The sequence below is a fragment of the Sorex araneus genome, chromosome X (assembly GCF_027595985.1).
Source record: "Sorex araneus isolate mSorAra2 chromosome X, mSorAra2.pri, whole genome shotgun sequence".
Taxonomy (NCBI): domain Eukaryota; kingdom Metazoa; phylum Chordata; class Mammalia; order Eulipotyphla; family Soricidae; genus Sorex; species Sorex araneus.
In genome coordinates this window covers 261176195-261320373 of record NC_073313.1, presented here as the reverse complement: position 1 = coordinate 261320373, position 144179 = coordinate 261176195, and the positions used below count along the sequence as shown (strand labels likewise).

Here is a 144179-nt window from a genome sequence, read left to right as displayed (position 1 = left end):
TGTGGCTGTAGAGGTCGCACCTGTGTCTACTGCACTAGCTGTGGTGGCTGTGGTGGCTGTGGTGGCTGTGGTGGCTGCGGTGGCTGTGGTGGCTGTGGTTGTGGTGGCTGTGGCTGTGGTGGCTGCACCGTTTGCAGATGCTACCGCGTGGGCTGCTGCTCTGGCTGCTGCCCCTGCTGCTGTGGCTGCTGTGGGGGCTGCTGCAGCCGCCGCAGGGTCTGCTGCTGCCGCATCCCCTGCTGCTGCCAGCCATGTTGCTGCAGCTCTGGCTGTGGCGGCGGCTGCGGCTGCGGCAAGGGCTGCTGCCAGCAGAAGTGCTGCCAGAAGCAATGCTGCTGCTAGGCGCCGGGCGCAGGGCTGCGGCTGGGCGGGCGCCAGCCTACAGTCCTGGCAGGAGATGTTGAGGACTGGCCTCTGCCCTGTCGCCATCTGCATCTGGGACTTGTCCTCTGGCGCTGAGGCTCTTCTGGATTCTCCTCAGTTGTGCTTTGGGTCTTTTCCAGTTTCCCCCCGTGGAAGGTTTCTGATGGAATTGCATCCAGCCAAAGGCGAGGCCAGAGGCCAGCCTTGCTCCTCAGGAAGAAACGGACCTCTTGGGGCCCACCCCACTTCCGCAGGGGGATAAGATGGTTTCTTCTAGATGATTTCTTCTGCATTTCTTCTTTTCTCTCTAGTCCCTGCCTTGTTCTAGTCCTCTGTGTCAACTACTCCTTTCTAAATTTCCTAATAAATTACAATTTACTATTAAACATTTCTCTTTGCCTTTATTTTGAGTTGCCCATCTCTCCCCTCCAGAGAATGATTGTCTCTTTTTAAAGGGACTTGAGACATAGGACAAGAGGTAAGGAACATGTCTTGCATTCAGCCTGCCTGGTTCAACCTCCAGCACCACATGGTCCCCTGAGCTCGACCAGGTGTAATCCTGGAAACTTCTGAGCACACCATGGCTGAATTTATTCAGAGAAAAAAAGAACTGGTTGATGAATAGGGCTGTCAGGCAAACAAGAACCATGAAAAATAGCTTTTATTTCACCACTATGTAAGACCTTCATGTATGCCACAAAAAGAAGAACTGAACATATATGGCTTTTATTTATGATTTAAATTCCATTTTGTGGCAAGAGTTTTGTTTATAGGTAGATACATTTCTTTTATTAAAAAAATAGTTTTCAATGAGATATCATCTCACACCACAGAGACAGGCACTGTCTACACTGTAGCACTGTTGTCCCATTGTTCATGGATTTGCTCGAGCGGGCACCAGAAACATCTCCATTGTGAGACTTGTTGTTACTGTTTTTGGCATATTGAATATGCCACAGGTAGCTTGCCAGGCTCTCCTGTGCAGGCAGGATACTCTCGGTAGCTTGCCGGGCTCTCTGAGAGTGACAGAGGAATCAAACCTGGGTCGACCGTGTGCAGGACAAACGCCCTACCCGCTGTGCTGTCACTCCAGATAGTATTTTGGTGTGTGCTCCAGAGACTGCCATACATCAAAAAAGGACAAGAACAATCAGTGCTGATGTGGATGTGGGGAGAAAGGGACTCCCTTTCATTGTTGGTGGGAATGACGACTGGTCCAGCCTTTTATTTTTTTAATTTTTATTTTATCACCATGTGGAAAGTTACAAAGTTCTCAGGTTTATGTCTCAGTTATACAATATTCAAACACCATCCCTTCACCGGTGCCCATATTCCACCACCAAAATCCCCAGTATACCCCCCGCCCCTGCCCCCCACCCCCAACTGTATAACTGATGAGTTTCACTTTATTTTCTCTTTACCTTGATTATGTTCCATATTTCAACACAAAACTCACTATTATTGTTGGAGTTTTCCCCCAAGAAAGACAGCCCTACTAAGGAAGCATTTGATAATTAGTTTTCCATTAAAAGATTGTATGTTTTCAGTTTTTAGAAAAGGTCGCGCGGCCACGTTAGTTCGGATGTGTCCCAGTCCCGCATCCCGGAGCCGTGTTAGTTGCTGCTCAGTGTCGCCAGGGCTCCATCTGGAGAAGGTGTGGTGGCTGCACCTCCTCCATCTGGTCCAGCCTTTGGGGAAAACAATATAGGCATTCCTCCAAAAATTAGAAATTGAGCTTCCATATGACCCCACAATATCACTTCTGGGAATATATCCTGAAGATGCAAAAAAAAAAAAAACAGTAGGAATAACATCTGCACATGTATTTTTATTGCAGCACTATTCACAATAGCCAAAATCTGGAAACAACCGGAATGCCCAAGAACAGACAGTTGGTTAAAGAAAACTTTGGTACATCTACACAATGGAATACTATGCATCTGTTAGGAAAGATGAAGTCACGAAATTTGCTTATAAGTGGATGGACATGGAGAGTATCATGCTAAGTGAAATAAGTCAGAAAGAGGGACAGACATAGAATGACTACACTCATTTGTGGAATATAAAATAACATCATATGAGACTGACACCCAAGAACAGTAGAGACAAGGGCAAGGAATATTTCCCCATAGTTGGAAGCCTGCCTCATGAGCAGGGGAGAAGGCAGCTGGAATAGAAAAGGGATCACTAAGTCAATGATGGTTGGAGGGATAGTTCCGGATGGGAGATGTGTGCCGAAAGTAGATAAAGGACCAAAGCATGATAATCTCTCAGTATCTGTATTGCAAACCATAATGCCCAAAAGTGGAGAAAGAGTATGGGGGAAATTATCTGCCATGGAGGCAGGGAGAGGGGTGGGAATGGGGGGAGATACTTGGGACATTGTTGGTGGAAAATGTGCACTGGTGGAGAAATGTATATTGAATCATTGTATGACTGAAAATCAAACATGAAAGCTTTGTAACTGTATCTCATGGTAATTCAATTAAAATTTTTTTTAAAGTTTTATTCACAAAGAACCAATTCAAGTAACTTTTTGGAAATGCACCTGCTACCAACTGATGGATGATGCAAATTAATGTGGATTTCCATCTACCAGAACTAGTTACCCTCCTGAGATAGAATTCCTTCCAGCCAAGGGCAGCCCCTTTGACTTATTTTACCCCCATAAATTTGGCCGGTACTACATATTCGGTGCTTTGGAGGTATCAATCTAGTTTGCTTATATCCCAAACTATAAAGGAAAAACTACTCCCAGTTTGAGCTAAGTGGGTCAGCACCAGTGGACGTGTGGTTGGCCTTGGTTTGCTTATTTGTCAACCCACCCTCTATTTCACAGGTTATTTTCAAATGAATTTCTGCTTGCATTTCTGCCTAAATTAGTTTGACACTGAAGTATGGTTAAGGCTTAGGGTTCCTTTGGATTTCATTTCAAATCTTATTCAGTCACTTAAATGGTGGTTTGTTCTGGGGTTTTAAACTCATCAGTCTAAGGAGACTTTAAGGAATACAACAAGCTGACCTTTGCCGAACTGCGACAGCATCTTGATGGGAGGGTGGGTCGTTTATGAGTCAGATCACCTTCTTCCAGTGGATCTTCAAAAACCACCATTCCCTTTGAAGACCCACATCTTCTGATTCATAAGAGAAGAATTTGGATGGATTTAAATATTTGGGAAGGGTATTCACTGGCTTTCTTTTGTTTGTTTGTTTGGGGGTTTTGCTGGTTTTGTTTTGTTTTAGGGTCACACCCTTGATGCCAGAGCAGCAGCCCACCTGGTAGCATCTGCAGACGGTGCAGCTGCCACAGCCACCACAGCCACAGCTACCGCAGCCACCACAGCCACCACAGCCACAACCACCACAGTCACAGCCACCACGTCCACTGCAGCCATCACAGCCACTACAGAACCACACACACCACAGTCACCACAGCCACCACAGCAGCAGTCTTTTCTCTCTCCTCTGAGGCACATGTGTATGAAAATTTTGGAAGATTTGCTGCCAACTCTGTAGCACCCTACATTTACTTCTTCCTGGGGCAGTGGATGAAGTGCCACATCCAGCAGTGCTCATGGGGGAGGCCCTGGCATTGCTGGGAGTGGACCCCAGACCTGGGGCTCAGGCGGCTCTGCCACTGAGTTTCAGACTTGGGGCCTAGTAGGGGACATTTTTAAGATTGTTTCCTCAGGAATAAAAATTTTCCTAATCTCTACCTTAACTATTCTCAACGCGTGACTTGAAAACCCCAGGGTCCCCCCACGTAGAAAGAGAACCTTCCTTGCCCCTCCTGCAGTTCTGTTTGAGACCATCCCTACTTCAGATACTTGAGCAAAAACAACAGAGAACAGAGGAGGTCACCTGAAAATGCCCCCACCACCCCATCTTTGACTAAGCCAAACATCAGAGATTTGCAAAAAGGAAAAAAACAAGACTCTTCTCAGCACTACATTTTTTAAAGTATTTTCTCAAAAATGTGATAATCGGGAAATTCAGTGGCATTGGGTCAGAGGACCTGCTTTTTGCCCCTGGGTCAGGATTGCACCCAACTCACAAAGTGGATACGGAAGAGGAGGGCTGCTTGGTCACTCGGGCGTGGCTACGCTCTGTGGCCACATATTTCTTCACCTTTCCCTAAACATACCAAGAGGACATTCTTCACCCCTTGCCATAAATATAAAATGATATCTTTAGTCACTTAACCACACAAGAAACAAACTCCAGATTGCAAAGACCACAAAGGTAAAGCGACACAGAAACCCACCACGCTTCGTGAGTGAAGATGATAGTCTGTAAAACTTAACCAGTAGTAACAAGCTAAATGACCTCTCTGATAAGGAATTTAGAGAGGAATTATTAAGGGCGTATAAGCAGCTCAAAGACACAATGGAATGAACCACCAGTAAAACACAAGCAGAACCGAGGAAACTATAAACAGAAATGGAAGATCTGATACCTGGTAGGTGAAATATAAAACACACTTGAAGACCTGTCCAGCAGAGTAGTAACTGTTGAGGACAGGACCACTGAGCTTTAAAGTAAGGTGCAGAAAACCACCAGAATACAGCAGAAGATAGGGGTGTGTGGCAGGGGGGAAAGCCTCAAAATAAACTAATAGATGACAAGAGAACTTTTGGATGAGTTCAAGAGGAAAAGCATAAGAATCTTTGGGCCAGGGGCTGGAGTGATAGCACAGCGGGTAGGGCGTTTGCCTTGCACGCGGCCAACCCGAGTTCAATGCCCGGCATCCCATACGGTTCCCTGAGCACCGCCAGGGGTGATTCCTGAGTACAGAACCAGGAGTAGCCCCTGTGCATTGCCGGGTGTGACCCAAAAAGAAAAAAAAAAAAAGAATCACTGGGACCAGAAGACAGCCCTGATGTAGAAGCTACAGTCAAAGCCATTATTGCTGAGAAGTTCTCAGAGCTAAAGAGAGCATGCACCCAGAATGCACCCAGATCCGGAATACCTGAAGGGTACCAGCTAAAGGAAATCCAAATAAAAATACCCCAAGACACATCTCATCAGAATGACGAAAACCACAGATAGAGATAAAATACTGAAAGCAGCAAGATCAAAGAAGGAAACTGTATATAAAGGAATGTCATCAAGATTCACAGCAGACTTAGCAGATGAAACCCTCCAGGCCCAAAGATAGTGGTGAGATACAGTGAAAAAATCTCAATGAAATGAATACCTCACCAAGAAGACTTTACCAGCCAAATTCTCATTTAGATTTAAAGGGACAATATACAACTTTACAGATAACAACTCAGGAACTTCACAGACTCAGAATTTTCATTACAAGAACTAAATGGACTACTTTAAGACAAGCCCCATAAGCATGCCAAACTCCTGCAGAAAGATGACGCAAAACCCCATAACAATAATCTCTTAATGTGAATGTACTAATTGCACCAATTAAGAGACATAGAATAGCAGAATGAATTGGAAAATTGAACCGAACACTTTGCTTCCTGCAAAAACACATTTGAATAGTAAGAGCAAATACAGACTCAAAGACAAAGGTTGGAAGACAATTCTTCAAACAAACCGCTCCCTCAAAAAGGTCGAGGTGACCATACAAGGACCAGACAACATAAACATCAGGCTAGTTTATGAGACAGCGAAGGTCACTTCTTAATTATCAAGTGATCTGTACATCAGAAAGAACTCACACTCCTCAACGTATGTGCACCTAATGAAGGACCAGCAAAATACTTAAAACAACAGCTAACAGACTTAGACACTGTTAGACAGCACAGTATTAGCTGGAGATTTCAACACTGCTTTGTTACCTCTTTGTCACCAATTAGACTAAAGCTCTGCATGAAAACATTTTATTTGAGGAAATAAATGGAAGAGAGGTAGGTAGTGTGTGTGTGTGTGTGTATGTGTAGATATATATATACATATATATACTTATGTATATATATATATATATATACACATTCTTTCATCCTCATAAGACCTAATACACATTCTTCTCCAAGGCACATGGGACATTCTCCAAAACAGACAATGTGCTGGGACACAAAATGTACCTCCACAGAGTCAAGAGAATAGAAATCATATCAGCTATCTTCTCAGACCATGATGCATTGAAACTGGAAGTTAATCACAAACATAAATGGGGAAATAACTCAAACACATGGAAATTAAATAACTCATTACTGAACAACCAGTGGATTAGAAAGGAAATCAAAGAGGAAATTGAAAGATTAATGGAAACAAATGAGAATGAAGACACAACCTATCAGAACTTGTGGGATACAACAAAGGCAGTGTCAAGAGGAAAGTTTATTGCTATACAAGCACTCATCAGGAAGGAATAAAGGGTCCACATAAGCAACCTGGCTTCAAAACTTAAGAAACTGGAAAATCACCAATAAAAAGAGGCCAAAAGTAGGCAGGAGGAAGGAGATAACAAAACTTAAAGTGGAAATGAAAGAACTAGAATAAAAAAAAATCCAAAAGATAAAAAAAGAGCTGTTACTTTCAAAAAATAAAGAAGATTGATAAACTGCTAGTAAGATTCGCAAAGAATGGGAGGATCAACCCTAATAAATTGATCAGAAATGAAAGAGGAGACATCACAACAGGAACCACAGAAATTAAAACAATCATTAGAGATTATATTGAGAATATTTATATCATAAAATGAGAGAACATTGAAGAAATGGATAAATTCTTGGGCTCCTGTAACCTCCCAAAGCTGAACCAAGATCATTTGGAATACCTGAAAAAAATCTATCACTATCAAAGAAATTAAAATGGTAATCAAAAGTCTTCCCCAAAACAAGAATTCTTACCCAGATGGATTCACTAGTAAATCCTTTCAAACCTTCAAGGATAATCCATTTCAGTCTCATATCAATTTCTACTGATAATCCATTTCAGTCTCTTCCAGGAAATTAAGAAACAAAAACACTCCCAAAAAGTTTCTATGGAAACAAACATCACACTGATACCAAAAGCACTAGCATATTAGCCAGACTCTGGAAACAACCCAAGTGCCCGAGAACAGATAAGTGGATAGATAAAGAAATTATGGCACAATGGAACACTATGTAGCTGTTAGGAAAACTGAATCATGAAATTGCTTCTACATGGATGGACATGGAAAACATCATGCTGAGTGAAATCAGAGGGAGAGGGACAAATATGGAATAATCACATTCATTTGCAGGATATTTAATAAAAAGGATGTGAATAATACCCAGAGGCAGTAGAAACAAGAGTCAAGCAGACTGGTCCATGGTAGGAAGCTGCCACAAGGGGTGGGAGAATGCAATTAGGACGGAGAAGGGACCACAATGACAATGGTAATTGGAATTGATCACTCGGACAAACAGTGACTGCTGAAAGTAGGTAAAGTGATATACATGATACGCTTTCAGTAACAATATTGCAAACCACAGTGTCTAAGAGGAAAATAAGAGAGAGAGAAAGAAAAGAAAAGAAAAGAAAAGAAAGGAAAAGAAAAGAAAAGAAAAGAAAAGAAAAGAAAAGAAAAGAAAAGAAAAGAAAAGAAAAGAAAAAAGAACCAGCCATAGAGGCAGGCTGTGGGGGTGGGTCAGGGGAGAGATGCAAGGGAGGGAATCTCTGGACATTGGTGGCTGGAGATAGGCCTTAGTAAAGGAATGGATGCTGGAACATTGTATGACTGAAACTAAATTATGAACAACTTTGCATCTGTCGGGCTGGAGCGATAGCACAATGATTGGGCATTCGCCTTTCACGCGGCCAACCCGAGTTTGATTCCTCTGCCCCTCTCGGAGGTCCCGGCAAGCTACTGAGAGTATCTCGCCCACGCGGCAGAGCCTGGCAAGCTACCCGTGCGTATTGGATATGCCAAAAACAGTAACAATAAGTCTCTCAATGAGAGACGTTACTGGTGCCCGCTCGAACAAATCAATGAGCAATGGGATGACAGTGACAGTGATTTTTGCATCTGTATGTCTTGTGGTGATTTGATTAAAAATACATATAACTATAAATAAATACATTTAAAAATGTATTAATTATGTGAACACGCAGTATCTTGAATTCTGTTTAAATAAATATTCATTTGTCTTCAAAGAGCCTCTGGGTTCATTTTCCAAACAATAAGGACCAGTAGGTTAGAGGCATGTAACAAGCACTGTTTGGAGAGCAAGGGGCCCAGGACTATCAAGTTTGAGAATCACTGTTCTCTTCTCTGTAGGGAACAGTTCGTGCACTTCTTTCAATCACAGTGAATATCCCCCACCAGGGACCCGAGCTCCCAGGGGAGAAATAGGTCAGAGTTCCAGGAGCTAAGGCTCCAAGGGTCAGATTTTGGGGCACTTCAAGGGACAAAGGGGTTGTCATTGGGCCACTGAAACTTAACCTTGTGACCTGCTGAGGAATGATGATAAGGACTGGACCCACCAACATGACTCACACAAGAAGAATTAATGTGAGGAAGGTAGTTTTTATTTGCTGAAAATATTCATGGCCGAGGTCAGGGTATCTGTCTTGGGTAGAGAGGGGTATAGCTACTAACCTGGAAAGGGTTGGGCTCTCGGATCTGACAGGTGATTGCAATAGCAGTAGTTGGAGTGACCTCCTTTGTGTAAGGTTCTGTGTCCTCACTCTCCCACAGATAGGACCCATAAGAATTTCTCATGGAGAGACACTAGGGAAATATAAACCTCCCTTAAAGAAAATGCTAGTGACCAAGGACAGTGTCAAAGAGAAAGTGGATGTCCCAAGCTCATCTATTTCAAGATTGGCTGCGTTTGAAAATAGAATCTTTGCTAAATCCATGGAAGTTCCTATTAGAAAACGGTGAGGAAAACGTGAATTTATCTAAGCTGGAATTATGACACTTAATGAGAATAAAGGGGTGTCTCAGGGTCTCTCATAAATAGGGGATGTCTGAGGTTTCCTAGGTGAACTGAAATAAACAGCAACAGGAAGTGGTCATGTGTCTTTACTGTCCAAGCTACACGGTGGTATAAAAGGGCCGCCCTCACCAGAGGGGCCACATCCTCCCTCACCTCCTCCTGAACCAACCTCCGCACCTCTCCTGACTCCTCTCGACTGACACCATGGGGTGCTGTGGCTGTAGAGGTCGCACCTGTGTCTACTGCACTGGCTGTGGTGGCTGTGGCGGCTGCGGCAGCTGCGGCGGCTGCGGTGGCTGCGGTGGCTGCGGTGGCTGTGGCTGTGGCTGCGGTGGCTGCACCGTCTGCAGATGCTACCGCGTGGGCTGCTGCTCTGGCTGCTGCCCCTGCTGCTGTGGCTGCTGTGGGGGTTGCTGCAGCGGCCGCAGGGTCTGCTGCTGCCGCGTCCCCTGCTGCTGCCAGCCGTGTTGCTGCAGCTCTGGCTGTGGCGGCGGCTGTGGGAAGGGCTGTGGCTGCAGCAAGGGGTGCTGCCAGCAGAAGTGCTGCTGCCAGAAGCAATGCTGCTGCTAGGCGCTGGCTCAGGGCTGGGGCTGGGCGGGCGCCAGCCTCTGGATAGGAGCTTCAGGTAAGACTTTCCATCCCCCCACTTTTCTGTTTGATCTTCTTAAACTTGAGCCTAACATACAGCGGAGAGATTGATTTCTGTAGTTTCTGTAACCATGTCTGCATGTAGGAAGCTTCTATCAAAGTGATAACTGTGCAATTTTCTTTTCTATTACCATTGATGTTACCTCAATAAAATAGAGTGAAATAAAGTTCTACTTTCTTGATGTGACTTGTGTTTTCCTGTTCTGTTCTTCCCACTCCTCTGACACCTCTGTATATGAAAAGGAACTATTACTTTAATAAACTCTATTAATCACACTTAAAGAGACTCGTCATTCTCTGCTCCCTGTGTAAACTGTTCATGTAAAAATGTGTTTTGCTCTTCATAAAGGACACAGACATTATAAAATAAAGGCATCGGTGAATCAGAAACTAGATAGTTTACAATAGATGGAGGAAGATTTGTTAATAAGCAATCATTGTTAGTTTATCAAGAAGCTATAGAGATAGGTCCTCAATTTTAGTACTTCAAAGTCATAAATGAAAACTCTCCTTACATCTCTCCAGTGATAGCATTTTAACAACGTAAGTCTGGGTTGGGCTGGAGCGATAACACAGCAGGTAGGTTCGATTCCTCCGCCTCTCTTGGAGAGCCTGGCAAGCTACCGTGAGTATCTCATCCACACGGCAGAGCCTGGTAAGCTACTGTGGCATATTCGATATGCCAAAAACAGTAACAAGAAGTCTCACAATAGAGATGTTACTGGTGCCCGCTTGAGCAACTCAATGAGCAACAGGATGACAAGTGATACAAGTGATACAAGTTGGGTTACTTCAATCCAGTGTGTTCTTATGGTCCCCTAGGAGCCTGGGCACTCCTGAGATTCATTGTGAGTGGTCACATTATGTCTTAGCATCATCTTGCTCAGGTTGCTATGGATGCTCAGGGGTTCATTTTTGGCAATTATCCGAAGCTCAACATAAAAGGAAGCTCCAGGTCTCATTCTTTTCTCTGTTCATTAATTTTAGCATCTCTGTGGTGAAAGACATCCCCCCCACAAAGCCCATGGCACATGGACATCTCCCAGAGCCCATGCTGAAACTCAGCTTTAACCATGCTAGTCTAACCATGCTACTCCACAAAGTTTCTGAGCAGCTGTAGTTACAAAATGAGAAAATGAGCATGGGATGAAAATAATCCACAGAAGTGGCCTTCCTCCCACTCCTCTCGGTGTTCTTGAAAGAAAAACACATTAACTGGGTGCCCAAACTCCCCTTGGTTACGTTCTCACAGTTCTTTCTGGTCTCTTTCTGTGCAACCTCCAGTTTTAGAGGCTACAACCAGCCTGGAGTTCAGGCACTTGTATCATATCAGGGATCAAACCAGGTTCCTGCCTGCAAAACATGAGCTCCAGCCCTTTGAGCCATCTTTATGGTGGCCATAGACTCAGAATTCTTCATCCATCATGGTTTGTTTGGCCACTAGCTGAGAAGGCAAGTTGTTAAGGGTCCCTCAGTAGGCCTGGGATCCACAGAAGCCAGTGACTTCGATGTATCTTCCAAAATGACCTTCTTAGAGAGAAAAGGAGAGAAGAAAAGTGCCTGCCAGAGAGGTAGACTGGAGAAGGGGGGCAATGACGAGAGGGAAACTGGGGACACTAGTGGTGAAAAATGTACACTGGTGGAGGGATGGGTGTTGGAACACTGGGACACTGTATGACTGAAACCCAATCATGAACACTGTGTGAGAGTCTATCTCACAGTGATTCTATAAGATTTTTTTTAAAAAAAGAGACTTTCTTACAATGACCTCACAAGTTCTCTCAAGGTCCCATAGAAATGCCCTCAGTGCCCACTTAGGTTGTTTCTTTGTCACTCTCCATGGAGTTCTTTTTTTTTTTTTTTTTTTTTGCTTTTTGGGTCACACCCGGCGATGCACAGGGGTCACTCCTGGCTCATGCACTCAGGAATCACCCCTGGCGGTGCTCAGGGGACCATATGGGATGCTGGGATTCGAACCTGGGTCGGCCGCGTGCAAGGCAAAAGCCCTACCCGCTGTGCTATCACTCCAGCCCCTCTCCATGGAGTTCTGACACAAGATCAATACCTACACAGAGTGAACTGACCAAACAGAAATCTGCATGAGTTACATAATTGCGTCAGTTATGACAGCCACAGGGGCTACCAGGAGGAAGCTTTTTTTCCCTCTTGGAATGCAGGAGCAATAGCACAGTGGATAGGGCATTTGCCTTGCATGCAGCCAACCCAGGTTAGATTCCTTTGTCCCTCTCAGAGAGCCCAGCCAGCTACTAAGAATATCTCACCCACACGGCAGAGCCTGGCAAGCTACCCGTGGCATATTCGATACTCCAAAAAGAGTAACAACGTCTCACAATGGAGATGTTACTGGTGCCCGCTCTGAGCAAATCGATGAACAAGAGGAAGACAGTGCTACAGTGCTACAGTGGAATGCAGGAGAGAGTAGTGTTTAAGGTAGTTTGGGGAAGAGTGGTTAGATTCCTCCCCAGGTTTCTAAGTTGACAAGGTGGTTTTGGTTATCCACCTGACTCTTCTCTTTTTTTCACCTTCAAGGGGAGATGCGGGTGACACATGCTCAGCCACGTGGGCACAAGTAGCACATGGACTTGGGCAGCATATGTGCATCCTTCCTTTGTTCAAGGTGACCTTCAGAGGGTTTTTCCCAAGATACACCATATGGAACATCTACCTAGGTAAAAGTCCATTGCTAGGGTGGTTGCCAATTGTTGATGACCTTCTTTAAAATCCCTTTCCTGGCCTTTTGTTCCTGCTTGGATCTTCTCTCTGAGAGTGGGGGATGATGAGGAAGGGGAAGGGGGGGGCGCAGCCCTCTCCAGCATCAGGTCAGGACCTTATCAGGCCTTGGTTCCTGTATTTGCAGCCTTGGCTCTACTGGTTTTATTACTTCCTGAGGAATTACATTGTCATGGGCCTCCCCCGTCTAACTGCCTACATCAAAATCAGTTCCCTTTTTGTTCTTCTTATTTTTTTTTACACAACTTCCATGCTTCAATTTTTCTTATTCTTATATACAAAGTACATGCAATTGTACTATTATCTATGTTCAGCTGTTCTGTTCTGCAGAATCATGCATGCATTAATAGACTATGTTTTATGGATCAATAGAATAATTAGCCACCAGGCATTGATGGGTGAAGATCTCCTTTTCCTTTTATTTGTTGTCTTGCTATGAAAGAACCTTTTGTGCTCTGTAAATTCATGCAAGTTAAATAAAGACACCCTTGTTGGGACGATTTCCCCTCTTGTCAGATTTATTTATTTTATGACAATAGTTGCTATATCACGGGCCCAATATCTAGGGCCCAAGCACTGTTCAGAACCACAAGTAGGTCCAAACTTCTTTACTCAGGTGCAATTATTTTTTCTGTGATGTGCATTTTTTGGAAGTCATCAGAAATATTGTTGTTCATTCCCCCAATGAAGCATTAGCTCAAGGTCAATTCTTATCACTCCAGCAGAAAAACCAGCTGGTTTAATACCAAACCAGCCTAACTCATTACCGAGAAGGATATTCCCCAAACAAATGGGAAACATTTTCAATTGACCTTAGGTCTTTCCTCTTCTCGTCTAAATTGGAAGTTTATGGCTTTGACACAAAGGACAACAGAGAGGAATTCTGGAAGGGGTCATGACCAGGTCCAGCAGGCAAGTTCTTGAATGGGAGGGATTGGGGGAGATACCTGGGGGCAAGTATGCATACGACTCTTCAAAGTTCACCCACCCCAGGTTAGGAGGCTCATGCCTGAAGACCTTGATTCCAATCTCAAAAATGAGGGAAATGCTTTGATTTTGCCTTTGCTGGGTCTTGAGAACAATGCACCACTTCATTCTCAGAGGCAAGACACACAAAATAACTGCAAAATGGAACCAAGATTCTTGATCCAAAGTGGATCAAGGACACACACCATATGTAACTTATGCTCATTCACATTCAGGAGGATGAAGATATGTGACATGGGGGCTAAGACTGCTAGGACTTGGGACCAAATAAAGACTATGCCAGGCATGGCTGGCTGTATTGATAAGTCTCCTTGGGTGTATTGAAGTGAATACAAATGCAGGCCAAAACATGTCCGTGCACAGCAGGTTCAAGGAAAGGATTTGATACCAACTCTGTGGTGTTTCACATTTTTCTTTCCTGGAGGAGTGGCTAGAAGGAGTACACAGCCAGCAGTGCTCAAAGCTTAATTTTGGCACTCAAGGATCACTCCTGGCCATGCTCAGGAAACATATGTGATGCTGGGGATCAAATTCTTGTGTACCTCATGCAAGTGAAGTGTCGTAACCATTAATTTAAACCTAATCATTTATCTTTAGAATCTTTAGAATGAAGAATTTCTAAACAATACAGAACAAAATACGGCCTAGGACCTATTGATTTTTTTCTTTTGAAATGACTCTTGATTATGGATTATATATGCACATACAAATATCAAACAAACTCAGATTATATATATAAATTCTTTTTGTTTTTTTTTGGGGGGGGATCACACCTGGCAATGCACAGGGATTACTCCTGGCTCTGCACTCAGGAATTACTCCTGGCAGTGCTCAGGGGACCATATGGGATGCTGGGATTTGAACCCGGGTCGGCCGCGTGCAAGGCAAACGCCCTACCCGCTATGCTATCACTCCAGCCCCCATATATATATATAAATTAAGATTATATACTTATATAATCAAAACTTGTCTGGTTCATGCCCATGCATTTTCACCTATAAATTGGGTGTGCAGCTGAAATCTCTCTGAAGTTCACATTTCTCCTAATTCACTGTAGACCCAAGAGTAACGCCCAAGGTACTGCTTATCCGAACTCTAGAGACATGAGGACAGCCATCCATCTTTTCCTTATTGCTTTGAAAATCCGCAGTATTTTTGTCTTGAGTGATGAGGACTAGACTATATGGGCAGATCAAGTTGGGCTCTGTGTGATCAGTAACATCAGGAGCCTCAGATCTTGTAAGAAACAGAAACTCTCGAAACTCTGTGATTTGTGTGACAATTCTCCCAGGTGATCCTGATGCATGTTCAAGTCTGAGACCATGTAAACACTTTCATTAGAGAGGTTGACCCTGTTGTTCATGGAGGTTTGAGCACAGCCTCATTATACAAGTTAACTATTTCTATCACTTTTTCCCCCCTGTGGAGATTTTAAAAAAATAGAATTATATCAATGGTTGCCACCTTTTTTCTACATTAAATAAAAAAATTAAAAAGTAAAATAAAAACAAAAAGACTATATCATCAGCTGTATCTTCACAGATAGAGCCCAACTGGTACCTATTTCTAGGCTTACAGCTCTACGCACATCTCAATACATTTAAAATGTTCAAATCAACAATAACTCAAAACTCAGTGATTCACTAGAAAGCCCCATTTGGGTGTGGGATTGTGATTACTCTAACAAGCTCAGGTTTGGAACTTTGTTCTTACAGGGTCAACCACTTATGCAGAAAGAACATCATGAGACCTCTGAGTTTATTTATTTATTTTTTAAATTTAACTGAATTTTTGTAAAGTTGTTCACAATAGTTCATTACAGATCATATTCAAACATCAATCCCACCACCGTGCACCTTTCCACTACCATAAGAGGAAAGTGTGTGAGTATTGTTGTATTTCATCCAGAAGCCATTTAAGCCCTTGTATAAGAGATTACAAGCATGTAAACCCACATAAATGTGTGCTGCTTTTGGTACACCAGTGGGCTACAATATAAGAGACTGGCTGTGCACTCCAGGATGTTCTGTGTTGCTCTCTTCCAGGAGTTTTATTTCAGAGTCTCTGGATCTTGGCCATTGATGAGCTTATATGGCATGGGGGCAGATTGTGGGTGTGGCTGCCAAGCTACTGGAAAACTGGGGAGCTGGGGGTGGAAGCCCAGTTCTGTTTCTAGCAAGCTTGGAGATCTCAGTCATAGGTCCCACCTACCTGGGTTTTCTGCAGGTTCCCTCAGAGGTGAAGCTCAACTGAGCCTGTGAAGAGCGGCCTTGAGCATGATTGCAGTTGGGTTCTGGAGGTTTTCAGCTGCCAATGTGGGGAGGGAAACTCAACCCGTCCCTCTCCGAGTTGCCCCAGTGAAGACAGCCTGGTGCTAGGTCAGGATGTTCTGACCTCTGAGTTTCACAGTGAGTGGTAACTAGTGAACCTCAAGTTCCTCTAGGTAATTAGCCAGAGTTGAAGACCACAGTTACCATCTCCCAGAATTACTGATTTTGAAAGTGTTTGGATTAGAGGTCTCTAGATTTATTTGACCTACAATCATAAAGGATTTTTCAGGAAAAGGGAATATATATATTTTTATTTCTCAACACTCTGGAAATCTGTTTTTTTTAAAGAAATAGAAAACACTGCTTCACACCCCCACCGCCCCCCACAACATACACTAAATTGTACCCGAGGCTACTACTGTCCCCTGCACCAGCCCACGTCCCCATGAGGAGGCAGGATGGACAGAGTCAACCATCTTAGATGAATAAGCAAATAAATGAAGCATGTATTATAACCAACACATTCCATAACTTCCAACATAATAGAAAGTGATAGTCGATGTCAACTAAGCCACTAAGCCATAGTCCCACGCCGGCTGAGGACGGGAAATATCCCTCTTTCTCGTTTTTTTTTTTCCCTTTGTCGGGTGGCGTGGCGTCAGTCATATTATGAGGATTATTAAGCAGGCATAAACTTGGTGGTACGGGAAGGAGGGGGGAAAAAAGTTATGTACTTGGAACAGCAGGGCTTAATATCTCTTCATTCTCAGCAATGGAAAACTAATTATCAAATGCTTCCTTGGCAGTAGGGCTGTCTTTTTTGGGGGGGAAACTCCAACAACAATAGTGAGTTTTGTGTTGGAATATGGAATATGATCAAGGTAAAGAGAAAATGAAGTGAAATTTATCAGTTATGCAAGCAGGGGCAGGGGGGAGGGGGGTGGGACGTATACTGGGGTTTTTGGTGGTGGAATATGGGCACTGGTGAAGGGATGGGTGTTTGAGCATTGTATAACTGAGACATAAGCCTGAGAACTTTGTAACCTTCCACATGGTGATTCAATAAAATAAATTTAAAAAAAAAAAGAAAGTGATAGTCGATATGAAGTTTCTTTCCAGCCAGTAACCAATTCTAGACACGAGCCAACAATGGTAATGCCAAGCGGAGCAAGGCTGCCTAAACAATCTCTTTCTCGAGAAACCAAGCTCCCCTCTTGACTAGTGAATTCAGGACAGATCCCAGCCACACAGCCTAGCCTTCCATGGATGCAGAGGCAGTGAGGATTCTGAAACGAGGATGGAAATTGTGTCTGAAAAATCACATTTTCAGGACTAGTTATTCTCTTGGTGGCCTCTGTTTCCCAAAAAGAAAAGTTATGTACCTGAGGACAACTGAGGGGAGAAAGATGAGGACAAAATATAAACAAGAGCTAGTGTAGGGCTGAGTTGGTAGTGCACAGTCCAGCAAGTAAAAGGGCTCTGAGTTCAGTCTCTGGCACTGTCAAAGGCTGGGAAATCTCCAAGTACGACCAGCTCCAACCCCCTCTCATCTAATTTTCCTTTTCAATTCAGTTTATAATGAAAGGACGTGTCACTTCCTACTCCTCTGTATTCTTTCTTTCATGTTTCCCCCCTTCCCTTCCCTATTGCACTTTTGTTGATGCTGCTATGGTGGGTAGTAGCAACCTTTATTGCAGTGTTCATACACTTAGTCGCAGTGTGCCATATATAACTCACTTGTGCCTAGAATCCCAAAAGCCAGTGCTACTAGCATTCCATTCAGCATTAGGGGCAGTGCCAAGGATCAAACTCACGACCTCCTGCCTGCAAGGGCAGTGCTCTACCATTGAGCTATCCCTGCCCGCCCCCCTCAAGTTTGTATAATTTCACCAAACATCAAGGTGGAGCTTTGGAATTGTATTAACCTATATTCACTCACCTGGGGAGAACTAAGGTCTTTACTATATTGCATGTTCTAATCCACAAATATGTTGTCTCTGCATTTACTTACATTGTCTTTGATTTCTTCCATCTCTAATTCTGTTAAATTTATACCTAAATAGTTCATGGGGTGGGGGGGAGCAATTGTAAATATTCTTATTTGTAAATGTTTTCCTGTGTTCTTTTTTTTTAGCAAGTATTTTTTAACTTACAAAAACTTTTTTTTTTAAAGAAACCATTCTCAGTGGAGCTAAGGGACTGGTTGACTTACGCTGAGTTTTTGTATATATGCTAAAAAAATTAAATATATATATAATATGTATAAATTATATATATATACATATGTCTTGTCCCCGCACCTGGCTGTCTTCACCAGGGCCCCTCGGAGGGGATGGGTTGAGTCTCCCTCCCCACCCCGAGCAGAGCCCCGGCAGCTGAAGACCTCAAGAACCCAGCCACAGCCATGCTCAAGGCCACTCTCCACATGCTTGGAAGAGCCTCACACATGAAGGAACTGGCAGAGGAACCCAAGTGTGTGGGACCCGGGGTTGAGATCTCCAAGACTGCTTGGATTGGGACTGGGATTTCTAGCCTAATTCTCCTTCTTGGAGAACCTGGCAAGCTACTGAGAGTTTCCTGCCTTCATGGGAAAGCCTGGTAAGCTCCCCATGGCTTATTCATATGCCAAATACAGTAACAATGATGGGTCTCAATCTCCTGAACCTGAAAGAGCCTCTAATGCAGCACCATTGGGAAGGACAAGTAAAGAGAGGCTGCTAAAATCTCGGGAATAGGACGAAATGGAGACATTACTGGGGCCACTCGAGCAAATTGACAATCAACGGGATGACAGTGATACAGTGATATATATATATGTATATATATGTTATAGTATATATATGTATATATATATATACTAAATACTTTTGTTCCATACACAGCTTGAAAATATTGTCTTCCAGTCTGTGAATTTCTTTTCATTCTCCAAAGAAGTTCTTTCACAGAGCTGGGAGATGGGTCAGGGGTGAGGGGTGTATGCATGGCTTAGGTGAGTCCCCAAGTGTGATCTCAGACTATGTTAAAGTGACCAGAAAGAAAACAATTAACTAACTAAAATGGGCAAAAGACATGAGAATTCTTGTCCTCAAAGAGAACAAAGACGCATGCTGAAAAAGGTGTTCCACATCAAGAAATGCAAATTAAAACCACTATATGATATCACTAATTACACCTTGCACTGACTAAACAAAAATAATAGTGACACCACCAAAACTTGTCAAGTATGCATAGAAATTGGATCACTCAAACATTATACACAGCCATTCAGGAAAAACACACAGCAGTTTCTTTCTAAGCCAAAACTATGATTCTGATACAGCTCAGAATTATGCTGTTGAGCTTTAATCATACACACCATCCACAAGAACCCAGAGCTGTTTATTGTTCACTTTTAACAATAGTAGCAAGTGGAAACAGAGCAAAGTGCCCTTCAACAGACAAACTGAGGTACATCCACCACATGCCACATCAAGGAATAAACTGCTGGCATAAACAAAATTTGGACATCAATGGAATTAACCTGTGAAAAAAATGCATCTCCCAAAAAGGATACGTAACTATATAATTCCTACTATAAGACACTCGGATGTGTTCAGGGTGCTATGGCCACAAACAGCTGTATAGCACAGCAGGGAGTGTGTTTGCCTTGCACGCGGCCGACCTGGGTTCGATTCCTCCATCCCTCTCGAAGAGCCTGGCAAGCTACAGAGAGTATCCTGCCCGCACGTCAAAGCCTGGCAAGTTACCCGTGGCATATTTGATATGTCAAAAAAAGTAACAACAAATCTCACAATGGAGACTTACTGTACCCGCTCGAACAAATCGATGAGCAACTGGATGACGGTGATACAGTGATACAGTGATAAGACACTCTTGAAATGATAAAAGGACAGAGATGGAGAATAGGTTTGCAGTTGTGAGGGCTTAGAAAGGAAGTGAAGGAAGTGGTGCGTGTGAGGATAAAAGGAAAATCTGAAGGGGTCCACGCAGTAGAACCATTCTAAGGTTTGATGGTGGTGGTCATCACAGTCATTGTCATGCCCGTTTCTCCATTAAGACATCACACATTTGTTGCATAGCAGCTGTTGTCTTTTCTGAACTATGGTGTCGCTTCCCCACTGTAATCCATGCTTTTGTCCAACTCAATTCCAAATCATGTAGAAGCTTGGGAAAGATGACACCACACTCATGCTGACAACCATCACACTTCCCTTCACCATCAGGCTCACTGTCCCTCTTCACTCCAGTCCACACGGCCCCCCACAGTCCATCCTGCCCAACTCATCGACCTCATGCACTTGACTTCTTTTTTGAAAATACACCTTCCTTGTGTGCTGAAAGTAGATAAAGGACCAAACATGATAGCCTCTCAGTATCTAGATTGCAAACCATAATGTCCGAAAGGAGAGAGAATGGGGGGTGGGGGGAATTGTCTGCCATACAGACGGAGAGGGATGGTTGGGATTGGGGGGTGGATACTAGGGACATTGATGGTGGAAAATGTGCACTGGTGGAGGGGTGGGTGTTCGATCATTGTATGACTGAAACTCAAACATGAAAGTTTTATAACTGTATCTCACGGTGATTCAATAAAAAAGGAAAAAGAAAATACACCTTCCTCTCTGTTTCCATTGCCTGAAAATATTTTCTGAATCTTTGGAGGACAAGTGACTTCTTGTTTTAACAATGCATTCTCTTTTTTCTTGGTTTTGAATTTGATGAATAAATAACTTTGCTCTTTCCAGCAGGTGATACTCCATGGCAACTTTATCCAAAACCCTTCAAAAGCTATTTACCAGGCCAGTGGAGGTGGTAGCGAACAATATCTCAGTGTAGCGTCAGGGTCAGACACAGAAGACCTGGCCAAAGAATTTCTTCACAGCAAATCAAAGCACAAAAACAATTTCAAACGCAGTCGCTTCTACAAAGATCTTAAACATTCCTTTCAAAGGCACACCACTGAAAGCGCGGGGAGATGCGAGTCCCCAAGCAGCAATTGTATTCCACATAAAATCACACAAGGGATGCCCTCACCTTCATTGAGTGGGAGTCCCGGGAGCATGGTGCCGCCCTCCAGAGCTGGCATGGAAACGCAATAAAGGCATCCTGAAAAGCTGTCCAGACTATTTTAAGATCACGGGGGCAAAAACTTTAAAAGTTATTGATTCTTAGGGCTGGATAGATAGTACAGCAGATAGGGCACTTGCCTTGCATGCAGTCAACCTGGGTTCAATCTCCGGTACCCCATCAGGTCCCCCAAGCTTGCCAGCAGTGATTCCTGAGTGCAGAGTCAGGAGTAACCCCTAAGCGTTACAGGGTACGGCCCCCCAAAATAAAAATGTTCTTGAATCTGGGGCCTGGAAGATAGCACAGTGATCAAGGACACATGGCATTTATAGGGGAAGCAAGCTGAACCTAGCCATCACACGGTCCCCCAAACACTGCCGGGGTGGCTTGATGGATCCCATCACCACAGGGCCCGTGAGCATTGCAGCCTCAGTTCCTAGCACTGAGCCACCAGCCAGTAGTCGAAATATTACCAGGAGTGGCCCCTGTGCCCCGAGTACTGCTTGGGAGTCCCTTACAAAAAAAAAAAAGATACTGAATCTCAAGTTGTTTTACTTTGGGCAGCTTTTTGTTTGTCTGGTTTGGGGCCATATCTGACAGTGCTCTGGGATTACTCTTGGCTCTGTGCTCAATGATGTCTCCTGGGCAGTCTGAGGGACCACGTGCGGAGTTGAGGGCTGAAGCTAGGTCAGCTCCATGCAAGCTGCAGCATCCTTACCCACTGTATTATCTCTCTGGCCCAAGTTTTGACAGATTCCATTGCTTGTTACAAGAAATAAGAAGTGTAGTGAGATACAAGAAAGGAAAATAAACACAACAGGTTGCAAAACAACATTTTGCAAACATGTCAAAGCGCTGGGGAATAAAAGAAAAATCTTTGGAATGAGGCAGTAAAATATTTGACTGGATACTCAAAACATCTATTTCGTTGCTTCCACAGATGACTCTGCTGCCTGGAGCCACCCGCTCTATCTCCAGCCTCTGGGCAAGAGTGGTTGTGCCTTTATCCAATTCCTTCACTGGCCTCTTCTTCAGGGGCAGAACATATTAGCAGCAAGACCTGGACAAGTACAGAGAAACACTTCCTCTGTAGGACCCTTGGGAATAGATTTGGACCATTTCTCCAGGTGAATGTTCCTGGAATATTCTTTTCCCTTTGAGGTTATTGTGATAAAGAACAAAGATTGAGAAATTCAGCGTCATTGAAGGGACCATACAGTGGGTGTTGTGGGGGAAAAACTAACTCAATAGGGGCCAGAAAGTAGGACCCAAATCTCCACCAAATACTTCTCCAGGAGAGCTCCAGGCTAGGAGACTTTTACCCGGATCTCACCAGCTTTGTTACTTTGCACCAGACTGTGGGAATGCAACGTGGGAGGCCGTAATTACCACTGGTGGCTCTAGGAAGCCTGTTGAACTTGAGGTCAGACAAGAGCCTGGATGTTGTAAGGTTCATGAGTGAGGAAGGTCAACAGGATGTGAGATGGAAAATGTGCATTGGGGAACGTAGAAGAAAAACCTTATGGGCCAGCGTTTCTGAAAACAGGAGTTGGTGACTTGGAACATCCAGTGAAAGAGAATGAGGGCCAGTGTAACTGTGTGCTTGTCAATAATCCACTCAGCCTCTCAACACATTCTTCTTCTCTTGTTAAGTCCTGGGTTCACTCTCCCGAGGGTTCTTCTAACTCAAACCCCTCAGAGATAAATACACAATCGCTAATGATAATGTTTTAACTTTAAAAGCCTTTTCTAGACATGTTTATTAAAGAAATGTCTAATTCCTCTTAAAGGTAGAGATGTTTGTATTCGATGTAGAATGAAGATTCCCTTTTTATTAATGGGATCGTCTGCAAGTACTATATGATGTCATCACAGATGACTTTGTTTTCATTACCAGGTTAAATAGGTACTTGGAATAACTGAAGAATGTGCCAGAAAGATGGTACAGGACGCAAGAAACTTGCCTTGCACACGTCAAAGTCAGATTTCATCGCCAGCACCCCATTAGGGTCCCTCCCATATCTATCCAGGCGTGACACCCATGTGCAGAGTCCAGAGTAAGTCCTGAGCACCACAAGTGCCTCCTCCCTCCAACCCCTCCCCCAAAAAGATTCAAATGTTTTTCTTAAAAATTAGCCCAGATCAAAAAAAATTTAGATCCTGAGCAAGTAGAAAGGTGAAAATAAAGCACACGATGACAAATGAAGGTATGGTCTGGGATCGTCATTGCCATGAGGGTGGATGGGTGGACCTTCCTACCCGACACAAGTTCTATTGACAATCCTAAAACATCAGCAATTTTAGAAATGGGTTGAAAACATCAGGGAAATGAAATAATCTGTCAAAGGCACAAGCTTTCTGAGATATGCCACTGGGATCTAAATCCAGAATTGAGAGACTTTATGATATTGGGCCTTAGTTCCTGCACTGCCAATACCCACTGTCACAGGAACAGAGGACGCTGGATAAATAGGGGCAAAGCTAGATGTCTTCCTAGATTTTAGCAATAGTCGTTCCCACCGTCCATTTTTTTGAATAAGAAGAACCTATTTATCAGGAAGTACCTGGAGGGCAATTAAACTCATTTTGAGCAATGCCCTCACTCTATCCCTTTAAAAGTAACAGAGACGGATGGAGATGTGCAGTGCTGACACAGGCCTGCGTTTGACCCCAGTATGGTATGCCCCACTTCCCAAAGCATCTTCAAGCCTCAACAGGTGTGGCCCTATAAAAAAAATAAGGGCCAAAGTTGTGGCACAGCAGTTGCCTCACAAATGAAACCTGAGTTTGATCCCCATCCCTGTGTTTGTGTGTATGTGTATTCATATATTTATGTGCATATACATGTGTATGTATATATATACATATATATATTACTGTATCACTGTCATCCTATTATTTGTCAATTTACCCAAGCAGGCACCAGTAATGTCTCTATTCCTCCCAGCCCTGAGATTTTAGCAGCCTCTCCTTTTTTTTATTTTTTTTTGCTTTTTGGGTCACACCTGGCAATGCACAGGGGTCACTCCTGGCTCATGCACTCAGAAATCACCCCTGGCGGTGCTCAGAGGACCATATGGGATGCTGGGATTTGAACCCCGGTTGACCGCGTGCAAGGCAAACGCCCTACCCGCTGTGCTATCACTCCAGCCCCAGTAGCAGCCTCTCCTTACTCGTCTTTCCCAACGATTTGAGGCTCTCTCAGGGTCAGGGGAATGAGACCTATCATTACTGTTTTTGGCATATTGAATACACCATGGGGAGCTTGCCAGGCTCTGCCCGTGCGGGTGGGATACTCTCAGTAACTTGCCGGGCTCTCTAATATATGTTACTCTCTATGATTTGTTGCCTACTGTCTGGACTCCATCAAATATGGTGTGGTAATTATGGAAAATGGGTAGGAAGTGTCTTATAACGTGTCCTGGAGCGTGGCAGTGGTTGGGTAGTGGAGGTAGCTGGGTCCCTTGGGGCGAGGAGGATTCTCACCCTCTGGGGCGCCCCAAGTGAAAACAGCCTGCCCTGTAATTTCAGTAATGTGACTGATACTTAGGAAATTAAGTTCCATCTATTGTTATAACTAAAAGCTTTCCTTAAGTAGATGGTAATTAAAAAGTGACAACTCGGGCCGGGATATAGTATAGCAGTTAGGCACAAAGGTGCCACAGGAGATGTTTGAACACTGGTGTGATCCTCAAAGCCCCTAGCACCACCGGGGGGGGGGGGCCGGGCAGCGTCACACTCTTGTACTGACCCACCACCCTGGTTGGCCAAGTGGGACCCCAGACTTCTGAGTACCTCTTGGGAATCTCCCACCTCCCAAAAGTGCAAATAAATTTAGAAGTTACTACACTTAGTAAAATAATGTCTCTAGTATCATAAATCACTTATTAGGAGATTCAACCCAGGTGGCCACATGCTTATGCGGCCGCTCTGCTGCTGATCGACCACGATCCAGAGGCCAGTTAGACTACTTTTGGTCTCAGCAACTGCTTGCAGCCATGTCTCTAGACTGTGAACTAAGCCATAGCCCCGTGCCGGCCGACGAGGGGCAAGATCCTACTTTCTCATTTTTTTTCCCCCCTTTTCGGGGAAAAGCGTCATGGTGTCTGCCATATTATGAGGACTACTAAGCAGGTACGAACTTGGTGGCACAAGAAGGAGAAAAAAAAAAGAGTTATGAACTTGAAACAGTGGGAAGCGTGGGCAGTCTTGGGCCGGGAGCGATACCGGCGCGCGCCCTGCCAAGATTCGACCTGTGTGGCCACACCCTTGTGCGGCCGCTCTGCTGCTGATCGACCACGATCTGGAGGCCAGCTAGACTACTTTTGGTCCCAGCAACTGCTTGCAGCCATGTCTCTAGACTGTGAACTAAGCCATAGCCTCACGCTGCCCCAGGAAGGGAAACGATGCAATTTCTAACATAAATCTCCCTGGGCTTAATTACTAAAATACTAAAATACAGAAATCCTAAACCACGCGGCTGCTATCTCTTCATTCTCAGCAATGGAAAACTAATTATCAAATGCTTCCTTTTCAGTAGGGCTGTTTTTTTGGGGGGGAAACTCCAACAACAATAGTGAGTTTTGTGTTGAAATATGGAATGTAATCAAGGTAAAGAGAAAATGAAGTGAAATTTATCAGCTATGCAGGCGGGGGTGGGGGGCAGGAGGTGGGAGGTACACTGGGGTTTTTGGTGGTGGAATATGGGCACTGGTGAAGGGACAGGTGTTCGAGCATTGTATAACTGAGACATAAGCCTGAGAACTTTGTAAATTTCCACATGGTAATTCAATAAAATAAATAAATTTTAAAAAAGAATCACTTATTAATAGCTCTGTATTTGTAAACTGGCCACATGATTTGTTTTTTCCCCTGTGCTAAGCAACTCGATGTCTGGCAACCACCACAAGCATCAAAAAAGGATCATATGAGGATCATCAAAGTCCCCAAAGAACAGAAAGGAAGGTTTGATGAAGAACCAGTAGTCCAAGAAATCATAGAAAACATTTCCCTGGGGCTGAAGAATACATGCACCTAGAGTAGAGGCCCAAAGAGTCCCAGCCAAGAGGAATTCAAAAATTTCAGGACAATTGTAATCAAAATGACAAAAGCCAGAGACGAGATATTGTGAACAGCAAGATCAAAGAAGGAATTCACGTACAAAGCAAATCCCACAAAGATTCACAGCAGATTTATCAAATGAGACTCTCCAGGCCAAAAAGGAGTGAGGAGGGAGATAGTCAAAATCTGAATGACATGAATGCCTCAGCAAGAATACTTTATCCAGCTAGATATTCATCCAGGGTTGAAGAAATGATGCAAAATTTAATGTACAAGCAAATGCTTGTAAAGTTCAATGCTTCAAAATGAAGTTTGCAAGAAGCACTCAAGGCTTCTCTAAAAGGCAAGACAAACCTCATGATGACATCTAACTCCTACAAAATTATGACGAGAAATCCCTTCCTATCAAGAATCTCTCAAGGCAATGGACTGAATTCACCAATCAAGAGACACAGAGTGGCAACAATAGGGGGAAAAAAGAAAACCACTGAACCCAACATTCTGCTGCCTACAAGAGACATACCTGAACAGTCGGGGTGAACACAGGCTCACAAAGGCTGGAAAACAATCTTACAGGTAATAAAGACCAAGCTGGCCAATACTGTCTTCATTGTCTCAGAAAATAGCAACCTCAAATTTAAAATTTCAAGACACATTGGAATCAAAATGACAAAAGCCAGAGACGAGATATTGTGAACAGCAAGATCAAAGAAGGAATTCACATACAAAGCAAATCCCACAATGATTCACAGCAGATTTATCAAATGAGGCTCATTTATCAAATGGAACAGGGATAGCCATTTAATGATCAAGAGATCAATACACTAAGAAATCACACTTGTAAACATATGTATTCCCAGTGATGGTCTATTGAGGTATTTAATACAGATGCTAATAGATATGGAAGACATTGAAATAACACAATAATTGCAAGAAATTAACACTTCTTCCTCTTTCACCACTGAATAGATATATCATCTAGGGAAAAACTCAACAATGGCCCCGAAGGAACAGAAATGGGCCTAGCATATACATGTGGACTATTCACTCCCCAAAAGTTATGTATATTTTCTTCTCCAGTGTACATGGGACATTCTCCAAGATGCAACACATACTGGGTTATAAAACATATCTCCATAAAAGTCAAGACAGAAACTGTATTAACTATCCTCTCAGATCATGAGGCCTTGAAAATAAAAAATAACCATAAATAGAAACCCAAATATTTAGAAACTAAACTCACGAATTAACAATGAGTGGGTCAATGAGGCTATCAAAAAAAAATTAAAATCCAAGATATCAACATCCTGGAAACAAACAAGAATGAAGATACAAGCTGCTGGGGGGGGATGGGACATTGCAAAAGCCGTGTAAAAAGGGTTGTTCAGAGCAATCCAAGTGTTCATTAGGAAATAAGCAAAGACCCACATAAATAACCCAACAGCTTACGTGGTTAGAAAAGATCAACAACATGAGTCCCAAACTAGGATAATAAAATTTGGAGCAGAAATCAATGAGATGAAAACTAAAGACTCTAAAGAGCAACACAACTGAAAGCCAGTTCTTTGAAAGAATAAACACGATCGACAGACCATTAGCAAGACTCACCAAGAAAGAACAAGAAACCTAGAAAATTAAATCGGAAATGAAAGGGGACACGTCACAACAGATACCACAGAAATCCAAAGGATCATCAGGGATTACTTTGAAGATCTTTATGCCAGGAATCTGGAGAACCTAGAAAAAAAAATAAACAGATTTTTGTCTCCTCTAATGTCCCAAGATTGAATCAAGTGCCGACAGAGGATCTGAATAGGCCAACTACTATCTGGGAAGTCGAAACGCAATTTAAAGTAGCCCCAGAAACAGCAGCGCAGGCACAGGCAGTTTACTAGTTCTTCCAAACCTTTAAAGAAGACCTACTCCCAATTCCTTTCCAAACTTTTTGAGAAAAATGGAAGAAACAGAAATTCCCTCAGATAGCTTTTATGAGGAAAACATCACCCAGATACCGACAGCAGACACACAGACTCAGGATTAAATCTCAGAAGAGATTAACTAGCCTCAAAAGTTCATGGAGATCTGGTCCTTCCAGATGGAAACTCTGGGATGCCCTCAGGAGTAGCTGGCCAAATCCCTGCCCTGCTGAGGCCTTAGCAGCTGTTATCACAACCCATGGCTGCCACCACGCCAACAGCCCAACCCCACTGCCCGAGGACTAAGCAATACGAGATGCCAAACTGAGGAAAATTCCAGGTACCGGGGTCCGTATGTTGAGAAATCTGGGTCCACTCCCACTGTCACGTGAACTCACAGACCAGTTAAATATTCTGCAGCTTCTGGAGCTCATGGCCACAACACCTCCCAATTCTGCAATGCTGCCATCCCAGCAGGCGCACACCAAATTAGAGGGGAAAGTAACAGAGAAGGCAACGAAGCTCAACAAACGCAAACATTAACACAGAAGGCTCATTAGCAATAGCAGCTTAGTAAATCTTCAGGCAAGGATTTAAAGACCCCATGTGGAGATACAAAAATTTTCACATTTTCTTTTACTAAGTTTTTTTTTTAATAATTACATTGGCCATTTAGTTGTAACAAAAAACGTTAAGTTATCTTTTGGAATGAGAAATAGAATAAATTATTCTGTGCCTGCTAAGGAGGCAGGCTTGGAGGGGGGTTGGAAAATGGGGACAATGGAGGGGAGGTCACACTGGTTAGTGGGATTGGTGTTGGAATACTGGGTGCCTGGAACAAACAACTTCGGAAATCACACATTTAAAAGGGGCGGGGGGGGGGGGAAGCAGAGACATCACAAAGAAGAGAAAACTACAGATCTATGTCCCTAATTAACGTAGATTACAAAGATCTTCACAAAATACTAACAAACTGAATCCAACTTCAAAAAGGTCATATACCATGACCAAGTAGAATTTGTCCTGGGAATGCAAGTCAACTAAAATAATATGCTATATCAATATAAAGAGACATAAAAAATCATCTGATCATACAAATACATGCAGAAAAAGCATTTGAAAAGCCCAATATCCATTAATGATTAAAAATAACTCAAAATGCGGGTTGAAAGGTTTTTCACTTACCACACTCCTGTGGCAAACATCATACTCTAGGATGAAAACCTGAAAATCTTCCTTCTAAGATCAGGCGTAAGACAAGGCTGCTCCTTCTCCTTCTCTATTCAGTATAGAACTGGCAATTTGGCCTAGCATTTTGGCAAGAGGGCGATATTAAGGGCATCCAGATTGGGGGGAAAAGGTAAAAATATTTACAGAAGATATGACACTATACATAGAAAAACCCTAAAGACTACAAAAAATACTAAGAATCCAACTCCTAGAAAAATAACTAGACTTGTGCAGTTAGGTGACAGGGCAAAAATCAATGCACAGAGATTCTTCTTTTATGTATGCAAACAAAAGTAATAGAAATTTTAAAAATAGTATTATTCACAATTGTCCAATACCCAATTACACCACCTCCCCTTCGCTGATGATATTGTTCTCATAACACCAAACATTAGCCAAGCGGCACAAATGCTGACTGACTTCGACCTCGAGTGTGGAAAGGTCGGATTGCAGCTGAATCTCAACAAGATGATGTTCATGAAAAACGAACTGGTCCCTGAAGCTCCATTTGCTCTAAATGGAACAAACATATCCGAATGCAGCAGCTATGTGTACCTGGGTCGAGAAATCAACATGAGGAATGACTTGGTGCCAGAACTGCGCAGAAGGAAAAGAGCAGTGTGGAATGCATTCAAGAGCATTGAAGAGGTGGTTAAGAGAATGAAGAACCTCCGACTCCGGGCACATCTTTTCGATTCCACCGTTCTTCCTGAATTAACATATGCCTCAGAGACCTGGGCCCTAAGCAAACAGGATGAGAATGCTATTCGGGTATCCCAAAGAGGAACTGAAAGAGCTATGCTGGGAATATCATGTCTCACTCAAGTGAGAGAAGGAATCCGGAGTTCTGACCTCCGTCGATGGTCAAAAATCAGGGATGCTGTCTCGTTTGCCAAGGCATCAAAAATCAGATGGGCCAGTCATGTAATGCAATTCAGAGACGACTGTTGGACTAGAGCTGTTACCGACTGGATTCCACGGGACATCAGAAGACCTCATGGCCGCCCACCAACTAGATGGTCAGGTTTCTTCATCAAATCTCTGAATGAACAATTTGAGGCTCTTCCTGTTCCTGGAGCGAGCAGGTATCATTGGGCTACACTAGCTCATGACAGGGACAAATGGGGACGTTACTGGCGCCTGCTCGAGCAAATCGAAGATCAACAGAACTACAAGTGATACACATCCAATACCCAGCAACTCATATGGTCCCCCAAGCCCCAAAAGAAGTAATCTCTGAGAATTGAACTAGAAGTAAGCCCTGAGCACTGCATGGTGTCCTCCTACCCCTCCCCCACCCCCATAAAAGAAAATGTGGCAGGGCTGGGGGCTCTGGGGTAAAGCACATGCCACGCAAGGGATGAGCACATGTGCACATGTATACACACACACACATACACGCACAGAGACGTTTAACAAATGATTTCTGATTTAAGGTAGGGTCAGAAAGATGAGCTTATGACTCTGAAAAGGGTTTAGTTCAACCAAAGTTCCTGAGTAAATAACTATTAGCTGATTTTTTTTTAATTATAGAACTATAGCCAGAAGATAGCTCCAAGGGCTTGAGTGCATGCTCTGCACACAGGCAGCCCAGGTTCAATCCCTGGCACTGCATGATCCCGAGCACAGAGCCAGGGTCGTGCCTGAAAACTGAAGTGGGCAGATGTAGCAAAATAATAACTCTATGTGTGTGTGTGTGTGTGTGTGTGTGTGTGTGTGTGTGTGTGTGTATCTACTAGGAATTCTAGCACTTAGAGATCCATAAAAGATGGAGTTTTAACCTAGAAGTTAAATGAGATAATTAGTAACAGAAAAGTTCTCCTTTGTGTCTCTGTAAGTCCCCCTAATATTTAGTAAAATGTGATGAGTACATGTAAATCTGGGTGATACATTTTTTTTTTTGTTTTGCTTTTTGGGTCACACCCAGCGATGCTCGGGTTACTCCTGGCTTTGCACTCAGGAATTATTCCTGGCAGAGTGCTTGGGGGACCATATGGGATGCCGGGGATCGAACCCGGGTTGGCAGGGTGCAAGGCAAACGCCCTACCCGTTGTGCTATCACTTCGGCCCCCAATGGGTAATACATTTTATATTAACCTTAAGAATAATTCATAAGGAGGAAATGCAAATCTAAGGAAAATCACGCTCATACACAATAAAAAGGCAAACACCATTTCATATTTTAAATTCGCAATCATTAAAACAAAATTCCAGGGGCTGGAAAGACAGAACAGTAGGCCAGGTGCTTGCCTAGCACATGGCTGACCCAGCATCAATACCTGGCACCCAATATGGGTACCCCAATCGCCACCAGGTGTTGGATAACATTGGGTTGTCCTGGTTACTCCCGCAGGGAGCTGAGGTTTATTAAGTTACTCCCACAACAGTGCCCCTGAGGCACACCCAATTCCATTAGGCGCTAATAATCCTATACTGCTTTTCTCTTTCCTTTATGTCACTTTCATGGTTTAGCAATGCCCTTTTTGTATAGACACAGGAAGACAACTAATGCTATGCTTTCATAACATGGGAGTTAACAGATTCCAAAATAATATTTACTCCTGGCATCCATATTTACTTAAGCCTCAATTGCCTTTATTCCTAGCACTCCCAAAGCAGGGTCTCGACAAAGAGATTGGATGAATCTGGGGCAAGCTGTAAACTACCCTGGCATCGAAAGGGGACATGTCAATGACCTTAAGTATAAGAAGTTAAGAGCATGGTCATGGGACAAGCTGTTATGACCCAAGAGGAAGTAACTGAATAAGGACCCTGCTGGGGTTAGGAAAGACTAACCTGGCCTGAGGACTGTGGTCTGGGATCTATATCGAGATGCCCCCAGGAAGATCCAACCTTTAAGCTTAATGTATCTCTTACTGTGTTCATACAAAATGACTAGAAATATAAGTAAATTTACTGATTGTTTAAGTGGATTACTAGCCAGGAAAGGAAAAAGCAACACACCCTGGATGGAATCCCTCCCTTGAGCGGATATCCTAGTACTCTAGAGTGCTGAAGGCTCAGATTATTTGTCCTTGAATTAATCTCCTAAAACTCCCCTGAGGGAGTGGTTTTACCTGTTTGTTGATACAACAATGTCCAATATCTTATACCCTACTTCTCCCTCTAGGAGAACCTGGCAAACTACCGGGAGTTTCCTGCCCACATGGGAGAGCCTCGAAAGGTCCCCGTGGTGTATTAATATGCCAAAACCAGTAACAAGCAGGGTCTCATTTCTCTGACCCTGAAAGAGCCTCCAATGCGGCATCCTTGGGAAGGACAAGTAAAGAGAAGCTTCTAAAATCTCAGGGCTAGGACGAATGGAGACATTACTGAGACCGCTCGAGAAATTTGACAATCAACAGGATGATGATGATGATGATGATGATGTTACAACAATGTCCAACCTCACCTATGTGTGCCCCACCTGTCATGATTTCTACATAACTATGCTGTATGGGGAAAGTGGGACTAGAAACACTAGACTAGCAGAGGACTCTGAGGTCTGCGCGGAGACTGGGGTGAGGAACCTGTGATGACTGGGACCATGACCAAAACCATGACCATGATTGTGCTGTAAGGGAGAGTTCGGACTATGCTGGGGAGGAGAGAGAAATAAACTGCCAACCGGCCTGGGACCCTGTTTCTCCGTTCCCCCATTCCCTTGTTCTTCATCCGTCCGTCACCATTGTTGGCTGGCCAGCCAGGGGAACTGCTCTTGGCCACAGAACGCTCGAACCCTTCGCACCCACACGTTTTTTCCCTTGGAAACCCACACCAGGAGTGATCCCTAAGCATGGAGACAGAAGCGTCTTGAGCAGCAATGAATAAAATTCCATCTAACAACTAGCATTTCTGGCATTTGTGAAAATTAAGACAATCCCTTTAAAATAGTGATTCTGTTAAGAAGTTAAATGTTAATACTTTCAAGTCAGTGTGTGTGATTTTTATCAAAATTTATTCAAGACATAACACAACTTAAAGATTATATATTCCTGGGGCTAGAGCGATAGCACAGCAGGTAGGGTGTTTGCCTTGCACGTCCTGGTTCAATTCCCAGTATCCCATATGGTCCCCTGAGCACAGCCAGGGGTAATTCCTGAGTGCAGAGCCAGGAGTAATCCCTGTGCATTGCCGGGTGTGACCCAAAAAGAAAAAAAAAACTATATATTCCTATCATATACATAGCAAGGGATTTAACATTGAACATCTTGGCTTGAAAATGACTATTGTAAGCTCATCTAAAGGCCATGACCAGAGACCCATAAATAAATCTCGAAAGAAATCAACAAGTCCCAGATTTTTCCAGACACCTGTGCATAGCTGAGTCACTAGGGCAGGCTCTGCACTGGCCCACCCAAACAGAGCCTGGCAGGCAGTCGATTGCTCCCACACTCCAAAATCACCACCACACCCCTGGCCAGACTTCAGTCTCAAGAAATGAGTCTCGCCGGAAGTCACGCCCTCGACCCACCCTCGGCGCCATCTTGACACATTCAACAGAGAAGAGGCCAGGCATTCTGGTGAGCAACGCAGCCAGAGAAATGCTCCGGACCCGAAACTGGGCCAGCAACACCGGGGATCCAGACGGAGGAGGTACAGCCTGCACACCTTCTCCAGATGGAGCCCTGGTGACACTGAGCAGCAACTAACACGGCTCCGGCTTGCGGGACTGGGACACATCCAAACCGCATGGCCGCTAACGTGGCCACGTGACCTTAAAATTAAAAAATAAATTAAAAAAAGATATGAGCCTCACCCAGAAACTAATCTGCTGAAAAATCCAGGTATGTGAGTTTTGTGACTAAAATTTCCAGGCTTTCAAGAAGTTGAGATGGGCTATCTCCCCCCACCTCCCTTACCTCCGGAAGCTTCAGCAGTCATGCACACTCTCCCTCCCTCCCAAAGCTTCGATCGACCCAGTCAAAAATTTAATTCCAGTTGTACCTCCCTTTTAAAAATTCCAGGCTTCCTTGAATAACATCTCAAACTCTACAACACTGATCAACCACTAGTAGAATACCAGAATGGATGGGATATAAAGGGGGAGGCAATCAATCTCAATTAAACATAGAAGGCTTTAACTTACAATATCATTTTAGTAATCTCCTATACAAGGACTTAATGACTCCATGGTGAGATAATTTTTACTTTCTTCTAAGGTAACATTTGCTGATTATTGTTAGGTTATTGATAAGCAATATAAATTATTGAGGGCCACTATGGGGGCAGGCTTAAGGGGTGGTTGGGTAAATTTGAGACAATGGTGGAGGGATGATGTAATGATGGTGGAATTGGTGTTGGAATACTGAGTGCCTATAACAAACCATCATAAACAACTTCATAAACTACGTTTATATAAAGTGTATGGTGAAAATTTACATATGTAGACCTTAGCTATTCCATGTAAACACTAAAATTGCTTTTAAAGTTTATTAATGACAGGTGAGACATGATTATTCTAAGAGTATAAAATAAAATCTAATTCAATATACTTCCAATTCCAGACTTGAAAAAGCATATATGTAAACTAGAATAGGCATTCTATTATACTGTATTAAATGGTTTTAATTTTCATATTTACATAGGTCAAAATTGTAATCACTAATGATTTTCTAGGCATTCTTTGCCAGTTCTTAAGTACTATTGGAATAAGCGATATAAATAAGCAATAAAGTAAATTTGTTATGCGCCTTAGGGGCAGGTTGAGATTGGGAGGGAAACTGGGGATACTGGTCCACCAATATTAGAACACTAAATGCTTGAAACAACTGTATAATGAACAACTATGCATATTGTGGTTTTTAACTGTAAAAATTATGACTACTAACCAGTCATCTATTCTCGGGCATTCGGGTTTTTTCCAGATTCTGGCTATTGTAAACAGTGCTGCAATGAACATACAGGTGCAGATGTCATTTCGGCTGTACTTTTTTGCCTCTCTGGGATATATTCCCAGAAGTGGTATTGCTGGGTCAAATGGGAGCTCAATTTCTAATTTTTTGAGAAGTGACCATATTGTTTTCCAAAGGGGCTGAACCAGTCGGCATTCCCACCAGCAGTGTAGGAGGGTCCCTTTCTCCCCACATCCACACCAACAGAGGTTGCTTTTGTTCTTTTGTATGGGAGCCAGTCTCTGTGGTGTGAGGTGGTATCTCATAGTTGTTTTGATCTGCATCTCCCTGATGATTATTGATGAAGAGCATTTTTTCATGTGCCTTTTAGCCATTCATATTTCCTCCTTGAGAAAGTTTCTGTTCTTCACCCCATTTTTTGATGGGGTTGGATGTTTTCTTCTTGTAGAGGTCAACCAGTTCCTTGTATACCCTTAATATCAACCCCTTATCAGATGGGTACTGGGTGAATGTCCTTTCCCATTCTGTAGTTTGCCTTTGTATTCTGGTCACTGTATCTTTAGCCAGAATCTGGGAAAAACCTCAATGCCCGAGAACAGATGACTGGTTAAAGAAACCTTGGTACATCTACACAATGGAATATTATGCAGCTGTTAGAAAGGATGAAGTCATGAACTTTGCATATAAGTGGATCAACCTGGAAAGTATCACGCTAAGTGAAATGAGTCAGAAAGAAAGAGACATAGAAAAACTGCACTCATTTGTGGAATATAAAACAACAGAATGGGAGACTGTAGGATAACATGAGGTTTGTCCTTTTAGCCTTGCTTTAGGGAGCATAGTTTACCTAAAGCAATGTCCTTTCTGTATAGACACAGGAAGACAATATTGTGCTTGTAACTTGGGAGTTGGTTGACTCCAATAATATTTACTCCTGGGCATCTGCTTTCTTACTTAACTCAGTTGCCCTCAGTTCCTAGCACCCCAAAAGCAGGATCCCGACGAGGGACAGGACGGATCCAGGGCAAGTTGTGAGTTATGTGCTACCCTGGCATCGAGCTAGGCCAGGCCAAAGTGCCACAATACTCAACTATAAGTTGAGGGCATGATCATGGACAATGCTGTCATGATCCAGAGGTAACTGACAAGACTAGGACCCTGCTGGGGTTAGGAAGATTAACCTGGCCTGAGGACTGTGGTCTGGAATGTATAGTGAGATGTCCTCAGGAAGAACCAAACTTTATATCTCTTACTGTGTTCATACAGAATGATATTGCTAGAAATATTAGAAGTAGATTTACTCTATTTAAGCAGATTACTAGCTCACACCCTGACACACCCTTGTTTGGAATCACACTCTTGAGAGGATCTCCTTAGATGAGATTTCCTTAGATGAGATTTTGTTAATCTCCTCAAGAAATGGCCTTACCCTTCTTTGTTGATTTGTTGATGTTAAATCCACCTTTGTGCTACTGCCCTAGAAATTTGCTATATAAACTGAGACTGTGGGGCAGAGAAGGAGACAGAAGAAGAAGACAGGAGAGATACAAGAAAATCCAGAGATCCAGAACCAGGAGAGAAGCAGAGAGGGAGAATGAAATAAACTGATCAAGCAACCAACTTGTCCTTCTTCCTTCTGTCGCCTGCCCTTGACCATCAGCCACACACAGCGGTTCCAGGACACTGAACGCGGGCAGTGAGACAGAGCCGCCCGGAGAGCCCATGAGTGCATGCGCCCCTCGGCATGCTTTAGTTTTTTACAGGAGACTAACACCCAATAATAGTAGCAATAAGTACCAGGAGGCCTGCTCCATGGCTTGGAAGCTGACCTCACATGCTGGGAGAGAGGGCAGCTCAGACAGAGAAGGGAACACCAACTAAAGTGTAGTGGAGGATCCACTCGGGATGGGAGAGGCGGGTTGAAAGCAGACTACAGATTGAACACGATAGCCACCCAGTATCTCCATTGCAAACCAGAACACCCAAAAGGAGAGAGAGAACAATAAGGAATTCCCTGTCATGGGGGCGGGAGGGGGGCAGACAGCATGGGGAAGGGGAGGGACCCTGGGGCCATCGGTGGAGGAGAATGGGTGCTGGTAGAGGGATGGGTACTCGAGTATTGTGTAACTAACACATGCACGAAACTCTGTAACTGCACCCTCATGGTGACTCATTAATAAAAAATTTTTAAAAAACTGCATTGCAGCACAATAGAGATGATCTAAAAAGAATGCCATTCACTCAGCAATTCATTTCTAAGACAATACTGAGACATGAGTGCTAAAGTCTAGGCAAAATGACGCTGAAAATCTGTAAACAAACTCAATGTTCATCATCATAGTAGTGAGAAGTTCATAATGGATGACTACCAGGAAAGAGTGTATTTGTAACTCACATGTAGAGGAAAAAGCAAAGACTAGATATGATCCAAATAAAAAATTTCATATGGCAAAACTGGAGGGAAACAAATTGTCATTCATGCAGGCTATCAAAAAGAGAACTACCCAAAACTCATGAAAAGTGCCAAACTAAAGATTTAAATAAAGAATACATTGTCAAGGATGAATTTTAAAGTCAGAATTCTATCACTAAGAGTTCCAAGAAGCTGTATAATCTTGACCAGATAAATCCCTGAATGTCAGGGGTTTGTGTGTGTGTGGGAAGGGGAGATTTATGTAGGAGCACTAGTAGCTGTGGCCACTGAGTACGATCAGTGTTGAGATTCATGTCACAAACTGAAATATTAGCCTCATACTAGGGAGAGAGTTGTGGCGGAAACCATCAACTTAAGGGACATCGATTTACTTCTGCATTCCGTTGGTTAAAATAACTGTTAAAAATGTAGAGAACTGAGATATAGAAATAGTGACTATTATTGTGTGAAGTAATATTGGGGTGTGAAGACTGGAGGGTAGAGTTCACAATTTACCTTTTAATTTCTGGAGGTAGAGTAGGTAAAACCCAATTACAATAAATATTAACTTTAAAACAAGTACAATCAATGTGTCTCAGAAAATGTGAGGACTATCAGTACTGCAAGTTCAGTAATAAATTGTGCTTTTAAAAAAGTTGATACCTTTAAAAGCAGATTAAAAATATGCAAAAGCTGAAAGTAGATGCATGAATCACTATATCTGAATACATAACAAATGACAAAAGGAAAAAAAATTCTCCCAATATTCCTAATGTGCTACCAGATTAAGTACAATCAATTTAAAACTATTCTCTAATGATACACTCAAAACTCAAGTGTTTATATCTGAAAAAGTTTAATTTTTCCAACAGAATTCCATAATGAGTAAGTACTAATCAAACTTAATACAGTGGTTATGGATTTTAAAAAATAAACACTGAACTGTCTATAAATTTTCATCCAATAAAAGATAACCTCCTGCACTAAACTGCTCTTCATAAATGATTAATACATCTTCCAAAACCACATTCTCCAACTAAAAGGATGCCACTTTTTAGATGGCTCAGTGAACTCTCACTCCTGTATGTCTTTAGGTGCTAACATACCATAGATACTGGCTCGCTATTAAAGCTGATACTATCCTTAAAAAAACATGTCATTTCAGAAAGCAAATCTGGCTCTTCACTAAAGAGAAAAATGCATGTGAAGAATTAAATTCTCTACACTGTGATATAGTAAGTAATGAAAATCAGAGCTTTATTATCATACAAAGCTTTTCTAAAAAACAAGGAACTAATTTTGAGGGAATAATGTGTACAATGTAGTTGTGGGGAAATGGATTTTGCCACCATAAATATGCATTTCTCTTATTAAAATATAAGAAAGTCATAAGTAAATGAAAATAAAATATAATACCAAAAAGCAACAATAGTACAGACTCAACTATATACAGCTCAAGAAACTTGGAGAGCTACAGATAGGAACAATGGGTGAAATTAGATACGCACTTATACAATTCTACAACTACCAAATGCCTTCATAATCAATAAAAAAAGCACCGGCATTTTCTATATTCTACTGTGTTCAATTTGAGAGACTATTTCTGAAATTGAAAATATGTACTAAATAGAAGCACAAGCTTATACCTAGTCAGGAGAGCCTCAAAATCAAATCAAATCTATTTCATTGAGTTTCCAGTCAGCCAGAATCAAAATGATCTTAACATATGCATAAGAATAAAATCACTGTAATAATGTCTTTAGTAGGCGTATCTAGAAATGTTCTTAAAGTCTCATAATAAAATTTTGGTGTCATTAAATAATGAGAGCTAGATCATCATCATCATCATCGTCATCATCCCGTTGATCACTGAATTTCTCGAGCAGTCTCAGTAACGTCTCCGTTCGTCCTAGCCCTGAGATTTTAGAAGGCTCTCCTTACTCGTCCTTTCCAATGGTGCCACAATGGACGCTTTGTCAGGGGATGAGATCCATCATTGTTACTGGTTTTGGCATATGAAATACACCATGGGGAGCTTGCCAGGTTCACCCATGCGGGCAGGAAACTAGGCTATCAGGTGTTGCGCAACACCGAGTGGGCACTGTGAGCTTCCGGGAGCTTGGTTTTGGGGCTGGAGCAACAGCACAGCGGGTAGGGCATTTGCCTTGCATGCGGCTGGCCTGGGTTCGATTCCGAGCATCCCTGAGCACCGCCAGGAATAATTCCTGAGTGCAGAGCCAGGGGTAACCTGAGCATCTCCAGGTGTGACTCAAAAAAAAGAGAGCTAGATAACCATATCGAAATAAAGTTACAGAATGTAACAATTAGACCAAATATACCAGTAGTAGTATATGTACATTTGAAAATATATAAAATTAGCAATAACATCTCTGAAAGACCATGAGGTAATTATTTCTGTAGGTGTGGGAATGTAATCCCAGAGATAAACTCTTTCACTTTATATCTTTTGTATAGTTTTAAAACTTGTAAGTATGCAGCACTTTCTAAGGAGGTAAAAAATAAAAAGCCCATAAAACTTTTAGGCTTCGTAATAAAAACCCAACTGATCCGTAGATTGTGAAACACCAAGGAGCAATAGCTCACATCTCCCTGTCACCTTCTTATTAATCATCATCCAGTCAAGACTAGAAAGTGCTGTGTGTTTTGCTTCCTCTCTTCCTCAAGATTAAAGGAAACCTTTGAGCATAGTTAAAATCTTATCCTCATTTTTTAAACTGTAACTTTAATAGTGGGTAGGGCATTTGCCTTGCACTCAGCCAACCCAGGTTCAATTTCCCCGCCCCTCTCAGAGAGCCTGGCAAGCTATCGTATCTCACCCGCAGGGCAAAGCCTGGCAAGGTACCCGTGGCATATTCAATATGCCAAGAAACAGTAACAAGTCTCACAATAGAAACATTACTGGTGCCCACTCAACCAAATCGATGAGCAACGGGATGATAGTGACAGTGACTCAAAAGGCCAGAAAAACAACAAAAAAATTAATGAGCATTTTAACTACAAATTAAATTACTTATCAAAGACATTTATGCTTTCACAAAAGTCCCCAAAATAGCATTCTCCATTAAATTTCAGTCCTGTTATAGGTAAACAAGTAGACCCAAACAATATATTTCAATACATGTTGTGTTCTTATACAGGGGCATAAAATAAGCAGAACTCAGCAATTAGTGGGCTTGAAAGGAAATACAGTCTTGCCAAAAGCCTTAACTGAAAATGGACACTGGTTAAGGGTGGGTATTCAAACATGTATGACTGAAACTCAATCAGAAACAACTTTGTAATTTTGTATTTCACAGTGATTCAATAAAGTTTTTTTTAAGCCATAATCTAAATCAAATCATGTCTATCTGGGACTGGCCACTGAATTTTGTATTCAAAATTCAAAACTTTTAAGCAAAATGCAACTACAGACAGAATTCAGAGTATATGCCATGAATGTACATTATACAAGCACTGTAATTTAGTCATCATGAAACAACAAAGTTATTCACGACTGGGTCTCAGATGTTTCAACATTGATTCCTTCACCAGTGTCCGTCCACCTTCCCCCACTGATGTCCCCAACAGTCTAAGAGGTGCTTTAAAACAAAAGCAAAAAACCATTTTTGCTGTGACTCAGTACTAATGCTGACAGGTTTCATTTACAAAGCCTGACCAAGCACCACCTCCCCACCAGACACTGCCTCCTTCCTGCCCTCCCCCAGCAATCCCAAGTGGGTTTCCTACTGAATACCAGATCTCCTGTTCTTTGCTTCCACTGCCTCCTGGCATCTGTCATTCCACCGCTGTTTCTTTATACCCCACATAGGCGCGAGATCATTCTGTGTGCGAGATCATTCTCTCTCCCTCTAACTTGACTCAGTATGATACTTTCCAGGTCCCTCCACGTAGCAGCAAATTTCATGACCTTTCATGGCCGAGTAATATTCATGGCTGAGTAATATTCCACTGTGTATCTGTACCATAGTTGCTTTTTTTTTCAATCCAGTCATCTATTCTTGGACACTTGGGTTATTTCCAGATTTGAACTATTATGGATGGTCCTGAAGGAACATAAGGGTGCCAATGTCCCTTCTCCATTTTGTTTTTGGGTCCTTGGATATATTCGAAGAAGTAACGTTGCTGGATCAAATGGAAGCTCAGTTTCTAGATTTCTGAGGACATGATATGTCATTTAACTTACGAAAGTATTCACAACACTTAGGTCTTTCAGGATCAAACACCTCACTGTCCAATACCATTTCACAAATGAACTAGTGTCCAAATGCTTTCTGAGTTAACATGAAAGGATCATTTTTAAAATAGATAAAATCACAAAATAAGCAATGAATTTAATGAACGAGTGGCAGAACTGTAAGTGCTGGTTCTGAAGCAAGTCCAAAGGCCTGGGAGAGCCGCTAGTAGTTTTCTAACTCAAAGTTTTATGACTTCAAGTAAAATTTGTCAGGATGAGGTTACTTACGCTACTAATATCAAGTAAAAACAGAGCACAAGGAAAAAGTTACTAAAAATGGTCTAATAGTCTCATCTGTCCAAACACACCATATAAAATGGACTGAGTTGCCATTTTTAAAATGCAAAACATGTATGAAGTGGCTGAATTTAATAAAACAGGCTAAATACAAATTTTTTAGTCACAGCTTTTAAAAAATAAATTTTTCACTGAAGTCCTGGCAGCTGTACCTACGCCTCACTGCTGTCGCCACTCCAAAGGCCCAACCCCACGGGGCCTTATGTTTCCGACTGGACCACACCTCCAAATTCCACAGTACTGGAATGCCAGTAAAGCAGATTACTAAGTAACATAGAAGCCAACTCAACTCAACAAACAAAACCAGTAACATAGTCGTAGTGACCAACAGCTTAGGAAATCCTCAAAGATTTGTGGTGAGACTTAACAATTCTCACAGATTTTCTTTTACTAAGTATTTTTGATAACCCTTTTAGCTAGTTGCTTGTAACAAGCAATATAAAAAGAAACAACGGTGTGCCTGCTACGGGGGCAGAAATGAGGGGTAGCTGGGAAAATGGGCACACAAGGGTGCAGAGAAGGTCACGCGAGTGGGGGGATTGGGGATGGAACATCAAAAGCCCCCAACAACTGTACTACAAACAACTTTGTACACCATGCTCTTTGAATAGTTTAAGAAAGTAAAATTTAATTGTCTAGTTCAAACTTTAATAAAAGTTCAAATTGCCACAAAACAGAAGTCACTTGTGATATTTCACATGCCTTAGTTTAGAACATACTACACTCACTGTCACATTACTTCACGTAGAATCTTTAAATAAGTTCCTAGAACTAATTCTATACTGATTTCATCAAATTATGAATGGAACCCAAAAGAGATGGTCAAGTTTTATTAAGTAATTTTTAAGATGTCATCTGTTAAAGAACTCTACTTACAATTGAGACAACGTTTCAACAAAAAATATTTGTTCCCTGTAGTAAATTTCTTGTCATGAGCTTCATCTTTCTGCCTTGCTTCTTCCATCCTCAAAATCTGAGTCCAGGGGACAGTACAACAAGGGCCTTGTGTGCAGCTGATCTGGGTTCAATCCCCGGCACCCCATGCTGTCCCCTGAGCAACACCAGGACAAATTCCTGAGCGCAGTGCCAGGAATAATTCCTGAGCACATACCCGTTAAAGTAAATACTCTTCAAAAATGAACAGAGAGTAACTAGCTATTGGGGGAGAAAGCCATGAAACCTCTAACTTAAAAAGTAAACACATTCCTTTGATGAAAACTGATTTACTGGAGGGAATAATTTTTGTTAAGAAAAATACTTTCCATTTATTACTAATTGAAAGTTAAAATTCTTTATTAATTACAAACATAAAAGCTCAACTATCCTTCATTTTAAACTTTTCTTCAGCAAGAAAAGTTACATTACAATTTCAGGCCTGGAGAGAATGTATGGTGAGAATGTATGCCTTGCAAGCAATGACCCAGAATCAATCCCCATACCATGTAAGATACCCGTCCCAACTGCTAGGAGCAATCCCTAAACACTGCCACATATGGCTCCCAAACAAACAAAAATTTAATAGCTATCTGAAAGCCACACCCACAAGAATTATATAATCTTTGAGTAGTAAGAACAGCAAATGATTTCCAAATAAACACCGATAACCAAAAACCAGACCTTCTATACCCTTTTTAAAAGTAAACATGTTCCAATTTCAGTATTACTAAAATAATTTTGAGTAAAAATACCAGTAAAAAGTTAAGGAAACAGCATTACAATGCTATTGTCCCGCTGTTCATCAATTTGCTCGAGCAGGCACTAGTAACGTCTCTATTGTGAGACTTGTTACTATATTAGGCATATCAAATATGCCATGGGTAGCTTGCCAGGCTCTGCTGTGCGGGCGGGATACTCTAGCCGGGCTCTCTGAGAGGGACGGAGAAATCGAACCTGGATCGGCTACGTGCAAGGCAAACACCCTACCCACTATGCTATTGCTCCAGTCCTTAAGGAAATAATGTTGCAGTTTTAACAGTCATTTCATTTTTCACCCTAAACAAACCAAAAACCCTTGTAAGTTCAGAAAAAACAATGTTTACCCTGCAAATAACGATTGCTATTCTAGGAGCATGTAAATGTAAAATGTTGGTATGTTATGTAGTCCTCAGACCGTACTTCGAGGCTCCCCTAATCCCAAATTCAGGATTCTCTTGAGGGCCAGAGCGAGAGTCCAGCAGGCAGGGCACTTGCCACGCGTGTAGTCAGGCCGGGTCCAATCCCCAGCATCACTCTGGTCCTTCAAGCTCCGCCAGGACGGGTTGCTGAGAGCAGAGCCAGGAGTAAGCCCTGAGCACTGCAGGGTGTTGTGCCCCCCAGTAAAACCCACTCTCTCTCGATAGTACGAAAATTGTTATCACTGTTGCACTCATGATTTCAGAAGCACACAGTGGAATTTTCCAGTGCCCAGATGCTATATGATATAAAAAGAATCACAATGCAAAATAAGGAAACTCCCACTCCTTCTATTAAGATATTAGAAACCTGCAGATGTAAAACATTCCTCTCTCATTACTTACATTTCTTGGAAAATGGCTATTTTCATCAAAAGGTACTATTTATATTAAAATGCAATGACTTTACTGTTTTATTTAATAAATACACATTTACACATCTCGATATTATTTTATAAAACAGTAAATGTGGAAAATAAGAAGTTATACTAAAAAAAGCTTTTTTGGTGATCTTTAATGGTTTTTAAGAATTAGATTCGTAAATCAAATATTTTGGAACCATCAATACTGAGACAGGAAAACTACCCATTCCTCTCTACTTTATCGATTTTTCAAAACTACACCTAGGTAAGAGGGTGTGCAGTGGAAGACTGGGTTGGCTCACAGCTCAGGAGTGATACACTTCAAATTTGCAGAAGGAACTGAAGAATATAGTGATTACCTAATCTTCACTTGCATACAAATGAGAACAATGTATTTTAAAACTATTACCAACAAAATCTGTCACCTCCCAAAATGTATTTTCCTCAACAAAAACAGATCTATCCAAACATTAAGCCAAGGAACTTGAAGCTGTCAGCCTTCTCACCTTTGAAGATTTCTCCTTTTCAGCACTCAATACCATATAAAAGCCAGAAGCAAATATGATCATGAAAAGACGGAAGGTGATTTAAAACCCACATTAAAGTTATAACACTTCTTTAACTAATTTTCTCTATTATATCAACACTTATAATCAGAATCCCCACTTAAAACTTTGCAGATTAACCCAGAAAAGAATAGTCTTAAAAAATTATTTTAATAACAACTGTTTAATTTACTTATTTTTTTTAGATGGAAATAATGGGGGATTATTTGGGTAAGGGCCTACAGTTAGCTTTGTACAACTGAATTGATAGGGACCCAGTACAATCTAAAACATGGAAATTCAAAGACAATTCTTAAGTATTCCCTCTGTGAAAAAGTGTCTGGAGGGAGGTCAAAAAATGTCAAGACAAATTCAAGTATATACTTAAAGACACCAGGACGCCCTCTGCATTCTGTACTGCTCAGAAAAGCAGCAGAGAACTATTAAAATGGTTCGGCTAGACATGCAATGGAGAGCAATGTTCTAACAGGTCTAAACACTATGAAATCTTAATACAGTATGATAAGAACTCACATAGTTACTGTTGGAAAAGGTATTCAACATGAATAAAATGTTTGAGGAAACTGATGTTTGACCTCTTTCAATACCAAAGCTTTACAAGAATTTTAAATACAAGTTTTCAAATATGTACTATATTTGCATATGTTATTTTCACCTTTTCTGATGAGTCATAGGATTAGGTAAGTATCAGAAGATAGTGTAATATCCTCTAGATCAGGCTCGCTGGCCTGCACCAAATGGCCTTTGACAGTGTATATTCCCCATAGTTTCTGTATTCCTTCCAAGCAATTACTCCTGAACTGCTAACAGGATGTTATAAGCTGGAAAATCAAAGTCTCACATAAAACAAATATGTGAGTCTTCACATACAGACTTTGTCAACTTTTGTGGATTCATCAAAGGCATTGAAAAAAAAAAAACCAAAAACTTATTACAGTTTTCTCAGTTGTGTTCCATGCTGGTGAGACTGCCATATTGTCTCTGGATGAAAGAGGAATTCTTAAACATAAATACTTTAACAAGTTCATTTGAATATTTAACAGAAAGATAAAACTAAACATGAGTAGTATTGCCTTTTAAACAAAGTATCCTCTAACTTTAAGGTCACATAAGTTTTCAGTTTCTTCTCCCCTCTCCCCAAAACGAATAGGAACAAACGTCCTATTACAGTTTCTCAAAAAGAGGGAAAAATATCCCAACAAAACCGAGGTGCAATCACGTCACAGTTAATTCATGTCTGCTTCCAATACATTCAAAGATAATATATTTTTTTAAAAAATCAATAGTTAAAATAGGCCTTTTGCAGTCTGAGAATTTAAGATACTTAAAAAAATTGTAAATACACATACATGCAGCAAATTCTTCATATATACAAATTTTCACAAAATTAAGAAGTTGCAAAGAAATTAGAAGGATTACGGTGAATCTGACAAGCTACATTTAAATGCTTTACCACTGATATATTCCTGAATATAGCAGTCATAGTAGTTTCAGTAATTTTTCTACATGGCCTTTATAAAATTTTTCTTTTAGACATAAAAGTCACTGTAAGTCTTCTGAAGTTCTAATTTAAGAATTCAAGATGTTCTCAGTTTACTACTCAGATTTAAGGCCACTTTGGTAAAGGCATTGCAGCAAGAACACAAAAACAATAGCATATTTTCTAATATTTATTTTTTTTCACCTGCAAACTGTAGCAAAACATGATCAGCTTTATTATGCAGACAGGTATCCCTCTACATTTTTAAAGAATTTAGGCATGTATAAATAGAAGAGCTCTTTAGAAAGGAAAAATTCAAGGATGAATAAAACCTTCCGATTTTGACTTTGTAACTTTCCAGTAGCAATGGTTAAAATGATTTTAGGTCATTCATTCCAAGATATATGACAGCACCGTAAAAGTGGCTGATCTATTTCCCCAGTAACATTTCTCACATAACAATGTGTTAAAGTTACAAATACTGATATGCACAAATAGCTAATTTCTAAGAAAAATATGTACAGTACTGCAGCATGATGAATGTGGTATCTGCAATAACTTAATATTAGCCAATTTTTAATATACATGATACCGCTACCTTTTTTTCTGCCAATTCACAGGTTAAACGTTGTTACTGGAGCCCTCTGTTTTGCACATCATTACCTGGTGTTTAATACACAATGCAGGCTTTTTAAAGACTTCTCTTGTATTTAAAGCTAAGATCAGTGAAACAAGACAACAGTGCAAGAGGCGGAGAGATGTAATGTGACCACAAAAAAGTTCGTTCCAGTAAAGTGTCTATATAAGGCTATAAGAAAGGATTGGTTGATGAGCTTCCCGTTGGAAATTGTCCTGTCGGTGCACCAGTCTAAAGGAAAAACATAAAGCAAAATTAAAAACTAGAAGTGGTATGTGTGAAAAGTATGAAATATCAAAAGTGATTGGATTAAATATAATTTAAGCAACATTGGGTTTAGGAATTATCTTAAAATTATTATTCATTACTTTTATTAATAACCTACTATAATAAAACTACTGTAAGGCTCCGAATTACATCTTTTTATATTCATCATCTGATATTAATTCTTCTCTCCAGAAAGGAACTGGGCCCTAAAACAAAATCCATTTATGATTTAAACCAAGTGTCTGACTCCCAGAACTCCTTGATCACTTTTCACTGAATCTACTGCCTCTTGTAAAGCATTCTTTTGACTAGAAGACAAATGTGAACAATAAAGATATTTTTACTACAAATGCTTTGACTTATAGCTGATTCACACTTTCTTAAAGTCAAAATAGTATGCTGCATCATGATACCACTGTACGATGTCCTCTCTTCAGAATGCCAAGTAGCATCTAGGAATGAGACTCTGCTTTTTAAATTTAAAAGCAACCATAACTAAGTTGAGAACTGCATCTGACGTACCATGAAAGGATTACTGGATACTCCAGCAGCTGCAACTTGACCAAAAGGGGTCACCACTGGCTTGGTTTGTCCAAATGCTGCGAAACCTGCACCTTGTTAAGACAAACCACAAGTTATGAGTCTTACCTTGGAGAGAAAAATTTAATCATTACAAAGTCTCATAAATTTCAGAGAAATCCCAACAGAGCAACAAGGAAATACTGTGAGAGCTCATGATCTTCCAAATACCAAATTTCCTGTAGCAGTTCTTAAAAAGCATCACACCCACTGGAGATAGTGCAGGAGGTAGGATGCTTGCCTTCCACGTGTGCTTGATCCTCGTTTGATCCCTGGCACTGAGCCAGTAACTGGCCCTGAGCATTGCCTAGCATGGGCCCAACACCCCCCACGCCCCAAAAAAATATCCCAAACAAACAAAAAGCTTCTTATAGGCCTTCTCTAATACTGGTCAATTACAAGGTCTCAATGGGGACACTCATCAACTCATAGGATTTAACAAGTATACAGAAATATGTAACAGCTTAGGGCCACGGAGAAAAAATGAAAGTTTCTATAAAAATATCTTAGTAATCCTTAGGAAGTATTTTATCATGATGGCTCTGCCATGAGTTTTCTTTTTATCTAGTCACTGACTTTAAAAAAAAAGAAAATATGTCACTGTGATTATCACATATTCTAATCTATGGACTTCAAACTTTATCAATGAGCAAGTGTGTAAATCAACAAAAAAACAACTGTTCTCTAGTGAATAATCTGAAAACAAGACTAACCACAATATAATTTATTTCAGACAGGAAACAATCTGACACAGTAATAGCCCACAGCAAGCTTTTTGATGCAAAAACCCTCTCTACAACCCATATAAAGTTCATTTCTGTATCTGACTGCTTTGGAGCTCTCCCTGGAGGTGTTCAGGATCCGACTCTGAGACTCAGACCGCCTGGCTGCACCCTGCAGCCCTTTGAGTTCTTTCCTCGGCTCTTGATCAAGTTCCTATTCTGCTGTTTTCTATTTTGAGGCTCAGGGCTTACTCCTGACTCTCCCGGCAGGTTTGAGGAACCATTTGGGGTGACAGCATGGACCCGGGTGGGCCACATGCAATGCAAACACCCCCTTGCACTGTCCTATCTCTCCGCTGCAGTGCTGCCATAGCCTGCGGACAGTGCTGTGTGCCAGCAGACCACAAAACGTGATGTGATAACTGAAAATGCAACTGGTCTCGAGCTGCTCCTTACCATTGGGCTGTTGCGAGAAAGCTGTCTGCGGAGGGAACGCGGCTTGGGCGGGGAAGGCAGGCTGCTGGAAGCTGCCGCTGAAGCTGGTGGGAAGACTGTAGGGGGCAGGCGTGCCGAAGCCCGCGGGCATGCTCATGGAGGCGGTGCCAAACGTGGCGGCTGCCGGGAGAAGAGCAGTCTGGGTCACAGAGCCCAAGGCCAGTCTTTCATACAGCACACGCAAGAATATTTAACAGATATTCTTTACCTGGATTACACTAAAATGCACATTTAAGACATTTTAAGGGGGCTGGAGAGATAGCACAGCGGGTAGGGCGTTTGCCTTGCACGCGGCCGACCCGGGTTCAAATCCCAGCATCCCATATGGTCCCCTGAGCACAGCCAGGGGTAATTCCTGAGTGCAGAGCCAGGAGTAACCCCTGTGCATCGCCAGGTGTGACCCAAAAACCAAAAAAAAAAAAAAAAACGACATTTTAAATCACAAAAGTAGCGAATAATTTTCAACATTACAGTTCAATATAGCCTGTGAAATTTTGCTCTCCCGAAACCAAATTAAACAGCATGAAAATCATGAAACTATTAGTGGAAAGCCCAAGAAAATTCCGACTGAATTATACAAAGTTCAAGTCTAAACAAGGTCAGTTTAAAAAGTCAATCATCGGCATTTCACATGTACATTGGTACAATTTTTTGCTTCGCAATATTGTAAAAGCCAAATTTAGTTTTAACTACTACGTTATTTGGTATAACATATGCATTTCTGAAATGAAAATTTAAACCCTCTCCAAATACATTCACTACAATAAGGAGAAACAGGGTTAATGCCAGGCCACTTAAAATCCCGTAACTAGGGCCCCCTACCTCCAAAGCGGGGGAAGAGGTTCTAAGAAAAATTCCAGCATACTTAAAAGAACACGCTAGGTTCCAAAGAAAAAATGTATAGATTCCATTCCTTTTCGGGAAAGTAAGTAAAGGCTAATCTGGACATAGAAATAAGGATGATCAGAACTGCTGAATTACAGAGATTAAGGCAAAATGGCAAAATAAAATTTTTTTTAAAAACTGGGAAAAAACTAAAACGAACATTCTGGGCCGGAGCGATAGCACAGCGGGTAGGGCGTTTGCCTTGCACGCGGCCGACCCGGGTTCGATCCCCGGCATCCCATATGGTCCCCCGAGCACCGCCAGGAGTAATTCCTGAGTGCAAAGCCAGGAGTAACCCCTGAGCATCGCTGGGTGTGACCCAAAAAGCAAAAAAAAATAAAAATAAAAATAAAAAAATAAAATGAACATTCTTAGAATACAAGGGAAGTGAGTACCATGCTAGAGACTGTTCTCTCCCACGGCTTGATATCCAGCCGCTACTACTTGAAAAAATAGTGTATGGGCTACCTCAATATATGTTGTATGGGGCCACCATTTATTCCTCCACTTATGGACTATAAAGAATTTGTTCAAATCATAAAAACGCATGTAGCAGAATAGCACATTACTGATTCTTAATGAAGATTAAAAACAGAACCTGTCAACAATAAATTCTAGAAAGTCTCAGTGAAATAAGAGCAAATAGTATTGTTGGTAATAAAAGTATCATTACATAGTTTAATAATCTCAGTACGCTATAAAAATTCTCTGAATTTCCTGATTTAAGCAAATTTACCAACATGGCTGCTAATTAAAGGCACAAAAACTAATATATGAGAATGCTGAACATAATTATCTTTTATTAAAAAGCATATTAGTAGTTGTCCCAAGTGATTCACACAATCCTATTGTCTGTAACAATGCAAGTTTTCTCAATGAACCTAATTACAACATTAATATTTTTAATTGTTTTTTACAATTTATGAGAAAAAAGGGAAACAAGCTACTGGGAAGCAAGAGAATGAAAAAATAGTAAGCACACTGCCAGGAAACTGAAGGGTTTGTAACAGACAATAAAGCACTGACATAACTGACAAATTATTTTTTAAGAAAGCACTAGAGAAACAAAACTTGAATACAGGTAAGCAAAACCAAGCTCTATGAGAATATGACAAAATGGTTTGGCATATATCGAAAAGGTATTACTCAAAGTACTATGAAAAATAATCAGAAAAGCTACGTACAGTCTACTAATGTGACCATGGAGGTAAGCAATAATGCCTTTAAGCATTAAAACATAAATCACTGCGAAAGATATTCATGTAACTTTATACGCAGTGTAATCCCAATGCCACACATCCATGCCCACTCCATCATAAAACATGGAGGAAACTTAATTCCACATGCAGGGTCAAGAACACTAGCAGAAGCTTCCACAAGCAGGTAGACAAATTGCCACACAAATCCAGATATTAGTCGTGGCCACCTACCAAAATGAGCGTGAGGAAACACTTGAGAATGCATTGCTCCAGAAAGGAAAGCCATAAAGAGACCAATGTCAATTAACTTACAGATAACCATTGTCAACATTAATTTGTTTCATTAAGAAGCTCTAAAATTAGAATATACTGTTACAGTTAATAGCCTAAAAATATGTAATAAAACTGCATCTACAAAGAAGCTACTTCAACTATATGGAAGACACTAATTGTCTAAAGTGGGAGATTGGAAAAACAGATTATCACACAGATTTATAAGATCAACTTTAAAAAATAAACACTATTTCTTTTTAATGTGAAGACATGACTGTTGCCATAAGACTTTGCAGGCTTTCAGAGTGATACCCTAAAATGGCATCCAAAGATTCACTGTGCATGATCTGGAATCTTTACTATCTCCAGACTGTCAATTTTGAACAAACATCTCCATAATGCTTCATTACTTAACCTAAAACTCCTACGTGTATAGGTAACTCAAAAAAGCAATATGAAGAGAAAATCTGGTTAACTGGGTCACTGGTCCCTCTGCCCGCCCCCCCCCCCCCGTCTTCTGAGCACTACTTGGGAGTCCACATCCCCAATTTTAAAAAATTAAATATAAAGGTTGAAAAGAGGGGGATAAATACAACTTGTACAGTTCTTACCTGGCATGACTTTGAGAGAAATTACACATAAAGAAACGTAACTTATAAAAAACAAACCATTCAGACTGCTGGATTTAAATTCATTTCATGTCTGTTTTAACCATCTGGGATGGGACTGTTTCCAAAATTTTTGTCCCTGGATTTAAAATTGAAATACTTTAAATTTGGGGGGAAAGGATGGGAAATTAAAGTGTTTTGAGTCTTAGGTCCATTTATTTTCAAACAACAATAACTGACTTAACCTCTGTAAGCCTCAGTTTCCTCATCTGAATAAGGGCAGGAGGCAGTGGGTGAGAGGGACGGTGAACGAGGACTTGAAAAGAAGCCCTACTGTAAGTAATAGAATGTATTTTCCTTTGATATAAGTGTTTTGAATTCAACAAAAGACTGAGTAAGAATGGTTTTGGAATCAAGTTTGGTCACTGGAAGTCGTGGTTCATTTACACAGGGATTCCCTCAGGGGTCAGGACTACAGGACACTCTAACAGTGGCTGTTCTCTGATTCTATCTTCCTCTGCAACAATGATGCCTTCAGTAACTCCAGTCATGAGATAACAAACATTTTTTAGGATTTCTTTCATAAGAAAAATTAAAATATAAAATTCATGTTATCACACACTTCACCCAGTTAAGAGTGTAGTTCACGATCACTGTCTCCAGCTTTGCTCATTCCTATTACATTACAAAAATCTTTTCTCTAAGACATTTTTTAGGAAAATTGTTCTCTCTTTTTTATTCTAATCATCCTAGTAGGCGAGAAGTGTTATTTTATTGTGGTTTTAATTTCCATTACCCTTTAATTTCCTTTCCATTAATTTCCTTATTGAGAGTTACTATCTTTCCATATGCTATATATATCCTGTAAAGTAATATTTATCCAAATAAATAATGTTTTTCAGTTGCCTCTTCTATAAGCTGTAAAAGTTTTTTAAAACATCAGGACACAAACTCTTTGTTAGACTAATTATTTGCAACTATTTCCTCCAGACTAATATAACATTATTTGTACTAAATTTTAAAACCTTACTATGTGTCTATTAATGCTAGAAGTACTGAGTATAGGTTGTTGATTGTTAAAGACGCTCTAACAACCAAATATTAAGAGTAAATTGAGGGTGAGAATGTATACCTCAATCTTTCTACCAACAAAATGTACTAGAATCCATGCAACTTTATTGATATTTCTTTCTTTGTGATATACACACCAAAAGATACACACACACGCGTGCGCGCACACACACACACACACAATTTGTATTAATCCTCATTGTCAGAATATACTAGGTGAGGTAGGTCTACTCAGCATTTAAGATATAAACATGGAATGAACCGTGATTTGCTATGCTTCATTAATATATTTATAAACACTAATATTAGATGTGCAATTAAGTTAAATCAGAACTCTTAAAGTAAATACACTAATATCTTAGCAAATCAGTTTCTAACCTAGACATTTAAATGAGACCAGTGGGCTAGATGCTAAAATATGTGACTGTTTCAGATCCATATTTCTATTGATTTATATTTTTGGGAACCATCTTGAAAGCTATTTATTCTTTCATTAAAGTGAATGTTAGAAAATAAAATCTAGGGGGCTGGAGCGATAGCACAGCGGGTAGGGCATTTGCCTTGCACACAGCCGACCCGGATTCAATTCCCAGCATCCCATATGGTCCCCTGAGCACCGCCAGGAGTGGTTCTTGAGTGCTGAACCAGGAGTAACCCTTGTGCATCGCCAGGTGTGACCCAAAGCAAGAAAAAAAGAAAATCTACATTCAGTGGCAAAGGAGAGATATATAGAGAAAATAATGTTGTCCTAATAATACAATTATATTTATTCTATTAATTTGATGTAGGGATTCAGATTTTTTTTAAATGCTAAACATGAATAGAATCTAAATTTTAAAACTGAAAAATACTGCCTCAAGTCATATTAACTCTCATAAAGTTCCAGAGCCTTAGAGTAAGTGCAGGGAGGAAAAATGATTCAAATGGATTTTTTCTTATTTTTAGGTCACACCTGGTGGTGCTGGGGACAGCCCGGGGCTGCAGTGCACAGAGACAGGCTCCTGCCCTGAGCTCTCTCCCAAGGACAACTCAAAGTATTTGAAGGATAAAGGACCATCAGTAAAACCTATAAAACTTCACATAACTATTACACAATAACCTCTCTAAAAATCTCACAAAATGAAAATTTAACATATTAAAGTATTTAAGGATAACAAAAAGTATTTCCTAGAGAACTATGTGAATTTTCTTTTTTCTTTTTTTTTTTTTTTTTGCTTTTTGGGTCACACCCAGCGATGCTCAGGGGTTACTCCTAGCTTTGCACTGAGGAATTACTCCTGGCGGTGCTTGGGGGACCATATGGAATGCCGGGAATCGAACCCGGGTCGGCCGCGTGCAAGGCAAACGCCCTACCCGCTGTGCCATCACTCCAGCCCACTATGTGAATTTTGATAATGTAAAACATTAGAAATTCCTAAACATAGCATATTGTCAAAATGCTGTTTATATTTTAATTTCAATAGAAACATAGTAATTAACAGTCATTTTAATTCAGTCAATTCAAAAATAATCTAATAAAGATGATAGAAGTCAGTCTATAATGGGGGAAAAAAATTACGATTAAAATCTGTGGATGCTACAGATCTACTACTCAATAAATTTTGCTTAGGCTAACAATAAAGCTACTTTATATCACCTGAACCTACACAGTACATTTTATCTTATAACCTATACAGAACCTTAAGTTACAAGAAAGAACTAAATCAATAGCTTTCAACCTTTTTACATATATAGACTGGAGGTTGAAAACACTGCGCTAAAAATTAAAACAAAATCATAGGAACTTTAACTCCAATGACAGAATCGACTCAAACGTGTATTCATGAGAAACAGAAAAGCTCTATCAAGAATATGATAAATGTCAAGACCATGCCAGGTAGTTGGTATCACCCTTCAAATAACCCCGTCAATGAAAAATTTTGTCCATATTCTATTTTTAAAAAGACAACACAGACTAGAGAGATAGTACAGCGAACAGAGCATTTGTCTTGCACGCAGCAGACTCGGGGTTAATCCCTGGCAGTCCATGGGCCCCCCTCCCCCAACCCCCTGCCCCACACACCAGCACACTGGAAGTCAATCCTGAGTGCAGATCTAGGAGTAACCCCTTGAACATGGCCGGGGGAGGCCCCCAAACAAAAACCAAGGAGTAAAACAGACAATGAGCTCACAGAAGTTAGATCAATTCAACCTCAAAGAATAATTTATGTTTCCATCTTTCAATGGTTAAATCGTTTTATATAACAGCTGTGGCATTATTAATAGCTATGAAGGCTTCAACAATATTTAGCAAGAACTGTAACACACTGATGTCAGTGCTGCAATCTGCTCAACCACAGTCAAGCGTGAGCTCCTGGTGATACGTGCCCTCGTCAACATGTTCAAACATTCACCAAATGTTTGTAAATCTCCTACTACCGTACTCCTTTCACTAGAGCAATGACATGCCAAAAGGCCGTAGGGACACTCCAGCGGGTAGTGCTTGCCCTGCTCTCAGCCAGCCCAGGTGGTGCCCCAAGCAGCACCCGGAGTGACCCCTAAGTGCAGAGCAGCAAAAAGCCCTCCCTGAACACTGCCGGGTGTGGTACAAACATCAACAGAAGGTTAGGGTCACCACGCAAGTGACCACTAAAGTACACTGGTCCGGGTGCACACAAAAAACATACACTAAATTTCCTGAGCCACACTTCTCTCAACTCTGAAGAATTAGAAATTTTAATGGGGTAAATGAATTATATGAGAAAAGAAACAAAACCCTTTCCCACATTTTATAAGTTCCTTCTACTACGTCAAAATAATATCCTAAGAAACAAATGTCTACCACAAGTGATGAATAGCATAAACATCTGTCCAGAAATATGGCAAATTGAAAACAATCACTGATTAGGCCTATCAAAATTAGGCAAAATCTTTTTAAAAATATTCTGTGTGAAATTCAAATACTTGAAAGACATCTATTATGTAAGATAGCAAATTACAACTCAAGAAAAGTTATCATTCAAATTGCTGACCTCACAATTCTTAACTGATAATGAGGAAGGGTCTTCTAATAATTACCATCGATGGTACAAATTTTACTGTAATATTACAATGTAGTTGCTCCCTGACAATTCCCATTCATCATGTATCCCGAATGCAGGTTTTTAAGTGGTTTTTAAATCACTGGTGCACACAAACACCAGGCCGGGAAACCCTGGCCGCAGGAGGTGTCACATCCCGCACCCACGGCTGACGCCCCGGGCATCAGCAAAGAGCTCTCTCCCGCCTGTGGTTCCGGTAACAAGACAGATGTCAAAAAGGAAAAAAAAAAAAAAAAAGAAAAAGATGTGATTGTTTGTAGTTGAACAGAAAGAAAGGGGGAGAGGATAGATAGAGAAAATTAATAAAACGTCAGCAGAAAAAGATTCAAGTATTATACTCCAAATAAAGTTCCCACAATTTGAAAATTCCTAATGCCTAAGTGAGATACACCTTAGGAACTCATGTAACAAAGCCCGTTCATTCTTATGAAACCACAAAGAAAAAAACAAAAGTAACTTCAGAAAATCTTCCACTGAGTGAGTTGGACTGTGGTTAAGGCACGGGCCTGCATGCTGCTGACCTGCGCTCCCTCGATCCCCAGCTCCGCACCTGGCCCCCTGAACAACGACCAGGAGAGGCCAAAAAGGGGAAGAATTGCAGGAGTTCAAACTATTCTAAATCCAAGCCACCGAATACACCGTAATTAGTAGGTCTGTATCCTCTCGATACTCTGTATGGCTTTAAAATAGTCTCCGCATACTTAAATTTCCTCACCAGGAAAATGAAAGTTTTAACTGGGAAATGCTGGACAGTTGAAAACTTCTAAGACCCTTCTCAATTACTGCCCAAGATTTCTAGAAAGATTCAGCTTGCACTGCATGTTATGGACAAAACTCTTCCTCATGCCGCCCCTTCAAATTCAGTGAAAAAGAAACCTCATTTTCTAACATTCATTACACAGCACCTTAGCAATCAACAACCACCCCGGCGCCCTCTGCTCTCTATCTCTTACCTGTTGCTCCTCTGGCATTGGTCTGAAAGGGGTTTGTCGAAGATGCAACAGAAGGACCACCAGCAGCAACAAATGGATTTGTAGAAGGCGCACCTTTAAAAAGTTACAAGATTCTAATCATTTGTATTATTTAATGTATTTCCTCACAAACTAATTTTAAGTGTTGTTTTATATTAAAAATACTGAAACTTTATAAGCTATAAGTTCATATAAGTTATTATAAGTTCATATAATTACGAGGAGAGAAAATTAAGAGCTTTCTGATAGTGTTCTGTCTATCTTCCCGTACTAAGAAATACTACACATTCGTCTCTTCAGAGCCCCAAGCACACGTACCTCCAAACGGAACAGGCACACTTGCAGAGGCAGGCTGTGTCTGTGCAGACGCGCCCACGGCCACCGTCCCAAACACACTGCTGGAGATAAAGAAGGAAACATCGTGGATTAAGGAAACATCGTGGATTAAGGAAACGAAGGCAATTCCTATGGGAAGCCATAAAGCGTGGAGTCAGGGGCCTGTGAGACAGACGGCCCAGGGGTGAAGGTGCTGGTCTCACAGCAGTCAATGCGGTTTGGTCCCCAGTTCAATCTCCAACACCATCTACAGTTGCCCGAGCACTGCCAGGAATACGGTGTGAGCACCCATGCTCAGGTGCCAAACTCACCTACTCTCATCAAAAAATGTGTGAACAGGTAATATTACATCAAGCATTAAGGCAGGGAAAAAAAAAACCAAACCCGAAAAACAAAGAATCCTAACACGCCTAAGTTTGATACTGATACAAATTTTAAAATTGTATTCATCTAAAGGAGTGAACAGGAATATTATTATAGCAGTGGGGTCCAGTAACTTGTGATAAAAGGGAATTCTGGTACTTAGGGGTTGGCAGTGTGGCATGTATGGTAACACATCACAAGAGGCTTCTTTTTTGTTTTGTTTTTGGACCATATGTGGCATGCTCAGGGCTTACTTCTAGCTCTGTGTTCAGAGCTCACGCCCAGTACCGCTGGGGAACCCAATAAGGTGCCAGGGATCTAACCCGGGTTAGCTGTATGCAAGGCAAGTGTTTATCTGTTGCACTGTTTTCCTGGCCCCACCTTACAAGACTATATACAACACTCTATACTCCAAAAGTCTGTACTGTACTGTTATAAATCAACACTATCTCAACAGAAAAGTTTAATGAAATTAAATACATAAGATATTGGGCTGGAGCGATAGTGCAGCAGGTAGGGTGTTCGCCTTGCACGTGGCTGACCCGGGTTTGATTCCTCCGCCCCTCTTGGAGAGCCTGGCAAGCTACCGAGGGAATCTTGCCCGCACAGCAGAGCCTGACGAGCTACCTGTGGCGTATGCCAAAAAACAGTAATAAGTCTCACAATGGGGATGTTACTGGTGCCCGCTCGAGCAAATCGATGAGCAAGGGGATGATAATGACAGTGACAGTGTCACTGTAAGACAGTAAGATATCAAAAAATTTTCTATTAAAAGCAATAAAGCCATTACCATGAGCATTTTAAATGATAATCTCTATTTTCCAAAGCAAAAGGAATTTGGCAAGAAAACATTAATACTAGGGAAAACAAAATCAACTTCTCAGAATTATTCTAAGTATAGGATACTCAGACTTCACGGACCCCATTCAGAAGAGTCTTATGTGCTTCAAACATTCCATGGAGTCAGAGACAGTGCAGCAGGCTAAGGCCTTGAATACGATCAACTAGGGTTCAACCCCCAATGCCATACAAGGCCTTCCAAGCACAGTCAGAAACATGCCCTGAACACAGTTGGTATGGCTCAAAAACCAAAAAATAAACAAATAAATAAACCACCCCAAGTAAAAAGTACTTCATGAACCACAATGTGAGATCACTTATGTAACTGTGTGATTTGTCATGCTGCACTTTATGGCAAACTTCTTAGTTTACTTTCATTTATGTCGAATGTATATGTATATAATACTAGGAAAGTAAACGGTATACACACACACACACACACATAAATATATATATATACATATATATATACACACAGTACAAATTTTGTATTTTTGCATTGAATTTCTCCCGTAAGACATACAGAGAATATATTACTTCAGAGTCCATGCAGTTTGTACTGCAAGTCTATCATTTATCTCCAAAAAGAGGGGCAGATAAATAAAAAGCTATAAAGATCTGTCACTGTCACTGTCATCCCACTGCTCATCGATTTGTTCATCAATTTGTTCGAGCGGGCACCAGTAATGTCTCTAATTGAGAGACTTATTGTTACTGTTTAAACATAACAATAGGATTAAGCAACCCACAGGAATGAAAAAGAGAAGATAAAATAGTTACAGGTCAAGTAAGCTGCACTTCCAACCATTTCCTTAATTCTCAAAAGAAGTTAAAACTATAAGACTTTTTAAAGATTAAATGTTAAAAAGCATTAAACCTCTTTTTACCAACCAATCTGTAACACCAGATTCTCTGAGCACAGTAAAAGATATGTCTATAAACACCAGTATAATATGAGGACGACAGTGTTGGGTACAGTTGTAATTTAATTTTAAAAATTATTTATGTACAACCAATACACATATTACACTCCAGATTTCTGATTTTCTTGTAATTAAAAAAGTCCTTAAAATATTCTGGTTACTTAATGGATTCTCTGCTGACTATAGTTAAATCTATAAATAATTATGATGAAATATGTACGTACATACTCTTAATTATATCTTAATGTTTAAGAAAATAACAAAACTCATCGTTTCTATTAAAGATATAATTATAGGAATTATTCAAGGACATCTGATTCAAGGGCAAATCAAACTGATTTGCAAATTAAATTCCTAAAATTTACATATTCATGACCTTTTTGTAAACTGTGCTCCCAAATACTCTTAGCTTTGAGTTTTGGGCTTGGTAGTTTTGGGAACCCTTGGAGGACCAAGCACTACTCTGAGGACCAGATGGTGACAGGGATCTAATTTCTGTAAAGTAAAGCATCAGCACTTTGGGCTATTTCCCCCCACAGCAAAAGACAAAAGTAAACATGAAGCAGGCGCACGGACTAAGACAAGTACCTGCTGGCGTTACTTGTGGAAGTATATGCATTACTCGAGGTGCCTGCAGAGCTGAAAACACTGTCCAGTTCCGCAAGGGCCGCATACTTGTCTGAGGATGCACTCGGCTGACTAGGAACCGAAACCACAGAACCAGCAGGAGCTTTTCCAGCAGCTCCAAAGCCAGTTCCCTGATCACCACCTGTGAACAAACAAAAATCAATTACATCAACTTGACAGTTAGATCAGCGTCTCAGCTGGATCAACTACATTCGCACTGAAACATAAAAACTTAAAACTTATTTAGAGCTAAGCAAATAAATGGACAGGATTAGAATTGGGGGGGGGGAAGGCCATTTATAAATATTTACTAAGCACAGTGGGTAGGGTGTTTGCCTGGCATGCAGCCGACCCGGGTTCGATTCCTCTATCCCTCTCGGAGAGCCCGGCAAGCTACTGAGAGTATCCCGCCCGCACAGCAGAGCCTGGCAAACTACCCGTGGCATATTCGATATGCCAAACACAGTAACAAGTCTTACAATGGAGATGTTACTGGTGCCCACTGGAGCAAAATGGATGAACAACAAGAGGACAGTGCTATAGTGCTACTTTGTAGTAAAGGACAAATTCTGCTGTCAGAGCGGAAGCATTTACCACTAGTTTACTGTCCATTCCCTCGCTCTCTGTAAGCAGGACCCCAAGCACTATTGGGGCAGGGGGAGGGGAAGGAAGGGACGGGCCACGAGGCCCTACAGACAGTGGTGGTGGGTAATGGCCTTTTCGACGGTGTGGAGGTACAGCTTCGTACACTAAAATCATAAACATTAACACTACTACATGTTTTCTCAACCGCAGTATTTTTTTGTTTCTTAACCTTTTTTAATTAACAAAATGACTTTTAATCTATCATACAACAATTTTTTAAAAAAACAAAAACTACTGTTTCTGTAACATAAAATAAGACTTCACTAAGAACATGCCTCAAAATTCCACACTAACAACTCCAAGACAGGTGTGATTTCTCAAGTAAACACAAATGTATCAAATGCTGTGTCTAATGTGAAGATCCTATTAATACAATCATTTATTAAGATTTTTAAAGAAAAAAAAAGTTGGTAATAAAGGAAAACATATATCATGTGTTTATTACATGTCAGGCACTGTTTTAAATATCCTATACACAGCAAAACACGGAGTACTATTCTATTAATTCAATGCTATGTGCTCATTTTGGAGATGAGAAAGCAGGTCCACAGATCAAGACAGAATCCAATCTGAGACCCCTACAGTTCCCCACTGCACTACGTGTTTAGGTGCAAAACTGGGTAAAGATTACCGCCATAAAAAATACAGGTTTAAATAAAAAAAAAACATAAAAAGCCAAAATAGTAATAGAAAACATTTCCAAGTAAATAAATTGCAGAAAAAGCCCTCTAATTCGCACTAAAACTTCTTGATCCTTTATGGCCTTAGTACAGATTTTTTTTTCCAATAATTTTCCTATTAAATCTGAAATTTACAATGTGTCTATGAGATCAATTTTGAAGTGGAGAGGATGGGGGTAGAGAGATAGATAATGCAGCGGTCAGGGCACTTACCTTGCATCTGTCTAACCCAGGTTCAGGCCCTGGCACCCCATATGATCCCCAAGTTCAGCCAGAAGTGATCCCTGAGCACAGAGCCAGGAGTAAGCCCTGAACACAACAGCCACTAAACCAATTTTTTTTCAAAAACTGAAGTTGGAACTTCAGATCTAATTTACTAGAAGATAATCATATTTAGTGTAGACAAAATTTCTATGCAATTAAGAAAAGCATAACCCACTGAAGTTCTTTAATGAGCAAATACAACTGCAGAGGGCCATCGAATTATACAAATTTATACTTCTGTTTAAAACTTGATACCTTGCCCAGCACTGAAGATATTGTCTAAATTAGCAAGTGCTGCATATTTATCTGCAGTTTGTAGAGCAGCTTTATTCGATGGAACTTTACCGACTGCTGATGCTGTTTGATGGCTCTGAGAAGTGTTGAAGGTTCCAAAGTCAGCACTGGAGGATTTGGGGAAGTTATCAAAATGAGCAAAATTAGCATTTACTGATCCAGCACTTGCACCTGTGAGAGAATAAATAAGACACTTGTAAAAGCAATTCAATTTTATTAAAATTACTGGTAGATGGCATTCAGCTTGAATCATTACACACAACCTCCTATAATTTTCAAAACTAGATTTCCAAATATTCTATCAACAGGTAGGATAAGTTTCTATGTAAAACTTAGCCATCCTGAAGTGAATAAAGTTCTCCTCAGCAACTCAGCTATCTGATTCACTTAATTTTTAAAATATTAAGCTATATACTACAACCTGTAACTAGCTCTCCCTAAATAGATTTCACAAGTGAAAAGTAAAAAACATTACACCCTTCTGTAGCTACAACAGAGATCTGAGGTAAAATAAATTCCCAGGTAAAGATTTTAAACACACTGATGAGACCCTTAATTTCTTAAATAAGAACTTAAGAATTTCTTAATCAGTGGTCTTTATTTAAAATGTAATTAATCTTTGATTAAAGATGACCAATTACTTATTTAACTTAAAGAGTTATTAATTCCCATAATTTAATGAGCATATGATACCATGGTACCTTCAGTAAAATCATGCCCTGTGCATACTAATTCAAGATATAAAAACTAAGATATACAACATATAAGAGAACTCACAGCATCTGCTTTTATAGTGCACAAGTCATCTAATGGGTCACTATCATCTACGTCCTCAAACTCTCTGCTCTGTATTCTAATGGTTCCCCTAAAGTCTTACCAACACTAAAGACAATATACTTCATTCTATGTTTCTAGTCCCACATATTACACGGTGGTTCTTTACTCCTATCTACATATGAGCTTTAGCAATCCAATTAGAAAGCATGAAAAGTGATAGCACGTATTTTTAAAACAAGAGATAGAGATAGATAGATAATCACTCCTATTATTACAAACATGCACACTTTTTTATCTGTTTTATGAACTTCAACTAATTTTAACTAAAACTAAAAGTAATGTATGCTTATATGTAAAAAACTGTGATCTGTCAAAAATAACTGGATACTCTATAGCTTTGGGATTTTGAAATGGTAAATATTCATCGCATATAAAGAAGCATGATACATAAACATATGATCTTAATAACATAATGGATGTTTAGCTGTGTAGGTAAACACGACCTAGAAGGACATGTCAGACATAACTGCGTGTAATTGTGTATGACTGTTCTTTGCTTCTTTTTTCCATTTCCTATTCACATGTTAACTTCCAAAAAAAATAATAAATATTTTAAAAACCTGCAAAAAAAAAATACTGGAAAGGAAGCACATACTAAGCTTCCAAACATTGTAAGAAAAACTTATTTCAGGGGCCCGAGTGATAGTACAGTGGTTAGGGCATTTGCCTCGCAAGCAGCTGACACAGGTTTGGTCCCTGGCATCCCAAGTAGTCCTCTAAGCACCACTAGGAATAATTCCTGAGTGCAGAGCCAGGAGTAACCCTGAGCAGCCCCAGGTGTGACCCCAAAAAAGCCAAAAACAAGAAACAACCCCACAACCAAACCAAAAACAAAATTTTTTGTTATTCCAACATTTTACAAATTGGTTTGATTAACCTTTATTGTATATTGCTATGTTCCCTGAATTCATAAATGAAGAGAGAGTGTAGAGTTTAAATTAAGGAATCTTATTTTAAGATGATTAACATTTAATAACAAAAACCCATGAAAGACAGCACAAAACATACTAAATAGTAATTGAAAGGTGCCTACTTGACAACAGAACTTACTGTTGGTAGCATGGAGAGGAAAAGCTGAGGTAAATTCACCAAAACTGCAGCTAGATGAAAGAATTCTAAATGCTGGACAGCCAGAAATAATATGAATGGTGAAATTTAAAGAAAAAAAAAGAAAATTGAAAGAAAAGGCTTTAAGACAATACACAGAGTTAAACGTCAAAATAATCAGCCAAAATCTAAACAAGAGTTTTAAGGATTACTAAAAATGATAGTTTTTTATGGGGAGAGCATACAGATTTAAAGCCCAATTCCTGCACAGAAATAGTTCATTTCTAAGGTAATATTTATAAAGTGTTGATTAAATAACTTACTCTTGACTAAGTAAGTTTTCTTCTTCTATTTGTTACAGTAATTAGCTTCCCTTATTCAGAGAATAAACTTATTTTCTGTGAACTGAGGAAATTTTTACAATTTTAATGCTACTGTGCCACCAAAAATTTAAAGATTCGTGTGCAGGAAAAGGAGAAAAGATGTGAATAGACAACACGAGAGCTAGGAAAAACAAATACATATAGAAAACAATAAATAAATTTAAGGTTTCCCCAGAGCTTTGTATTAAGATAAACGATTTTCAAATTAGATAATAGAGTTCAGTTAGGAAGAATTTTTCAAAACTACATCTAGATAGTTTTGTTTTTGAAAGTAAACGCTGAAGCAGAATGCGGGAGAAGCTCTACCTGTTTGGGGCGGAAAAGGAGAGTGACTTGCTGTGGGGAAACCTCCAAAATTACTCGAACCACTAGACTGTCCAAACGCATCAAAGTTTGCAAAATCTGCATTTGCAGAATTCTGAGCTGTAAATGGTAAGGAACAACATGTATTAATGACTATGAAGACTATAAAATAAAAAATAAGAACATGACAATTTTTTTAATTTTACGAAAGTTTTTACGGCTGGCTCACTCTATAGAGAATTTATGTAGAAATCAGATTTTAAATCCTAGCAGGATTCACCCCAATTTCAAACAATTAGAGGATATCCAGAAATTTCCCCTAAGCAACTCTGTGTACAATGGTAGGTAAATTTATGTACAAATACCCTTTGAATAGCCTTACGAATGGCACTGTAAAAGAAAGTATTCTTGGATTAAGAGCATTAAGTTTGTAAGTTTCAGTTAGGAAGTAGAGATGTGTTTCTTGGGGGGCCAGAGAGATTGTGCATCTCTACTTCCTTGCACGCAGCCAACCCAAGTCCGATCCCAGTCATCCCAGGAGTGATCCCTGAGCCCAGAGCCAGGAGTAAGCCCTGAGCAGAGATGGGTATAACACCCCTTCCCCTCCAAAAAACACCCAGAATACATTCTAGAAAATTTAGATTTAAAAAGCTAATGAGTGATTTGTCAATTATGTAAACCTAAAATGATGATATAAAGATAGTTTAACTACGTTAATACTCCTTTTCGTTTAAATCTACAAATAGGTCATGCATACAGAAGTGAAAAAAACTAACAGGCCCGTTCCAACCAAATAGACGGGAGATATTCACATCCTATTAAAAGTCTGTCATTTAAACACATAGCACATATTTAAGAATCAATGAGGAATAGTAAAACATAATAGTACCTCACACTCAGTGAAAAAGATGAAATAATTACTTTTCCACTAAGTACCAGTGTAAAACCACAAGTTTGCCCTAAACTTGAAATACATGACTAGGGCCAGGGAGAACAGCAGAAGCAGTAGAGGCGACGCCTAATCTAAGGCTCCGGGTTCAAGCTCCATAACCACCTATACCCTCCAAGCCCCTAGTGGACATTTGCAGAGAGCTACTGGGTGGTGCCCCAAAGTACAAAATGTATGTGTGTTTGTGGCTGGAGCACAGTACCGCAGGCAGGGAGCTTGCCTTGCATGCGGCCAACCTAAGTTCAATTCCCGGCATCCCGTACAGGTCCCCAAGCCCTATCAGGAGTAATTCCTGAGCTTAGAGCCAGGAACAACCACTGACCATTGCCAGGTGTGGCCCCCAAGCAAAAACATTATATAAATAAATAAAACACATGCGCGTAACTCAAGAATTTCTTTAAAGATCAAAAATAGTGACTGGGTAAGTAAGAGAGTGGATTTTATGAGAATATGATTAAAATTTAAAAAGTGGCTTGTGTGCTGAAAAGGTAATGCAAAATAATAAGAACGAATAACACATCCAGAATATGGGGAAAGCCATCATCATCAACGTACTTTGTATACACAACCACTTTAAATTTCTGCAGGCAATTCTACTTCTAGGAAGTCTTGTCATACACACACACAGATACACGCAGACACACAGACACACACACACACACACACACACATCCCTTGCATATGGAGAGTACACATGCCAAACAGAGGTTTAAAAAAAAATTATGGAAAAATTCAAAACTCAAATGACCAACAATAAGGAACTGCTTAAGTACATATGAACACCATGACAATAAAAATTGAAGCAATTTTAAAATTTCATATAAAATAATATAAATGAAGTAATAATTTCAGAAAAATTTTCACCAATCATTTTAAATAGAAACGTGTATAGAAAACCTGAATTTTTTTTAAAGCTGAGATAGTGAGATTTCATGTAAAACCATTTTCTTTGCGAACTTGACTGTACCATAATTTTGACCATCAGTATATACTCACAAACTAATAAACCCAAAGTTACTCAACAAAAATGAATATTCATCATTCTATGGGCCAAGTCTGGTTCAATCCCGGCACTGAGACACCCCGAGCCCAACAAGAGCAGCGACAAGCCCCGGCACCCCACATGGTCTCCCGAGAGCCCATGGTAGGAGCGGCCCCAAAGTAAATGAAATAAAATTCTTTAAAATGTCCTGGGATAGTTACCATTTACCTAGACAGAGTTACCACAATAGTAGAGGAAGAATATCAGTAAGCTTAAAGAGCGTTCAGTGAGAAAGAATCAAAGAATCCCATCTAAGCGCTGCGCCTAACAGAGCTGTCAGTCGTTCTAGCTCTGTATGTTTCCTCACCAGACCAACAGGAGGATCCGCTCCGGGATCTCTACCCGCAGATCAACTCCACAGGCTCCGCAGTCTGTCTCTGAGACAACAGGCCTGAATTCTTTAGCATCTCAGAAACTGGAAGGCCAGCTCCACATGCCCCCTGCCCCCCAAATACTTGAACACAAATTCAGCTTGTAAGATTCACATGAATTCCTAGGTAATACAACTATAAAGCAACACGAGTGGGTTATATTGCAAAAGGCAAGTTTCTAAGTTTCTTGAACATTCCAGATACACATTTGAGAACAACACAATTTATTTCATTGTATCTGTATTTTATCACACTTGTATTTCTCAACTGTTTGCCAACCACAGCAATAAACACATTAATCAAAAACCTATTCATATTCTGGTATGCATGAATTACCTCCAAAACCCTAGTTCTATCAGACTTTACTTGGAGAGACTGAATCTCCCACCTACAATTAGTTACAGTAACTTTTAAAATGCCCAAGTAGTACGCAGTACTACTTTGCTAAACGCATCATAAGTTAAACACTAATAAATTCAACAATACAAAAACTATCTGGAACCTCAAGCAACTTCTACAATGAGAAACTCAAACCAAGTAGAACATGGCAAAATAATAAAGATGCTTTTAGAAGAATCCTGTTAAAAGTACAAAGGACTCGATTCAGTTCGGTGCTTAAGGCGCCTGGTGGAGGACGGAGACACTGGCGGGGTTGGCGCTGAAGCACTGGATGCTGGAAACGACTTTTTTATGAGCAACTCTGTAAATCAGGTCTTAATAAAAAAAATTTTAAATAAAATTTAAGGCAGCAAATTAATGAGCTTGAAGGAAACCAAGGTAGAAAAATGCAGAATGGTCTAGACACCAGCAGTTCTTAACGAATTCAGTTAACAGTTTATCTATACAGTATTTAGGGTGTTTTTTAATATCCAATATTTGAAAAGGAGAATGTGTCAAGTAAATAAGCATTCTCGCTTTTCTTATGGACAGCATACCTAGAAATCTTGTGCCTGTATTTCTTTGTGGCAACAAGAAATTAAAACATTCCTGTTAAGGCAGTTCTAGGGTTCTTCCAGCACGGTTTGACATTCCTCTTTTGTGTGAAGTGGGCAGTTGAGCAACTGGGTCCCCTGGCCAAAGCAGGCGACCAGCCTTCGCCCTGAGCTGTCACGATGAACCACCCTTAAACAGGCCAGAACACTAATGAATGAGTGTGAGTCACTGTTGAATGGTCCAGGTGCTGGGGCAGGAGAGAGAGAGCAGCAGGCAGGGCACTTGCCTTGTGGGGGGCCAAGCCAGGCTCGAGCCCCCCAAGCCTCCACCTGGTTCTCTGAGCACAGGCCAGAACTGAGCCGTAAGCACCGCTGGTGTGGCACTCCCCTGGCCCCTCACCACCACAAAATTAGAAGTGTTTGGGGGTCTTGATTAAGAAACTGGAATGATGTTTTCGTAAACAGATACAAGCTATAAAATCTTAACTGTTTACTAGTGACCCTTGAACAGCACAAACCAAACTCTGTAAGGATCCACTTAAAGATTCTCTTTTAAACAGCTGACATAAACTTTGGTCAACATACATTTTATGACAGAGTACCCCTCTGAAAATGTACTTTCTCCTCCTTGTGAGTTGTGGGTTTTTTTTTTTTTCTTTCTGTTTTTGAGCTGGAGCCATAGCACAGCGGTAGGACATTTGCCTTGCATGCGGCCGACCCGGGTTTCATTCCTCCCCGTTCTCGGAGAGCCCGGCAAGCTACCAAGAGTATCTCGCCTGCACAACAGAGTCTGGCAAGCTACCAGTGGCATATTCAACATGCCAAAAACAGTAACAAACAAGTCTCACAATGGAGAAATTACTGGTGCCCACTCTAGCAAACTGATGAGCAACAGGATGGCAGAGACAGTGACAGTTTTGTCTTCAAGCTTTAGGACCACACCCAAGCTCTGCAGTCAGGATGACTCCATACAGGGCTTGGAGAAACATTTGTGGTGCCAGGGATAAATCTGCCTTGGCTGTGTGCAAAATAACTATTTCTCTAGTTCCCTTTATGGTTACAACACTACTTTTCTCCAGCTTGTTTTACTGCAAGAATACACTACTTCATGCATATACTATTCCTGTCAATCAAACTTCACCTTGTGAGGCTTCTGGAGAATAAGAGGCTATAAGTAGTCCAGTTTGGGGGAGTCAGCAGCTACATGGGGCTCTAAGAGTGAGGTTCTTTACATCAAACGCATGTAGGTTTATGTATGTACTGTGTATATAGCAACAAATTTGTGCACAAATATATATATGTGAAAGGGAGAGCACTAGAGGAAGAGGGGTTATTTATATTTTATGCCTTCAATTTGTATAATTTGGACATCATACAACTTAGAAATTTATCAAAGCCACTTTATGATAAAGACAAAACTGAGAAAGGTCAAGTAACTTGTCCAAAGTCATATACACAATGAAAGATGAGGTCAGCCTTTGATAGCCCCGACTATTCTGACAAAAAGCACCCTTCTTTTTTACCACTTTATGTCACTTCATTGTCTGGCAGACTGTAACAAATACAGCTTAGGAAAGACACAAATGACTACATCTATGTTTCATTTTAGTTTGGGGGCCACACCCGGTAGTGCTCAGGGCTCACTCCTGGTCATACGCGGTGCCAGGGATTGAACACGGGTTGGCCACGTGTAAGGCAAGTGCCCTGCCTGCTCTGCTGTTGCTCTGGCCCCTCTATGGGCCAATAACAAATCTCTCATTGTTACACATACAACTATGCAAGGTTTGTATAATTAGTATAATAATGAAAAACTGTCTTAACTATCCAGGGAAGTATACTTTAATCTTTGTATTTTAAATCTTTAATAAAGAATAGTATCTTCAGGAGCCAACTGCTTTCAATCCAAAGAGGAGATCATTTCACCACCATTAAAGATACTAGCAACAAAAATCACACACACACCAAATCTTGAGTTCTTGATATTAAAACAAGTCCCCGTTAGAAACTGTGAGGAATGAATTTATTCTGCTGATATGTGACTGCTCAGAACCATACTTTCCTCTATTAACGATACCACTGGATAATCAGGTTGGGTTTGGGGGGAGCTTCCTGGGGTGGGGGAGGAAGACACATGGCCAGGGATACTCAGGGTCCATGATGTCACAGGGACCAAACCCAGGGCTCCCACATGCAAAGCACACACCCCACCCCGTCAGACATCTTCTGGGCCCTAAGCAAAAACTTTTACTGACTTATTTTAGCAGATAAACCAATGTCAGAACACCATTGTAGTGGAAGGATCCAGGTACTGCTTCTCTATGGAGCTGACCTACAAGTAGGACTGTTACATGCTCTTTGGGGCCAGAGATCTAACTCTGCCCACAGAGCTCGTATAAGACCCTGGGTTTTAACATGAAAGCTTATAACTATCTCACAGTGATTCAATAAAATTATATATATATAAAAAAAAGACCCTGGGTTTTATCTCCAGCCCCATGTTCATACACAAAAATGTGCCTCTTAAACCCTTTCCAAAACAACAAATAACTTATACATGACTATACCTAATGAAACCTGATTTGAAGAAACCACTTGCATACACACATGCATATAAAGTAGAATGGAAATCTGATTGCTAACGAATTATTACTATATGTTAGTGATTAACTACAATAATGTTTAGTGAAGAAAGTCCCTGTCTTATACACATATGAAACATCTATGAACTAGTATGACTAACATTTGTTCCAAAACAGTATAGGGAAAAAGTGAGCAAAATTAAAACAAGATTATGTATGAAGGTTATATTATTGGTCACGTTTAAATATTCCAATTTCTTATAGTAAAAAAAATTGCAGAGTCTCTTTCCATGTTTCTGTGGAAAGAGGTCACATCAATATCTGATGTTAGTAAGTGTCGGATCTCTTAGTACATCACACACGCCTCTGCCTACAGCTGCTGGGGGCCGGCGACTCACCTGCATGGCTGTTGAAGTGTGCAAAGTTAGCAAAATTGGCCGTGGCTGTGGACTGCGGAGCTGGAGCAGCAAAGATGTCTGAGCCAAGATCACTTAAAAGGTCGAACTGCTTCTTTTCCTGTGGTTGTCCTTGAGAGCGACCTACAACAGGGGACTAAAGCCACGGATTTGTTTCTAGTTCGAACTGCTAATTTTTAAAAACAATATCCCACTTTACAAAGCATACAACAGTGTTTAAAAAAGTGATACTTTAATTGCAGTTTTCAGTACTTTAGGGGTTTTGTGTTCGTTTTTTTGAGCATAAATTTCCAGAACCTACTGCCAAATTATCTCAATGTAAAGTAAAAAAATGTAATTACAGCAGTTATTACATCTCATGACAAAAGACTACTGCTAAGAGAGCAATGCAAAGGTTTTCATAAACACACCTTCTGGACATAAGAGGAGATACAACATAATGAGTTAGTCTGTCTCTTTAATTTTCAAATCTTTGTGAAAACAGCAATTTATCAAGATGCTCTAGTATGCATTACTAAAGTACATAGGCTTTTAACTCTAATATTAAATACTATCCTTAGAATCATTCTTGGGTAGGAAAGCTACCCTATAGCCATACAGAAGAATATCTTCACGGGACAATCAGCTGTTCTTGAGTGCAAAAGTACAAATGTAGGTGCAAACTTAAGAACAATCTATTAGAAGCATCTACTCTTCGGGGGAATGGAGGTGCGGTGCTGGAGATCAAACCCAAGGCTTCACATACACCAGGAAGGGCTCTACTGCTCTACTCCTAACAGCCACTTCCTGACCCTCATTATTATTACTTTTTCAGAGAGGGGTGTATATCATAAAGACACCTGAGTTTCACAGATGAATGTACTTCCCAATATGGCACAGTGGGGAAATTCTCTCTGTGAAATCCTTTTCCAGCCATATGCCACAGAGGATACAGTGTTCTAGAACGCCAATGGTCACCCAAGATTCACCCTTTACCACCTGCACTGAGGTGAGTGCTCCTATTTTTCCCTGTACTAAGCTGTGAAGAACTCAATAGAAATATATACAATAGAACTGTCAACAATAATCTCTTAATGATCGCTTAATGTATTATAAACCATTAAGATATAAAGCTATTGACAAACAAGGTGGTGCTATTCTAGTAATTTTTTTTAATCCATGCCATTCGATCCTCCTTAAGCAAAGACCTTTACAAAGACTCCGAGATTACTCACCTGACTAGGTGTGCCCTTATTTAAGTGCAATGCTGGTGCTGAATCTCCTAAAAGAGATTTCAAGGGTTTAACCTCAGGTGTACTGCTTGTGCTACTGGCAGAGGACCCTGAAATAGATGCATGAACTGATGCCACCACTTTGGCTTGCTCTGGTGGGACAAACCTATGAAACATATGGAAAGTTGAACATGCATTAGCTACAGATTACGTAGGGAATACTAATACTAACAAATCTTAACCTTAAATATGATTTTGTACAAGACTATTTTAAAATTAATCTTATTTCAAAACACTTTTCAAACTGATAGTTCAAGATTATACTTAATTAAAATTCCTAGAGAAAGGGTAGCAAACACTAACCACAACATCTTTCAATTACTTGTGAACCGTTTTCATAATAAAGAAAATAAATGCTTTTTACAACAAATGACCTAGTTATATCATGATGAGTAGTTAAAACTACACTTTTCTTGAATGTGAAGCATAAGATATTTGAAAACAGATGGGAAAATATTTAAAATTTGATAGATAATAGTACAAAATATAAAAGTATTACATGTCAATAAAAGTAAATGAACATAAGTAATTAAAAAATTGCAGGCACAAAAATGAAAGACACTTGCAACCCAATAAAAATATCATTCATGGTCAACCTAAGTGTAGGCTTTACGAATGTTGTCATTATCTATTAAAAGACATAAACAGGTATGCTGTGCCCCAGAAGAACCACTCCCCAATACTTCTTAAAACATCCTCAGAGAAAATTATCCTGAAGAATGGAAGTATGAGCAGTTAAACATACATGCATATTACTATAGCATTTTAATTTTGAACAACTTAGCAACAAATCAAACATCCATAAGGACAAAACTATTTAAACAGATTATGCTAAAATCTATAAAATATTTCAGGTACTCTTTCAACATAAAACAATGTTCCTAAGACATTACAAGTCTTTCTAGCTCACTAAATGTGTCAATACAGGATTCACAAGAGAAAAGAAGTGAAGAAAAGAAAGGCAGTAAGAATATCATGCACAAATATTGACAATGCTGACATCCAGAACTGGAATTATGCTAAAGCTTTTCTGTATTTTCTGGGTTTTGACTTGCCCCACCAACCTCATGTTGGTGAAAGGAGAAGAGAGAACACAGGGCCAGAGAGAGTACAGTGAGTAAGGCGCTTGCCTTGCACATGAGAGACCTGTGTCAAGTCCCCTGGACCTTATCCGGTCCCCACCTCGACCAGGAGTGATCCCTGAGCACTGCAGATGTGGTTCCAAAATAAAAACAAAAGACAGGACAATTAAGAGTACCTATCCATTCCAGATAGCTCCACCACTCAAGGGTTGTGAAACCTAAGGCGAATTACTCCAGCAATCTGTGTCTCAGATTTTCCTTCTACAAAATGAGCATATGGTTGCTGTAAAGTACAAATAAGCTACCATCGCAAAGAATTTAGAAAAGTTCCTTGTAGAAGTGTCAGCTGTTGTGCATTAATTATAAAGTTACATTATAATCACAATGAAATGGTTCTTTTTTCCAGTAATGGGGGAGAAGGGTGTATGAGAACGAACACAGGAAGTTTAATTTTCCTATAATCTGGTTTTACCTGGTGAAATAAATGTTTCAGTATGGAAAAACCTTATCAAAAGATGAAACCAGACAATGGCATTTGGTTCAAAATACTCAGAAGACTAAACTTCTATAAAATCAGAAGTGAGATCTGAAATTTTTCAAAATCCCTTTAGCGGACAAATCCTGTTTGGGAATTTTTAGGGCGACTGCACTGCTTGTGCATATGCCACGTTAAAAATCCATGGGGCTGCTCTCTGGCCGTGAGTCACCAGTGTGCCGAACGAAGGCTTTCATGCACAGGACATTTGGGGTGTTTGTCAGTACTTCTGTCCACCTACCTATGAAATCTGCATTACTCTAGTTATTACTGTTGCTTCCCAGAACATTAAAAAAAAAAACTCGAATGATTACTGTCTCATTTGGATTGTGATTTGAATGAATTACTTTATTTTAAAATCATGATAATGATGAAGACAGAGTAAGCTTATGGTTTTAATTCTATCAATTCTTAGTCACGCATTTTTCTCATGATGGTTGAAGTGACATTAACTCAAATCTCTTCAAGTCCCATTCAAAGTAATTTATGTGTTGTAAAAATAAAATCAAAATATTTATTCTGAAATTCAAGTACTAGGCTAAGGTTATACAAAGAGAAATGAATTAACTACAAGCTGGAGAAGGTTGGGATATTACGAAAGTAATAAAAGATAATCAGACACTTCACTGTAAAAGTAGCATTTATGCCACCATGTTCACAATCTGAAATTTTTCTTCTTTCCGGAACTAAATTTTTTCTGGTATGTGTTTTTATCTATATCCACACCTAGTCGAGTTCTATTCAGTGTTGCTGAGAATATTCACCTTGGCTAATACTGCCCTGCATAAAGTAGTCTCAAGAAGAGCAGAACACAAAATTCAGAGCATGCAAATCACGACTACTTCTTTCTCATATACTCAATGAGTGAAAGTAAGCATTTATCACCCTTAATGCACAAGTATCCCTTCAGAACCAAAGCAGGCTTTGAAACATACCCTTCTCTACGTTAAAATACAGCTTCTCAAGGAAACAAACCCCCATTTATTACCCACTGTCTAGTCCATCTATTCGTGATTCTCTTCAACACTGCTACCACCCCTCCCAGGAAGAAAATACCTGCTATTAAAAACCAGTTTTTAAAAATTCACCATCACCAATATTTGGGGGAGGAAGGCTGGAGTGGGGGGGACTGGTTGGGCCTCACCCAGCAGTACTAAAGAAAATGTATGAGGTACTGGGGGGTGAAACCCAGGTCAGCCGCATGCAAGGCCAAGAGCTTTACCCACAGTACTCTCTCTCTGGCTCCACCAAGAGTTTATTAATAAGTCTCGGGAAACTGGCTTATGTTCTGATCACATGGCTAAAAGAGCCCAAAGTAGCTGAATACTAATTGTAAGAATATTGCACTTATTTGAATTTGTTTTTTTTTTTTTAAAAAATTAACATCTGATGGATTTATGGGAGAGTATAAAATCCTCCCATTTTAACCAGAGGAATGATTTTAGGAGTCCGCAGGGATATTTCAAGCTAAGACTTACTAACGATACAACTGAGAAGAAAACACGAACAGCAGTTTGATATAGTACCTAGTATATAGACCGTAATAAATACTTGCCAACTGAATATTTTAAGAAAGCTTTGTAGGACTGAAAATGTCTAAAAAGACTAAGTAGGTTAAGTAAGATCAGACTCAAACTCTCACCCAGAGGGCAGGAAGGCATAATATATGATCTAAGTTGCTCCTAGGCACAGATGAGTTAAGATAAAGAAATAAAGGTTTTGAAAACCAAACCAAATAAAAAGTCAAAGTACAATGAATCTGTCTGACCTACCTATTTACTTACTTCCTACCTGTGTACCTACCTACCATTTAGTTCCTTTTTTTTTTTTTTAATGTAGACTAGTCTAAGCCATAATTAATAGGATTTGGGGGCACCTTAGCTCTAGATACAAACTATTCACTCACCATCTTTTCTTTTCATATTTTTCTTGTAGAAACTCTTTCACTTTTTGTGGATCCCTGAAGTCTGGAATTGCTGAAGATCTATCATCAAATAATCCTAGCCAAATCTGTTTACAGACCTTTGGAAAAAATTAAAAAAAAAAAAAAAGAAGTGTTAAATTCAACATCCTGGATGAAATTTTAAAGGAAATAAAGATTCCTCCAGAAAGCTACCTACTTAGTAATACTGCTTTCAATGAGGATATTTATCACAGCCAGAAGGGAAGCAGCAACAAATGAAGGGACTAAGCTATTTTAATATGTCACAGCATACAGTAAAATCTAAGCGGCAGCAGCATGAAAACAGCACTTCAAAGGAAATAAATAGTGAAACAGGATTTGAGAAGACATGGGATTCTTTCCCCTATTCTGGAAAACTAAAAAAAAAACAAGTGAGCCACTAGTGAGCTACATAGTGAACCTTAATTCTCTCAACCCATAAAACAGAAGAACTAGAAGGCAAATTGACGGATCCTTAATGAATTAAAGAAATCTACCGAAAAGAAGGAAAGATACTAGACCCATGAGCAATGTTTTATGAAAGTGTAACAATAACAAAAGGGCAAGGCAAACCCAACTCTATCTTTGACTGCTCCCCCACCATCCTGACTAAAACATATTCAGAATCTCACAAGATGTTTTAGAAATACAAAGAAGCAGTAAAACTAATGCAAACTCTAATAAGACACAAAAAGCAAGTGAAGTACGGAAACTTGACGAAGCGGGTTCATCAGAATCAAAAGCGCTGCACTTCTCAAATGACTTATAATGCGCGTATGCCCAACCATCTGAGCGCGCCGGCCCTCACTTCTCAGATGTTCTTCTCTGCGACCAGCACTGCTTCTCTTTCTACTCCCTCTTAGTTTTTAACTCAAAAAATTTTGAGGAATACTCTCAGGACTTCTAGTCCACGGATGTGAAACTTAATTGTGTGTCTCTTCATCATGCTTTTTATTTTTAACTTAACCTAGCTAAGATTCCGTGGACACTGTCATAACCACTCCTTAATTTCTATCGTTTGACCTCTTAAAACCAAGCTTTACCTCCACAGTGCACCTGAATGGACATGAGTCTGGAGAAAAAACACAACTGTTCTGATTAGACCAAACAGTTTAGACACCCATGATGAAACAGTCTCAGTATTAACTCTCCTGTTCTTTGAAAACCCTGGGAAAAAACTCCCTTTCAGAAGATCTGTTTTCCAGGTGGCTGTTATCTTATTAATACAACAAAATCGAACAAGTACAAAAGCACCCATGATACTTTCCTAGAAGCGAATCTACCGACCTGAAAACGCCAATTGCAGTAGTGGTGGTGGAGCAGAAACAAATTTGGGGGATTAAAATGTGAATGATCACCAGAACCAAGGCTGGTGACATATTCCCAGATAGGCCCCTACAACACAGGCACTGCTAAATGAATCTTGCTCAATTTTAATGGCTACGTAAACCTGATTAAGTGCTAAAGACTATACACAGTATGCGAATGGACTGGAGTGATAGGTATATCACAGCAGGTAGGGCGTTTTCACCTGGGTTCAATTCCTCCGTCCCTCTTGGAGAGCTTGGCAAGCTACCAAGAGTATCCCGCCCGCACGGCAGAGCCTGGCAAGCCACCCATGGTGTATTCGATATGCCAAAAACAGTAACAACAAGTCTCACAATGGAGACGTTACTGGTGCCCATTCGAGCAAATGGAGGAACAACTGGACAACAGTGTGACAGTGCAAATGTGTGAGTTTCCAAAAAAGTGTGGGGACCTGCACTGGACTCGAGCATTCGGTGGCCGAGAACCGTTCCCCTGGCTGGCCCATGGCGACGAATGGGACGAAGGATCGAAGGACCGGGTACCCGGAGCAACAGAAACTCTCTCCTCCCCAGCGTAGGCCAATCTCGCCCCTTACAGCACAATCGTAGTCAGAGTTTTGGTCTTAGTCCCAGTCGTCATAGTGTCCTCATCCTTAGCCTCATCTTCCTCATCTTCTTCCTTCTCCTAGATCTCAAAGTCCTCTCCTTTCCAGTTCTTTCTAATCCTCCCTTATAGTATCACTGTATCACTGTCATCCTATTGATCATCAATTTGTTCGACCAGGGACCAGTAATGTTTCTATTCGGCCTAGCCCTGAGATTTTAGCAGCCTCTCTTTACCCGCCCTTCCCAGCAGTGTGGCATTAAAAGCTCTTTCAGGGTCAGGGGAATGAGACCCATCATTGTTACTGTATTTGGCATATCAAATACGCCACAGGATGATCTCGGTACCTTGCCACGTTCTCTGAGAGGGAGGCTATAAGAGATCCTCTGGGAACATCGGTTTATAGTCTCTGGGTTTTATAGTCTCTGGATCTTGGCAGTTGATGGTTGATGGGATTACACAGCATGGGAGGGGGGAGGGAGGGGGCCATGCTGCCCACCCATGGGTGGGTGGGGCAGCAGTTGTGGGTATGGCTGCTAAGTTACTGGAAAATGGGAGGGTCTGGGTGGAGGAGGCCCATTCTCATCCAAGTAGGCTTGGAGATCTCAGACCCGGGTCCCACACACCTGGGTTCCTCTCCCAGTTCCTTCCTGAGGCTCATCCAAATGTGTGGAGAAGGCCTTGAGCGTGGCTGTGGCTGGGTTCTGGAGGTCTTAGGCTGCCGGGGCTCTGCTCGGGCGGGGAGGGAAACTCAACCCGCCCGCTCCGAGGAACCCTGGGGCAAGAGACTCTGCACAAGAGACCCTCACACAGCATAGTAATATAGAAATCAAGAAGGGTGGGGATACACATAGGTGGGGCTGAACACTGTCATAACAAACAGAGGTAAAGCCACTCCTTCAGGGACGTTCTAGGGGATTAACTCAAGGACAAAATCTCATCTGAGGGTTCAGCACTCCAGATTACTAGGAGATCTGCTCAAGGACAGGATTCCATCCAGGGTGTATTGCCTTCTCCTTTCCTCAGCTAGTCCATTTAAACAATCATAGTGACAAACAGTGAATTTACTTCTTATAATATTTCTAGTCATTTTGTATGAACACAGTAAGAGATACATTAAGCTTAAAGGCTGGCTCTTCCTGGGGACATCTCGCTATATATCCCAGACCACAGTCCTCAGGCGAGGTTAGTCTTCCCTAACCCCAGCGGGTCCTTATTCAGTTACTTCTTTTTGGGTCATGACAGAGTCTGTCCCATAACCATGCTCTTAACTTTTTATACTTATGGTGCTTAGCTTGTCCCCTTTCAATGCCAGGGTAGCTCATGTCTTGCCCTGGGGTCTGGTCCATTCAGTCCCTTCGTTGGGACCCTCCTTTTGGGGACCTTAGGAAATCAGGGCAACAGAGGCTTAAGTTAGGCAAGTATGATGGATGCCCAGGAGTAAATATTATTTCAGAGTCAATCAACTCCGAAGTGACAAAAGCATAGCATCAACTGTCTTCCTGTGTCTATACTAAAAGGACATTGCTAAACCATGCAAATGTCATAAAGGAAAGAGAAAAGCAATATAGGATTATTAGTGCTTGGTAAAATTGGGTGTGCCTCAGGAGCACTGTTGTGGGAGAAGCTCAATAAACCTAGGCTCCCTGCAGGAGGAGCAAGGACAACCCAATGTTACCCAACTTGAATGAAAGAAGTTACTGCCGCCTAGATTTTACTAAAGTGTGGTTTTTAAACTTTGGTCTATTTCATAATAACCTGGAGGACTTGCTAAAACAAAGATTGCTGGGTACCAGCCATGAATTCTGACTGCATGGGTCTTGAATGACTCTGGACAATCTGCATTTTACAAGTTGTCAGCAACATGGATGTTTGCGGAATGGCATTCTCCCAGCTTCCTCACTTGAGTTAGATCCCAGCTGCTGAGAAGTGCCAGGTAATATTAAGATAGTGAGGGAATGTAAAAACAAACAACAAAAATTGTTGGGAGGCAGTGTCAGAAATGAGTTAATTAATGCTATCAGGACCCTTAACAGTGAGACAGCATTACGCATAGTAGATCCCGGCAGCTACTTTTAATGATTCCCTGTAGTGTGGCTGGTCAGAGCAGAAAGAACCGCCAGCAGTTAGCAGACAGCTCAGAGTAACCCCCACAGGCTGCTTGTTCTACAATTATGGCATTTGCCATTACGGAGGACATCATTTAACCATGATGACTGCCGCCTATTTCCCTTTTGCTTATGTGTATTTATTACTGATCATGAGTGGGTTTGGAATACAAAACTTGTGTCATAAAAGGCTCTGAAGTAACCTGTCCAGAGTCAATAATTCTTTAACTTGGAAAAATATGACATTCTCTCTTGTTTTTGAAAAAATTTCCAGTTAGAAGCTTTTAGTCCTTCCTTTATGAATGCTGCTAAAGCCACAGAGTTTTCAGAATCACATTTTGGTAGAATCACTCAGGTTTCTGTCTGAAAAAGACTCTGACCTGGCTTTTTTTTTGGGGGGGGGGTGCTTCTTTGGGCTCTGTGCTTTGGGGCTACTCCAGGCAGTGCTGGGGGCAACTCGGTGCCAAGAATTGAACCTGGGCCTCCTGCAGAGCACTGTGCTGGAGTCATCTGAGATGGCTCCCTGGCTTTCGGTGGCTCTTAGCAGCTAACTATTTCTTGGAGAAACAGGCCCTCTACAGGATTTGTAGTATTTCTGGCAGTAACTTACCCCCACGTCTGAACTTCTTGTGCTTTGTCACTGCAATGTTTTTGTAATGAGATTTCTGCCCCGCCTCACTGTGTCAACAGCTAACGGCCTTAGTGACTTTGGGGTATCTGCACTCAGCCCAGAGGGGAGGGAAACCACAGAAATGTAGCTTTGAAATATTCTTGGGTACCTGACAGGATCGGAAAAGAGCAAGTTCTTTTTCCTGCTGAACAACCCTCCTCCCCCGCACGTCAGCGCGCAGGCAGACTAGAAGGACACCGCCTTGCCGCGCCTGGACCCGGGTCTGTCTGAAGTCATGATGTTCTCTGCACAATGTCCTAGTTTGCTCCTCTTTAAATAGAGTTTTTGGAGCATAGTAGACTATTTTTAGCTCCACTGAGGAATTGCTAATTGTGAAATTATCAACTGTACAATAACTTGTACATTTTTAAAGTGTGTGATTGGATGAACTTGAGGTCTTTAGTTTTGTGACGCTGGGAATGAAGCAGAGGGCGGCCCGCACAGGCAAGAGCGCCACTGCTGAGCCCACCCCTTACCCCCTCTCCGTGAGTCTCGGGGTCAGGCACATGGGAAACTGTCATTACAGCAACAACATACTCACTTCATCCCCACCGTGTCCTTAAGACCTTTTATAATGTATCCACTGATCTGCTTCCGTCACTAGAGATACTGAATCATACAGCATGTATTTCCTTTGGTGATAGAATAATTCTACTGATTCCTCTCAGCACAATTATTCTGAAAGTTACTCACATAGGTACCTTCAAAATTGTCGGTTTCTTTGTATTTCTGAATAATATCCTATTTGATTGGGCGGAGGGGGGGAGGCACCCCCAGGTGTACTCCTGGTTCTGTGCTCAGGGCAGTGTGCTAGGCCAGTACCTTAACCCACTGTACCATTTCTCTGGCCCCTAATATCCTACATAGATATGCCAAAATGTACCCGTTGACTGGGTTGTTTAAAGGTTAGAATTACTATTGCTCAAGTTACTGTGTGCATCTCTGTATAAAACTGAGTGTGTACATGTACTTTAATTGTTCCTGGGTAAATATTTACAAATGAAATAGTTGGGTACTATGGTAGGTGATATGTTTCTAGGAATTCATCAGGCTCTTACGATAAGCAAAATGACCGACACTAGCAGAGAAAAGAGCTAATACAAGATGCTAAAATCTGTAAAGAATGAGAGACGCTTACTTTTAGGACTGCAATTAAGAAAGCAGGTAACATGGCTGGAGAGATAATACAGCGGTAATAGAGCAGCTAGGGCGCTTGCTTTGTACACAGCCGACTCGGGTTTGAGTCCAGGAAGCCCATATGCCCCCACCACCACCACCAGGAGAGATCCCTGAGCACAGAGCTAGGAGTACCTGAGCTCGCTGGGTATGGACAAAAAAACAAAGCAAAAGACAAAAGCTAAGAGAATCTATAAATAAGCAGCCCTGAAACCCCTCGAGCGAAAGGCTCCATGACGAATGAGGGGTGAGGATCACTCTGGGGGAGGCAGACAACCATTTCTTGTTTCATTTCTTATTGGAGAATGATGTGGTCTGGGAGTCTGGACTATGCCACCACACTGCCCGATTATCTCCCAACTGTGGACCAACTTCATCGGGATGTTAAAAGGGAAGAATTAATATGCTAACCTGTCAGTGAAAGGGCAAAGAAAAGAAAACGTCAGCAAGATCTTAAAACAAGGAGGCTGCTCAGTGCAGCACTGACTTTCAGAATGTACAGTGGTAGCAGAAACCCACTGGAGCCGGTAAATACCCTAACTTTTCCCTCTAGTCTTTTTTTGGGTGGGGGGCGGAGGGGGGCTTTGAGGCAACACCCAGCTGCGCTCGGGGCACGCTCCTGCCTCAGCACTCGGGGATTACTTCTGGTGGGAACGGAGAACCACATAGCGTACCTGGGTTGAACCAAGGTCAGAAGCATGCTAGATCAGCGCTCTGCATACCCAACGATCTCTCTGGTCCCCTCCAGACTTTGACTCACTAAAGCAATTCCCTGTAAGGGTGATCCACCCACGAGCTCATCTGTGTGTCCAAAGCAGCTGCATGGAGGGGGCTGGAGCGATTGCACAGCGGGTAGGGTGTTTGCCTTGCACAAGGCCGACCTGGGTTCAATTCCCAGCATCCCATATGGTCCCCTGAGCACCGCCAGGGGTAATTCCTGAGTGCAAAGCCAGGAGCAGCCCCTGTGCATCTACAGGTGTGAACCCGCCCCCCCACCAAAAAAGCAAAGCAGCTGTATGGACCCATAGCAGGGTAAGTCAGAGCCAGGAGCACTAAATGATGAAACAGATGCAGTGTAAGCAATATTACAAATATGAATGTAATAAAACAAAAAATGCTAATTTTTAATTACTCAAACATAAAAAAGGTAAGAAAACAAATAGGGCTTGAGAAGCAAACAAAAGGATGACAACTCTAATTTTTCTAGGAAACCCAAATAGCGTGGATACTCCAACTTGCTGGAATGGGTATTTACCTTTATTCAAATAAACTCTTATTTCCATGAAATAAATACAAAGATGGAGCAGTAAGTTAATAAGACTGCTAGCACAATAAACACTGACATAATCATAAGCATTCAAATGTATTATGACTCAAGTAAAATACATTAACATTCTGTAACTCTTATTCAAACTACATTAATAAAACTATGACAGCATTTCTAGACAACCAACCAACTGATAGGTTATTGTCAATGAAAAAATTTCTAAAAGATATACTCATTAATACCTCCACAAACAAAACCACATCACCAAATGCCGTATGAAAAAGGAAGACCTGCATTTACAAACACACACACCCCTTCTTTTTCAGTTTTTTTTTAAGACTGGTATATTCCTTCTTAAAATTCACTTCTATAAAATGTCAAAAGCAAAGAATCAGGACACATTAAATGGAGTCATTGAAAACAGGGGCCCACAAGGTACATGCACAGACCCCAGAGCACTTTTATGAATCAAATCAATGAAATTCAGTACAAAATGGACTGTAGCCAATGGAACACTATGCAGCTGTTAGAAAAGATGAAGTCATGAAATTTTATATAAGTGGATCAACATGGAAAGTATCATGTTAAGTGAAATGAGTCAGAAAGAGACAGACATAGAAAGATTGCACTCATCTGTGGAATATAAAGTAACAGAGTGGAAGACTAACACCCAAGAGTTGTAGAGATAAGGATCAGCTTGGAAACTGGCCTCGCATGCTGCGGGAAAAGGCACCTCAGATAGAGAAGGGAACACCAAGTAGAAGATATTGGACGGACCTATTCGGGTTGGAAGATGCGAACTGAAAGTAGACTATAGACTGAACATGAAGGCCACTCAATACCTCTATTGCAAACTACAACACCCAAAAGGAGAGAACAAAAGGGAATGCCCTGCCGCAGAGGCAGGGTGGGGTGGTAGAGAATGGAGTGCAGGTGGTGAGAGGGATACCGGGATCATTGGTGGAGGTGAGTGGGCACTGGTGGAGGGATGGGTAAACGATCACTGTATGAATGAAATGCAAACACAAAAGTTCATAAGTTTGTAACTGTACATCACAATGATTCTCTAATAAAAAAATTTTTTAAAAATGGACTATAACCCTGTCCTCCTGTTGCTCATTGATTTGCTCGAGCGGGCACCAGTAATGTCTCCATCGTGAGACTTCTTGTTACTGTTTTTGGCATATCAAATATGTCACAGGTAGCTTGCCAAACTCCGTATAAAATAACAAAATCAATTTAACCCAGGGCAGTTTTCCAAAGTGGGAGATGCCACCTTCCAGGAGGGTAGTAGTATACTAAGAAAAAGGGGGTGGCACTGAATGATTTTTTTTCCTATAAGAAGGATTGTTAGACAAACAAGTCTTAGAACAGCTAATGAGGGAGGGGAGTTAAATTTTAAGTTAAACACAAACTATATTAATAATGGCTTCCTAAACAAAAAATTATTATGGTCTACTTAAGCCCCTCAAAACCTGTAAGCTCGAATTAACTCTTCACAAAACTCTCCTTAAAAAGTCTCTTCTGACTATTCATCCAATCCAAAGGGGCAGTATCACCACGCGTAAGCCTCAGATACTATGACAAAATAGTACTTTTAAATCTTTAACTTCCCAATCTCTAAATGCACATTTCATAAAACAGGAAGCTCCTCTCTGAGTCACTATTATATTTTGAGTTTGACAGCCTAGCACACAATAGGCCCTAAACAACTATCTGGTACATGTGTGAAAGTAACATAACTGTTCTGATATATATGTAATAAATTATCTCTCCCCTTTCTTCTATATAAAACATGCACACTGACCTAGAACATTTAGCTTACCCACTTATTCATAAAGAAGTAGCAAATTCACTGATCCAAATTCTCATTTAATATATGGGGCAGAAGCTGGCAAATTATAGCTCATACAGGCTAAATCTGGTCTCCAGGCAGCAACTGTAGCTGACGTTTTACTGGAACTTGAATCATTACCAATTTTTTTTAAAAAATCTATTATCAGGGCCAGAGCAACAGCACAGCAGTTAGGACACTTGCCTTGCAAGTGGTTGACCAGGTGGGACCCCTTTCACCACAAGTGATTCCCTGAGCCCTGCCAGGTGTGATCCCTGAGTCCAGTGACAAACAGTCCTGAACACTGCTGGGTGTGTCTCACAAAAAAAATCTTTTATTAAAGGTTGTTTTGCTAAATGGTTGCAAGGCACTATATGGCCAACAAAGCCTAATATATACAATGTGATCATTTACAGAAAAAATTGGCAACTCCCAACTACAAAACATGGGCTCACACCAACCCTGCAACCAAGAACAATGACAACATAAACAGAATAACAAATAAAAGCCTGTTTCAGAGGCAGGGGTTAGATCATGAGGAACAACAGAAATTGAGCACAAAATGAAAAGTCTTCCCTAAAACATTTCCCCAAGACTGAAGACGAAGGATCAATACAAATTTACATCCAGGAGAATAAAGAAGAAAAGACTATCAGACTAAGAGTCTGTGAATGATTAAAAAATAGTACCGGTTTTCTGCAACAAGACTGGTAGTAAACATTTAGATTACTAGAGAGAATGAAATGCAATCAGCCCATCATTAAAACTTGCAAGTGTTTATAGGTGTAAGAGACTATGAGTTCCAATTCAAACACATACTAAACATAGGTAAATACAACTCACACCACATGCTCACGACTTGGTTAGCATTGCATATGCCATATACAAAGATGTCCTGATTAGGCTGCAAAGAACCAAATCCAGCCACAGTAACTCAGACAAGCATACAGCAATATCTCAAAGAAAACCAAACAAAAACATTATGGGAATCTGGGCTGTAAACAGGAAGTCTTCCAAGAATTAAGTGGTCTATTCCCTAAGTGGCTCATCAGGTTTTCATCAGAGATGCTCTCTGGGCCCTGCTCCCATTCATCTTCATACTTTGTTCCCTGTGATTGCCAGGGAGCAATCAAATGGCCCAACAAACTGCCTTGGTCCAAGTGATTATTAATTTAATCGACTTGTGTGTATCTTCACTAAGTTTCTCAAAGAGAAGGATCTGACTGGCCACTAGCACATAAAGCTCGGTGTCCACTCACTCCTGGTCAACACTGCTGTATTTTTTTGTGTTTAAAAACCTAGGAGCTAGAGCAATAGCACAGTGGGCAGGGCGTTTGCCTTGCATGCAGCCGACCCGAGTTCGATTCCCAGTTATGGTCCCCTGAGCACCCCCAGGAGTAATTCCTGAGTGCAGAGCCAGGAGTAACCCCAGAGCATTGCCGGGTATGTCCCAAAAAGAAAAAAAAAAGAAGAGAAAAAAGAAAGAAAAATTAAAAACTAAAAAAATTAAAATCCCACTCAGCAGTGAAGAAACCCGTAGGGCACCACAACACTGTAAAATTCTCCAGGCTCCATACCGAGCAGTTATCTCCAGGATGCCCCAGATGGAGCAGGTGCAGTCTCCCCGCCTTCTCCAGATGGAATCCCGGCGACCATGAGCTTCTACAAGCATGGCTCCGGTATGTGGCTACAGGGCTATTCCTCCGAATAATCTGCAGCTTACGCATCCGTGCAACCTTTCCTGATATGCAAGGTGAGCAGTGGAAAATAAATGATCTAGCGTCTACCCCTGCCCAAAACTAGAGAGTGGTGACACGCGGGGCCTCATGGGATGGGGGGTGGAACCGGCCCCTCTCCCCACCCCAACAAGGCCCTGAGTTGCCGTTCATGAACGGCTCCTGGCTCCTGACGGCCATGATCCCAGAGGTACACATCTCAGAACCCAGCGGCTTTTGGCAAAAATGCATCTGGACTGAGCACTAAACTACTTTGCCATGCCACCCTGGGTGGGGAAAGGTGTTTGTCCCTTCTGCCTTTTCACCGGCAGCTCGGTGGCTGCCACTTTTTAGAGCCTATTTGACAGCCAGGCATGACACTGCAGTGACTTGACATGTGGCTTCACGGGATGGGGTGTAGACCCGGCCCCTCTCCCCACCCTGACGAGGCCCGAGTTGCCACCCATGAATGGCTCCTGACTTCTGAATGGCCGTGATCCCAGAGCACACAAACCAATCTCGGGACCCACTGGCTTTTGGCAGAAATCCCTCCAGACTTAATACTAAAATATCAGAAATCCAAAATCATCATATGCTCTTCAGAATCAGCAACAGAAAACAAATTATCTAATGATGCCTTTTCGGCAGATCTGATTGTTGGGGAAAATTCCAAATAATAATGGTGGTTTTTTTGTTGAAATATTGAATGTGATCAAAGTGGAGAGAGAGTAAAGTGGAAATCATCTGCCACACAGGTAGGGGGAAGAGTGGGATGGGGAGTAGACTGGGGTTCTTGGTGATGGAAAATGTGCTCTGGTGAAGGGACGGGTGTTTGATCATTGTATGATGAGACTTAAACCAGAAAGCTTTGTAACTGCTCTCACAGTGATTCAATAAAATAATAATAAATAAATAAGTAAACAAACAAATAAATAAAAATCCCAACTGCAGGACAGAGGCAATGGTGGAAGGAGGGGGAGCTTGCTTTGCACATGGCCAACCAGGCTGACCCCCGCACCCCCCACGGTAGCCTGGTGATTAATACATTTTATGCATTTGGGAAAGGAATACCACCAAAGCAAAGCTGGACTCTCCTTGGTGCAGCAGAGGCGGCAGGCGATAATGATCTGTTACGTACTAGGTGATGTTAATTGGGATCACTTGATGAAAATGACATATATTAGATTTCTCCGAAGTAAAATCACTATTTTTCACTTCAGGATTAAAATCTGTCTTGTAGAAATAGAATCCAACACTTTGGTTTTTAAATTTTAACACTTAAATTTTTCTGAACTTTATTGCGGTATATTATCAGTTAATATTTAAATGACTTCATTGAACAATCGAGTCTTTCCACACTATGTGATGTAGTTTACTTATATTTTAGTAAGTTTATATATATTTAAAATAAAGAGTACATTGGAATCTTTGCTTGCCTACCTATCTTAAACTAATTTCAAGCTGTTGAAACATCTCAAGTTTGTATTACAAGCTAATGCCTATTAATCTATTTATTCATCAGCTAATAAACCTATTTATTATTTGAATTACAAATTCTTCCCAGCTAATTTTCTTTCTCTGATGGTTTGAATGGTCTTTAGAATTGCCTTCTAAGATAGAAGAGGAAATAAAACTGCCACCAGTATTTTGGTAACAATTGTTTTAAATTTAATTTGTCAAGTCTCAAAACAAATTTTCACTTCCAAAGACAGTGTGACCTGATAATTTTGACAAGAAAAATTAGCCAAAGTCTAAGTTTCTCTTCTACAAAGTCAAATAAATATGAAAACATAAGCATCAATAATGCACATATATTACACACACATATGTATCTGGGGACCACATTCGGTGTTGCTCAGAGGCTATTCCCTGCATGCTGCTTGGTAGTCATTCCTAGCAGTGTTCAAGTAGACCATGGTGTTCTGGGACTGAACTTGGCCGTCCTGCGTACAAAGCAGGCATGCTGCTTCTCCAGAGCCAAGCTTCCACATTCTTTTACATCTTCCAGACTTTAAAACAAACAAGAAGCTGAGCAAAGCAGTAGAATGGACAAACTGGTCAGATCATATTTTCTTTACAACTATTAAGAAGTTGTTTTGAGACCACATGCTGGCAGAGAAACAGCCCGGCCTCACATCCCAGTGGGGCCTTATTCTACCAAATCTTCCCAGGTAGGCTGGTCTGGGTCGATAACTTGGGCCTTCTCAGGATGGGGGTGGGCGGGTTCCCCTTCCTGCCTGAAGGGCAGCAGCCTGCAGCCACACTCAGCGTCCTCCCACACAGAAATGGCCCAGCTCCACAAATGAGCCTCATCAAACTGCCAAGCCACCAATTGTTCCAGATCTATAGCTCCTGGACCACAAAGCCATGACACTGCCAAATTTCACAGTACTTTGTCAGCCCCGTAGGATGACAGCAAATGTGATGGGAAAGTTGCACAGAAGACCACCAAGCTCCGTGAGCCTCAGCAGTGACACGGAAGGCTCAACTAGCACCGACCAGCAGAGCTGATCCTCAGTGATTTTAGTAATAGTACTGTGGTATAACAATCATAACAAACTGACTCTCATTGATCTCAGTTTGGTAGTTCTATTTGCCTTTGTGTTCTAACAAACAATACGAAGTAAAATCATTTGTCCTGCTGGGATGGTGGGCAGGAAACTGGGAGCATTAATGGAAGGACGGGCACACTGGTGGTGGGGCTGGTACTGGAACATTTAATGCCTGAAACAATTGTAGTATGAACAACCTGGTAAATTGTGGCATTATAATTTTTTTTAAATGTGACAAAAAACTTGTTTTGATATGAATTGCAAATTATCAGCAGGTATGGGTAGCATCAATACTGGTGTACTAGTTCTTACATGAGTACTACTCATTCATTGTTGATTTCACTGGAAGGCTCAATGAGATAGTGATGACTGGTTCTGACACTCCATTGTCTGGCTGTGGTGACAAAGGGCATGCATTTCCCAGACAGCTGGAAAGAGAAAGCAACTAACTGGACCAAAGACAAAACAAGCCTGTGAAGGCCAGAAACAAAGTACAGCGGGGAGGAAAGTGAAAAGAAAGAGAAAAAGAAAAAGAAAAAGAAAAAGAAAAAGAAAAAGGAAAAGGAAAAGGAAAAGGAAAAGGAAAAGGAAAAGAAAAAGAAAAAGGAAAAGGAAAAGGAAAAGAAAAAGAAAAAGAAAAAGAAAAAAAGAAAAAGAAAAGAAAAAAGGAAAGAAGCTACTACCCCAATTACAATTTACAGGTAATTGCAATGACAGAATACTGACACTACAAGGATGGAACGAGCAAAATCCAGAGACTAGTACTAAAGTAATAACTGGATGGCAGTAGGGACAGGAGATAAGACAGGGGAAATCAGAAGACGAGAAAGGAGAAGGGAAATTTAGAGAATATCCCCCATCCTCCCCCCCACCCCACCCCACCCCATACACAGACACACACAGAGGAACAGGGAGGGAGATGGGACGATGGGGGGATGAAGCAAACAAAAAACCTTTGAAGCAAGTGGAAGAAGTTTCACTTTAAGGTGAGTAGCTCACATTAAAACTAAACTCTACTGGGGCTGGGGTGACAGCACAGCGGGTAGGGCGTTTGCCTTGCACACGGCCGACCTGGGTTCAATTCCCAGCATCCCATATGGTCCCCTGAGCACCACCAGGAGTGATTCCTGAATGCAGAGCCAGGAGTAACCCCTGAGCATTGCCGGGTGTGATCCAAAAAGCCAAAAAGCCAAAAAAAAAAAAAAAAAAAAACTAAACTCTACAAGTAACAACCAATATTTCTGGACACAGCATAAAAACTATCAGAAGACACAAAAAAGCAACCACAAGCAAACAGAAACACGACAGGTGTCAACTCTTTGAAACAGCAGTCTGATGTCTGCCAAAGTGCATCACTTTAAGTGGCCCAACCAGTGGCAAGCAGAGCTATTAAAATGCAAGCAGGGGGGCCGGAGCGATAGCACAGCGGGTAGGGTGTTTGCCTTGCATGAGGCTGACCCGGGTTCGATCCTCGGCATCCCATATGGTCCTCCAAGCACCGCCAGGAGTAATTCCTGAGTGCAAAGCCAGGAGTAACCCCTGAGCATCGCTGGGTGTGACCCAAAAAGCAAAAAAATAAAATAAAATAAAATGCAAGCAGGAATCCATAAACCTAATAGTCTAAAGGTAGCAAGAGAATGGAATGAAAACCAAGAAAAACAGGGCAAAAGACCACATCAACTAAGACATTTGCCTCGCACAAGGCCAGCCAGTTTGATCTCCAGCATCCCATGACTTTAAAGAATCTGGTATTTTCAAGAACATAAAAGGAAATATGTCTATAAAGAATGAAACCAAGCTCTCAGCAGAGAAAATATAGGGAAGAGTCAAATGTGAAGTCTAGAACTGGGAAAGGTAGTGAGACTATCTCAAGGAAAACTAGAGTTTGGGGGTGGCTGAGGAGTGATTTCCCGGGGCAGGACAGAAATCGTTCAACCTGAGGCTAAAGAGAGTGAGGCTCTGTAGTTTGGAGATTATTTTTCAATCATAAAATGAACATAAATTAGTAAAATATCCGGGGAGGTAAAAAATAAAAAGAGATGGAGCATTGACGTGAACACTGAAGAACCTATGGGCCAATATACATCAAAATTTCCATCATACACGGGCCTGAGAGTAGTACAGTGGGCAGGGCACTTGCGGCAAACCCGGGCTCAATCCGCGGGCACCTCATATAGTCCCCCTAGGCCTCCAGGAGTGATCCCTGAGTGAAAGGCCAGGAGTAAGCCTTAAACCCCACCCCCACGCCCAAATTGGAAAAAAAAAAATGTTTTGCATACATGTAGCTATAGTCTCAAAGATCTGAGAAAAACAACAGAAAAAAATGCTTTGCAAAAAATGTTCAAAATTTTACTAACTTGGAGGCCAGGAAGATAGCTTAGAGGGCTAAAAATATGCTTTGCATGAGTGTGGCCCAAGTTAAATCCAAAGTGCCACGTGGTCCCCTGAGCAGTTGGTGAGGTCCAAAAAAGGAACAAAAAATTTCCAACTTGAAGAAAGAGAAATATATAGGCCCAAGAAACTCAGCAGCCCCCAAAGACAGATACAACACCGTATGGAGGTGCAACATATTCTTTTGGAAACAGCTTCAAAATGATCTATCTCTACAGACAAATAGCATAAGTATCAGATACAGTAAATTTCAACAGAAAGGGCATTGCCAAAGAGACAATATTGTCATTATAATCTAATGCCTTTATCAGAAAGACCTAACAAATGTAAGCACTTAATAATAGTTGTTTTTTTTAATTAAGTAAATGGTGTCATATTTGGAGAAATGCAAAATCTGTTTTCTACTTGCTCTGTCACCAAACGAGAATTAACTGGTAACATTACTGAAGCAGGCCTAAAGATCTAAGCACTGTCAATTACAAACCTCTAATAGCCAGCATGAAATACTTCATCAATCTCAAAAATACATCAACTCCCAGAAACCACTCTGTCCAAGCGCACACAGGTAAGTTCATGCTCTCCAATACTACATGCTGGGCCATAAAATGGATCTCGAAAATAAAGGGGTGATGGCCTGGCAAGGCAGTACAGTGGCCAGCCTGGGTTCAACCTCCCAGCACCCCATGGTTCACCAAGCCCACCAACAGGGATTTCTGGGCAGAGGGCAAGGAGGAAGCCCTGAACACTGCCAGGTGTGGCCCAAAATATCAAACAAACACACACACACACACACACACACACGCCCCCCAGGGCGAAAAAACCTGAGCATGTAGAAGCAATAATTGTATTCTCCATATGGGAAAAAGAAAAACTAGAAAAGATTTTTTTGTGATAAAATATAACATCAAAACTTGGACAAAGTAGAAAAGTTGTTAGCACTGTAGCACTGTTTTCCTGTTGTTCATCAAACTGCTCGAGTGGGCACCAGTAACGTCTCCATTGTGAGACTTGTTACTGTTTTTGGCATATCGAATATGCCACAGGTTGCTAGCCAGACTCTGCTGTGTGGGCGGGATACTCTCGGTAGCTTGCCGGGCTCTCCGAGCGGGACGGAGGAATCGAATCCTTGGGCCATGTGCAAGGAAAACGCCTACCCGCTATGCTACAGTCAGAATAGTCACATGTATACTCTCCGTCCCTCGCAGGTAGTCACATGTATAGGGCAGTGGGGTTCAATCAGCAGAGGGTGAAAGCAAGCAAATGAACTTTGGATTTTACCTTAAAGTTAAGGAAGTAACATAAATTAGGCAGAGCAAAATTACTTTAAGTCCTACACATATTTAAAAACACAAATCTGTGCATAAATGTAAACGCTGGGATGAAATGAACAAATGTTCTAAAGAAGCACAATTCCCCAAGGGGCTTGGGGACAGTCCCAGGGCACGGAACCCCGTGTTATCCTAGGCTGCAGCCGAGAACTCCCAGGCCACGAGCGCACCCTGAGCCAATCTGGCTGTGGCCCCAAACAAAAGTAATTCGTGAAAACTGACAACAGAAAAGGCAAGTCTTTAAAACCACCATCATGGTCACTCTCTGTCTGGCCCTAACAAGCCAGGGCCTCCTCCCACCCTCTGAAATCCAGTAAGTGATTTGGGCAGTGGCCAAAGGCGATGGGGTGTACAACCCCCAACTGCACCAGATGACGACGGCAGCTGCAGCGGGAGAGGGGGTATCTGGGAGGAGACGGTGAAGTCTGGTTTCCACATCAACAACAGGAGAGCGTTCAAGTGAGCAATCTACATAAAAACAGCAGGCGGCAAGAGACTAGGTGGGGCGGGGTAACGGTTTTCGAATCCTGGCACAAAGTATAAAACGATCTCTCCAATAAGGTGACTGAAGCTCATGAGGCTGACTGCAACACTAGCTTTGGCTAATGGCACTGAAGTCCCCTAAATATATGAAACCTGTGAGAGAGCCCAGGAACGTGCCCATGAACATGGTCATTTCCATCTGGTTTGGTTCGGCTTTGGTTTTGGAGACCCAGCAGTGCTCAGAGCTTACTTCCGGCTCTGGCAGGACTGAGGAGACTGGATGGTGCCAGAGATCAAACCCAGATCGACCACGGGCAAGACAAGCACCCACCCTCTGTACTCTCTCTCCAGCGCTAGTCATTTCATTTTTCTGTCCAAGGTTCCAAAGAAATTAGGATACTGTTTTTAACAAATGGAACTGTTACATTATGGGAAAAAAACATAAACTTGACCTCTATCACACCACACACTAAAATTAACTCAAGATGAGTCATAAATTTTGAAATGTAAGAGCCAAAGCCTTCCAAGCACCTTAAATAGATCATTCTCATGATTTGGGAGTTGATTTCTTAAGACTGATAACCATGAAACAAAAAGCTATAAGCAAAACCAAAAAGCAATAATCATAAAACAAAAAGTTATTATCTTTCATCAAAAAGACAAACTTCCACTTGTCAAAAGACACCAATAAAAATAAATGAAGTCGAAGACTAAAAGAAAATATTCACTAAATGTATCTAACAACAATGAATGTATTGATAGTCATTTAACAGAATTGTGCTCAATATTAAAAACAAGTTACATGCATAAATTTCCAACAAGTACACAAAAACTGTACCTAATGTATGAGTGAAAATAAAACATATGCCTCTGGAGGGGGAACTGAATTAAGAATTGGTAATTTACGGAGATGGTCATGTACTATATCCTGATTAGACAGAGTCTAATCCAGCTGAATGCCTGTCAAAACCCATCTAAACGTAAACTATTCATAACTCATAAAAATTAACAAATACTGAATTCTAACTGATATACTAAAGACTTTTGAGGTGACATAAACTGTTTTTAACTTCTTATCAAAACACAAGAAAAACATGAATGATAAAACATGAATGATGAGTGGATTGCTATGCAGATATAAAAATAGCATTTACTATACGTGCCTATTTTTTCAACTTCTGTGTAACATTAAAATTTTTCCTAAAAAAATATCAGGAAGTGAGGAGGGGTTTATAAAAATCTGACTATTGTGGTTTAACTTTAAGCCCAAGACCAAAGATCAGCCATGCCCAATGCCACCCTAAGCTGGATGAGCTTCTAAGACCATGTGGCAGGGAATGAAAGCACGCTATCTGCCTAGAGATACAAGCACAGCATTCACAACACTCATGGCACCTGCAGTGGTGCGGTAGCAGTGCCAGGTCGAGGTGGGATGGCACGAAGCATTTCTGTACAGATGACTGTTCATAATCAGCCCAACTACAGAAAGAGTCTAGTGAGCACCACCGTGTCGGAGCCACCTTGAGAAACTGGCGGATGCCAACAGCAGCCTGGAAAGAGAGCCAGTCTCCGAGCAGCTCCTGACGGGCCTGAGATTCGCTACCTCTATCCAAAGCCAACCACATCTGGGTAAGCTTCGATTTCATAAAACAGAATCAAAAGTTGCTCAACATTACTATGGATTTCTCCCAATTCTATGGACTTAGAAACTAGACCCATTTCCTCTGTCCAGCTCCTCCAACAGTCAGTAGTCAGAGGGCAGGCCACCCACAGCCCTGGTGGCCATACAGGTTTCCCACCCTCTCGGAAGAACCCAGGATCAATTTTCAAAAGAGCCAGGCAGAGAGCAGACACAGGTGAATGTGTGTCACATGTGCTGTGAAGCGAATGGAAGTCGCCCGGGGACTTAAGTTGGGACGGCCCACAGGTGACAGGGTGCCCAAGCTTAAAGCAGCCAGCGAGGTGGAGGCGCCCACCGTCCTGACACTATTCACCCTAGCCCACACTCCCTATGACACGGTCCCCGACTGCACCTGGTCCTAGCAGGACAGCCGGTGTCCCTTCCATCCTTTTAAAGCAACATCCTTTTAAATACAGAGTTCCAAAACCTACTACTCTCGTCTGTGCGAATTACGTGCATCTTGACACACACTTAAGTAGGGAGAGTAGGGGGGATTTTATGAAATGAAAGAAATTTGAAGACTAACTATAAAACTTAGATGACTATTTTTAGGGATGCAGTACTATTTTTTTCAAAGTGGTTTTGATTTTTAAAAATGAAAGGAATTGACAGAGGAAAATGTACGCCCTGGAGACAGCCCCAGCCACTGAGAGCAGTTTGCTGGGTTCACTCTGCTCGTGTCGCTATGAGCCTCTGCGCAATGGAACGCCTTTAAAGAATAAAGATCTAACAAGGAACGCTGGATTCAAAAAAGACTTTCGATTTTTCAAAGAACATGTTCTTGTTTTCATTGAGCTTTTGAAATTTTTTTTACAAGTTACAAACGCAATTTTTGAAAACCAAACTAAATGGTAAGAAAGAAAAAAGCTGAGAGAGAAGAGCAGAGGCTCCCAAACTTACCCCCTTTGTGGGGCAGGCGGGGAGCACACCTGGAGCGCACCAGCAGGTGTCTCCCAACAGCACCTACTCCTATGTAAGAACCTCTTGGCACCACTCCAGTGCCCCCAGGGGCCATTGCCCCGGGAAACAAGGAATGAGACAAAGCTAGGACTGAGACGGTAGCTAGGTGAAAATAGATGAAAATAACACAAAGCGCTGCTTTACAGAATCAGTACTGTGGGTTTCCGATTATCAACCAAAAGAACAACATGTTACAGTTCACAAAGCAAAGATAAGGGCTAGAGAGACAGAGCCGCAGGTAAGGCACTTGCTTCGCACAAGTCAGCTGATCGCAGGCACTGCACACGGTCAGTCCCCAGAGCACTGCCAGGAGTGAGCTCTGGGCTCAGAGCCAGCACTAAGTCCCAAGCACCAAAATGAAATGAATGATAATAAATAAAATTTTCTACCTTCTGATTGTTTTTCTCTGAAAGTCAATGGCTAATAGAAGAAAATGCACTACGGAGAATTTCAAAGATCACCACGTTACGACTAATTAGCTAGAGGCAAGACTTCAAATTATGTACCTTCACAATACACAGAAACTGTACATGCTCTCAAATAGGAGAATATGCCCAAACAGTTTAGATTTTTCAAACCTCAACGTTCTCATGCTAAGAAGCTATTCTCTCAAACAAATAGGCTTTGGTGTTCAGTATTTCTACTATTGTTACTGAAATCATTTATTAATATCATCACTGTAACTACAATTAAAGTCACTTAAAAATTCAGTTTAAGCACACCAGTTCCTGTGTTAATACTTATTTTCTGCATTTAAGAATTAATTTAAGAGGCAGCTTGCACATAAGACTGACATTCTGCATCTACGTGGTAAATATGTCTTCAAATTAACCATGTAAACTAAATGGGAGAGGGGCTGGAGTGATAGCACAGCAGGTAGGGCGTTTGCCTTGTACGTGGCCGACCCGGGTTTGATTCCTAGCATCCCATATGGTCCTCTGAGCACTGCCAGGGGTAATTCCTGAGTGCAGAGCCAGGGGTAACCCCTGTGCATCGCCAGGTATGACCAAAAAAAAAAGAAAAAAAAAAAACCCAAAAACTAAATGGGACCATTACTTCCCACATTACTTCCCACAGATTTATGAAATAAAATGGAGCTAAGGGAAAAACGCCCTCATGGGCAGAGCCTGGCAAGCTCCCCGTGGTGTATTCGATATGCCAAAACAGTAACCATAGGTCTCATTCCCCTGACCCTGAAAGAGCCTCCAAGCACTGGAAAAGACAAGGAGAGGCTGCTAAAATCTCAGGGCTGGGAGGAATAGAGACTTTACTGGCACCTACTCGAGTAAATCAAGGAACAACGCAATGACAGTGAAGGGAAAAAGAGATTGTTTAGTATGACTGGCCACACACTGCACACAAGGCTAGCATCGTTACTCACTACACTTGTTTTCTCCAACAGTGGCCTGCAGTCACTGGCAAGGTCCCAAGGCCGGGATTGCGGGAGAGCAGAGTCAATTAACTTTTACCAAAATAAATTCACATGGACATAAAGTTTACAACACCCTAAAATGCAATATTCTTTTACATTCCCCCACTGTTCAAACAGTCACTGTCATTGTCGTCCCATTGTTGATCGATTTGCTTGAGCGGGCACCAGTAACGTCTTTATTGTGAGACTTGTTACTCTTTTTGGCATATCAAATATGCCCCGAGGAGGCATGCCAGGCTCTCCCATGTGGGAGGGATACTCTCGGTAGCTTGCCGGGCTCTCCGAGAGGGATGGAGGAATCACGCCCGGGTCAGCTGTGTGCAAGGCAAATGCCCTACCCACTGTCCTATCACTCCAGTCCCCAACACAACTAACTGTGAGCTAAACCAGCAAGCATGCGTTCAAATACCACAATTAAAACGTGCAATATCCCACAGCACTAAAAGCAAGTTGCTTGTACAGTTGTTGCTTGTACAAGCAACACCTTCAGATATTTGTCCCTCCAAATAAGCAAAATGGCAAGAATATTGATTTGTTCGAGCGGCACCAGTAATGTCTCTCATTGAGAGACTTATTGTTACTGTTTTTGGCATATCCAATACGCATGGGGAGCTTGCCAGGCTCTGCCGCGCGGGCTCGATACTCTCGGTAGCTTGCCGGGCTCTCCGAGAGGGGCGGAGGAATCGAACTCGGGTCGGCCGCGTGAAAGGCGAACGCCCAACCGCTGTGCTATCGCTCCAGCCGGCAAGAATATAGATAGGATATATGTAAAACAAAACCAAGATGACTGTAGTTGAACTTCTTTTATTGGGAATAAAGTTAGAATGAATTTCACTAGGATAGGAAGTCTAATCTTAAAAGAGTTTAAATTGAAAGTGAACATTGTGGAATTCCATAGACCAGAAGTCTTCAATCAGCCACCTGTAGGTAAATTTTGGCGACAAGTCTTTTGGTACTGCTTCTAATCTAAGAATAAGAATCGTGTTCACAGATTCAAAGAATCAAAAGACTATAAAACATCTGTTTTGCTTTTGGGGTCATACCCAGCGATGCTCAGGCACCAGTAACGTCTCCATTGTGAGATTTGTTGTTACTGATTTTGGCATATTGAATACACCATAGGTAGCTTGCCAGGCTCTGCCATGAGGGCAGGAGGAATACTCTCGGTAGCTTGCTGGGCTCTCCGAGAGGGACGGAGGAATCGAACTCGGGTTGGCGGAATGCAAGGCAAATGCCCTACCTGCTGTGCTATTGCTCCAGCCCAACACTCTCCAACAGCACAGTGGGTAGGGCGTTTGCCTTGCACGTTACTAGGTATATACAATACACTATAACATAGTTAAACAATGTTCCACCAAATTTACAGGAGACTGAGAATGTTACTAAAATAAAATTCAAATAATGTACAAACAAAACTAAGGCAAAAAATAATACACTGTTGTAAATATTAAGTCTGTCTTGGATATATCTATTTAAAAATAGTTGTAACATTATTTGCTACCAAGGTAGAGGCAGATCTATTTTACAAATGACTCAAGTAACTTGAGTAGCATTGTCACTGATTCATGATTTTCAAAAAAAAAAACCAAAAAACAAAAACAAACAATTCCTAATAGGGCTATGCATGAAAAGTCAAAATCTCCTGTAAATACTTATATATATGATAAGTCAGTGAACTGACAGTCTTCATAAAGGGCTCCCTGTACTCATAACCATACCCCATATTCCCTAGAACTGGGCCGTCTCCTCCCACCCTCAGTTCTGGGCTCGCTTTTGGTAATAGTTGTTACAAATACAATGCAAGTATGTAAAACAGAATTAAGTTACACAGACAGATGACTGGAAAAAGTTTTCCACACATGCAAATGAATGGAAGAATACACAAAGCATGTGGAATGAGGGTTAAATTGCATGAATGCACTACATCAGGCTGCTAACAATACAATCAAATTGTGACAATAAATATACCCATGAGATCACTAAAACTCCTCAAGGGGCTAAAGGACCCAGGACTGCTGCAAAAGACGTGTTATATTTTGAAACAAATCCTCAGGCGAGCCTTGCATAACATGAATGACCTTTTTGATCCAAAATTTATGACTAAAAGTGCTAAGGAGAAAAAAATTATTACTGGGTATGGATGGTTATTTCCAAAAAATTGAAAGAAGACAATCAAATTAGGATAATGTATTTTGAAGTTAAAAATTAAGATTTTCATACTTTTCTATATGTATTATACTCAAGACTTAAATGATTGTCACCGAAGAAATAGTACAGAGCTCTGTGCCTGCCTCTCCAGCATGGCCTGTGGCTTCCTCGTCCCCGCCAACACCGGTCCCAGGACAAAGCCAGGATGAAACCCTGGGCACAGCTAGGTATAACCCTCTCTCTCTCTCTCTCTCTGTCTCTCTCTCTGTCTCTCCTCTTCTCTCTCCCCTCCCCCCTTTCCCCTCCCTCTTCTTCTCCCTCAAATATTTAAGATGTACTCGTAATAAAGTTCTTAGAATAAAGTCCCTAAAAGTCTTTTTAGTAATGCTGTAGCCAAGCTCAGTACACAAAATAACAATCCTTACTAACTACACATCCTTTACACTTTTTAAAAAATGTATTTTATTTTATTTTGGCTTTTGGGCCACACCCAGTGGTGCTCAGGGGTTACTCCTGGTGGTGCTCACGGCACCATATGAGATGCTGTGTATCAAAGCCAGCTCGGCCGGCTGCGAGGCAAATATCCTACCTGCTGTACTATTACTCCGGCCCCATCTTTTACATTTTTACGAACACAGATACTAATCAAGAATCAAATATGCCTAGTCTGATTTGTTTTGGTTCTAAGATATCCATGGAGGCACAAGAAAACCTACTTCTATTCCCAATGCTCTCTGCCCAAGATTGAGTCTGTCCTGCAACATCACTGGTAATCTCAGCTCAGATTACAATTCCCCGCTCCTTATGCACCGTTCGCCCCAACCAGACAGTCAGTTCCAGGTCAGTTAAGCTTATGTGACACATCAGTAATACATCCGTTACAAAGCACGTGGTGAGAACTTCCGAGGACTGAAAATTCTTGAATCCATGCCACTCATCACTAATGTATTTTTGATATGGTTGGCAAGAAGCATTTCCTTTTACACAGTCTTCATTTAGTCTGGTGATCTGGGGGCGGGGGGTGTCAGGAAGCCTCCTGGGAGGCCCAGGGGCCCGGGGCTGAGGGTTCAATGTGCAAGGACGGGTCTGCTCAGCCCTGCAGTGCTAAGGATTACCCAGGTCACCCCAGCAATGCTAGGGCAGGGGGCTGGGGTGCAAATGAATGAGCGAATGACATGTTCCCCACCCCACCCCACCCCGGCTCCGGCCTCCGGCCACATCCAGAGCTGCTCCCATCCGGAGTGGTGGTGAGGATGGGTGTGTGCCCGCACCACGCCCAGTGGTATTCAGGGGATCAAATAAGGCTCAGCCTCGGGCAAGGCACGTGTCATAACCCCTATGCCATTTCTCTGGCCTTGATGACATTAAAATTTTCCCTTCAGAACTCCTGCCATAAGGGACGACAGAACATGGATAAATCTTAAGGACACCACACTAAGTGAAGTAAGTCCGACACGGAAGAACACTATGATCGCACTCATATGAGTTACCTAAAACAGTCAAACCTGGAGGAGCAAAATAGCAAATACCACCAGAGGCTGCTATTCAAAGGGTGTAAGTTCAGTTACGCAAAATAAACTCCTAGAGATCTGCAACAGAGCCCTGCCTATACTTAAATGAAATTAAAAATTTCAGTATTTATGGAGGACAGTCATACTTATGAGAAAAGACCTCATGTTAATTGCTCTTACCACAACTGAAAAAAGCCCCTCTTCGGTCTTGGTATTTGGGGAAGAGACCAAGCTGCCCCCAGCTTTCCCCCTTGGACTGCTCCATGCACGTTCCTTTACCTTCCAGTGCGGGCACCCAGCCTTTACGACCATTTAATTTTTTCACTCTAAGAAGAGAACATTTCCTCTCTCTTCATTCTGATATCCAATATGCACGTCTGTCCCTCCCTGTACGTACAGACATACAGGGGCTCAAACCCAACTCAGCTAATCCCAAACCTTCTATTAGTATTAACAGTCTGAACTGGGGTGGGGTTGGGGGTGTGTTTCACGGGGGATTTCAAAACCAAAAACTCACACGTGCAGGGTCTGTCCACACTACTGGGTTACATTCCCAAACACACAAACTGAATTTGAATCTGTAATTATTCTATCCTTAATGTCATTAAAAGTCCTCTGTCCTTTCTTCTAACTTCAGATTTTCCTGGGACATACCCACATCAGCCTGAAATTTAATTATTAATTATTCAAGGTGATTTTTATATCAATGAAATTTGGGGAGTTCAAAGTATACGCAAACTTGTAATTCATATACTTAAGTGTATTTCATAATGTTGAATTTAAACATCCACTATTAATTAGAACCAAAAACACATGTGTATCACAGAAATAAAAGTTTACAATAAAAGCCAAGGGTTAGGAAGAAAGGCAGAGTACAAAATGCCTACATGTTCTGAGGCTGAGAAAGAAAACGGAAGTACGGATTTTACTTTGTCTTTTCTACCCTTTACATATACAGTAAGTAAGCAACCACAACAGTACAACTAAATAGTATCTTCCTTTTGAGAAAGTCAAGACTTTCCTGTGAAATAATGATGTGTCAATGAAATATAATGATTCTTGCTAATTCTATTCTCCCCCGCGCCCACCCCAAGGTTAGAAAACATGTTTTTTTTTGTTTTTAAATATGAGCCTACCATTTTCACAAATAATAAATCATGGAACTAATTCTTTTTTTTAAAGCAAAGTAATAGAATGGAATAGCTGAGCCGTTCACGCTGCCGTGGAAGGGGGCCACTCCCTTCAGATGACTCCCCTGCCAGCTCCCCCTGACTCCAGGCTGCCTGTCCCTACTGTGCCCCGTTTCCACACTAAGCATCACACCGAGACCCAGAGTCAAAGCTAATTAAAAAGGAAGGAACCCCCAGTGAAAGCTGATAACAAGTTTCCTAAGATTTACCCATATATTAATTCTTGCTTCTTTATTTTTCTTTTGGTCTTTTACAGAAAAGACAAATAGTTACTTCACTACTAGATGTCCTCCAAATCTTTCCAAATTCATCATCCAACACTGATGAATTTAAAACATTTCAGCTAAGGTTTAAGGCAAATTCTTTATGCAGTACACACTGAAAAAATGCATAAATTCTAAATATCTGTAGCTTACAAAAGGAAAGTGAAACCCACCATTGTAAACACTTATTAAATCATTAAAATGGCCATATAAAGTTTAAAACTATAAAAACACTTACCTCATTTCCATGTTTTTGCAGAAATTCAATTTCCTGTTGTGTGAATGTTGTCATAGAGATAGATTTCACCCTGTGCGGTGGATTTAACCCTCGCCTGAAAAACAAAAATATTTCATAAATTCACTATCAAGCCCTGAAATACTTTCTGAATTAATGCAGAGTGTCTTTAACTGGCACATTTTAATTTAGGAGTGTTTTTATTCCAAAGACTAAAGAGACTTAGAAATTATTTTTCTGATGCTCGCCATAGCCATGCCACTGGACCCCACGCCAAGCTATTGCATTGGGGGTGCCCCAGAGGGGAGCGGGTGAGACCCTCCCCGCCCCAGGGGACGCAGCCCTGGCAGCCGAAACCCTCCAGAGCCCAACCGCCGCCATGCTCAACGCTGCTCTCCAAATGCTCGGGCCGAGCTTCACACACGAGTGAACCTATTCCTGGACGGCTCGGCCGCAGAACAGCGTAAGACACACCCTACCCACACTCCAAGACTACCGCACCACATCTGATGGGGTTCAGGTAGTGGAAAACCAATCATAGGGGGAAATATATATACACACATGTATATGTTTACAGATACATATGGAAGTTCAAAAGGCTCAACCTTTAACAGCATGTTAGTGATACAGGTCTAAACAGCCCCTGCCAAAATAGAACAATCTTCACACATTTTTCTCTATGGATACTTTTTTGTAGCACTTTCAGCAGTTTTTCATAACAAACAATACAAAATATATCATTTAGATTCTGCCTTGGGACAGGGGTAGGGGTTTGGGATGGAAACATTCCAAATATGGTGGTGGGAAGGTATAATGGTGTTGGGATTGGTATTTGAATATTAAATCTAATCAAATATTGTTAACTACTTTATAAAATAAAAAAAAAATTAAAATAAAATAAATAAAATTACTACACAGGGGCTGGAGCGATAGCACAGCGGGTAGGGCGTTTGCCTTGCACCCGGCCGACCCGGGTTCGAATCCCAGCATCCCATATGGTCCCCTGAGCACCGCCAGGGGTGATTCCTGAGTGCATGGGCCAGGAGTAACCCCTGTGCATTGCAAAAAGAAAAAAAAAATACGATAGCATTATCGTATTTTTAGCACAGCGATAGCACAGCACGTAGGGCGTTTGCCTTGCACGCGGCCGACTGGGGTTCGATTCCTCTGTCCCTCTCAGAGAGCCCGGCAAGCTACTAAGAGTATCTTGCCCACACGGCAGAGCCTGGCAAGCTACCCGTGGCATATTCAATATGCCAAAAACAGTAACAACAAGTCTCACAATAGAGACGTTACTGATGCCTGCTCAAGCAAATCGAGGAGCAGTGCTACAGTGTTTGTTTCTGGTTTTCTATCCCGTTGGTCCATGCCCCTGTTGTTGTTCTGATATCATTCTGTTTTAATTGCTATTGTTTTGAAAAATAGTTGAAAGTCATGGAGCAGCATGGCTCTATAGTTTTCTTTTTGTCTCAGAACTGCTTTAAGTGTTCTATGCAGGTTTTAGAATTCTTTTTTCTATTTCTTTGAAAAGAAAGTCTCTTGACCCCATGCTTGGCTGTCTTCACCGGGGCCCCTCGGAACAGGGTGGGTTGTTTCCATCCCCAGCAGCCGAAGACCTCCGGAACCCAGCCACATCCATGCTCAAGGCCCCTCTCCACACATTCAGATGAGCCTCACGCACGAAGGAACTGGCAGAGGAACCCAGGTGTGCAGGACCCGGGGCTGAGATCTCCAAACCTGCTCTGATCTGGACTGGGCCTCCTCCACCCAGACCCCCCCATTTTCCAGTAGCTAGGTGGTCACACCCAGAAACTGCACTACCTCTCCCTCCCCCCACCCCATGTAATCCCATCAATGGCCAAGATTCAGAGACTATAAGACAATGCTCTTATAGACTAGTTCTCCCTCTTAGAGAGCCTGACAAGGTATCAAGAGCATCCTGCCCATACGGCAGAGCCAGGCAAGCTCTCCATGGCATATTCGATATGCCAAATACAGTAACAATGATGGGTCTCATTCCCCTGACCTTCAAAGAGCCTCCAAAGCAGCACCGCTGGGAAGAACAAGAGAGGCTGCTAAAATCTCAGGGCTAGGACGAATGGAGACACTAACTGGTGCCCACTCTAGAAAATCGATGGTCAATGAGATGATAGTGATAGTGATTGTGATAGTGATCCAATAAGTGGCTTATCCCACCTGTGAGAACTGTTAAATGATTTCTGCAAAAGAGCATTTGAAAAGTTTCATAAAATTTCAGGATATCCTTTGGTAAGGGTAATTTATTATCTAGCGTCCAGGTTCCAGAATAGATAAGTAATATTTTTACAAAATTTTACCGAGTCCTTCCGCATTCATGCTAATTAGATGATTTAACAGTAACATAAAATAGTATGTTAAGAAAAATGTCATTGGGAACATTCTTTAAATTATTATATATACGAGTCTCAAAATTCAATTATTTTATGTCAAATAAAAACAGCAGTCACTCAACATTTATATCCTGATGTTTATCTCCCTTTTAACAGTCAGATGGTAACACCTTTCAACTCCACCATCTGAATTACGAGAAATTATACTTTAATCTACAGTTTAAAAAGGAGAGCTGTAAAGATGGGATTTGTTACTGTCTTTAAATATAAAACTAATTTTATATTTAGTAAAATACATTAAATTTTAAATTGTAAATATTAAACTAATTTCCCTTCTGACTCTTGGTCAAGTTGTACAGTACAGAAACAAAGACCACACAGGAGAAACTGAACACTGCATCTTCCCCCTAGTCAAACTTCCAGACTATAAAGAAACAACTACACGATAGATTACTTTCAAGTAACTACAACCTCAAGCACAAATTAATGCCTTAAAGGTTAGTTCTAAATTCTCAAAAGTGAAAGAAAAAAAATCACTATTATTTATATCAAGATCATCTGTCTCCCAATCCATACACGTTAAGAAAACAAGAATAAATTCACCATTTTTGGAAAGCTTGTATGTGTTGACATGCTGCCATGTCTTAACAATTCAAGAAAGTAACTGAGGGGCTAAAAGATAGCTCTGTGGGTAGGGCGCTTGCCTTGACTCAGATTCCACCCTGCCAGGCCAGCAGGAGGCACTGCTAAGAGCAGAGGCAGGAGGAAGCCCAGGGCACCACCAGGTGCAGTCCAAAATAGAGCAAACAAAAAAGACATCAACTTACTATTCTCTCATTATCCCCTTCTCCCTACCCCACCTAAAGATTTTATCTCTGCAAAAAGATAAATAACAGAACACTTTATCTGTCCTTATTTACTAAATACCTCCACTTTCCTGCCATCCCTTTACTTCCCACCCTCCAGTAATCCCTTGTGGAATTAAATCCTTAAAAACAGAAAAGGAGTAACTTTCTTTATATATATATATATATTTTTTTAATTTTTATTTTGCTTTTTGGGTCACACCCAGCGACGCACAGGGGCTACTCCTGGCTCTACATACAGGAATTACTCCGGGCAGTGCTCAGGGGACCATATGGGATGCTGGGAATCAAGCCCGGGTTGGCCTCGTGCAAGGCAAACACCCTCCCCAGTGTGCTATCGCTCCAGCCCCAAAAGGAGTTAACTTTTAAATAAGATGTCAAAGGATGTATGTCCCTATCTCTCTATATGTATATAAATATAGAGATAAAGATATAGATTGAATGAGAAACTTTAAAACAATTATACTTCAAGACAACTTATATAGTATTCACAGAACTATATACATTAAAAAAAAAAAAACGAAGAAACAGACAAATCAAACAGCCCAAAATATTAAGTTCTTGCCAGTATATGAGGGGACTGATCTTTTGTTTGTTTTTTAACTGCATCACCGTGAGAACAGTTACAAAGCTTTCAGGGACGATACTGCAGCTCTAATTTTGTATTCTCTCCATGGCCAGAGAAATAGCACAGTGGGTGGGGCACGTTTCCCCAGCACCACATATTTCTCACCCTGAGTAGGCCAGAAACGATCCTCGGGCACAGAGCCAGGAGAAAGCATTGGGCACAGCTGGGGTGTGCACTCCCCGTGCACCACAAAAAAAGGGGAGCAAGAAATCTGTCCGGCTGATGAGCAGTAGTCAAAAACATCAGGCACTGGCGCGGAGGCCAAGGTACAGAGAAGGGCAGTGAGAGTCGACACGGCAACTCCTCAGTCTGCTGTGGCGGTTCCTTCAAACAACGGATCTGTCGAGACGCAGACAACTAGAGCAGAGGCTCGGCACAGCAGTAAGTCAGGGGCTCGCCAGCACGCTGCCAACCAGCTGCGATCCCTGAGCGCAGAGCCAGCAGGAACACGGAGTGTTGCCTGGCGCAGTCCAAAGACCCCAGGGGGAAACCAAATCTGGGTGTGCAGCTCTGAATCCCTGGGAGCTGGGGGTTAGGTCCCAGCCAGCTGTGGAGGGCTTACCCCTGGCCCTGCTCTCGGGGGTCATTCCCCGCAGGATTCAGGGGACTATAAGGCACAGAGGGGATTAAACCCAATCAACCACCTGCAAGGCTAGCGCCCTTGTGGCTGTACTATCTCTATGCTCCACCCCCAATTTATTCATTATGGTAACAAAAAATAAGACAAATATAGTCTGGATTCTATACTACTATACATAGTAATTTCGATTTTCACCTTCAGGTGATTTTTTTTTAGCAAATCATCCTTTCTGCGATCTACCTGGATCATTTAAATCAGAAGTTCCCAATTTATTTGACTTACTACCTCCATTATAAGAAAAGATCACTCTTCTAGCCTCCAGAAAAATCTCCCTTCTCTCTGCAAAGAAGGCTACTACCACCTCCCAGGCTACTGTCCCAACACCCCCACCCACTCACTCATTTCAATGAGCAAAATTATTTTTTCCTTCTGTTTGGACCACGGCCATGGTGCTCAGGTATCATTCTCGGTGGTGCTCAGGGGATCAAATGGGATCAGTGGCATGCAAAGCAAGCACCCGAACCCCTATGCTATCTCTTCAGCCCTTTCCTTTGAAATCATTTCGGGGGATAGCACATCAGCTGGTGCTGGGGGGCAGGAGGTATTCCTGTAGTTCAGGAAAATACATGTCACTTTTATATGCCATACTGAAGTACCCACTCTAAATCCTAATATACACATTTTAAGGTCTCCAGTTTTACGCAAACTTAAAATGACATTTATTAATTTATTATTGATATTTTAAGGTTAACTGATTTCAAGAAATCCTAAAGTCACCAACAGGTGGAGCCCAACCTGTCCTTACAATATAATTAAGTCATTCGCAAACTCTCCACATTTAGGACTGCCCAGGTGTCAGCGTGACTCATTTCACCTATCAGGAGGATGCTCTTAACTATGTCTCAAAAAATCTTGCAACAGTTATTTGTCCAACTCAAATAATGTGTGCTTTACAAATAAATTAGCTTGGTTTTTTTTGGGGGGGAGAGGAGGGTTCAGTCAGACTCAACCGGACTTCTGCACTCAGGAATTACTCCCAGCAGTGCTCAGGGGAACATATGGGATGCTGGTTGATCAAACCCAGGTCAGCCATGTGCAAGGTAAAGAAAGGTCTTACCCACTGTACACTCAGGAGCAAATAAGTTTAGTTTTATTATTTTTCTCCTTCTGGTGAAAAAGATGGTTCAAATATTTTAGCAGGGAGTCCAGAGCAATAATACAAGAGACAGGGCACTTATTTTATCAGCGGTAAATAATTTTATCTTATATTAAATATAAAATATTTTATTATATGACCTCTGATAAAATGAAAGTCCACACTGTTTATGTCGAGACACATGGAGAAGCCATGCATTTAAAATATTAGCTGAACCCTAATTAGAGAGAGAGAACAGAAGGGAATGCCCTGCCACAGTGGCAGGGTGGGGTGGGGGGAGATGGGATTGGGGAGGGTGGGAGGGATGCTGGGTTTACTGATGGTGGAGAATGGGCACTGGTGAAGGGATGGGTTCCCGAACTTTGTATGAGGGAAGCATAAGCACAAAAGTGTATAAATCTGTAAATGTGCCCTCACGGTCATTCACTAATTAAAAATAAATTAATTAATTAAAAAAAATATTAGCTGAACCAATACCCATTTGTTTTGTTTTGTTTTTTTGCGCCACACCTGGCGATGCACAGGGGTTACTCCTGGCTCTGCACTCAGGAATTACTCCTGGCAGTGCTCAGGGGACCATATGGGATGCTGGGAATCGAACCCGGGTCGGCCGCGTGCAAGGCAAACGCCCTACCCACTGTGCTATTGCTCCAGCCCACCAATACCCATTTGTAAAATACTGGAAATACAAACAGCCTGGTTCAAATGACAACTGATGTCTTATTTTTTGAAAATTACAAACCGGACATTGTAAAGTCCTTGTAACATGTAAGATGTACAGCGCTACAGTGTGGCACCAGTAACATCTCCATTATGAAACTTGTTACTGTTTTTTGGCATATTGAAGACGCCACAGGAAGCTTGCCTGGCTCTGCCGTGCGAGCGGGATACTCTCAGTAGCTTGCCGGGCTCTCCGAGAGGGACAGAGGAATCGAACTCGGGTCGAGTGCATGGCAAACGCCCTACCCGCTGTGGTATTGCTCCCGTCCGAAGGAAGGTTTGGGCCAAGAAAGAGTTACTAACAAAGTTATGAAAAACATAAGAAAATGTGGCTTGAAAAACAAGAGTGATTATAAAAAGCCTCCAGTCAATCAAGTCTGGACTAAATGCAAAAATATGAGAAATTATTCCTCCTGGTCTACCCAAAACACTTTACATTATCCTAGCATAATTGCAACAGCATTCCCTTTTATTCTCAAAACTATCAAAATCATCATTTATTTGTAACAGAAATCAGAACAGTGGTACCCTGGGCTCTGATGGTAGGGGAGTGGCACATAGGCACAAGAAAGGACCAGGAAACTTTCTGGAATGACACCCTTAAAGAAATGTGGGTTGCACAGGGCTGCATCTGTCAAAATTAATCCCATTCAACACTTTACCATGCATAACTTATTAAAAATAAATTAATAAATCAGTTACCCTAAATACGAGAAATCGTGAAGTTCTCAGTAACTTAAAGCAGCGGAGGACACAACTGAGTTTGAGTTCTTAAAAAAAACACTCTGTTGTAGTTTGCAGAATCAATTTTAAAAGTATAAGACTAAAGGCTGAAAAATTAGTTAGCCTTCTCGCAGCTAACCTAGGTTCAAGCTCATGCATCCCCCAGAGTCCATCCCAGAGTCGCCCAGCACTGCCAGCAGTGATCCCTGAGTGCAGAAAATTACAAACAGGACATTGTAAAGTCCTTGTAACATGTAAGATGAGCGCCTACAAAATAATACTCGAGTAACAATTTGCATCTAACAAGGTACTCCGATTAAAAGCGAGCAAATCTCAAGAACAGACCCACTTGTCTCCAAACCACACAACCTGCAAAGAGCGGTACCAGGACTATTCCACGAGGTGAGGGGCCCCAAAGCACACTGTGGTTCTCAAGCCAAATAGAGAGAGTGCAAGCAGCAAAGGGCTGCAGAGTAAGGGACACCAAGCAGCAGGCTCTGCACAGAGAGGGGCCAAAGACTAGAGATAATATGTTCACATTTAAGAATGTATGTTTGAAAAAACAAAAGTTTTTGTTTGTTTGGTTTTTTTTGCTTTTTGGGTCACACCCAGCGATGCTCAGGGGTTACTCCTGGTTTTGCACTCAGGAACTGCTCCTGGCAGTGCTTGGGGGACCATATGGGACGCCGGGGATCGAACCCGGGTCGGCCGCGTGCAAGGCAAACGCCCTACCCGCTGTGCTATCGCTCCGGCCCCAAGTTTTTTTGAATTCAAACTAATGGTGGTGGGAAGGTGTAATGGAGATGAGATTGGTGTTGGAATACTGAATGTAATAAATTACTGTGAACAACTTTATAAAATAAATCTTAAAAAATTAAAAGAAAAAAAATTAAAAGAAAGCATGTTTTTCCCAGATAGAAACCTAAACCTCTAAATTAAAATCTACACCAAAATACTTCAATATAATTTCAGAACAGAGCTAGAGAGAAAGTAATAGCAGCTAAGACTCTTGCCTTGTATGCGGGTGGCCCAGGTTCAACCACCAGCACCACATATTCAGGAGTAATCCCTGAGCACGGAGTCAGAAGAAAGCCCTAAGCACTGCCATATGTGACCCCAAAGCCAAAATAATAACAACAATAAAAGTTCAGAACAGTAGGAATTTTAAAAAAAAGGAAAAAAGTCATATATATATTCACGAAGAGTGAAGGAAAAAAATGGGGCCAAAGGAATTAGAACCAGACTTCTGCCAATACTGAACGTCTAAAGACAACCATGCAATACCTTAAAAGTCCCAAAAATAAAGCACTGTCACCTTTGTGAATATGGAAAAAAACAAAACTATCAATCTAAACAGACACTTGGGCCATGTAGCATAAATGATCTGTCATTCACCTTTAATCAGAAGCAGAGATGTGAGGCACCAACAACACACAGGAGGCACAGAGAATTCCAGAATGAAGGCAAGCCCCGAATGGGTGTCTCACAGAAGTCCAGAGGAGCGTTTCCAACCAGAGGATGTCAGGGTATTAAGAAAAGATTCAGCAGAAAGAGAAAAGGAAAAGGAGAACCCAAAGACTCCAGCCTTCTTTCACCCCAATCGTGTCCTGTCAGCCCACTGAGGGCGGCTCTCAGGGGAAGGCCGTACGGGGGATTTCAAAGCACCTTTCGGTAGACAGTAAGTGGGTGACGCCCACAGGTGTGAGCCCTGACGGAGAGAGCCAGGCAAGCCCTGAGCACAGCCAGGCATGACTCAGCCCCCTGCCCCAAAAAATTTGTATCCAAAGGCTTAATTTTTTGTTCTATACATTAGAGAAATCCAAAGTGGCTATACCTAGACAATCATTATTCAACTGAGAAGTTCTTCACTGAAACAGAAGGGGAAACGGCAGGGTAAGGCCAGCTAGTCCTGCGTATCTCCGGGTGTCTCTAGTACACAAACGAGGCCCAGAGAAGCCTGGAGGGCCTCGAGCGGCTTCTGCAGAGCCAGTGGTTTGTAAAGCCAGGCCCAGAGCAAGTGCCGTGAAACAGTATTCTAATTCTCTCCATTTGTAATTTAACTCACGGGTAACATGTGAAAGTTTAATATAAATTTAATCTAGATAAATTGCACAACTACTATTTTGAAACTGATTAAAGGTCAAAGTCTTTATCATCACAATGCACTAAAAGCCACAGACAAATGGAGAGAAAGAAGACAAACCTGATATGAAAATGACACCTTTGTACCAAGGTCCGTGCAAATGCTATCGCCACGCCCTGCACGCTGGGCAGAGGGTGCTCACCTCGCGCAGAAGAATGCTTCTAAGTACTTGCTGCATGAACTGCTGGTTATGTTTGCGACCTAAAACCTGTAGCAAGTGCCTGCTATGTCATCAACATTCAAGGCTACCAATTGTTTGGTATAGCACTAGGCTTAGAATATGGCAAATGAAAAAATTAGTATTATGTAAAATAATAACTATCATTGTATCACTGTCATCCCACTGCTCATCGATTTGCTCAAGCAGTAGCACAGCCGGTAGGGCATTTGCCTTGCACACAGCCGACCCAAATTCGACTCCTCCATCCCTCTCGGAGAGCCCAGCAAGCTACCGAGAGTATCCCGCCCGCACGGCAAAGCCTGGCAAGCTACCCGTGGCATGTTCGATATGCCAAAAACAGTAACGACAAGTCTCACAACAGGTGAAAACTTTCCATCAAAAAACAAGTATTTTAGAGACTACTAAATCAAGTCACTAGATAAAGCAGTGACTTAACTATGGACAGTAATTTTAAATAACACCATCACTTACAAAAATGATCTACAGCTATTCAGCACTCACACTTCTTCAACTTTTTAAAATTCTATAAATTATACCATGTTAAGTCTGAGTTATATCAAGAAGATTAAGAACCTAATCAATAAAGTCATAGTTAAGTATGTTACATAAAAAGTTTGGCAAATTAAAAATTGAAATTCGGGGCCAGAGCAACAGAGGTAGAGCAAAAGGAGGCAGAGCATTTACCATGCCCAAGTCAACCCAGGTTCAATCACCAGCATCCCATGCCATCAGGAGTGATTCCTGTATACCATCAGGAGTGATTCCTGAGCGCAGAGCTACAAGTAATCTAGCACTGCTGGGTGAGGGCCAAAAAGAAAAAAAAATTCATTGCAATTAAAATATTACATTGGACATATACGTGCTTTCTGTGACTGCTTTAATTGGCCATTTTTGTCAGTTGTTTGTTTATTTCAGTTAAATGGTTACACTAATGTTGATGTTTATGTACAAAGTCACTGCACCACCACTAATAAATGTAACCACTTTCAATCCAGGATCCACAGAATGGGGTTTTCATTACCATTAAAGAGAATTGAGGCAGGATAGAACAGATGTCACATTCAAAAAAACTCAAAATGGTCAGATCAGAGTCCTTGTGCAGTCACAAAACATACAGCAGTTTCTGAATGAAAGTTGAAAGTTACAAAGTTCCTCAGAACATGACAAAACTATACAACACAGTCAAACTATCTCTTCTACCTATAAAATCCAATGAAATAAAACCTACCATTTAAATCACCAATCTACAATAACCCACTGGAACTCTATTTAAGAACTAGTGGGGGTATCTGTACTAGCTTTGGATCCCAAAATAAGGAGGATATCACCGCAAAGCATAGAACCTCTGCTAATTTTACCACTTCAAATCCTAAGAGGAAACTGGTACTTTTTCTCATGACAGTTACTAGAATAGTATAATGTCTAACATACAAGGAAGCTGAACTAATGTCAAAAGCAGTGTTACTATATTTTTCTTTTTTTTTTTTTGTCCTTCTTTTTCTCCCCAGTTTATGTCATGGAATCACAACCAACATTGCTCAAGGATCACTACCGGTGGTACTGGAAAAACCATACGTGGTGTTGAAGATCAAGCACTGGTCAGTTGCATGCAAGACAAGGGCCATGCCCACTGTTTATCTCTCTAGCCACTATGACGGTAATTTTCATTTCAATAAATGCTTATTTTGGGTCTGGGGGTCACACCCAGCTGAACTGGTAAGGGCAAGTTACTCTTCTAGAAAAGAGTAACTTTCTAGAAAGTTACTCAGGGGAACACAGAATGCAGGGGAGGCCTTCGAGCTCTCTCTGCAGCAGACCAACATCTCTCAAAATTACTTGCAACTGCAGCATCTACACCTATACTAACTACTTGCTTTTTAAAATATTGCCCTGGAAACATACTGACTAATTTAATATCCTCACTTGAGAATGTACCACACTGGAATCATAAAAAAAAAAAGTGAAGGGAAAAAATTGCAAATATAAATCACTGCTCACTGACTAAATTGAAAATTGGCAATTGTATCAATTTTTGACTCTGAGTACTATAAAGAGTTCCAAACAACATTTGATTACAATCTACTGTAATACTATTATATAAAAATAAACTAAATGTTTCATCAGTCCTGGTTTATTTTAAAGTTTTAATTCTCACCATAAGGTCACCATAAATAAATTTTAAAGATTTATCACAAAAGTAAAAATGCACACAATATTGCTAATTACAAACTACTATCCGGCTACATTTATCCAACTGAAATACCAACTTTCAATATCCTACCCACATAAAATAGGTAGCAGTAGTGTAAATGAAGTGTTTCTCAAAAAAACTTTCTAAATGTAAACCCACTCTGGAAACCTTATGAATCATCCTTTAGGATCAGGTAAATTTTTGTATCACTGAGTATTCCAACGTTGAGTCACCATGAAAACAAATTACATGTGGCTGAAGAGACAGTTCAGCTGGCTGGAGAGCATGCTTTAACAGAAGGGAGCCCCAGATTAGATCTCGGCACCACAGGTGACCGACCCCCTAGCACAGCCAGGAGTGACTCCCCTCTCCAGTAGGAGCCAGGAATAGCTCCTGCACTGTGGGGCGGGGCCTGAAAAGCTACAAAATTATGTCAACTGAAACTAGTCTTTGAAATGTCTATTAAAATCTGTCTAGCATAAAGGCATAACATAATCACTAGACTGCTGGCCGATGATACACACTGATAAATAATTTCAGGGATTTCAGTAAAGAGAATGAGAAAAGTGACAACCTAATGTTAGAACACTCCCATTCACACCAACTACAGTTTAACATCGAAATCTAAGTCTATTCAAACTTCCACAGGACCCAGCAATTCCACTTCTCGCCATCTACCCAAAGGCCCCAACACAGCATTACAAAAAAATGTTAAATGCAGGGGCTGGAGCGATAGCACAGCGGGTAGGGCGTTTGCCTTGCATGCGGCCAACCCGGGTTCGGTTCCCGGCATCCCATATGGTCCCCCAAGCACTGCCAGGAGTAATTCCTGAGTGCAGAGCCAGGAATAACCCCTGAGCATCGCTGGGTGTGACCCAGAAAGAAAAAAAAAGAAAAAATGTTAACTGCATCACTATAATAGCCAAGATCTGGGAACAGCCTGAACGCCCAAGAATGATGACTGGATTTTAAAAAACTGTTGTGTGTACCTACACAATGGGATGGTCCTCAACTAGAAGCAAAAGCAAAACCACGCACTCAGCTGCCATAGATGAAACTGGTGCCTATCCTGCTGCATGAGGCCAGCTAGGTGTTCCCTCTCACATGTGGGTAGAGAAACACGGGAAGGGAAAAACAAATGTCAACGGCAACAGAACCTAGGAATGGGTTTAAAGAACAGAACCGGGGGTGGAGTGGTGAGGGAGGCAGAAGGCTGGGCGGGGACGCGGAGACCAGGACGGAGGGCAGTGGGCACGCCAGCAGAAGGTGTGGCTGCAAGAAGCCCTTTCATTAGTGGTGCTGTCAATCACACGGCATCAAATTAAAAAATAAATAAACTGGGATTCTTGACAGCAGGGACCAGTGAAGGCCTATCAGTATTTCCTAAGACGTACCAAACGGCAGCTAGGGTGCCTCTTCACGTGTGTATACACTAACCAGCTACGATCCTCACAACAACCTCCTGTACTGTTATCCTCTTACCACAAATAAGCCGAAACAGATGCAGGCCACTCTACATACAGCAGACTGACTTAATGACTTCATCTACTTCCTAGCTTCCCTTTTTTTGGGAGGGAGGCACACCCAGCAGTACTCTGGGTTTGCTCCTGGCAGGCTGGGGGAGGGGGATAGAGATCACATGGGGTGCCAGGGATCAGACCCGGGTCAGTCATACGCAAGGCAAGTGCCCTTCCCACTGTACTCTCCGATCCCTACATACTAGCTTGGTGGGGGCTGCAACCCCATATTGATGGGGCCCCATGGCACAGGAAGCTTGAAGAAAAAAAGGTTTCTGACCATGTAACTGCCAAAAATTAACTCCAAAGCAACAATGCAATGAATCTGAGGTATTTTTTTGGCAGCACTCTTCCTTCTTGGACAAAGGAATGGTAAATGAGAGTTTAAGAAACCCTCCTCTAAATTACAAGACTAGTGGTAGTGTCAAAAATCTTACTTCACAAATCGAATTTTCAATTCTACCAGATCATCTAAATGCCAGATGCATAGTATTAAATTCATTTACCTTTTTTTTTCAAAAGAAACAAATCTAAAATAATTGCTTTTCAAAGGAAAAAAAAGCACTTTCCTCAAAAGCTTTTTGTCTCGAGAATTATTTCTGCAGCAGACATTTGATCCAGCATCCATGCCTTCCTTCCAAGAATCCCAGATTTCTGACTTGGGAACTTTGTTTTTTTAATGCTATGAAAGCACCATGGTTTCCAAAGTTATTCATAGTTGGGTTTTAGATGTTCCAATGCCAATCCCACCACCGGTCTTCTTCCTGTCCCCAGGGCTCCCGGGTTCCCTCGCCCCCTACCCCCATTCCCAGCCTGTCACCTTGACAGGCACATTTTTCAATCTGTTGCAGTCTGGACCTCTCGTTTTCAGTGCTGCTGCCTCTGTGGGTCGGGTGTGTGGCGACACCTACTCTCCTTACCCCACCCACGGCCTCAGATGCCAGTGGCCCCTGCTCCCCTCTGCTCCCAGTCTGTCTCTCCTTCCCCCGTTTTCTTTCCTTCTCTGCCCTTCTTCTCCCGGTATTCTGGGTGGGGCCAAGGTGATCTAGGCAACCCTCCTTCCCAAACACTGCACTCCCTTGTCTAGTTATTCTAGATACCACATGTAAGTGAAGCCATCCTGCGCTTACCTGTCTTCTGCCTTACTTCATATAAATGACTATCATCCAGTTCCATCCATGTGGGAGCATACTGCACTACTTCATCATTCTTTACAGCTACGCAGTAACCCACTGTGTATACGCACATCTTCACGATCCACTGACCTCCCACTGGACACCAAGGTCCATCCCACACCTTAGCTATTGGACCAAGTGCCGCAGAAAGAAAGGTGCGCATATGTCCTTCTGAGCATTTTGAGGGGCTGGGGTTTGACTTGGGAACTCTTATTTGAGGGTCCTGTTGTTCCACAGGCGTCTCTGTATGCAGACAGACCATATCCCACCAGCCCCGGGACACTAATTCCAGGTATGACCTAAGCTAGCCCAGAGTGAGCTGCCAAACATGTAGGAAAGCTGGAAAAACCCTACACATTAAAGCAAGACACTGGACAAATCATTCACACGAAGGCAGGCATTTTCTGATGAGGGAACTCTAAGGGACATCATTAAACGACTATATAAAGTCTTACTCAAATAAAAAGGAAGCAAATTCTCTTTATGCTTTTTATCCAATTTGAGTCAGATTTGAGTTACATCTAAGAAAATTCAAGCTGCCAAGATTTTTACCAGCATACCTCGCCTTCCGACATCCCAAACCTGCACCCTACTGAGAGAATGTGCTCTCCCCCGTGTTAACAACGCGTGTCATCCGTGGAGGAGCCATTAGGTGCCAGGCATAGTGTGAGATACTATTACCTCCTCTCGAGCACCGAACACAAGTCTAGATCCAAAATCTTTAAGGCATACTTTATCCTCATCGTAACGAGCATAAAGTCACAGAGGCTGAACCACATTCTCAAGACCACTCACCTCGTTAAGTGGAGGCAGATTCAAAACCAGATTCGGATCTAGTTTATAAGCCCAGGTCCCTTCAGCTACATGATACCTACATCCACCAGGCCAAGAGAATCTTGTCTGCAAAAGATCTGGGCTCAGGTATCAAGTCCTCAATGAAACCCAGCCCACTTACTCCTCCCAGCTCATTCAGATCAAGAAAATATTACAATGTATCTTAACTGTCTGCACACTTAAAACACAAGTTCCATAAGGAAAAAAAAGGGGGGGGCCCCAAGTAACATCAGTGCTCCCACAATATACTGACAAATCAAGTAAGCAATAAATATTAATGAAAGGAATCACCACCAGATATAGTCCTTCCATCACAATTTAAAATTCATTTAAAACCCTGCCAAACACAGGTCCTCGGAGAGAGCACTGCAGGGAAGAGGACTGACTACAGGTATGGGGATCCATCTCTGGTCGCCCAAGCATGGCAGGACACATCCCTGAGTGCAGAGCCAGGAGCTAAGTCCTGAGCACCAGCGGGTACAGCCCCAAAACAAAGACAAATGAAACTGTCAATCTGCGAATCCTTTTCCGCACACTGCTCTGAAATGTGGCTAGTTCTCGGTCTTATGCATTTGTTGATTTTACACATCTCTCTGGTATGCTTCGGAAGGGTCACACAGAAACTCACAATGTTTTCAAATAAAAGTCTTGGAATGTGATCAGTAGACGTGTTTTTAGGCATACTGCGTTCAGAATGTCAATTACACTAAAAACAAATGACTATTAACTTCAGTTTAGAACCGAGTTGCCCCCAACCTAAACTGCTTAACTCTTATTTGTAAACGAAAACCCAGAAACTGGGAAGAAGACAAGGCACTTCAGTGGTGACTACTGTCTACGTCCCAGGCTGCTACCCAGATTAAAATCCAGAAGCAACACAATCCAGACGTCAGGGCTGCGCGGAAGGGCGTTCCCAGAACACTACTGGAATATGCACATGTTTCTCCTTTACTTAGCACCACTGCTACTGAAATGGAAGCACAGAGAACGAGAATTTTTTTTGTATTAATAAGCATACCCAGTATTTCACACACAACCTAGTAGGCAAAAGAGGAAAATAGATGCTTTCCCCTAATCTAAAGAGCAAGCTCAACACTGCCGGTCACGCCTTTCCCAAATATAAATGCCCTCGTGTACTAAGCATCTTAGTATTAATTTCACAAAGGGTGTGTGTGTGTGTGTGTGTGTGTGTGTGTGTGTTGTGTGTAGGTGTAGGACAAGGATGGGAGGAGGGATATCAAAGTATTTAAAGGAATGGTACCAACGCCAAGAACGTAAACAGACGCTAGGACACAGCAAAGTTTGCACGGGCTGACTATCACTCGGTCATCGCTTACTCGGAATCCCCGAGACTTTATTACATAAGTTGTTTTACTCATCCTCAGCTCCCGAGCCACGGGGCAAAGGCGCCGAGGCAGCCTTCCCGGCGGCCACGGACCGCTCAGACCCCAGACCAGGCTTCTGAACGCAGCAGAGAACACACACACAGACACACAGACACACTCATACGCACACACACAGACACACATATGCACATACACGCGCACGCACACACACAAACACAGACACACACACAGAGCCGGTGAGGGTCACAATGCAGCAGCCAGCCCGGGCCTGGCCTGCGCCCGCCCGTGTCCTGTGTCTGTCCCAACCCTCGCCCCCAGCCCCGCGCGGGGCCTCCTGGTCTCTCTCCCTCTCTGCACCTTCGAAACCGTTTTTTCTTCTTCCCTTTCATTTCTTTTAACCCTCAAACCTCCCCGCCGGCTGCTCCGCCTCCTCCCCCGCCCCCTCCCGTTACCACCTCTCCAACTTTTCCCAGGGGATGCCCCCTCTCCGCCCCCCCCCCAGACGCGCCTCCCGCGGCGGCTCCGCACCCGGCGACCGTCCGCCCGCGCAGCCGGGCCGGGCCGGGGCGGGGTGGGGCGGGGTGGGGCGGGCGGTCCCCCAGCCCGCTCCCTCGGAGCGCTCCCCCGCCCTGCCCGCCCCGCCCCGGGGGGCTCCCGGGGGGCCCCCCCGCGCTCCCCACCGGCCCACAGGTGCCTCGCTGGGGGTGGTGGCGGGGGCGGAGGGTGGTCGGGCACACAAAGGACCCGCACGGCGGCCCACCCAGCCCGGCCGGGAGCGGCGGGGGCACGCGAGGGGGCGCGGGGGCACCCCAAGAGGCTCGACCCTCCCCCAGGGACCCCTCCCCAAATCCGCCCACACTCCCCCCGCCCCCTGCGGTGCCGGGTCCCCCCCCTCGGAGGGCGAAAGCGGAAGCGCATCCCCCCCCCCGACCCGGACCGGCCCCGGCCCGCGCCCCCCAACCGCCGCCCCCCGGCCGCACTCACAGGCAGCCGGAGCAGGACGTGCACACGAAGGAGCCGACCGTCATGTTCACGTAGGTGGGGCCGCGCTGGTCGCAGTCGAAGCACTTGCGGTTGTGCGGCAGCCCCGTCATGTCGCGCAGCATCTTCAGGTGCTTCTCCTCCTGCTTCCGCTTGGCGCTGGCCGCCATGGCCGCGGCGCCCGGACACCGACGCGGCCCGGGCCGGGAGGCGGGCGGCAACGCGCCGGGGGCCCGCGCCGCCGCCACGGACGGGCCGCCCGGGCCGCCCTGGCCGCCGCCGCCGCCGCCGCCCTCCGCCGCGCGCGCGGGCGCTGCCGGCCGCCGCTCGCCCCGACCGCGCCGGGCGCGGCGCGGACGCTGCGGGACGCGCGCCGAGCGGGCCTCACCACCCCGCCGTCGCCGCCACCGCCGTCGCCGCCGCCGCCACCGCCACCGCCGCGCGCAGGGACCAGCGCCGCCGCCGCCGCCGCCGCCACCTTCCCGACTCCTCCGGAGGGGGAAAGACAGGCCGAGGGGACGGCAAGAGGAGGCCCGCCCCGGGGGGCCGGAGGCCAAGTGTGCGCCGGCGCCCTCTGCTGGCCAGGAGGAGTCACTGCGGCCGCCCCGGGAACATTGGAGTGGAGGCTAAGGCCTCTCCTCCCCCCGCCCCAACTCCTCCCCCCCTCCCCCGCCCTCCCACGACGCCCTAAGCGAGCGCCGGTGTCTCAGAGTTTGCTGGTTGGTGATGATAATGATGATGATGATGCTGAGCATGGGACAATCAGCGTGGGGGGCGACTGTGTGCTAAGCGCGTGAGCTGGAGTGCCGAGTCTCGCTTGCATGAGAGCTCTCCAAAGGGCGGCCAAATTCCAGACGCCTCCCTGTGCCCCCCCACACACACACCGAAGTGTCTCTGTCTCTGTCTCTCTGTCTCTGTCTCTGTCTCTCTTTCTGTCTCTGTCTCTCTCTCTCTGCTGAGTCAGGTCTCGCCCCTGCCTCGCTCTCTCTATCAAGGATTCTCAACCACTATGGGCACTTGGAGCTCTCTAGTGGGGGGGGGGGCGGGGGGCGGGGGGAGGGAGGAGTGGGGGGGGTCCATAGAGGATGCTGAGCGTTGCCTCTCTCCACCAGCCTTGGTGAACAACACCCTCACAGGCTCCTGGAAACTCCCCTACCTAACCCCCACACACACACCAAACACGTTACTAGATGTGGCGAAGGGGTAGAGGAGGATGGAGGCGAGGGGCTGAGTTTGGATGGGCACCGGGACCTTGTGTGCATAGCCAGGCTTCCCCTCTTGATAAAGGACCGTGTCCTTCTCCAGCCCGGCTGCTCGGTAGTTGCGGCCAGCCCACCCTCCTGGAAAATCCCTCTGCAGGTCGGTGTCCCAAGGTCCTCGGGTCCAGATCTCCGAGATCCTGCTTCTTGGGTGCTGTTTGCGCTGTGCTCTCTGCCCTCTCCCTTTCCCCTCCCCACAGCAGCCTGGCCTGGGCTCCATCCATGCGCTGTTCTGGCCTCTGTCCCATGGCTGGCGGCGCGTGCTCCCTTCCTGTGGGAAGAGTGCTTTGACTGTCTCCCTTCATCTTCACAAAGACCCTTCAACATCAGTGGATCTTTCCTTCCCCTTTTACAAATCTGAAAGTTCAGCTGCAGGTGGACGGGAGGGTGTGGGGGATGACGTCATCTTGTCCTGGCAAGAGTGAGTGCTGGGATTCCGACCCCCACTGCCAGACCCGGGTCTCTATCTCTCAACCGCTCAAGCATCCACAGCCAGCTGCTGGATTGTCAGAAGTCATTCCTGACCCCCATTTGCTGGGGAGTCCCAGCAGGGTAAAAATCTTCTGTCAGCTGGGGGATGAGAAAGCAGGTGACTAGAATCCAAGGGAACCAGCTAACAAGATCAGCTTCGCATGTGTGGAACCAAAGGAAACAATCGAGAAAACTTGAGACTAATAGAACGCTGTTGCACTGTAGCCCTGTCATCCCGGTGTTCATCGATTTACTCGAGCGGGCACCAGTAACGTCTCCATTGTGAGACTTGTTGTTACTGTTTTTTGGCATATCGAATACGCCATGGGGAGCTTGCCACGCTCTGCCACATGGGCAGAATACTCTCGGTAGCTTGCCGGGCTCTCCAAGAGGGAAGAAGGAATCAAACCCGGGTCAACCGTGTGCAAAGCAAATGCCCTACCCACTGTACTATTGCTTCAGTCCAAATAGAACGCTATTAATTATAATTTATATTTAATAGTAAAAGGGGAGTGACACCATGAGCATTTTGTCAGGTGTGTCCCGAAAACAAGAAAGAAAAAAGAGAAGGAGGTTGATAGGGGCCAGGAGAAATAGTACAGTGGGTAGGATGCTTTTCTTTAAAAAAAAAAAAAAAACTTTTTGTTTTCTTTTTGTGTCACACCCGGCGATGCACAGGGGTCACTCCTGGCTCTGCACTCAGGAATTACTCCTGGCGGTGCTCAGGGGACCATATGGGATGCTGGGAATCAAACCTGGGTCGGCCACGTGTAAGGCAAATGCCCTATCTGCTGTGCTATCGCTCTAGCCCCGGATGCTTTTCTTAAACATAGTCAACCCAAGGTTTGGTCCAGCGCTAGGATAGTTCCTATTTTTTGACTTGATGGGAGGATGGGGAGGGGAGGCAGCATACCCAGCGGTGCTCAGGACTTATGCCTGGCTCTGCACTCAGGGATCACTCCTGGCAGGCTCAGGGAATCATATGGGATGCCAGGGATCAAACCCAGGTCGGCCACATGAGAGGCAAGCTCTTCTCCCACTGCCTTATCTCTCTGGGCCCTGATTTTTAAACATATTCTATTGTACATAGTCCACCTGCAACAATCTCACCTAATCCCAGCTGACCCTAAATCAAAGTGCGCTCTCTCTCTCTCTCTCTCTCTCTCTCTCTCTCTCTCTCTCTCTCTCTCTCTCTCTCTCTCTCCCTCCTTGTCTCATGATTTGAAGCAAATCCTCACTACCAGCTCGCCACTTCCCTGCATGTAAGTTTTAGTGTGTATTGTGAGAAAATAGCTTGACTATAGACCACTATAGCACTCCGAAATCTTCTAAAAGATGATTCCTTAAAATCGTCTAAGATACTTCCAGTGTTCAAGTTGGCAAATAGCTCCTCAAGGGTTAAAAAAGGATTGTGGTGGCTGTTGGAATCCCTACTCAGTAGGGTAAGGTGTCTTTATACGAATTCCGGAAATCTAGGCATTTGGCCTTCTTCTCTTTTGTAATTTTCCTTACAATTCGTTTCTTATCGGACCTTAGTTATGTCATTTCACACTGTCTCTGTCAGTTAACATTTTCCTTTGTCTTCTCTGTTGATTGAAATTTGGTAGTTGACCAGTGCTGGGGGAGATGGTGGCAGTCAGGATAGAGAAAGGACCAGTAGGTAAAAGAACAAACCATAAGGGCCGGAGCGATAGCACAGCGGATAGGGCATTTACCTTGCATGCGGCCGACCCGAGTTCAGTCCCCGGCATCCCATATGGTCCCCCAAGCACTGCCAGGAGCAATTCCTGAGTGCAAAGCCTGGAGTAACCCCTGAGCATCGCTGGGTGTAACCCAAAAAGCAAAAAAAAAAAAAAAAAAAAAAAAAAAGAACAAACCATAAAGCCCAAAAGGTGGAGAGAGAGAGAGAGACAGAGACAGAGAGAGATGGAGGGAGACAGAGACAGAGAGAGAAGAAAAGTGCCTGTCATGGAGGCAAGCTGGAGGTGAGGGGGTGTGGCAGGAGGGAACCTGGGGACACTGGTGGTGGGAAATGTGCACTGGTGGATGGGTGTTGGAACACTGTGTGACTGAAACCCAATCCGGAGCAACTTTTTAACTCTGTATCTCATAATGACTCAATAAAAAAGGGGGAGGGAGGAGTAAACTAGGCATCGGTAAAAAAATAAATGAATAAAAATTGAACCACATATAAACTAGAAATAAAAACAAAAAATTGGTAGTTGCTGAGGGCCAGAGAACTACTACAGTGGGAAAGGTACTGGCCTTGCTTGTACCCGAACTGGATTAAGTCTTCGGCGACCCATCTGGTCCCAGGGCTCCATCGAGAGTGACTCTTGAGCATAAAGCCAGAAATAAACCCTGAGCACCTCTGCATATGGCCCCAAAACAACAACAAGCAACAACAAAAGTGTTAGTTGCAGCTAGTTTACTTGTGAGTTCAAGGGTTTGAGGCAAAATTTTATTTGTGGAGCGTGCCATGAAAAGGAATGGGATCCCATGTTTTTATACCGTGAAGACATTGACATTGATGTCTTGGTTCTCGAACTCACTAAGGATTATAAGGCCTCGATGATCGTTTTCTTCCTACCTCTCCCTTGGCTTTGTCCCAATGACCAGGAGTCACACACGTGCTCAGCTGCAGTGCTCACCGTAGATCTCACTCTTCTAAGGGCAGGGTGTTTGAGAGGTGCATGGTGCCTGCACGCATTTCAATTGAGGTACCCACTGGGGGGTCACTGTAGTGTTAGACAGTGGCGATTTCCATGCTATTCCAACACTGTCATCCCTTCTCCATTTACTACCTGCAGTGTACAGGAGGGGTTTTTTTTTTGGGGGGGGGGGGGAAGAGGGCCTACCAGACAGTGCTCAAAGGTCCCAGGGTTACACCTGGTGATACTCAGTACTAGGGCCCAAAATGTGGCAGTTCTGATATGGCCCAGGGACCACCAGGCCCATACCAATGGTGCTCAGGGACTTCCAAGACTATGCCAAGCCGTGTGTTAGTGGGGATTTGAATCTGGGTCAGGCACGTGCCCTGACCCCTAAACTCCAGTCCTAAAATGTCTCCAGTCCTGAAATCTTTCTGTGAAGAAAAATGGGGATATTTTTTTTCATAACTATTTGGTGAAGTTCACGGCAGAGAGATGGGATGCCTAGTTTCCTTGATTCACACACAACCCTTCAAAATATTATATTGGTGGGGCTGGAGTGATAGTACAGCGGGTAGGGCGTTTGCCTTGTACGCGGCCAACCCGGGTTCGATTCCCAGCATCCCATATGCCCCCCCGCCCCGAGCACCGCCAGGAGTAATTCCTGAGTGCAGAGTCAGGAGTAACCCCTGATCATTGCCAGGTGTGACTAAAAAAATACCATATATATGTATATATATATATATGTATAATATTGGTTTCCCATCACCTGGCCACGGTACTTAATAGATTTTCAGTGTCACTATAAACTCAAGGATTTTGACAGGCTTGCTCTATTTCACAGCCTGAGCACTCACACTGACTCATTATTGGCCAGTGGAGTCTCCGAAAGTTAAATTCTTGAGTCTTTTGGACAAGATCTTTGGACTTAAGGTCCACGGGGATGGCACTTCCCGGGCGGGGCCCCTGGGCTGTCCCAGGTGGTAGGACACTGCGATGGTGTGACGGCCAGTCCTGGACCGAGACTTCCCTCCCTGTACGCTCTGACTGCAGCTGAGACGCCGCCTGTCCCTTAGTCATCCCCGCCAGTGTCCTTGCAGCTCAGACAGTGCTGGCCAATTGGTGTCTATATGTGCGACACTCACTGGTCGTGGCGGAGTTTGTCTGCTTGTCACTCCACGGCCTATAATCTGATAAATTCCAAAATCAGAAGGCACGGGCGGCGGCACCTGACAGAAGCAGTTTAATGAGTGGTTGTTTCCGCTGTTAAGTTGTTGTCAGTTGAAAGAATCAGGAGGCTCTTTCAGGCTCGGGATCTGAAGGATCTCAGGAAACTGAAGTTCAGGCGATTTCTCCCAGCGGGATACAAAGTCCTTAAGCCTTGCCCAGTGGGGGCTCTGGGGGACCACATGCAAAAGCCACGTAGGTTTCTACGACTTCACATCCTTTAAGAGAATTTACCCGGAGCCAAGCGAAGCTGTGCTTTTACGGGGCTCTCCCTAAGGCTCATAACAATGCCGAAGGAGGTATTATTACCCCACTTTACAGGTGAGGAAACCAAGACTCGGAACGGCTGGCGTTGCCAGGGCCAGGCTGGAAATGAAGCATGCAGCTGGGTGAGATTCCAATCCAGATGGTGGGGGTGGGGGGGACAACGGGCAGCGTCTGCATCCAGTCACTGGACTCAGACCTCTCAGACCCTGCTGAGCGCAAATTCCCCACAGAGCTGTGAGCAGGGCGGCGGCAGAGCAAGAGTGATCTTGAAAATGCCAACTCGGGGGGGCCAGAGCGATAGTACAGCAGGAAGGCATTTGCCTTGCATGCAGCCGACCTAGGTTTGATCCCCGGCATCCCCCTGCCAGGAGGAAGCCCTGAGCATGGCCAGGTGTGACCCAAAAAGCAACAAAGTCAAAGAAAATGCCACATTGATTCCAGCACTTCCAACCTCCTTACCCTGCTGGAAGCTTCTGGTGACTCCCCTTTGATCTGGGATGAGAGAGGTCAGAGGAAGTCCAGAAGCCTTGCGTGAGCTGCCTCCTCCCTGGAGACCCTGTGGCTGCTCCCCCACCCCACCCTTGCTGCCCTCTGTGCACTGGTGCCCTGGCGGCACCTCAGCGTCCACCACACTGCTCCAGTCTGCTTTTTCCTTCCCTGTATGATAAATTCTTTCTCTGCCACCACAGGACCTTTGCACCTCCCCCATTGCTTCCTGAGAAGTCTGCCATCTCCCCCTTCCCTTCTCATCCCTCAAACGCAGCCACAATCTGTTCAGAGATCCTTTTCCGTCCTGCTAATCCAAATTAGATTCCAAAATAGGTGCTCACAGCACCTCAACTTGAGAGTCCTTGCTGGCTGTGTGGTTATTTATGGTTTGGGGGAAAATAGTTCTGGTCCCTACCCTTCCCCCATGACACTGAAGAGGACAAGTCTGCACTAACTCACTGCTTCCCCTCCTCCCCCCGCCACGTCCACCGAGCCCTGGGCACGCCAAAGGTTGTCAATGTTGGTTGAATGAATAACAGACGCCGCCTTGCGTGGGGGCAAAGAAACTCCTCCCACCTCCTTTGCGGAGGGTCCTGCATCCTGCTCCTTGTGGTCTCTGCTCTCGGGGGCCCCCAGAGTGGCTCCAGCTCTGGGAAAGCAAAAGAGCTTCGTTCAGGACCTGGCTGGTGTTGAGATCGGGCCGCCCGGGCAGTGAGCGGGAAAGCCCGAACGCCCGCCCGCCTTATCGCGGGGTGACTCCGGGAAAGTCCTGCGTACACCCGGGTGTTGGCAGAGGCCGCAGGGGGCAGGCGAGGAAGCTGCCAACTCATCGGGGCTGCCGCACCCTGCACGCCTGGGGCGCCGCCCCGGACACGGCCCCTGCACGAGAGAAGGTCCCCTGCGTCTGGACAGCTCCCAGCCGGCCCCCAGAGGGGACTTCCCCGCTCCCGTCCCCTGTTCACCAAGGACCTCAGACTCCCCCCTCTTGGCGGGTGCTTTGAGACCCCCTCAGTGTCGGGGGTGGGGGTGGGGTGCCCGGGCGCTGACCCAATAAAGAAGTTAAAGGGAGCACACACGTAGGGCTTGGCCCCGGCTGGCCACCCCCTTCCACACACACACCCTAAATTCATCCTGGGCTTAAGCCCTGGGTTATTATGGGCCTTGGGAATAGCACAGACGCACCTGCCCTAGCTGGACCCCGAGAGGCTCACTTAAGAGGCATCATCTTATCCAGTGTCATTTCCGACTAGTATTGTCATACTGCTCCCTTCGCTAGCTTACAGACCCCCCCCCCACACTTGTGGTTGGTAGATTCCAGCAGAGACAGAGACAGAGAGACAGAGACAGAGACAGATATAGAGAGACAGAGAGAGAGAGAGAGAGAGAGAGAGAGAGAGAGAGAGGGAGAGACACAGAGACAGACTGAGACAGAGACAGATATAGAGAGACACAGAGAGACAGAGGGTGAGGAGAGAGAGAGGGAGGGAGAGAGGGAGAGAAAGAGAGGGGGCAGAGGGGGGCAGTGCCTGCCATAGAGGCAGGCTGGGGTGGGTGGAGACGGGGGAGTGGGGTTGGGGGGTGGGAGGGAACTGGGGGCCCTGGTGCACTGGTGGAGGGGCGGGTGTTGGAGCACTCATGACTGAAACCCAATCACGCGCAGCTTTGCAATGGGTTATCTCAAGGCAATTAAAAATAAATCAATTAATTACTTAGATAAAACATTTTTTAAAGAATAATTGCTTTGAAACATGCTGGGGCTCCGTGGCCCTGCTGGGCAGCCCTGACTATTCCAAGGACCAGGAGCCACAAAGAAATGTAAGTCAGGGCCCCCCCCCCCCAGCCAGCCCGCCCCTTCCACTCCTCACACCCCCAGACTCTGGAGACTGTGTGCCTAGCACCGCGCGCTCAGCACCCCTTTCGAAGCACGTGACCTGGAGTGCGGGGTACCCCTCCACCCTCGAGCTCTGGCCTCCGAGATTCCTCCCCTTCAGCTCCCCACGTGCCAGGTTGACTTGGATCATGCCAAAGCCCCCCCTCCACTCCCCCCCCCCCCCCCCCCGCCTCCAACAGCAGGGAGCATTCCAGAAGGTAGAAAGGAACCCGGAAACCGCGGGTTTCCCCTTTTTATTAGCATTCTTCCCTCCCACTCGGAGGCTTTTTTTTTTTTTCCAGCTCATACCCCAGAGCCAAAGCTCATTTTTATTGCCCGTTTAAGTCATGCAAAAAGAAAATAATGCTGGTGCCTGATTAACTCCCTCCCCTCACCCAACCCTAAATCCTCCACCCCCCCAGGGTGGAAACAGTTTCCAACTGAGTCCAGCACCCAGCACCCGGTGGAACATTATTCGGCTTGATTTTCTCACGCCTGGCTTCTTTGGACAGCACCTTTCTTTGCTGTGGTTTGATTATTTCCCACATCTCCTGGCTTGCTTCTCTTTAGTCTGCGAGAAGCAGTCAGGTAGAAGGGAGAGGGGCGGGGAAGCCCTGCAGAGACACAGCAGCGGGCGCCTTCCTGGAAACGTCCTGGTGGTTTCTGGGTATCCTCTGAGGACAGAGGCAAGACACTGGCTCCTGAATGGCCCCAAGGGCCCTGAGAACAAATGGCGGGGCGCTGGCAGGCAGGTTCCTGGCCCTCAGGCCCCAGGGGAGGTGAAGAGCCTGGCCCCCGGCCATGCGTCCAAACCCTGCTCTCCCCTCAGTGCTCACGGCACGTTACTCTTTCTAAACTTTATCTTGCCAGCTGATCCGTGGCTGCTGGGTCAGGCCACTCCCCTCCTGTGGCCCTCGTTGGACAGGTCACAAGTGAACCTGTTGGCTGACCTAGGTTGACCCTGTGTTGGCTGAGCCAAGCCCCAGCTTCCCGGGAGCCTCAGCACAAATGCAGCTCTGGTTACTCATTTATCAGCACGGTACTTCCCGGACTCTAGAGGGAAACCAGCAGTGGCTGCCGGCTATCATCCTTCTCTCCCTCCCTCCCTCCTGCCCTCCATTCCTCCCTCCATCTTACCCTCCCTCCCTTCCTTCCTTTCTCCTTCCTTCCATTTTTTCTTCCATCCTTCCTTTTTCCTTCTTTCCTTCCTTCTTTCCTTCCTTCTTTCCCTTCCTCCCTCCCTCCTTCCCTTCCTTCCCTCCTTCCTTCCCTCCTTCCTTCCCTCCTTCCTTCCTTCCTTCCTTCTTCCCTTCCTTCCTTCCTTCCTTCCTTCCTTCCTTCCTTCCTTCCCTCCTTCCTTCCCTCCTTCCTTCCTTCCTTCCTTACTTCTTCCCTTCCTTCCTTCCTTCCTTCCTTCCTTCCTTCCTTCCTTCCTTCCTTCCTTCCTTCCCTCCTTCCTTCCTTCCCTCCTTCCTTCTTTCCTTCCTTCCCTCCTTCCTTCCTTCCTTCCTTCTTTCCTTCCTTCCCTCCTTCCTTCCTTCCTTCCTTCTTCCCTTCCTTCCTTCCTTCCTTCCTTCCTTCCTTCTCTCCTTCCTTCCTTCCCTCCTTCCTTCTTTCCTTCCTTCCTTCCTTCCTTCCTTCCTTCCCTCCTTCCTTCCTTCCTTCCTTCCTTCCTTCCTTCCTTCCTTCCTTCCTTCCTTCCTTCCTTCTTTCCTTCCTTCCCTCCTTCCTTCCTTCCTTCCTTCCTTCCTTCCTTCTTCCCTTCCTTCCCTCCCTCCTTCCTTCCTTCCTTCCTTCCTTCCTTCCTTCCTTCCTTCCTTCCTTCCTTCCTTCTTCCCTTCCTTCCCTCCCTCCTCCTTCCTTCCTTCCTTCCTTCCTTCCTTCCTTCCTTCCTTCCTTCCTTCTTCCCTTCCTTCCTTCTTCCCTTCCTTCCTTCCTTCCTTCCTTCCTTCCTTCCTTCCTTCCTTCCTTCCTTCCTTCCTTCTTTCCTTCCTTCCTTCTTTCCTATGTTTGCTCCTTGCCTCCTTCCTTCTGGGAACCTTTATGAGCACCAACTACGTATTAGACAGAGAGTTCAGCACTGAATAAGACAGACAATGGGTATGTGAATAGAAACAGGCTGGGGTGCTCAGTGGTCTGGGAAATGAATCCGCGAGGGGAAAGGGGAAGGTGTGGAAGGAGAGAACAAGGCCGGGTGGGCAGCGCGGGTCTGGAGGAGGACAAGCAGGGACGCTGGGGCCTTACAATTGGCAGACATCACAGGAAACGTGGCCTGGCATGTCTGAGACCACACAGGAAGTGGCCTGGTGTGTCTGAGGTCATGGGGAATGTGGCCTGGCGTGTCTGAGATCACACAGGACGTGACCTGGTGTGTCTGAGATCACACAGGACGTGACCTGGTGTGTCTAAGATCACACAGGACATGGCCCGGTGTGTCTAATGTCATGGACAACGTGGCCTGGCATGTATCTGAGATCACATAGGACGTGACCTGGTATGTCTGAGATCATGGAGAACATGACCTGGCATGTCTGCAATCACACAGAACATGGCCTGGTGTGTCTGAGGTCGTGGGGAATGTGGCCTGGCATGTCTGAGATCACACAGGACATGGCCCGGTGTGTCTAATGTCATGGACAACGTGGCCTGGCATGTATCTGAGATCACATAGGACGTGACCTGGTATGTCTGAGATCATGGAGAACATGACCTGGCATGTCTGCAATCACACAGAACATGGCCTGGTGTGTCTGAGGTCGTGGGGAATGTGGCCTGGCATGTCTGAGATCACACAGGACGTGACCTGGTGTGTCTGGGATCACATGGGACATGGCCCGGTGTATCTGAGGTCATGGAGAACGTGGCCTGGTGTGTCAAATGTCATGGAGAATGTGGCCTGGTGTGTCTGGGATCACATAGGATGTGACCTGGTATGTCTGAGATCATGGAGAACATGGCCTGGCGTGTCTGTGATCACACAGAACATGGCCTGGTGTGTCTGAGGTCATGGAAAACGTGGCCTGGTGTGTCTGCGATCACAGGCCCGGGGCCTTGCATGCAATTGGGGTTCTCCCTTAGTCGTGGCACATCAGGGAGTCTGCGGCCCAGGTGCCTCTGGAGGACGCAGCCAGGGCCGGAGAAGGCACCGAGTGAGCAGATCCTGTCTGCTCGGGGAGAGCGCCGCCCCAACGGCCCGTTCACGCTGCCGATGGCACCTTGTTCTCACCAGGCCTGAGGAGAGAGAGGGGCCTTCCCTTCTGCTCCAGAGGAAAGAGAGAGACCCTGTGGGCAGAGAAACCTGCTCTCTTGATCCATGGAGAACCCCGGGGCTCTGGAAAGCCACCCGACCCTCTGCCCTCTTTCCCAGGGGCTCAGCTGGAGCAAAGCAAAAGGGGCCTTAAAAAACAAAACCAAACAACGCTGGCTGTCTTTGTCACCGTGGCCCCTTCTCGATCCAGCTGCCTCCTCCCCCAGCGCTTCTTTAGGCAGGCATGACACGTGCTGAAAATAGGGAAAGGAACAAGCATGATAACCTCTCAGTGCCTGTATTGCAAACCATAATGCCCAAAAGGGGCGGGGCAGAGAGACAGACAGACAGACAGACAGACGGAGACAGAGAGAGACAGAGAGACAGAGACAGACAGACAGAGACAGAGAGACAGAGAGAGACAAGACAGACAGAGACAGAGAGACAGAGACAGAGAGAGACAGAGAGAGACAGAGACAGAGACAGAGAGAGAGAAAGCGCCTGCCATAGAGCATAGAGACAGGCTGTGGGGAGGTGGTGGGAGGGAAACGGAGGACATTGGTGCTGGGAAGTGTACACCGGTGGAGGGACGGGTGTTGGAACACTGCATGACTGAAACCCAATCATGAACAGCTTTGTAACTCTGTATCTCACGGTGATTCAATAAAATAATTAAAAATATATATTAAAATAATAGTAATAAATCAATAAATCAATAAACCCCGGCCTTGGGCGGGAGCCATAGTACAGAGGGTAGGGTGCTGACAGTGCAGACGGTAGGGTGCTGGCCTTGCACGCACCCGCCCTGGGCTCAGTCCCAGCACCCTCTGCGGGGTCTGAGGAATGACGATCCCCCGGTGCAGAGGCGTGGTATCCCCCAAACTAAAGACATCCCTGCCCCCTTCTCCTGCATCTCCGCAGAGGGCGGGGGATGACGTCACGGCCCGCTGTGTGGCTGAGCAGCAGCCCCTCCCCGGCTACTCCTCGGCCCCAGGAGGAGCACTGAGAGTCTCTGTCACCCCGGACAGCGGTGCCGCCCTCTGCTCTCACCCTCACACTCGGCTGCAGCCACAGCTCGTGGCGGGCGGGGGGCATTTCCCAGACCGAGAACCCAGAGCTCCGAGTTGAGTCCCAGAGCCAGGTCCAAAGGGCCTTGCTTGGACTCAGAAGCCCCCTGAGTGCTGTGTGCTGGGTACCCCCCCCCCCCGGCGTAGAAGAAGCGGCCATGCCAGGAGGTGTGCACCTCTCTCCCGGGGAGACAGCACCCCGAGGCTAGCTGAGAGCACGCGCTTGCAGGACGTCCTCCCATCAGAGGGGACCGTGACCGATGCCAGCCGCCCTGCCACGGTGGAAGCTCACCCACTTTCATCAGGGTCATCGCGATCCTGCAGACGGGTCTTCCCAGCTGTGCAGAAAGCCAGGTCACAAAGTTCCGCAGAGCGAGGACGGAGAGAGAGCACCGTAGGTAGGGCACTACCTCCGGGTTTGGTCCCTACAACCCCCTAGGGTCCGCCAAGCCCCACCAGAAGTGATCCCTGAGCACAGAGCCAGGAGTCAGGCCTGAGCACTGCTGGTTGTGACCTAAAAAGCAAATCAACGAACAGAAGCAATGAAGTCCTCCAGGGCTGGGCCAGGATCCGCAGGCCGGACTCACCCTGGGCCAGACTCACAGCAATCACCCTTGGCCATTTTTACTGTAAGGATCACTGAGTGCTGGGTGATTAGTCACCAGCCCAAGCCCCGGGGCCTCTCAGTGATTCACTCCTCTGTGGTTAGAAGTGAGGGAGAAAAATGTGCCCATTTCCAGCACCTGGGCTCTCTGTAAGCACGGGGATGGTAATTCTGGTTATTCTTAGTACACCGCCTAATTCCCCTTTCTTCCCTGGGTATGCATGAGTAACAGTGATGACCACAATTGCAATTAAGCTGAAATTTGCTAGAATCTGCCATCAGTGCTCAGCAAGGCGCCCTGGGGAGGCCAGAGCTGGAGGGGCGCGCTGATTGGCTGCAGTCACTGTGGTCAGAAGGATGCGTGAACCCTCATTGGGCCCCAGCCAATCAGCGTTCGCTTTCATTTCTTCTAAGTAACTGACAAGGTCCCTCTCCCCGGTTCTACAGAGAAATCACTCCCAACTAACCATAGCGCCCAGTTCGTCCAGGCGGCTCTGCCTGCAGGGGTGCGGTCTGGGTGCGCCTGTGTCCTTAGGAAGTGGAGACCGGTGTCTGCCCATCCATCACAGACAAGGCCGGGACCCCAGTTATTGTTATTCCCAACTTCCTACCCTCGTTCCTTTACTGTGAAGTGGCCTTATAATAGCACCGATTTGGACAGGTTTCTGGGAGGATGAGTTGATTTGATGTCCAACTGTATATTTAGATTTTTTTGATGGGGGAGGGGTGTACCCCCAGCTGGGGCTATTCCCAGCCCTGGCAGAGTTCAGAGGACCGTGTGGAACTGGGCACCTGCATCCTGGCTTGACTGCATGCAAAGTGGACACCTTACCCCCTGGACCATCTCTCTGTTCCCCTACAAATCTGTGTCTAAAAAATCCTCCAAGCTGAGCCTGACCAGTGGGAAGTGTTCTCTGAAGGTGGGGAGCCATTGTCATGATCACTTATCTTTTCCTCCCTTTCCCACCTCCCCTGCCTTCTAACAAGAGTAAAGAAGTGTATGTACACTCTTCAGTGCCCCTCTGTTGTTGTTTCAGTTTGTAATATCCCACATAATCCCTAGGTACAACGTTTCTTTTAAGCTCAGACACTGCTGGTGTGAGCTAAGTAATAACACCCTCTTGGGCTCTGGTCCCCATTCATAAAGAGGCTCAGGAAGGCCTTAATTAGAAACAGAGTCTGATAGAATTATCACACTCATTTGTGTGATATAAAAAACACAGCATGGGGCCGGAGCGATAGGATAGTGGGTAGGGCATTTGCCTTGCATGCAGCCGACCCGGGGGGTTCAATCCCTGGCATCCCATATGGTCCCCCAAGCACCGCCAGGAGTCATTCCTGAGTTCAGAGCCAGGGGTTAGTCCTGAGCATCGCTGAATGTGACCCCAAAAGATATATATATATATATATATATATATAATGAGATATTACCTAAGGACAGTAGAAATGAGAAATGAGGGCCAGGAGGACTGGTCCACATTGAGAAGCTAGTTACAAGTGGGGGGAGAGGGCAGTTAGAATAGAGAGGAGACCACTATGATAAAGAGAGTTGGAAATGATCACCCTGGACATGAATGATCATTTATATACAATTGTATATACATTGTATATACAATTATACAATGTATACAATGCATCGTACATTGTATATTTGGAATATATATTCATTGTATTTATACATTAGATTGTATATCCTTTTTCCAAAAGGGATATAAAGCATGATAGTACATGTGTATCATGTATATATTGAATGCTGAAAGTAGGTAAAGGGATATGCATGATAGCCTTTTAGTACCTGTACTGCAAACTATAACGCCCAAAAGGAAAGAAAGAGAGAGACAGAGACAGAGAGATGAGAGAAGTGTTTGCTGTAAAGACGGACTACCTGGTGCTGGGGAGCGGAGGGAAACTGGGGACATTGGTGGTGGGAAATGTATACAGGTGAAGGGACGGGTGTTGGAATACTGCATAATGGAAACCCAATCATGAACAACTTTGTAACTGTGTGCCTCACAATGGTTCAATAGAAAGAAAGAGAGAAAGGGAAGAAGGGAGAAAGGGAGGAAGGAAGGAAGGAAGGAAGGAAGGAAGGAAGGAAGGAAGGAAGGAAGGAAGGAAGGAAGGAAGGAAGGAAGGAAGGAAGGAAGGAAGGAAAGGAAGGAAAGAGAAAGAAAGAGAGAGAGAAAGAGAGAGAGAAAGAAAGAGAGAGAAAGAAAGAAAGAAAGAAAGAAAGAAAGAAAGAAAGAAAGAAAGAAAGAAAGAAAGAAAGAAAGAAAGAAAGAAAGAAAGAAAGAAAGAAAGAAAGAAAGAAAGAAAGAAACTGAGCCTGCAGAATCACTTAGGAATCTTGAAGTGAAACCACCCTGCGTTGGAGCAATGACAAGTGTCTTCTGAGGGAGAGGAGAGGCCCGGGCAGGCACGTGGGGATGATGGTGTTGACGGAGAGAGGCAGTGGGGGGTGATGTTCTCGCGTGCCTGGCTGTGTGGAGGCCAGCAGGAGCTGGAAGGAGAAAGGAACTTTCCTTGGAGACTCGGGAAATAGCCGGCCCTGCTGACTCCTTGAATTTGAACTTCAGGCACCTACAAGTGTTGATCTTGTTTTTAGTCACCTCCAAAAATAATCACAGTGTCCCCAGGACTCTGTCCCTCCAGTGCTCTGTCCATCATGATTTCACATTCCTGTTGTTTTTCTTACCCAGTGCTGGGGGGGGAGGCGGCCCTTATGACCTTCCCCATGACCTTTTTTTAATGTCCTTCCATGTGTACCCAACATAGTTCATCTGCTTGCAGGGAAATGTGATGGGGGTGGGGGTTGCAGCTAACGGTGCTCTTAATGGTGCGGGACAGCCGAGGACGTCGTCCAAGTCCAAGACTCCTGTTGCCATTCCCAGGGGACAGGGCGCAGGAGAGCACCTCTGCCATGAACGTTGCTTCTAATTTATGTCTAGGAAAAGTCAAGGCAGCCCCCCCAACCACCCCCAGGTCAATGTCTGCTTTCTCACAGCCCCAGGACTTTGGGTGAAATGCCCACAGCCCTACTTCCTCTTTCTCACTCAGGTTGCATTCTCGGAGTCTACTTTACTCAAGTCCCTCCCACAAATCTCATTGATGGGCCCCGTGTAAGTGAATGAGGCTCATCCTCTGCAGGAAGTGGGGTTTCCTGTCGGAAGTGTTCTTTCAGCAACCTCGATGATGCAGCCACCTCTCCTTCATGAGAAGGGACCTTCACAGGCAAAGTTTCACAAGGAAAGATTACGAGAAGTTACTGAGGCCAATGAAGAGGTTTGAGCCTCCTTTGAAAAAATTCTAATAAAAGATGTCACCGCCTGCCAGCCCTTCCCAGAATTAGGTACAGGAGGTGGAAAGTATTATCTCAACCTCTTCCTTTGGTCCATTTTTTTTTGGGGGGGGGGTCACACCCGGCATTGCACAGGGGTTAACTCCTGTCTTTGCACTCAGGAGTTACTCCTGGCGGTGCTCAGGGGACCATATGGGATGCTGGGAATCGAACCTGGGTCGGCCGCGTGCAAGGCAAACGCCCTACCCGCTGTGCTATTGCTCCAGCCCCTCCTTTGGTCCATATTCAACTCTAGTTGGTGGCAAAGACAGAACAGGAGCCCAGGTCATCCATGATCTGCTGTTGCCCAGAAATTTTGTCCCTTGGGCCAGAGACATTTTTTACAGCAGAGGTGGGAAAGTTGAGTAAGAGACTACCAAGGGAAGGGGAACCCCTGATAGAAGGGGCCAGTGTTGAGGGGGAGAGCCCAGAGTCTGCAACTTGGATGCCTTATCCTGGGTCTGGGACACCCAGCTCTGGAACGTGGTCCCCTTCCTCCTCCGCCAAAGCCCAGGTCCACAGAACATCCCTGGAGGCCTCTTCAAAGGACAATCGACAAGGCAGCTGCAAGGAACTGAGAGATGGTGCAACTCGGGGAAAGTTGGCTGGAACTGGGGGACATCGTGTGCAGTGAAGGAAGTCGGAAGAACAGGTGCATGTACCCGCGTTGTGTTTCCTCTCTTGAGACATGAACTTTCATACTCGGGGCTGGATTTCCCCATTCTGGGAAAATGCCCCACACATTCCTGCTAGGGATGTGTCCCTGGTTCTTTCCACTTTGGGGAAGCCCGTGTTCTCTTTTAAACATGTGTGTTGATCTATGTCGCGCCTTCCCTCCCATTATTTCCTGAATTAACTAGTTTTACTCAAAAAAAAAAAAAAGGAGAAACACAGGGTGATCTGTGGTGTATAGAATAACTCTGATGGATGATGGAATGCACAGTACTAAAGAGGGGAACCCTAGGTCACCCCTGAGCCTAGAGTGTAGGAGGAAAGAAAAGAAAGGAAATAAATTGAGGGGGCAAAGAGGAGGCAATGGGAAGGGACAGGGACAGGGGTCAAGGACCTCCAGTATGGCAGCGGTGCAGAGGGGCAGAACAGCCCTACAAGCCTGGAGAGGCTACGACCTTCCTACAACCCGCACGAGCACTGAAGGCATAAGACCCAAATGACAACCACCAAATGTAAAACTGTAGGTGCCACGAAGGGAGCCTGGCTGACTGGGAGGGGGTACCTGGGGACACTAGTGGAGGGAAGTTGACCCTGCTGGTGGGACTGGTGCTGGAACATTGTATGCCTGAACTTCAGCTCTAAGTAACTTTGCAAAGCAGAGTGCCTTAATGCAAGTAGTTTGTGTTTTAAAAGGAGAAAGAAAAGATTATCTCTGCGTTGGATTTTAATATCTTAGCATATCGAATGAAAAGAGTATGAACAACTAGTATAAAGTGAGTCAGCTTGGAGATTTTGTGTGCATTAAAAAAGAATTAATATGGGGCTGGCGTGATGATAGCACAGTGGGTAAGGTGTTTGCCTTGCACACAGCTGACCCAGGTTCGATCCCAGCATCCCATATGGTCCCCCCAGTCACTGCCAGGACTAATTCCTGAGTGCATGAGCCAGGAGTAACCCCTGTGCATCGCTGGGTATGACCCAAAAAGAAAAAAAAATAAATATAATCACTTCCCCCTCTTCCCCACCAAACATTGAGAATGACATCTTTGGGTGGTGATTTGGATGCTTCTGCATAGACCAGAGCAGAGGCCCCCCAGTTAGGAAGATGCTTACATGCTCATGGTAGACCACCCCTGCCTTCAAAACCCCCAAAGGGCATCTCCTCATTTATCACCCCCCATAGGAGGTGGTCCCAGAATTCTCGAGTCAGCACTCCAAAGTTCCTTCTGGTCAACTAAGCTCCCACTTGCGTTCCTGAGGTCAATGACCTTCCAACATTTCTTTTTTTTCTCTCCTGAAATTCTTTTCATTTTTTAAAAATTTTATTTTCATAAGGTTGTTCACATCAATTGATTCAATATTTCAACCCCAATTTCACCACCATTACATCTTCCCACCATCATTATTTCAAATTTTCCCACCACCATTCAATTCTGCTTGCCAAGAGCAGATACTAGATTATTTATTTATTTATTATTAATTGCTTATTGGGTCACACCTTATGATGCACAGGGGTTATTCTTGGCTCTGCACTCAGGAATTACCCTTGGTGGTGTTCAGGGGACCATATGGGATGCTGGGAATCGAACCCGGGTCAGTCGCGTGCAAGGCAAACGCCCTACCCACTGTGCTATCCTTCCAGCCCCTAGATCATTTACTTTTTATTGCTTAGTATGAATATCATGAGAGGCTACAGCTGTGTGCTTCTGGAATTCTAAAATTGTAAATGGTTGGGGCCCAGAGACATCTCTGTAGGGAGCTTATCCATTTTGAGATTCATTTGAGAGTCTCTGGATCAAGGCCGCCTTCCAACGCCTCGAGTCTCTGCTAGTTCCCTGAGCGCTGCTGGACCCTTCTCCCCGACTCTCCCCGTTTCGCAGAGGCCCAAGCCCGCTCTTTCCAGGGATCTGTCTCTTCTAGGAGCTCGCCTGTATGTGCTTGCTCTCGGTTCTGTGAAATTGGGAGCCTGAAGGCTTCCTGCTGACTCGGCCTTGTGTTTCGGAGGGGGTGAAGGAAGACAGTGCTCGAGACGTTTCCAGTTCCATCTGACCCAGCTGTTTGTTTTCCCAGAGGTCTGTCTTGACGTGCGTGTACTCTCTTTTGTGTCATCAAAAAACGTTTCTCTCCCACTCTCTGCACCATATCCCTAATGCTAGACTTTGAGAAGAGAAGAGAGGAAGACGGCAGATGGACAGATCCAGGCTGCGTCACCAAGGCAGCGCCAGAGGGAGGGACGGGGAAATATTTCATATCTTGTCCTCTGTTTCTTTCAGTCTGTCCCCGGCTCCCCGAGGACTCCCTCCTGGACTCCACTCTTGGCTGCCGTCATGAGCACTTGAGAATGGCTTTTGGAGCATCCTTCCATTGGCCTCACTCACCGTGAGCCCCTGGTTTGCCTTCTCTGCCCCAGCAGAGAATTGTGGCTTAGGGTGACAGGAACCAGTGCTAGGGGGCACCAGCACCCCCAGGGAGCTGGTGGTCAAGTTTTCTGGGTGGGGGGGGCACAAAAGAGGGGCGGGGAGCCCAGGAGTTGGGGTTGGGGTTGGGTTCTTGGTTCAAAGTCTGGAATCAAGGTAAACCCAGGAGGCTCTTGCATATTCTGATGTGATGGGAAAAAGCGTTTGTTCTCCGTCTTCCCACATTCGTCCTCCTCACCTACTCCTAGCCCGGAGCCAGGGCTCCTTTGAGACATGAGGTTCCCCCTGCCACCTGGCTACTCAATCCTCCTGGGCCGGCCGCTCCCCATCCTGACCTCACCAACACTTGTCTCCTCTTTGCCCACCCGCTGCTCCAGCCCCTCACACCTGATCGCATGTGAGAGCCCCAGGCTCCTGCCTGGGGCCTTGACTCTGCCTCAGCCTCCGCTTTTAGCCAGATATTCGCACTCACTGCTTCGGTGCTCTCTCTTCTTTCCTCTCCTCTCTGCTCCTCTCCTCTCTTCTTCCCTCCCCGTTCCTCTATTCCTCCCTCTCCCTCCCTCCACCTTCCTCCCCTCCTCTCCCCTCTCTCCCCTTGCTCTCCCTCCCTCTCTCTTCTCCTTTCCTCTCCTTCCATTTTTTTTTTTAACTTGGGGGCCACACCTGGCAGGGCTCAGAACTTACTCCTGGTTCTGCATTCAAGGATTGTTCCTGGAGAGGCTCATGGGACCGTAAAGGGTGCTGCAGGTTAAACTCAAATCAGCTGCATGTCAGGCAAGTATGCACTGGACTCTCTCTCCAGCCCGCTCCTCTCCTCTCTTATCTTCCTCTTTCACTCCCCCTCTCCCCTCCTCTTCCCTCCCTTCCACTCTAATCTCCTATCGCTCTCTTTCTCCCTATTTCCTATCTTCTCCCTCTCCTTCCCCCTCCTCTCTCTCTCTCTCTCTCTCTCTCTCTCTCTCTCTCTCGTACACACACACACACACAAACATGTTCTATTCTAATGAACCAAGCACATACACCCATTATCTGCCTCTCCTTTTATTTTTATCTCATTTTCTTTTTACCAGGGCATTTCCAGACTTTCCATATACTGTTGCTTTCTTTCCTGCTTGGTTTATTATTTATCTATGTCTGGAGAATGAATGTAAGACCCAAGATAGCAGGAATCTGTTCCTTTTTTTTTTTTTTTTTTGCTATTGTGTTCCAAGTCCTTGTACAATGCCTAACACTTCACAAATGCTCAACTAATACTTGATGAATAAATAGCTGATTAAATAAATGAATGAAGACTAAAAGCTTTTCTTGGGGCTGGAGTGATAGCATAGCAGGTAGGGCATTTGCCTTACACGCAGCCGACCTGAGTTCGATTCCCAGCATCCCATATGGTCCCCTGAGCACCGCCAGGAGTGATTTCTGAGTGCAGAGCCAGGAGTAACTCCCGCACATTGCTGGGTGTGACCCAAAAAAGAAAAAAAAAAAAGCTTGTCTTTATGGGGGTGTCCTACAGACTAGCAGCAAACTTTTTTCTAAAGCATTTCTGAAATAACGGGAGAGGAAGTCAACATTGTAGAAGTGGTGGAAGCCAGCGTTTTCCCCTCTAATCTGTACTCACTGGAGGACACCTGCCTTAAGAGGAGGAAGCTAAGAGGGTCTGGCTGGTGGTAAAGAAACTGTTATAAAGGAGTCATTTGTTTTTACAGAAGGAGGTTATTACTGCGTTTTGGGTCTGACTTGAAGCAAATCATCCCCTAGATCAGTGGTCTCAGCCACGGGTCCATAGACTCAACCAGATCAGAGACATTTCCTGCAGGTCTGAGAAAAAGTTATTCCCACGTAGCATACAGCATACCGGGCTCCAGTCGTGTCCCTATTACAAATCATGATGTCTATCAACATGTATATTTCTACACAGTGGTTTTAATGTCTGCCTTAGTGGGTCCATAAAACATTTCTCCCCTTCCCACCAGTCAGCCAAGAGGGAAAAGGTTGCAAACTGTGGGCCCAGATTCTTCTTGTAGACATTAGCTTTCCCTTCTTTGGCTCTGAGGCAGGAATGTGTGTACAAGAAGTTTCCTTAAAAACCATCAATACTGGGGCTGCAGCGATGGCACGGCGGGTAGGGCGTTTGCCTTGCATGCGGCCGAGCCAGGTGCGATCCGAGGCATCCCATATGGTCCTCTGAGCACCGCCAGGAGTAATTCCTGAGCACAGAGCCAGGAATAACCCCTGTGTGTCGCCGGGTGTGATCCAAAAAACAAAACAACAAACAAACAAACAAAAGCCATCAATATTACCCTGGAGACCTATTAGCATGGGGGTTAAGGTACCACATAGTCCCCTGAGCACCCTGAAAGTAGCCCCCACTTCCTTAGCACCCCCCACTACCCTCCCCCACCAGCCAACAGAGAGATTTTTTTGTCGTTGAATGATGGAATAATTGGTCTAATTTTGCATGCAGGGGTGAATGCCTGTGATTAGGGGCTGGACGGCTTAGGGTGACCTGCTCTCTGGACTATTAATGAAAGGACAGGCCCGAGAGTAATGCGAAGACAGTGTAAAGTCTTATCTCCAAATAACCATCGTCTCATCCAATTGGCCTCACTTCTGCTGAGGAAGCAGCCTTGGAGCAGAATGCTAAGGTTCGGAGCTGTTGCATGCCGGGCACTTAACGACCTGGTCAAGCAGTGTCCAGGAAGCTTTGAATCAAAGCAGAGAGGAATGACTTGACTAATTCAAGGCAGCGCCTGAGTCCTAAGGAAAAGGGGCCTTCGGGTGGCTGTTTGTGCTGGAAAGAAGAAGGAGAAAGAGTGTGCCTTCCTCTGCAGAAGTGTTTTTTACATCCGGATGCCAATGTGATTAATTAAACATGGGCACCGTGACATTCTGCTACGCAAGCCTCAAGGAAAGAGGATGCGAGTCTAACCTTTCTTAAAAGGGCACGTGATTCCTAAGAGCTGATGCGCAGAGACTCCAAAGGAGGGGGTTTCAGATGAGTCTCTGGTGAAAGGCAGAGGCCGGCGGCAGCACTCAGCGGGCAGAAAGAGGAGCACTCTGGTTTCGGAGGCCAGCATGCTGCCGCAGAAAAGCCAGGCCTGAAAGCACAGGCGGAAATCTGTCCCGGAGCTGCACAACCCACCAGGTCTGTCCCTCCGCCTTCCTACGGAACAGGTATTGCTGGGCTCACAGCACCCATTCCCTGGGACCTCGCCACACCCCTGTAATGCCCCTGTGATACCCCTGCCCTCTTGACCTTTCACCCCTACACCTTCTCCATCACATAATTTCGTTCCAGCTGTGCCACCATCTCCAAACAAAACTTCCTCTTGATAGACAAGAATCCTAATTTGTCTTTCTTCATCTTCTCTCTCTCCCCTCCTTGACCTCTGGCCCCTCCCCCACTCACCCCCCACTCTGACCCCTCACCTATGTTGTACCGTGATGAACCCAAGTTTAGGAACCAAACTGTTTGGCCCTAGTCCCTGTTCCGCCCGCAACCATCTGTGGGACTTTGGATGAGTCACCTCAGTTCTCTGTGGCTCTGTCATTTTCTCCATGAATTAAGCGTGTCTGGGTTGAGTGTTCAATAAGCCCGGGCCCCGAGAAGTGCTTTGAGCAACGTGTGACATATGTGAGCTGTCGTCACCCTCAGCTTACAGAAATCTCGTTTTTCTTCAAGCATTAGGTCAGATTTGGGCAGAGCCTGGCAAGCTACCCGGGGTGTATTTGATATCCCCAAAACAGTAACAACAACATGCTCTTCATGTTCCTGGAGTGAGCAGACGCCATTGGGCCACACTAGCACACGATAAGGATGAATGGAGACATTACTGGCACCCGCTCAAGCAATCGATGAGCAACGGGATGACAGTGATACAGTGATTTGGTCAGATGTTAATATTCTTCAAAGCCATTCCATTTTCCCCCACCAGATGTACTGGTTCTTGTTTATCCATCGAAACTCTTGTAAAAGTAAGTCGGTTTACACTTTGGTTAGTGCCTCTCACCAACAACACATATCCTGGACACGAGATGCATCAGATACTGGCTTGGTACTTGAAGCAAAGGGCACTGCCGCAGACGCCGGATGGTCCTCACTTTGCAGATGAGGAAGCCACACCAACAATGAGATTTTTTCGGACTCACAAAACCAATGTGACATATTTTATTTGACTCCTTACCTTCATTTCAATATTAAATGTTCTTGAGAGATAGTAGAGTAGATACAGCACTTGCCTTGCATGTGGCAACCATAGTTTGATCCTCGTGCACCCCGTATGGTCCCCTGGGCACTGCCAGGAGTGACGCCTGAGCATAGAGCCAGGT

General features: G+C 43.5%; 1 protein-coding gene across 8 annotated transcripts; it reads right to left on the bottom strand.

Moving 5' to 3' along the window:
* Positions 1–46734: 46734 nt before the first annotated feature.
* On the bottom strand, positions 46735–120550 carry AGFG1 (ArfGAP with FG repeats 1). Of its 8 annotated transcripts, none has more exons than XM_055120831.1 (14): positions 120279–120550; positions 102869–102962; positions 75975–76090; positions 72395–72557; positions 71163–71316; positions 64895–65011; positions 62283–62492; positions 60400–60580; positions 57668–57747; positions 57332–57424; positions 51578–51613; positions 49224–49382; positions 47989–48080; positions 46735–47430 (listed from the first exon to the last, which is right to left on the bottom strand). In XM_055120831.1, exons 1-14 carry the CDS (start codon positions 120443–120445, stop codon positions 47371–47373), a joined length of 1722 nt encoding a protein of 573 aa, XP_054976806.1. In that variant the 5' UTR covers positions 120446–120550; the 3' UTR covers positions 46735–47370. The 8 variants fall into 8 exon arrangements, with proteins under 8 accessions (XP_054976806.1, XP_054976807.1, XP_054976809.1 ...); XM_055120832.1 differs by having other exon boundaries at positions 57668–57744; XM_055120834.1 differs by having other exon boundaries at positions 62373–62492.
* Between the last annotated feature and the right edge of the window lie 23629 nt (positions 120551–144179).

What these genes read in the sequence shown, in the direction of transcription:
- AGFG1 (XM_055120831.1), bottom strand. Translation starts at nt 120,445, where the DNA reads ATGGCGGCCAGCGCCAAGCGGAAGCAGGAGGAGAAGCACCTGAAGATG. An exon ending in TGCAAAAACATGGAAATGAG is followed by an intron (nt 76,091 to 102,868) that starts GTAAGTGTTTTT and finishes TTTTTTCCAAAG; the next exon opens with GTCTGTAAACAGATTTGGCT. An exon ending in CAATGCCAGAGGAGCAACAG is followed by an intron (nt 51,614 to 57,331) that starts GTAAGAGATAGA and finishes TCCTTTCTGGAG; the next exon opens with CAATGCATTCTCAAGTGTTT.